Source organism: Rhyacophila brunnea, unplaced genomic scaffold (assembly GCF_057557595.1).
Source record: "Rhyacophila brunnea isolate RB1 unplaced genomic scaffold, BYU_Rbru_1.0 scaffold_21, whole genome shotgun sequence".
NCBI classification, from domain to species: domain Eukaryota; kingdom Metazoa; phylum Arthropoda; class Insecta; order Trichoptera; family Rhyacophilidae; genus Rhyacophila; species Rhyacophila brunnea.
The window spans coordinates 12928221-13043249 of NW_028232871.1; the positions used below are offsets into that span (position 1 = coordinate 12928221).

General features: G+C 34.2%; 1 protein-coding gene across 1 annotated transcript; it reads left to right on the plus strand.

Moving 5' to 3' along the window:
• The first annotated feature begins 39612 nt into the window (after window positions 1-39612).
• On the plus strand, window positions 39613-114645 carry Ork1 (open rectifier K[+] channel 1). The gene is made up of 6 exons (XM_085948873.1): window positions 39613-40115; window positions 99455-99631; window positions 103710-103831; window positions 107922-108162; window positions 110023-110282; window positions 111787-114645. Exons 1-6 carry the CDS (start codon window positions 39971-39973, stop codon window positions 113296-113298), a joined length of 2457 nt encoding a protein of 818 aa, XP_085804999.1. The 5' UTR covers window positions 39613-39970; the 3' UTR covers window positions 113299-114645.
• The last annotated feature ends 384 nt before the right edge of the window (window positions 114646-115029 follow it).

Below are 115029 nucleotides of genomic sequence, written 5' to 3' on the forward strand. Positions count from 1 at the left end.
ATGATGATTGATATACTTGATGATAATTCCCGTGTATAATTTAGGAAACACTACTTTAGAGCACCGGCAGCCCGCCAAAGATCCTGGCCTGGAGACCCGCTTCAGGATGTGGGTCTTTGACTATTTAAAAAGGTGTCTGTATTATTTAATAATATAAAGGGGGGGAGGCGCCAAGATTTAATTTTGTTTTAAAGGGAGGCGTATTAACATAAAGTTTGGAAACTACTGCTAACTACGTGAAACTAACACTCAACGGAAAATACATACACCATATTAAAATAAAAATGCAATTTTATGAAGTTCCCAGGCTTGCCCTGTCCCTATATTGTAAATTGAAAATAAAATGACTGTTCAAGGTAATATCGACAAAAGGTAAATGGCGCCACCCCATAGCAATTCCTCGCGCTTATATAAATTTTCAACAGCTACACTAACTCACGGCGGCTTTTATAATATTTTATAGGCAGGGATAATAATATGTACACACCTACGTATGTATGCTCAGACCAAGTATACATAATTACATTATTTATATTTTACAACCCCTAGCGAGACAGCTGGCCGTCGCCAGATTGGCTCTTCTAGAAATATTTATCTGAGGAAATAAGACGTTTTAATCGATGAAAATCATTTTTCGTTCTTGCTAATTTTCACGTGTTTTCTTTAAAAGTTTTAGGGGAAATATTAATTTTATTTTACTTAGGGCGAGTCTGGTGACACCATCTAGGCATGACCCCACATCCTAAAGCGGCCCCCAGACCAGGATCATTGGTGCCCTCCTACCGATCGCAGGGTTAAAGACAGTGTGACGCTCTTCAGAAGCGTTTTCCAAATGGCGTTTCAGGTAAAATTAAGGGAATTCAGTGGATCTGTTATATTCTTGAATGCTTTCCCCTGAATTATGAAGTTGTCGAAAATTGCATCACACAACCACGCATTTTAAAATGTTAATACTTTTCGAGTAAAATAGCGCCACAGGCGACTTTTTTACCATTAGAGAAAATTATTAATTTGTGATGTGTGTTTATCTCATTTATAAGGTAGACGCGACATGCCGGGCTCCCAGGCTAGAGCCCTGTGAGTCTCCCCCTTGTGGGGGCCATGAATCTAGGTATAGGATTTTGATGGATCTCGCAACTGAAATCCTTATGTGCATATCTAAATTGTAAGTAGGTACCTTTATAGTTATCTGCTAGTAAGACAAATTCTGCTTTCCAGTTAGTTTTGCAATAGATTACAGATTGTCACATTGCGGTAATGATAGCAATATTTAAAAACAATCTAAAATTATGATAGGTATTATTACCATTCTATAAGATTTATACCTATCTAAGTATGTAAAACGTGGCAATGAAATTAATCAATTCACAGATACTTTTATATCAATGCACTTGACATTGTGATATATTTATTTTACATTGGCGTAAAGAATAGAAACTATCAATGAGGCGTAACATTGAATAGAAAGGTGCGCCATTTTTGTTCAACAAAAATACTCGTTTTATTAAAAGCCCCGCCTAAAACCACAATGTCACTTCCATTGAGAGGACGTTTCCGGATTCGAAAAAAAGATTCAATATTATGAGCAGGAACGTTGTAAATTCACTGTTAAATTTCCTCATATTTCTGCGAAACATTATTTTATTAGGTAGGTACCTATATCAGTAGATCATATTCTTAAATTATTAATTGTTTATTTTAAGGGCAGTGATTGATTGTAGGTACCTAGCCCTTGAGTAGGGTTACCAAGACAATATCACCAAGAATGCCAGAGTTTCCGGTTAAAAGTCGGAAAAATATGTAGCTAAATAAAGATCCCTTCTAAACTTTTACAGTAAATGTAAGAATACCTAAGAGAAAGTCAGTCGGATAGAGCCATAGGCAATGGCCGAATTCATCCGAAATCTGCAACACATCATTCTGCTACCAGTAGACGAATTGTTTTCAATAAGACATTTTTTCTCAGCCAACACATTTTCTTTTTGAATTATCGTCAAGTAGAGTAGCTCGTGTACCAAAGACTTTAAATTGAATTGAATATGAAAAACACGTATTCATATTTTGTTAACAAGAAAACCGTGTGAGGTCATCCTGAACCAATTACATATTAACATTTTTCAATTAGCAAAAGATGCATATACTAATGGGTTAGGCACGATTTGCCAAAATTCGCGACAAGACTCTGCCAAAAGTTTGACAATGTTAACAATTTTATTAACCTCCAAATTTGCACAAAACAGAACAGAATCTCTCAGTGACGTCCCATCCCGTCCGGGGTAGACAGATTGAGCTTCGCTTGGGGGCGGCATTCACTCGAAGGGCGGCAAATCGAGGAGAATCATTAGGTATATATTATATATATATATATAAATAGCTAACGGAACTTAGTAATAATGGAAATATCTTTCCATTAAAAAAATCAGCTCACTGCTTGGAAACAAAGTGTAATAATCACTATAACAGGCTTAACAGGACTCTAATTTTTTTGTCGGGTTCGCGATGTCTAGTTATCTTCTGTTGTCTTTGGACGTCACGTCCTTGGTGATCAGCAATGACATGCGCAGATTTGCGATTTACATTTGAATTATAGGTAGGTACATACTTACGTTACATGATTTTAAAATTCACCTATCCGAAACCGTGGACTCGCAATATTTGTCTATTGAAGCAGATATAGCATATAAATTAGAATATAGGTCTTGATAGTAATGTATCCATTTCTTAGATATTGGTGTCATGAAAGGATGATAAAAAAAATACGGTAAGTATAAAAATGGGGCGGCATTTTGGCGCTACCTAGGGGCGGCATTTTGTCTTTGGACGTCACTGGAATCTCTTTATTTTTTACGCGGTATCTCAAATTAGTCGTGACTATAGTTGCCTTACTTTGCTAATTAATATTTGGGAACATTGTTTCACGAGACTAATAATTGGTAAGTTTTAGCAAGGCGATATCGCAAAGCTCAAATTTACATTGGCAGTTTCTTAAGCCAACCGTCTGCTACAATCGTGAAAAGTCATTTTTGAGTCGTTCTCTGGAGTCGTAACCGAATTGGAACAATTCCTATTTCAGGGCACGAGCGTGTCGAAGATTACCGAGAATGTACGAAAATATCCGAATTAACCTTGAGGTTTCGTAGTGTGGGCGTAGTGGCGTGTCCTATCTTACATTTGACAGTACACCTTTCAGGACATTTCCAGAGGATATCGAAGGCATCCTGAATTTTTCCGCTACAACCTGCCAGCGAAACCACCATGGCCTGTCAAATATTCTCCATTCACCATTTAATATTTGAAAAAAAAACATAAATGTGTCGTTGAACATGACAAGCATGGCCCTCTACAAAGATGGGCTGACAGGACTCTAGCCTGGTGGCCCGGGGTCTGTGGGGTGGGGGGGCGTGGTGGGTCGACCCATCACCATCTTTAGTGGGCAATGGTCGACGTAATAAGTTAAATAAACCAAAGCGTTGGAGTGGAGCTCGGAGCAGGAGCACGGAGCAGTGGAGCAATAGCTTAACATGTATACATAATAATATACAATACGTATTAAAACTTTTTACCCGGAACGGAGCAGACCCTGGAGCGCAGCTGGGGTAAGTATTAACGGCCCACGTGCTCGTCGTAGGTCAAAATTGAGTTTTTATTGTATTTTCAAACCATGATCCTGGACACTCCTTAAACGTTGTAGATAATCTATTTATATAATTTTGAAGCCTTATTATCCTTTATAGTTATTTTAAACATTTGATGACTGCATAAAGTATTTTTGTTACATAAAATAGTATTCTTTTAAACCTCTCGCTCTAATGTTTTAGAATATAGTCATAGTTCGGTACATAACTGTGCAGTGGTGTTAAGATTTTTTACATTTATTAATTTTTAAACGCATTTATAAAACCATTAGTATAATTTATTACGAGATAATTTTTGTAAAATATTCACGATAAAAAATTATATTGATAATCTCTGTGATCCCAAATTTGACAAGAATTAGGCATTTTATTATTCAAAAAATTGGCAAGATTAACACATTTGAAGATGATTCTAAAGATACTTATTATAAGCTATGTCTTTGACCATTCAAGTGTGATAAACATCTTATGAATAATGATTGCTTTATAATAATTATTGACCTAAGAATAAGGTAGTGTTTTTTTGAAATACGCCATTTCTTTGGTCATTACCCAGTGGTTAAGCTACAACATACGGCCGTAGCCATAAATTGACAAACTATAATTGAAGTAGGGAGTAAAATGATATTGACGCGAGTGTTTGAAGTGGAGTGGCGCGTGGAGCGGATCAACTCAAAAAATGGTCCGCTCCAACCCTCTGAAATAAACACACATCATAAATTTGATCTAATGGTAAAAAAGTGGCTAAGAGCGGAATGCACAATCTAAGATTTCGTTCCTAAGGATAAGTCGCCGAAAAGCATGACTTAACTATAGACAATCCTGAGTATAGAGTTAAGGAATCCTTAACCATAGACTACTTTTGTTATGAACACGCCCCCTTCTGTATTACCATTTACCACTGACAGCTGCTGTCAAAATAAATTCGCATGTCTATAACACAGTCCATACACTCAAATTCATTAAACAATGTATCTCAATATGGATATTGATAGTGTTAATTCGTTTGGCATGTACTTGCAGAGTATTATTTTATTTTTATACGCCAGCCCGCAGAAATACAAAATACCAGATGAAGAATGACACTTGATGCTAGTGTTACCATGTTTAAAAAAAATCTTGTGGTGCCTGTGGAATCACGTATAATGACTTATAACGGAAACATAAGAGTATTATAATTACATATTATTATGTATTTATAGTTATTGCATTTATAAAATGCAGTTGTCATATTTTTGTCATCGTTTAACAATTATAAAATAATTTACCTAATTTACCTATCGAGAATTTTTAAATATGGTATTATTTTCAATAAAAATGATCTTAACTAAGGACAGTGTTTCTGCATAGTGTTTTCTGCTAAGGAAATTTTAGTTATGACAAATGTTTCTGCATTCCGCTCTAAGTATCTATTTATTATATTAGCTAAGAATGTTAACATTTGAAAACATGTAGTTGTGTGAGGCAATTATTTTTGATTATTGTGTATCGATATTCGAAAACTTTATAAGTAATTACTTTTATTCGATTTATTCAAAAATAAATCGCTAACAATACACTGAATACCCTTAATTTTACCTAAAACATCATTTGGAAAACGCTTCTGCAGAGCGTCACACTGCCTTTAACCCTAGCGATAGGTAGATGGGAGAGGGCGCTAAAGATCCTGGCCTGGGGGCATGCTTCAGGATATAGGGAGCATGATGACGGGCCCGTTAGACCGGATCCTGTCATTGAATCCGTACAAATAATGATTAGGTAGAAGCACTTTTGTGATTCGTCTAGTTGAGACCATAGTACCTATACACGAAAAGTCATGGTACCAGGCCAGGAAGTGATCGTGGCTCCACTTCCTCACCTCTATAATAAAATTTGCTACTTGATGGATACCGGGTGCGTGCCTGGGATTCGTCTGCATAATATGACAGACGCAGTTCTTTTGTGATTCGTTTAACTAGTAAGAGACTATAGTAAAATGAGAAAAGTCATGGTGTCATAACAGGAAGTCTCCATGTCTCCCACTCTAAGCGCAAAACTAAGGCGCTCGCACAGTGCCGTTGTAATTCCTAGTTAGGGGGTGAGGAGTTGGATTCACGACCACTTCCGGTCCTACCACCATCATTTATCTTGTATATTATCATCTCATGTAAATCAATCACAAAATAAACCGTGTAGGTATATCATATTGGTATGAAGGCGAGAAGTAGGAACCATGGCCATTTCCCATCATAGCACCATGAATTTTCGTGTATATTATGGTCTCAACTAGACGAATCACAAAATAAAGTGCGTCTAACTAATTATGTATACGGATTCGATGACAGAACCTGCGCATCTATTCTATATACAAAACTGCTCTCGGCCGCTATTGAAGCTATGTAGGGTAGGTTTGTATCGAAGTATTAACACTTATTGTAAAAATTACAATACATTAGTTGTAATTGTTACAGTGAGTGGACAGCAAAGCCAGTCCAAAAAGATTTTTTTTTCTTCTTTTCTTGACTTTTTTCTTTAAGCACTACGGTGCATGGTTGTAGCATTAGTCCCGTACGGCTCCGTTTCGGGATGGAATGAGCACTTAAAATCGCTTCTTTCAGACACGTTTATATCGTCATGGAAGGCGGCCGTGCATATCCACGGCTGTACATACATGACGGGTGATGGTGGGAAAAGAAAGTAGTAAGCGCTATGTTTTAACACCACCTCTCTTGGCTTTGCTAAATTTTAGAGCGAGATAGACAGTTTCGACTGTTTAGACGGCTAACTTATCGTAATTGTTACAATAAGTGTTAATATTTCGATACTTTCCTACCCTATTTAGCTGTTGTAAAGGCCGAAAGTTGTCTTGTGCAAATAATAGATGAGCTGGACTACATCTTAATAATACTATGTACCTATTCAAGTTACCTAATATGCTAAAATATAATACATAGTAGACCCTAGTTTAAGGCCAACCTACGGTCGCGTCTCTGATAGCACATTTCTGCATACAAATACGACGTGAAACGATAGCAGAAATATATCCACGTAATGTATGGGATTTTGCATGCACATTAATCATGGTTATCTCTACGAAATCATTTTCACACAAATTTATAAATATGTATTTATGTTTTACAATATTATATTAGGTATGCAAATACCGTATACGTAATAAAGGAAGGGTTACCACCGTCAGTTCTTGGAAATATAGGCCTAAACCAATATTATTTTTTTGAATTATTTCGTTTGATAGAACTGTTACATTGCCTTAATAAATTATACAGGGTAATGGAAACTGTAGACAGTTACAAGCAGATCCAAACAGAGGATGATCGACCATGGTGGCACTATGAAAATAAAAGCAGAAAACGCTGGGCTGCATATAAACCAGTCAAAAACTAAGTATATGGTCAGCACACGCGATCAGGTACCGCTGCAGAATATAGACATAGGACAGCATGCATATGAAGGGGTGGACAAGTTCATGTATCTCGGATCCAGCCTAAATACCCAAAATAAGACAGCAGAGGAGATAAAAATCCGCCTTATCTCCGGGAATAAATGCTGGCATGCCTGCAAGCGACTGGTGGGGTCGAAAATTCTAGGCCGAAGAAGTAAACTTCTAATTTATAAAACAATTATAAGGCCAGTGGTCACTTATGGCTGTGAGACTTGGTGCTTAACTCAAAACGAGGAAAACAAATTAGCTGTCTTCGAGCGCAAAATACTCCGCAAAATCTTTGGACCCACGTTGGAAAATGGGAACTACAGAATAAAAATGAACCACGAGTTGGAAGAGCTGATTGAACAGCAAACAATCATAAGATACTGTAAGTCCCAAAGACTACGATGGGCGGGACATGTGGAGAGAATGCCTGAAATTAGACCTCCAAGGATCATGACGAAGTGGCTACCCCAACGGAAGAGACCCAGAGGCCGTCCAAGAAGGAGATGGGTTGACGCCATAGAAGTGGACTGGCTTCATATAGGAAGACCCGGTAACTGGAGAAGTGTGGCGAGAGACCGGAGTGAGTGGAGAGCGGTTGTGGAGGAGGCCAAGTCCCACCCCGGGATGTAGCGCCGTGGAAAAGGGAAGATAATGGAAACTGTGCATCGTGATAAGTACTCTAGGCCCTAGTGCCAGTCACATCCCGTGGGGGAAAGCAAATTGAAAGTCCCGAAAGAAGACCCTATTTTAATTATTTATAAAATAACGTCCATCTATTCTCACCTTGGGGCGGCAGGTTATATGTGAGGAAGTGAGATAGAATAAGGAACAGACAGGGTAGGTTGGTTTGACTCCAATAATAAGAAGATTGATGCGTGAATGAAATGAACCCTGGTTTAATTATCTCCTTCCAAATAAATATTAATTAAATTATTACAGATACGTTTACAGATTATAATTTAGATGCGTGAAATCACGATTATGCGTTCTGACGGATTTACGAAATCGATCGGGCAAAGCGAACGATAACCTTACGGTTAAATCTTTGATAACTGACTGACAATATTGATTTCATGTACTGCGTATTTTTATAGTGATTTGATACAATAGAAAATGCTGCTATCACTACTTGAATATTTTGATAATCATGCTTTATTGTGGAACGCATGATTCGTTTTGTAAATTATAAATAATTGATTTTAATTTGAACAATTATGCAGTTTTAATAATTGTGTAAGATTGATTTTCATATAAACAACTTTTGTGCATATCATAGCAAACTTAAATAGCATTATTTATTAGGTTGCAATATTGGTGAATAATTGAATTATTAAATTATTTTTGCTAAATTAGCTTTCTGTTAAAATTTGATTGATTCACACAAATCGCTTGTTTTGCAATTTTAACAATATTATGTTGCAAGACACATTGTAATTATAAATTAAGTCATGCGGATGGTAGGGTATTCACCCTACATATGAAAGTATGGTGAAAAAGTATGGTGTGGCAGGCTGGTAATCAATTTGCGGCAAAATTTCCACGTTAACATTATATTATATGGGTACGTTATAATGACCAAAGTAAATCCTCCGTGATGCCCTGCATCGCGTCGCTATTTCTCGTAAGTTGTTGGTTATTGTTGGCCTGCTTCATTCAGTTGTATGAGAAAGCCGATTCCTTGCCCCTCTTTTTATTTAATACCTCTATGATTCTCACCTCACGCAAATGGAATATATAAACACACGAAGAAATTTGGTTGAACATGGTTATTGCCCTCCAAATTGGCATTACCAGTGGCAGGTTGGTTCTGCACTTTGGGAGAATAAACATCTGATGCTTTCTATTTCTAAAATAGTTATCAGGGACATACAGGTCAACACTGCCCAGAATGGCAGTGTTCTAATTTATACCTCGTATAAGTCGAAAAAAATACGTAGCTAAAAAAAATCTCTTCAAAATTGCAGACTGCAGTATGTAAGCATATCTACGAGAAAGTCAGTTGGATAAAGCCACGGATAGTATCCATACAACCTTACAACCTCAAGTAAAGGAGTCTCAAGAATTTCTTCTGAACCTCTCGACCATTGTCCAAAATATCGAACGCGTATTTTTGACATGATAATCATGTGAGGATGGTCCCTACGAAACTTTAAAGGCCCACGTGCGCCACGTAGGTCAAAATGGAGATTTTATGGATTTTTCAGAGCATACTCCTGGACATTCTTTAAACGTTGTAGATAATCTATTTATATAATTTTGAAGCCTTATTATCGTTTATATTTATTTTAAACATTTGATGAGTGCATAAAGTATTTTTATTACATAACATAGTATTCTTTTAAACCTCTCGATCCAATGTTTTAGAATATAGTCATATTTCAGTAAATCCATGTGCAGCGGTGTTAAGTTAGCTTTATTATTTTTTAAACCATTAGTAAAATGTATGTTAACATTATATAGTGAAATATTCACGATAAAAAAATATATTTTATAATCTCCGTGATCCCAAATTTTACAAGAATTTGGCATTTTATTATTCAAAAAATGGGCACGAATAATACATTTGAAGATAATTCTAAAGTTATCGATTATACGCTATGTCTTTGACCATTTAAATGTGATAAAACATCCTACGAATAATGGTTGTTTTATAATAATTATTGACCTAAGAATAAGGTAGTATTTTTTTGAAATACGTCATTTCTATTAGCATTTCCCAGTGGTTAAGCTACAATATACAGCCGTAGCCATAAATTGACAAACTATAACTCAAGTAGGGAGTAAAATCATGTTAACGCGCGTGTTTGAACATGTACCTAACCGAAAAAAAATGTTTTTTTTTAAACTGTAAAGAATGTCAAGGATTATGCTCTGAAAATACTATAAAATCTCTTACGTGGCGCACGTAGGCCCTTAAGGTAGAACCGCCCCTGACTGCTAGAGACCGGGTAGAATTGATAATACCAGTTTTCTTCAACACGCCAAAGGCTCGATTCATCAGCAGGTTCCAAAGTCTTTAAAAAATGCGTAGTACCTATATTTTGCAATTTGAGTTAAGTATTTAAGAGAAGAAAAAAATCATTGCATTACAACTTTATTGGGTAATACATTTAGACTTATCGCACAGGCTAATTTTTGCAATGGCGCCATTTACCCAACCTGTCATAAAATACGAACAAATAAAACAAAATGAAAAAGATACCCACTAATCTGTTTACACAGATTAATTGAATACTTACAATAAATCTGACATTGTAAATTTTTAACAAAATACATTTTTTTTACTAAAATTAGATTGGTTTGTCGGGATCCTATAAATCAGCTTGGAGATGGAACATACATGTACGCGGGATTAACAAAATGTAGCAGCGCATCTATTCTATACTCAAGGCCGCCATCGGCAGGTATCGAGGGTAGTTTATCATATTTATGTATTGTGGTGGTTAATTAAGTTTACTGTCTGAACGGTCAAAAAGTGCTATGTTTTAACGGTTCCATGACAAAACAGAACAACGATAAATATAACTATGACCTTTCAGGAAAAATATAAATTTAATATTGAAATTGTCCTATCTCTATTATGTTGATAGATTTTTAATAGCACAGATTTTCAATACGCCATAATAAATCAAATTAGTACCTATATAGCTTATTAGCTTAGGATATCTCATCTTAATCAATATAATTAGTTCAAAATGATTGGGTGACTACGTACAACGAAATAATGACCTAAGCTAACCTAATCTAAATTGATTCCACAAAATTAATGTTTCATTTTTCCTCTGGCTGTTCTGTTTTGTCACTGTTCTGTTTTGTCATGTTCTGTTTTGTCCGGTTACCGTTTAAACGGCACCTCTCTTGGTTGTGTTAACTTTTAGAGCGAGATATACATTTTTGACAGTTTATACGGCTAACTTATTGTAACGATTATAATATCTCAATACATATATATGATAAACTACCCTCGATAGCCGCTGATAGCTGGCTTGTGAATATATTAGACCCAGGAGACAATCATTGGACAAATCTAGTCATCCAGTAGGATCCAATAGGTACAAAACGTCCGCAAGGTAGACCTAGAGGCCGCTGAATCGATGAAATGATTAAGTTCTGCGGAAGTACGTGGCAACACAACGCACAGGACCGAGAGAAGTGGAATCCGCATGGAGAGGCATTAATTCAATTTTACGAGTATAAAGACAAGTTGAAAGACAAAGAGTTTTAAAAACAATTTTAAGAACATTAATTCAATTTTTATAGCTGATTTTGGCAAAATTCATGAATTCAAGAATGAAAACCTAACCTAACTAAACCTAACAAATAATCTAGTATATCAGCTATTTTCAATTTTTTTTTTGCTACTGGCTCCCTGTAAAGTGTAAACCCACAAGAACCGTGTTTTATTTAGACATTAATTTTATGTCAGTACTATACGACCCAAAGAGGTTGGATGGTCTTTAATATACGGCCATATATTTCCGATACAACATTTCACGGTGAAGTGTGATACGTTGATCTGCATACGTACATGTTTCCGGATACGATAATATGTATCCAAAAATGGAGAGTAAAACAAAAAACGTTTTAATTCTCTCGCGTGTGCCCGTCGCGTCGCACACAATCATGTTTTTTTTTATCAAAAGCAAATTTCGAAAAGAAATATCCTCATCTGAATAAGATAAATCAAGATTAGGTACGATTTATTTTAAATCTCAAACAATGATAATCACATCGTAAAGACTGTGTTATCATCAGATAAAGACATTTATTTTCTAATGTTCATTACATAAGACAAGTGTCCACCAAATAAGATACCTACGAAAAGGTGCGGCGTCTATATTTTTTTTATTGTTTATTTTGTCAAAAATACTTCAAATCTTATGTCATATTAATTCACCGATGCTGATGCAGTGGCGTTCCGTGGTGGTAGGCAGGAGTTGCACTGCATAAGGGTAATGAAGATACGAATTCGATTATTACAACTTATGACAATTAACAATATATTAATTATTGTGATATGTAGCCGAGAAAAAATATATAATAAGTCGACAAATTAAACTATTTTTGTCGATGCATATATACAAGGTTATAAACTCACAATCCACAAGGAATATGAGTTCTGATAATATAAATAGGGACTATGGGCTACTTGTATACAACATAGGTACTTAATATTGTCTCAATTCTTGTTTTATATTATATTGCCCTGGGACCTCATGACTGGTGATTCGGAAAACTAGTGGCACTGTTTTTATCTCCGTCTATCTGGAGGCAGCTTTTCCTCGTCCTCTCCCACCTTCGAGTTGACGAAATACAGATTGGTTGAGTTTTTAAGTGGACTGTAATTATTTTAAGGGAAGATGAGGAGGTCGGATCTAGTGGCGGGGGCGATGGAACAGAGTGGCTTTTGTGATGATGTATGATGGCTCCGTGGTCTGGTTTCAACTTTCGCTCGCGCGGTATAGTTGTTTTGGGTCACCCGGTTCGTACACTCCCGCACATTGTTACACAGTTTTATGGATTATATGTGAGAGTATATGAATGATGATGATAGTTTATGAATGAGTCTATATATTGAGTCAATCACTTAAGCGACGGAAGGCTATTAGAAGCCCGCACGCGTCCGCTGTCGAGATGCAACTGAATGTTCTTTGTAACACCATCTCTCATGACCCCTAATTGCTTATTGAATGTCTGGTAACAATAACACTGGGGATTAGGAGATGGGTGAGGAGATAAGGAGTGGAATGGGAACATAAATGGCCCAACCACAGATAACATAGAGTTGTTATAATATGTAATCTATCATATTTCTTTACAGGAGCGTCGCATTTACGAGTTTTGGGCGAAATCAGAATTACTTCGGCTAACTGATACGATAATATTGATGTTTTGAATATATTATTTCGATGGATAATAATATAAACCCATTTTTTAGCGAGCAAACTAAACTTTTTATAATTTTGAAAATGAAACACTAATTTGAAGGAACACACCGATTCGAGGGAGGGGCTGACAGGACTCTAGCCTGGGGGCCCGGGCTTAGAAGGAGCCTGGCGGGGTGAATAAACCAGGTAAGTGAGATAAAGAGATACACACCACAAATTTACTCTAACCGTAATTATTTTTAGAATGTTTCCTGAATAATAAAAATGACTATTTATCCAAGATATCGAAGGGTCGCATGTTACTTGCATGTTAGTGCTTCAAGATATTATACCAATAGATATAAGATATGATTTTTTGTTTTTACATATTGTGGGCATTACAAATTATAAGCTTAAGACGTTCACATCATGACATGAAAAATTATTGTAAAGACGAAAGAAAAAGTGAAGTAATAAAAGGGATAAAAATGAAAATATAAAAAGAGAACATAACAATATAAACATACAAAAGCAGTGAAAATACAATTATACATATTAGAGAAGTTCAAAGAAGTACACCGAGTTTGCTAAGGAGACCCTATTTTAAGAATTTATAAAATAGCGTCCACCTAAACTCACTCTCACGCAAGTGGAATATATCAACATCCGAAGCAATTTGGTTAAACATAGTTATCGCCCTCCCAATTGGCATTACCAGTGGCAGGTTGGTTTTGCACCTTGGGAAAATAAACAACTGATGTTCCCTATTTCGAAGATAGTTATCAGGGACACACAGGTCAACACTACCCAGAATGGCAGAGTTCTCACTTATACCTCGTATAAGTTGAAAAAAATATGTAGCTAAATAAGGATCTCTTCTAAATTGCAGACTGCAATATGTAAGCATACCTTAGAAAAAGTCAGTTAAATGAACATCAGCACCGAACTGAACACCTTAGCGATAGGTAGGGGGGCGTCAAACAACCTGGCATGAGGGCCCGCTTCAAGATTTGGGAGACATGATGGGATATTAGACCTTAATGATAATATACTATAAGAATAGTACCCACCTCTGTTTCTAAATACAGTCGAAGTTGGTTATTACGATCACGGAAATAGCGAGATCTCGGATGTAATGAGGAAACATTCGTTGACATTGTAGTTTATGATTTTCTCCATACATTTATTTACTTTTATATGGAGCTGCTTCTCGGGTATACCGAGCAAAACTGTAAATCGTTTAAAAACAACATTTTCGACCCTAAGCAATAAAATCCGACCGGGCAGTTAACTAGACCGATGCCGCCGGGATCGCATTACGTTTATGACACTAGTTACGAGTCTAAGTACCTACCTAATTGGTGTTTTCGCCGACAACATTGAAAAAGTATCCACGCATATCGTTGAAATTGCATGTAAAAAATCCAAGCTTTGTGAAGTCAGTAGGTACCTTCCTATCAACCAGCGCCGGCCGCTCAGCACTTCATTACAATAAAAAACTTCTTTTGTGGTCTGTGAGCCATACTTATTTCGGGGATTTTTACGATGGTTTTAAGATTTTTTATGTTCTATACTTACTGTCAAATAAGATCTTCTTGGCTACGTGTTAAAACTGTGAACTTAACAAGCTCCTCCCATTTTTAACCGCACTTCCATTATAAACTAACAAGCTCCTCCTATTTAGTCGACGACAGCGCTTTCCGGCTTGTGCCTAAATCTTCTTGTTGGACAGTAAATAGAACGTGGCGCGAAAATGTTATAAAACGATATAACGAGTAATGCTTATAACGAGCAAATTCAGTCTGTCCCATCTTCTTCGAAATAACGAAGTTCGACTGTAGGTAAACGGGTGAGACTAAATAGTATTAATATGATTGTTATTTTAAAATAAATAGTTGTCATTGAAATAGAGAATGAATGCATTCATGGGGGTTATCGGTGCATGCGTGAATACTTTATGAGTAAAACAATAAACCATAAAGCAAGCCACTGACAACAGGAATTGAATACTTAATACATATTACATACCTACTGTAGTTTATTATCATTTAATTTTTTTAACGTAAAGGTGGTAATTCGTCCTTTACTTATGAAGACAGTTCTTTATAATAATGATTTATTTAAAATTATTTTATTTTGAAAACATGGTGTTATCCTTTATTTTGAAGATTGTTTTTTTTTACGAACCCGGGACACCATTCGACTTAGACTTTAGAGATTGGCATCTTTAGGGAAGTTTATGGGGGGGGGGTAAAGTTTTAAAAAAAGAAAATTTTCGATTTGGATTCTTTGTTTGTTTTGTCGGAAAAAGCTGAATGGCTGAATGTATGGTCAAGAAAAGCTTAGAAAAGCTTTCGATATTCATTGTAGGTAAACGTTTTTTAAAGTTATGACTTTTTTAGGCGCATTTGGAAAATCAGATCAGAGTGTATTTTTGGCGTGTGACATGTAACACATAATTTATTTTTTCATACAACATACCAACGATTGTTCGGTTATCAGCCGGACGCACAACCATTACGCCACAGAATGATACTGCAATCGTGACGATTATACAGTATAATTTATTATAGTTTAGAATTGTTCCGTTGCTCGGCAGCGAATTTATTATCGTCGGCCATTTGCAATACCTTACGTAAACAAACGATTAAACGTCATAGTGGCAGTTGGTACTTTAAAAATAAAAACAACGAGAAACCATTATATAATTTAGTAATATAGTGTATAGAAATAAACCAACGGCGTTCCAATAAGCGGTCCTTTTTCTTGAGTGTGTAATTTAACAAGATAATTAAGAGCTAGTCGAAGAATCTAGCCTATCACATGTTTTGTTACACCAAAGAAATATAACTTCTAACGCGCGTAGATAAGTACACACACCGATGTTTTATTTTATAAAGGAACAGTTCAGAAAAAAGACAGGAAATTGTCCGAAGAAGTCAATAATCACTGTAGTTATTAAGGCGTTTGGCACAATTATTGTAATTTCTTCATGTTTTCTTTTCATCCGTATATAATCTTGAATCTCGAATCCGTATCACGTATTTTTTCAATGTGCATTTGGACCTAAAGCATGGTTGAGCAAGTAGCTAATATAAATGTCTATATTAAAATTATATATTAAAATATAAAAAAAGTATATATTAAAATTATTTCATTCATCAAAATTAAATATCGGACTGACATTTAGGACCCCCTGTCCAGCTGGGACCCTAATAATTTTCTTATCTACTCTTGATGTGGCTATTTGTGGTTCTGTAAACCATCGGTATTTTTCTTAAAGTAATATATATTTTAACACTACAACAGCCCACGGAGCTCAATTACAATTATTTTGACACAAATCATAGAAACACATTTACCCGGAATATTCGAAACAAGTATCTTGCAGCATTGGACTCGGAGAGCTTCTGTTAATGTTAAAATAGGGCTCGAAATGAACCGGGGCGTACCAGCTCTTATCCCTGGTTTGTGAAATTCTCGAAACTACCGCTCCGTCTCATGGTTGTTAAGTATATAAAGAAAATTGAGCGCACTTTAATATTTAATATTAAATTATCGAGTGCTCCGGTTCATAAATTGTATACTTCGAGCGCTAGTTAGAATGCCTAACTTAATTTGCCACCCTTCACGCATGACACTTTAACTTTTCATTTTATTTTTAAAATAACCCTTTTTTAGTTTGACGCATCTCGCATTTAGGAACAAAATAAATTAATAGGAGCAAACAGGGTGTTTGTGAACTGGGTTGCATTGCTTGAAATAGACCGGAGCACATCGAAACGCAGCTCCAGTTCGTGAAATCCCCGAGATTATTACTCCATCTTGTAGAAAAATTAAACATTGTGTTCCATTTCGTGAATTATTAAAAACCAATCCAATACACTTAGTTTTCTTTAATACGCGCTGATTTTAATATAATTCCAATAAGCAGGTACATAACATTAGATAAATAGATACAATTCGGTTATGGGGAAACCAGGCGGGAACCGCGTTAATTGTCATAGCCGATTTTGGCAAAATTTATGAATTCAAGAATAAAAACCTAACCTAACCTAACCAAAACTAACACAACCTAACAAATGATCCTGTATATTGGCTATTTTCAAAATGTGTTTGCCGCTGGCTTCTCCATAACCGACTTGTAGCGATAAATATGTTATTATTTTCTGAACATGATCGAGCGCTCCGGTTCGTAAAAAATCCATTTTGAGCGCTGCTGGATTGTATATTAAGGGCCTGCTATTATTAAGATGCAGTGTCCATTAAAATTCAATTTATATAAACCTTCCCATTTCTCTGTGATTGTTGTTAATCAATCTTTCTGTAACTCTGTCGCGAACGTAATCCTGTCGATTCATATGGCATGACAGTGACCGCTAAGCCACGAGGCCGCGCATTAGTTGGCGCGCGTTTAAAAGTGTGCAGCGAGGACACGAGCCAGTGATTCGGTGATCGACGCGCGCCGCGTTAGGTGACAATCTGTCTCGCGTCGGGGATCAATTATTAGAACTATCGATAATTGGGACTCGTGTGATAATGTGGTGTAATACAAGCTTTCAATAAACATGGTGCTTCGTAAAGTAAAAGCTAACTACTAACTAATATATTTAAAAAAAAAAAAGTGTTCCTTTATATTACCAATAATAATTACAAAAAAAAATCATAATAATAATTATACATTAATAACGTTTTTTTTAACACAAAACTCTATAATAATGTATATAGGTATTATGTCCAAACTACGGGATGACAAATTAATAAGATCGAAATACAAAAGCCAGTCTTTCAAAGTTTCAGGGCTCGAAATGGACCGAAGCGCACTGGAGCGCCATTACTGTTCATAAAATTCCCAAAATTATCTCTGTTTTGTGGAAAAATTAGCTTGAGCGTCTGAGTTAGATAAGCTATAGATGTAAGGAAGAATCGAACACACTTATTTTTATAAAATTAGATAAGTAACTGTATATTTAAATGTTTAGATAATACGTAAATATTTTCGTAAAATTATCGAACGCTTCGATTTGTAAAATTTTCCGTTTCGAGCGCTGGGAAGTTTTGGTTCTGGGAAGGACCACAATCAAAAAAATATAACAAACAAGTTATATATAAGTTATAGTCAATAGTACTCGTTGTCAGTGTGTATTTACCTTTGGGTGAGTGTACACAGTGCCTGCAGATGCTGAAAGGCGGGTCGCAAAAACGACTCAAATGGAATAATACAAAACTTAAATCCATTAGAATTTTCATTAGATATTCGCTAACACATGTTTAAGTTTATCCCATATTTCTCTACACTTTCGAGTATCGTACCATTTTACAACCGCACAGTTTTAACGTTGCTTAACGTAATGTTTTTACTTAGTTTGAGAGGTTGTAGTTGTTGGCTATTTGGTGAAATCCTTTCTGAAAACTTTAAAGTAAATAGTTATTTTATATGGCATATAAAACTGTTCCCACATCCCCTAATAGCACCCCCCTCCCCTTCAGGAACGATTTTTTTTTATTTAAGTGAATGGAATATTGTTTCAATTCCTCTTCCTCGTCAGAACCTCGTGAGTAAGCATCAGTAACGATAGTTTATAACCATTAGGTCACGCGCATTCGATAACTACTTGTCGATGCGACTGATCTTAATAACTCGTAAATGAGTATGGGTAAGCAAGTAATAGATTATATTTAGCCAAACTGGGAGAGCTTGGAGACAAACCAGCGTATCCGGTTAAGAAATCCAATATTCTGAGGAGGAGGTCCATCGTACCTGATAAACGCATGACACTGCATTACTGTTTATTTATTGGCATAATATGATACTAATCATTTATCCTCTAGGAATATTCTGAAACGTGTACCGAAAGGGAACAACTTTACTATCCATGTCAGTCCAACTATGTATTGCCATGATGATTAATTTTTATACGGTGACCGAGAGGATCTCATCCAGCGATTTTCTTGCCAGATCTAACATTAAATATGCATGTATCTTGCAAAATACGCATCTGCTATATGGCGTCAAAAATGGTATTTATATTTTTTATCCTTTATCAGCAATATATAGTTTGTCTATCTTGCGAGTTATCACTGTTTTGTACGTATAAATAAAGTATTATGTACAATCGTTTAATTAGTTCAGTCAGTAATATACATAATCCACAGATATTGAAAATGTCGGAAGGTGAATACTGAACATAAATCCTATAAATGCTACAAAACTCTAATTATACAGAATGTATGTTATTATTAAGATTGCCTAAAAGCATTGTAACAAAAAAATAACACATAAAATCTTATTGTTGCTTGTCTAAAATTTGTGTGTAGGTACGACATGTCACGCTCTTTAATAAACTTAAAAAAAAATAATGTTATGAATTTTATGGTCATTCCCGAACCGGAGCGTCATTTTTATTTTTTTCCGAGACAGTGCGGTAGTCTCGAGAATTTCACGAATCGGAGCTGCGTTTCTGGTGCGTTCCGGTTCATTTCGAGCGCTGACTATAAATTTGCATAAATATTTTAGTAATTACATTACTTCTCGTCAATATTCTACGTACGATGAACAGATTAAGATTTGTCTCACCGTAATATTAAAATAATGTCCTATTTTACAACATTTTTATTAGCTCGTATTCTTGTTTGTCCGGTGGTTGTTTGTCCAGTACAAATCTTGCAATCGATTTTTAACTAACTTTCCGACTAGCTAGACATTTTAAACTTTTAGAATATATCAGAACACGATGCCAATGCATTCTTTCAACACTTTTAGCCATCTTTAAGCAGAATTGAATAATTTATTTTCAGTTAATTCTATTTTGTTTGGAAAGTTATTTCAGAAAAATCTGTAAAAATAAAGATTAGTTGCTAAGGGGGTGGTCCTATCAACTAAATTATTAATATATACGTGCGTTACTATGGAAATCAAAATGAAATGTCAAAATGACATTTCAGTATTCTATATTTGTTTGTTTGTTTTTATTTACTTCATATCAAGTACAAGTTTGAGCATATTGAGCATAATAATTCAACAGAAAATTTAGAAACATTGTATATAAAAAGTTCTTTTTATCTTGTAATTATTTCTGTTTAATTGAAATAACATGGTTTTTGCGTGCACTATAATAAATTCTTTGTCTATGATGATCTTTGAAAAATGTCGATTAATTTATTCATAATTGCTATGTACAACTTATCGATACCCAGATGAAAATATATTGTCTATTGTCTTTCAACAAGTTTAACTATGGTAATCTGAGAATCTGCATAGTTATTAATTGTTTGATCTTGTATCAAATATTAAGTAATATTTTTTGATCGGATTAATGATATATTAATTTGATTTAAGTCTGTAAGTGTGGATCAAGTCAAATTTTCATAAAATTCGATTTATTTATTTCAGTGGCTAAAATAAAACAGATTTCAATATTGTGTGTTAATATCACAATCGTAGCTCTACAATTTTTCGCATAAATGGCAATACTAGTATAGATAAGACATTAAATTGAATGTGAATCATGTCCTTTTTTACAGTTCTTTCAAGCAGTATAAAGAGGTATTTGCTAACATTAATTTTCTAATATTAATAAAGCCTGAATATACTTTATGTTTCAACTATTTATTTAAATTTCTTCATGTACTATCAAAATATGGTAAGTATATACAGTGAAAACATTCCTGAATTTTACAAAAGCAGTTTTAACTTTAGGTCCAAATATCTTAGGATTCATTTTGATGGACTTGATCCATAATTATTGTGAACCACCAAAATATCTAATTACACAATATTAAAATGGAAAGTAATTTGATAATCATACAATAAGTATTGTCTTTTAGTCTAGTTTTCCTTTGTTTTATTAAACTAATAATATTGTATAATAATACAATAGTTTGCTAAGCATTCGCTCAATTTCTGTGAAAAGCTGGAAAATGGATGGCATAACGATACAAATATGATTCTGCATCAATAATTCACTACCGGATAAATATTTCTTCAAGCTGATTCCACTTCTATTGGTCTCGCGCGTTGTATTGCCACGTATGTCTGCACCATGGCCCCCACATCCTAAAACGGACCCCCAGGCTGGGATCTTTGGCGGCCCCCCCTACCTATTGCTAAGGATAAAGGCTGTGTGACGATCTACAGTGGCGTTTTCCAATGGTGTACGCGGAAAAATTAATGTGTATATTAAGTGTTTTTTTGTATATTTTACATTTTTTTAATACATCTATTTGAATTATGCAGTTGTCGAATATCGATACACAATTAGAAATTGTAAAGTACAACCACATAATTTTTAATAATAACATCATTAAATAGCGCCGCAGGTGACTTTTTTTTACTATTAGGGCAAATTTGTAATGTGTGTTTATCTCACTTATCTGGTCGACTCGCCACGCCACGCCGGGCTTCCAGGCTAGAGCTTTGCCAGTCCCCCCTTTGTGGGGGCCATGGTCTGCACTATCTCGTTCATTCAGCGGTTTTATATCTCTTAAACTCCACCTAGACAGTGATTAGATCTATAATACGAGTATTATTGCGTATTTTCCATTCGCGAACTTGGCGAGTTCATCGATTCTGCAGGTTTCAAAAAGGGCCTGTGTCGTCTAATACCACTGCAACCCCTTAATATTAGATACATTTAATTAACCTTAATGATTTTGAGTTACATAATATGGTCTTATTCTTATCGTGCCATCCCCTAGCGGAATCGGTCACCATCAGAACGATATTTGTCTTATTATTTGCTACCCGGAACCGGTCAATAGCCACGAAATACACATCGTCGTCTGCTACGCTTTCCATTGATATTTCCTTGGATGACAAGTTGGGGAATTCTGTACTTTTGTCTTCTCATAATGTAGCCGAGGTACTGTATTTTTCTCGTTTTAATACCACGCAGAACTTATCGGTTCTTTCCCATTCGATTGAAAACAAACGTTTGTCACCCAGTAAATACAAGGAGTTTTGAGGATGTGTCTATACACCCACATCTTGAAATCATGTTACACATTATGGTAGTATATTTATGTAAAAGAATATTATTACCGTCAGCGAAATGTAAAATTTACTTGTGTTTGGTGTCTCTAATAAAATAGAGAGAAATGAAATAACGATCAAAAAAATTTGTACTTGATAGAAATACTGAATAATGAAATGTCATTTCATATTGATTTCCATAGTAACGCACGTATATATTAATAATTTAGTTGCTAAGACCACCTAGCAACCAATAATGGTATCGAAATAACTTTTCATACAAAACAGAATTAACTGAAAATGAATTAAATTCTACTTAAAGATAGCTAAAAGCATTAACAAATGCTTTGGCATCGTGTTCTGATATATTCTAAAAGTTTCAAATGTCTAACTAGTCGGGAAGTTAGTTAAAAATCGATTGCAAGATTTATACCGGACAAACAACCACCGGACAAATAAGAATACGAGCTAGGAAAAACTTTGTAAAAATTACCATTAAGATATGCCTATTCATCATGCCCATGCCATGTTCATGCTTTTGTACAAAAGTTCACATTTTTTTTAAATTAGTTAATAGTTAATCCAATACTCATGGCCCCCTTATCCTGAAGCAGGCCCCCAGGCTAGGAACTTTGGCGCCCCCCCCCCCTATCTATCGCTAAGGATAAAGGCAGTGTTGCGCTCCACAGTAGTGTTTTCCAAATGGTGTACGTGGTAGAATTAATGTGTATATTTTTAATATTTTAATACATCCATTTGAATTATGGAGTTGTCGAGTTTCGTTACAAAAATAAAAATTGTATCGTATAAACACATAATTTTAAATAATAACATTAGTGAAGGAAAATAGCGCCTTTTTTACTATTAGAGAGAATTTGTGATGTGTATTTTATATCACTTATCTGGTCGACTTGCCAAGCCGGGCCCTTCTTGAGCGCGGGCCCCCAGACTAGAGCACTGTCGGCTTCCCTTTTGTGGGGACCAAGCCAATACTACTTACGCATTACATTTCATACAAAACAGTTACATGTTTGAATCTTTTTTCACACATAAATAAAAAGCTGCGGTGATGTGGAAACTGTTTCTGGTTATTTTTTATAACCCCTTAATTATATTAATGTATTGTAACATTTATAATTTTGTCGAGATTTGTACCCTGGTAAGATAAGATTTTTTTAGTACGAAAAACGAATATGGCTACCGCGGTTGTCAGCCTGCAGATATTATTTTTATTGTATTGTTTACAATCAAATTAGAATCTCGCGACCATTTCCAACAAAATCGAGGCGCTTTTAAATTTGATTGCAAATAATTGACTTTCGATCGTTTATTTGTCTAGATCTTCGAATCACGTGAGGGAAGGAAAACATGACGTATGTTGTCATCCATTCTGCAAAACATCGTATACCAAACGTAGTAAACGAAGTTCTAGACAAATTGAGACCCATAGAGAAAGCCAAAATGTCGACCTCTACATTAATATTTAATAACTATTTTTTTATTCAACAAATAATTCATAATATTTAAAAATGTAACATTCTAAATATTGAACATACGTAATTTCGAAAACACTTCTGAGAATTTCTTCTGAAAATCTTGTAAATTATTCGTTGAATTAAAAAAAATAGTTATTAAAAATTATTAGCAAGTTCAAGTCTTTCTTCTTATTGTGCCATCCCCTAGCGGAGGTCGGCCACCGTCAAGGCGATCTTATCTTTGTCGTCTGCTACTCATAACAGTTCAGTGGAGCTGCACTCTTACCAATCACGGAAGTTCTTAAGCCACGAAATGCGGCGCCGTCCTCTGCTACGCTTCCCATTGATTCCCTTCCTTGAATGACAAGTTGGAGAATGCTGTATTTTTGTCCTCTCATAATGTGGCCGAGGTACTGTAGTTTCCTGGTTTTGATACTACGTAGAACTTCTCGGTCCTTCCCCATTCGATTGAAAACTTCAACATTTGTCACCCGGTCAATCCAAGGAATTTTGAGGATGCGTTTATATAGCCACATCTCGAAAGCTTCAAGTTTAAGTTCAAGTAACTTACAACAAAAAATATTGGAGTGATCCGTGACGTCGGTTAGTAATTAAAGTAATACCTACTATGATTTAAAATACAAATTCCGATAGCCAATAGTAGCTCAATTTAGAAATCGCTTCAGAGAGTGTTATAAGAGCCATTAGTTAAAATTATAATTAAGTATGGCGCCTTTAGCATAGTGGTCAATGTGCATGGGCGCGAAACTCGAGAGATGCAGGTTCGATTCCTGCGGAGTGTCTTACTTCTTTCATAAAGATTTTTTCTATTGGTTATAATATATTTTATCAAAAGTGGTTTCAAAATTATTCGAATATTCTTTTCCGCCGTTCCCCCAAACTTGAAAATTGTGATCGCTCTGACATACAGCCATATTTTTTAGATAATAATGCTACATATACAATACGATCACGTCACATGAGTGCGCGTGACCTCACAGCAAGCTCGTGTCGTTAAGGCTGCGCGCACACGGCAAAGCGAAGTTTCGGATTCATCCGCCAAACGACGTTTGCGTTTTATTTGCGTTTTATTTGCGAGCCGATTGCGTTTTAAATGCGTTTCAAATGCGTCCATATTTCGACAATGCTGTCCAAGAGAAAACACGGTTTTCAAGGGGATTCATAAACGCCTTTTTTTGAAACTGCACCCTGCTGCGAGAGTATTTATCTTTCATTACAGTGGCGTACAAGGGTAAATAAATCAATATAAAATCAGTACGTAATATTGCATTATACCTACATTTATTTTCCCACTATTGCTTCTTTTGGAGCTGGACTGTTTTATATCGAAAGCGTTTTGAAAATTACCTATTGTTGAGCCTATTATATACCATCATCATCAATACTATCGACCGAGGGTACTTGATGGAGTTTGAATTTAAATTCTAATTGATTTAAGTTTTGTACTATTATTATTTATTAATACAATAAAAAAAGATTATAAGTTAATACACGAAGAAAGGGTAAAAACCTTATTACCTAGATACCTACTAAGTAAATGATGAAGTATAAAAACATAATATTTTGAATAATTTGAATATTTGCAGTGTTTCTAAAAAAACCCGTTGTAAATACGATTAATACATTCGGTAGGTAAGCGTATTAAAATGTCATTTCTCGTAAACAATAGTTTTCTCGTTGTGCAATATGTTGGGAGTTTAATAATATTAACTAATGAGAGATGTCACCAACTGTAACTACTCACTAAATAAATAAAAAAAACGAATAAACAATGTTAAGGTATAGTTCGTAATATGCAAATTTAAATAATTTTTGATGAATACCTATATACCTATACCGAAAATATTTATATAAGTACCTATAGATACGTATTGAATTACCCACCTACCTATTCATATTATATGAAATACATATTTAAAATAACACCATTCTTTTGGGAAGAATACAAGTAGGTATGCATTTGGTTATATTCGATATTAAATAAGTATGTATCTTTAATAGAATCATGCCTCCTTTTTAGTAGTAGAATCTTTATGTAGGTATCGAATCTATAAAATATTTTTATTAAATTTAATCTGTTTTTAAGCGTGAAGGCTCGCCATAACTATAAGGTAAACTAAACCATTATTATTTATTTTGTAGTAAGTATGTACTTCTTTAATTATTTTTTTTATTAGTTGACACTTTTATCTTCTATAGATACACTAAAATGGAAACGGGTGCCAATAATAACATATTGAAGTGAGAATAATGAATACCTTCCTACTACTATCGATAGGTATGTTCCTGTGTACTTGTGTAGGTACATGTATATTTATATTAATTATTGTTTTCGTGTTATAATATATTATTTGCGATTAATTGATAACAAAATTTAGATAATTTATCTATTCACCCGCTACAGTAAAATCTATAAAATATTTTAATTAAATTATATCTGTTGCTCTACATTGCATGAACGCCACTGAAGCAATGGAGTAATTAATTATGTCATACAATACGTGCCATGAATATACTACCTACCACATGTTCTTTTAAATCTTCCCATTTAGGCCAGGACCGAACTTTTGAAAGCTGAAATTTATGGGGGCGCGTATTAAGAAATATTACTGATTAACCACATAATTATGTTCAGAAAGGCCTAATAAATTTTATTTACCAATGACAAACTCATGACCGGATGAGTGGGTATTTTTCATTAAAAACTTGGGTATAATGTAAAGGTTTAAGCCTACGCAATCTGCACCTAGCACATTGTCATATATAATAATATGAAGAATGTTAAATCTCAGTCGGTTCCATGACAAAACAGGACAGTGACAAAACAGAACATGACAAAACAGAACACCTGGAGAAAACCTGGCTGTTCTGTTTTATCATGTTCTGTATTGTTATTGTTGTCGAAGTCATGATGAATTGTTTGCAACCAGAAAGATTCACTTGAATGATTAATGCTTATTTGGACTATGTCTGCATTTGCGTATAGCTAACAAAAATCCGCATGAAAGTAATTAAAAATAATTTCTACACTATGAAAATATCATCAAATTAAAAAACGCTTTCGATATAATATAACAGAATTCTATTCCAAATCAAGCAATAGTGGAAAAAATAAATATAGGTAAAATGGTAAAAAATAAATACTTAATAATTATGTAGGTAATGTTTACATATTATATTTTTATATTTTATTTATCTTAGTTCGCCACTGGCGACAAAAAAAGGTTTTTTTTAATTCTTCGGATAGTGCAATAAATAAATTCTTACATAATAACACTAACGGTGAAAACAAAAAGTACTAATATCCATAATAGCTATAAGTTGGCGAACACAATACGGCACATATTGTATGACATAATTTATTACTTAAAAATTAAAAAAATCTTCCTTCTTTCTTAATTAGTGTCATCAAGAATTTCACAGTGGCGTTAATGCAATGGGGAAAACAGATATAATTTAATTAAAATATTTTATAGGTTTTTTGTATATAATTTGTTAGAACAATGTAATATATTATTATACCTATTGTATCTTTTATTAAATAAACATTTAAAACATATTATTCATAAACATTTGAAATATCTCCCCTTAAAATCTGTTCATATTTCCAATAGAATATTATTGCTTAGAATTCAATACATTCTACATTCTACAGCACGTGAATCAGATAACTTAGGTTCTAGAGAGACTAGTGGGTTAAGATTGCCTCCAGAAAAATCTTACTGGGGGCAATCTTTGTTCTGTCTAAGAGAAACTGAGCATCGTGAGGAGTGGAAAGTCTTAGTCGCTCAGAAGATTAATATTATTTCATGATGGTCACGATCCTCAGCCATGAGGGAATGACCGAGAAGAGAGAGAAGAAGAGCATTACCTACATATTATAATGGGAGAAAATAAAATATAGATACCTACTTACATAGTTATTGTTTATTAATAAATAGTATTACAAGTCTTTATAAGTATTAATATTAAAATTGAATAATTTGCAATAGTTAGGTACATTGCTATCTTAATATTCAATATATATGTCTCAATTAATTTATCGATATATTTCATCCATGTTTCTTATAGTCAGTCTTTGGTAAATTTTCATAATATTAAAAGCTCAAAGCATAATGGAAGTGCATCTGATAGATCCGTTCAAAGTGGTTCATGCATCTCATCATCAAATTATATTATTGTTTCACAGAAAGTGATTGCTGCTGTGCTCGACGCTAAGCCGGTTTCAGGACTTGCCTATCAGGCGACCAAAGGCTACAGAAGATATTCCGAACAACGTAACGTCAAAATCAATACTGCAGTAGTAGTAGTTGTAATGCCATGATCCACCTGCGACGATAGTTATTCTTGCTATCTCATTTTCACGATATATCACGTGGCACAACAGCCATAAATACACATCTAGAAAAGGGTAGGTAATTATTTTGTATTAGAGGGAGGTCATTTATTATTCCTTTATAATATTCAGATTATTATATTAGATTATATTCAAATATTTAATATATAAACTGGGGTTTTCTTCTAAAATTCGTACACTACAGTGAAATTAAATACAGTGGCTAAGACTTCTTCTGTTTATTTAGAGTATTTTAGACCATACCTTAAAATAAATTTTATAATACATTATAATATTATCAGTGACATCTACTAGTATATTATCGTAACAAATCGCCCTAGAGTGTGAAGGCTTTTGATTATTAGCCTTCGAGCAAATCTGCGCCGTTAAATAATATTTAATTTGAAATATTTTGTGTCCTAATGTTTTTTGTTAATGGTTTAATTATTTTTTTAAAAACATTAGTGTACTTATACGAATTCATTAGTAGTCATATGATAAATACCTACCAACGCACTATGATCCCCATAGTCTACCTACTTGCAGAAGTCACTATTCGCCACTGGATACACCAACACCTGCAGACCCAAACACATTAAATAAGGCCTTCTGTACATAAATTGACATAGAAAAGGGTTACTAAGACTAATTATTAAATTAACTGCAAGCCATTTTGCGTTTCAGATTCATTTGTAGTAAAAATCACACTTTTGGGTGCCATTAATTACTATATATTGACCGTTTGAAAACGTGGTTGACTTTTACCGTAACCAAACCTAAAACATATAGGATCTAATGCAAAAGGTAACTGTAACTACTTGTAAATAGATTGATTCCGTAAATTATTATAGAAAAATAGGCAGGCAACCAACCAATATTTTATCGTTTACAAAGCCTCGCGAGTATTAATTTTTTTTTTTCAATATTCGATGCATGGCAGAGTTATTTTGCGAATACCATCTCTTGGCATCACGTTTAATAGTAAGCTATCATTTGTAAAAAGGAACTACAACTGTTAGGCTTCGTCTGTCGTACCTACTTCCCAGGTCTTTTCGGATGTTATGGTATTTAGAATATTTAGATTAACAATCTCAAAAATCGCGAATGACATGTACCTACAAACGATTTTAATACATTCAGCACTAGTTTTGACTCTTAATAATAACAACAACTATAGAAAGGGTTTATGAACTATTAATATCACATTAAAAGACGTGATGGAGATTCCACAACATTTTCAGTGTGGTTGAACTAGTTGCCATATAAAGTTTAAAACTAAAATAAGTTTATATCCACCGTTTTTCGCAACAACTTTGACGTTTCGGTAGTATGTTTGTAGGTACATGTCATTCGCGATTTTTGAGATTGTTAATCTAAATATTCTAAATACCATAACATCCGAAAAGACCTGGGAAGTAGGTACGACAGACGAAGCCTAACAGTTGTAGTTCCTTTTTACAAATGATAGCTTACTATTAAACGTGATGCCAAGAGATGGTATTCGCAAAATAACTCTGCCATGCATCGAATATTGAAAAAAAAAAATTAATACTCGCGAGGCTTTGTAAACGATAAAATATTGGTTGGTTGCCTGCCTATTTTTCTATAATAATTTACGGAATCAATCTATTTACAAGTAGTTACAGTTACCTTTTGCATTAGATCCTATATGTTTTAGGTTTGGTTACGGTAAAAGTCAACCACGTTTTCAAACGGTCAATATATAGTAATTAATGGCACCCAAAAGTGTGATTTTTACTACAAATGAATCTGAAACGCAAAATGGCTTGCAGTTAATTTAATAATTAGTCTTAGTAACCCTTTTCTATGTCAATTTATGTACAGAAGGCCTTATTTAATGTGTTTGGGTCTGCAGGTGTTGGTGTATCCAGTGGCGAATAGTGACTTCTGCAAGTAGGTAGACTATGGGGATCATAGTGCGTTGGTAGGTATTTATCATATGACTACTAATGAATTCGTATAAGTACACTAATGTTTTTAAAAAAATAATTAAACCATTAACAAAAAACATTAGGACACAAAATATTTCAAATTAAATATTATTTAACGGCGCAGATTTGCTCGAAGGCTAATAATCAAAAGCCTTCACACTCTAGGGCGATTTGTTACGATAATATACTAGTAGATGTCACTGATAATATTATAATGTATTATAAAATTTATTTTAAGGTATGGTCTAAAATACTCTAAATAAACAGAAGAAGTCTTAGCCACTGTATTTAATTTCACTGTAGTGTACGAATTTTAGAAGAAAACCCCAGTTTATATATTAAATATTTGAATATAATCTAATATAATAATCTGAATATTATAAAGGAATAATAAATGACCTCCCTCTAATACAAAATAATTACCTACCCTTTTCTAGATGTGTATTTATGGCTGTTGTGCCACGTGATATATCGTGAAAATGAGATAGCAAGAATAACTATCGTCGCAGGTGGATCATGGCATTACAACTACTACTACTGCAGTATTGATTTTGACGTTACGTTGTTCGGAATATCTTCTGTAGCCTTTGGTCGCCTGATAGGCAAGTCCTGAAACCGGCTTAGCGTCGAGCACAGCAGCAATCACTTTCTGTGAAACAATAATATAATTTGATGATGAGATGCATGAACCACTTTGAACGGATCTATCAGATGCACTTCCATTATGCTTTGAGCTTTTAATATTATGAAAATTTACCAAAGACTGACTATAAGAAACATGGATGAAATATATCGATAAATTAATTGAGACATATATATTGAATATTAAGATAGCAATGTACCTAACTATTGCAAATTATTCAATTTTAATATTAATACTTATAAAGACTTGTAATACTATTTATTAATAAACAATAACTATGTAAGTAGGTATCTATATTTTATTTTCTCCCATTATAATATGTAGGTAATGCTCTTCTTCTCTCTCTTCTCGGTCATTCCCTCATGGCTGAGGATCGTGACCATCATGAAATAATATTAATCTTCTGAGCGACTAAGACTTTCCACTCCTCACGATGCTCAGTTTCTCTTAGACAGAACAAAGATTGCCCCCAGTAAGATTTTTCTGGAGGCAATCTTAACCCACTAGTCTCTCTAGAACCTAAGTTATCTGATTCACGTGCTGTAGAATGTAGAATGTATTGAATTCTAAGCAATAATATTCTATTGGAAATATGAACAGATTTTAAGGGGAGATATTTCAAATGTTTATGAATAATATGTTTTAAATGTTTATTTAATAAAAGATACAATAGGTATAATAATATATTACATTGTTCTAACAAATTATATACAAAAAACCTATAAAATATTTTAATTAAATTATATCTGTTTTCCCCATTGCATTAACGCCACTGTGAAATTCTTGATGACACTAATTAAGAAAGAAGGAAGATTTTTTTAATTTTTAAGTAATAAATTATGTCATACAATATGTGCCGTATTGTGTTCGCCAACTTATAGCTATTATGGATATTAGTACTTTTTGTTTTCACCGTTAGTGTTATTATGTAAGAATTTATTTATTGCACTATCCGAAGAATTAAAAAAAACCTTTTTTTGTCGCCAGTGGCGAACTAAGATAAATAAAATATAAAAATATAATATGTAAACATTACCTACATAATTATTAAGTATTTATTTTTTACCATTTTACCTATATTTATTTTTTCCACTATTGCTTGATTTGGAATAGAATTCTGTTATATTATATCGAAAGCGTTTTTTAATTTGATGATATTTTCATAGTGTAGAAATTATTTTTAATTACTTTCATGCGGATTTTTGTTAGCTATACGCAAATGCAGACATAGTCCAAATAAGCATTAATCATTCAAGTGAATCTTTCTGGTTGCAAACAATTCATCATGACTTCGACAACAATAACAATACAGAACATGATAAAACAGAACAGCCAGGTTTTCTCCAGGTGTTCTGTTTTGTCATGTTCTGTTTTGTCACTGTCCTGTTTTGTCATGGAACCGACTGAGATTTAACATTCTTCATATTATTATATATGACAATGTGCTAGGTGCAGATTGCGTAGGCTTAAACCTTTACATTATACCCAAGTTTTTAATGAAAAATACCCACTCATCCGGTCATGAGTTTGTCATTGGTAAATAAAATTTATTAGGCCTTTCTGAACATAATTATGTGGTTAATCAGTAATATTTCTTAATACGCGCCCCCATAAATTTCAGCTTTCAAAAGTTCGGTCCTGGCCTAAATGGGAAGATTTAAAAGAACATGTGGTAGGTAGTATATTCATGGCACGTATTGTATGACATAATTAATTACTCCATTGCTTCAGTGGCGTTCATGCAATGTAGAGCAACAGATATAATTTAATTAAAATATTTTATAGATTTTACTGTAGCGGGTGAATAGATAAATTATCTAAATTTTGTTATCAATTAATCGCAAATAATATATTATAACACGAAAACAATAATTAATATAAATATACATGTACCTACACAAGTACACAGGAACATACCTATCGATAGTAGTAGGAAGGTATTCATTATTCTCACTTCAATATGTTATTATTGGCACCCGTTTCCATTTTAGTGTATCTATAGAAGATAAAAGTGTCAACTAATAAAAAAAATAATTAAAGAAGTACATACTTACTACAAAATAAATAATAATGGTTTAGTTTACCTTATAGTTATGGCGAGCCTTCACGCTTAAAAACAGATTAAATTTAATAAAAATATTTTATAGATTCGATACCTACATAAAGATTCTACTACTAAAAAGGAGGCATGATTCTATTAAAGATACATACTTATTTAATATCGAATATAACCAAATGCATACCTACTTGTATTCTTCCCAAAAGAATGGTGTTATTTTAAATATGTATTTCATATAATATGAATAGGTAGGTGGGTAATTCAATACGTATCTATAGGTACTTATATAAATATTTTCGGTATAGGTATATAGGTATTCATCAAAAATTATTTAAATTTGCATATTACGAACTATACCTTAACATTGTTTATTCGTTTTTTTTATTTATTTAGTGAGTAGTTACAGTTGGTGACATCTCTCATTAGTTAATATTATTAAACTCCCAACATATTGCACAACGAGAAAACTATTGTTTACGAGAAATGACATTTTAATACGCTTACCTACCGAATGTATTAATCGTATTTACAACGGGTTTTTTTAGAAACACTGCAAATATTCAAATTATTCAAAATATTATGTTTTTATACTTCATCATTTACTTAGTAGGTATCTAGGTAATAAGGTTTTTACCCTTTCTTCGTGTATTAACTTATAATCTTTTTTTATTGTATTAATAAATAATAATAGTACAAAACTTAAATCAATTAGAATTTAAATTCAAACTCCATCAAGTACCCTCGGTCGATAGTATTGATGATGATGGTATATAATAGGCTCAACAATAGGTAATTTTCAAAACGCTTTCGATATAAAACAGTCCAGCTCCAAAAGAAGCAATAGTGGGAAAATAAATGTAGGTATAATGCAATATTACGTACTGATTTTATATTGATTTATTTACCCTTGTACGCCACTGTAATGAAAGATAAATACTCTCGCAGCAGGGTGCAGTTTCAAAAAAAGGCGTTTATGAATCCCCTTGAAAACCGTGTTTTCTCTTGGACAGCATTGTCGAAATATGGACGCATTTGAAACGCATTTAAAACGCAATCGGCTCGCAAATAAAACGCAAATAAAACGCAAACGTCGTTTGGCGGATGAATCCGAAACTTCGCTTTGCCGTGTGCGCGCAGCCTTACTTGGTACTATAGACGCTAGATCTTTAGTTATTGGTTGTAAGATCCAGCATCTATTAATTGTATGCTGAAGATTGCGTCGTGTGTGATGTTATATGTTCAGGGTACAATAGAAATGAGACACAGTGAGTATTTTCTTGGGTTTATATTTTAGCACTACTTTTTAGATTATACACGGAATTACGAATGGAGATACATTGATATTGAGAGTTGATTATGTAGGATTTTACATTATGAATTTTGGTTGAGTTTGGATATTCACGAAATCCAAGTGAATATCAGACTGCACCGATCACGCCCGAATATGCGACTGATTTGTTGACTGTCATTTCCGCTTAATATTATTGTCTATATTATACAAATGAACATAGACAATAATACCTCGGTTGTTGTAGAGCTCTACAGTACCTATTTAAAATATCGTCAGACAGATGACTGTACTATGTAGCATATTTTGAACCAAAAACCAAAAACGAGTGTCACGTGTATCACGCCACAGCAACAAACTGGCGCGTGAGTTTATACATTTTTTAAGTCGCGTGCTTTCACGTATTTTTATGTTTGTGGTTTGGTAGGAAACGAGGAAAATAGGAAATGACAAGTAGTAATTGACACAATGTTTTTGTATGTTCTCTGTTTTTATTATTGAATGTTCGGTTCTATACGTTTATCCTGGATACGGCGGCAAACACATTTTGAAAATAACCGATATACTCGATTATTTGTTAGTTTAGGTTAGGTTAGGTCAGGTTATCCTAACAAATATTCAAGTATATCGGCTATTTTCAAAATGTGTTTGTCGCTATATCCAGGATAACCGTCTTGTACCGAATGTTCTGTTGGTTATAGCGCATGAATGAGCTCACGTGGAGTGATGGTAATGTTTAGCATAAAATTCGCTATTTCACACAGTCATCGGATTTTTTCAGGATTTTGAACATCCACCCCAACTGGCTCGGCTATCATAGTAGATTTTTGGGTTTTCACCGTGTGTCCTTCTTCCTTCTTTACTCGACGTTTCGGGCTCGTTGCAGAGGTCATTATCAAGAGATGATATGTTTTATGATGAAAATGTAGTGTAGGTATATGAATGTAAACATTGCTCTAAGAATGTCAAAAGAAATCCAATTAGCTAAGAGCAAACGTTGCTCACAGGCTCAGTGGCTCAGTGGTCAGTGGCTCGGCTCAGGCTCAGTGGCTCGGCTACTTTGTGCGATATCAAAATATCCCCAATATCTACTACATTCATTAAAAAAACATATGCAATTTTTCTTTGCCTTCTCATCTGCTTTATCTACTAATGATAATGTGTACCTCCACTGACTCGGCCACTTTATGTGATATCAAAAAGGCCGTCCCAATATCTACTTACACACATTAAAAAACATATGCATTTTTTCTCCTGTTTCACACCTGCTTTATCTACTAATGATAATGTGTACCTGCCTTCAAATAGGCGGGTAGCGAATTGCAGTGTTTTATAGACATGGCTTTAATAAACAACGTTTTCACTTTCCCTAACCAAATGAAAATCTGAATAATAATTTAATATTCACGGAAATATATATGTACCTTAGAGCTTAACGTCTGTAAGTTACATTTCAATATTTTACAGGAGGTGGGTCTATTCTATTCTATACTTATCGACCGCTAAAGTGATAAATATTATCAAACTTAGGGTAGGTTTGTATCAAAGTATTAGCACTTATTGTAACAATTACAATAAGTTGGTTGTCATTGTAATTGTTACAATAAGTGCTATTACTTGATACAAACCTACCCTAAGTTTGATAATATGTATCACTTTAACAGTTTAGCGGTCGATACGTATAGAATAGACCCACTGATCTAGTTAAAATACTCACTTGCGTTCGGTCTAAAACTCTGTATATTGGACTTCAGCACTTTTGAAATAATTAATCTTTCTGCTACTGCTTAAAGAAAAAAATGACTTAAATTGGACATCCACTCTTTCAGCTCTAAAGTATAATAATTGGACTACCGTCGTTTTAGAAGTATTTTGAAAACCATGTGACATTGGACTTCCAAATTTTCAGTATTAAGAGATCGTGAATACACATTTAAATCTGCATACTTGACTCACATATTATGATAAAAGTGTGACTTCCGCACTTTCAACTCTAAGGTACAGAATTATATCTTTCAAATGAATCATGCTTTGTTTTATTCATTAAATAAACAGTGATCACGAAATGTTGCGTTTTATTAGATATGCATCTTCTTCTTTCGGTGTCATTTCCATCAGCGGAAGTCGGCGATGATTTTGACTATCTTTTCCCTGTCTATCGCTGATCTAAATCGAAATGGAGATCTCAAACCGGTCTATGAGATTCTTGAGCCAAAACATTCTTAAGCGCGAACCAAATTAAGGTGCATATCGCGGACTATCACGTGACGTCACAATAAGCTGCTGCTACGAGAAAAACTATGTAATGTCGTTGTTCTTGGTGTTTAAAATATTATTAGACTGATGCTTCAATCTCGTAGCATATTTTGAACCTTTAAACGAACGTTGTCAGTTGGCAAAATCTGCCGAAATCACTAAAACAACAATGAGGTCACCTCACGTTGAACTGCACTGCATCGACACCTGCATGACGTTTTGAACGTTTTTATCATAATCCACATGCCTACACTTTTCGAATGTCGTGTCAAAATCACGTTTTTTTGTTATTAGCGTATGTATTTTCGATAAGAATGTTGTCTATTATCTATGGTCTGCAGGTTGGGTTCTGTTCAAAAGATTATCTACGTATGTCATGTCGCAAGTAATTTTAACGTAAGCACACGTAGAAACTGATACAATTAATTGAAATTAGCATGAATTAATAATAATTCAAATTACTAATACATTATAGTAGGCACTCTTCGTCAGTGTCATTCTTCAGCGAATTTACAGAGATGGTGATGGTTCAAAATACTCTGCAAAATGACGAAACCATAGACAAAATTTTTCACCGCGACAGCGTGACAGTAGGCGATATGTACCTCAATTTGGTTCGCGCTTTATTCTCTCTCGTCCTCGCTAAAAGTAGGGTTTGGATATCTTGTCTATATGGTCAATGTTGAAATGCTGTCGCCAAACACTACATTGATATACGCGCGAAAATGGCCTCTGCCTCGCTTTTTGATAAGTAGGATTTGGCAAAACGTAACCGGGCCTGAATGTACTGTCTGCAATATCCAGAGCCTATGAGACGTAACTTATTTTGGTAACAGTTTTCCGGACTACAAACTTTTCGAATTATTTTTCTACTCTGCCTTACCTACATATGAATAACATAATTAATGACAATTGTGTAATATAACTAGGTTGGCTAGCAACCCTTCGTTAATCGACTGATGGATGAAGACCTCCTTTCGCTCCTTCCACCCATCTTAGTTCTCTGTTTTCACTGACACCAATTTCCGCCGACCTTCGATCCTGTTGGTTTTATGGAGTCTTGATGACTGTTTAGTGCCCATTATGTACCTACCCAACAGCCTACCTCCACCCTTCGCAACTGTGGTTAGTTATCTACTTTGCGTTACCAATATTTTGCGATATCAACGAATATTATTTATGCGTGATTTGTATGACAGACCCCTTTGAAAATAAATGACTTTTCGTGGAGTTTTTAACACCTCGTGATTTTCCAATCAAGCCGAAAAGTATCTAATATTCTCACCTATATAAATTTATCACATCGTTATACCTGGTTACATTGACGCTGGACATCGATAATTATGCATACGTAATTACTGTTTGATTTTAAAGTTATCGAGAAATAATATTCCTTGATATGACATGCTAGGGATGTTCGATTTTTGTAAAAATATCGATTCGATTCAAGTAATATAAAATCGATTCCAAAAAATTTGAAAGCAGAATATTTATTCTTTTTATTTGTTCAGTATCTTATCTTGACCACCCTGAAAAGCATTCATCAACAGATTGAAAGCTGCCTTAGCAAGTGTCCGGAAACTTTTACGTATGCAGTTCGCCGTATCACACTTCACCGTGTAATGTATTGTGAAAGTGAAGTATATGGCCGTATATTAAATACCGTCCAAGCTTTTTGGGTCATATAGTACCGACATAAAATGCATGCCTAAATAAAACACGATTCTTCTCAATTTACAGGAAACCAGCAGCAATTTTTTTTTTGAAAATAACTGATATACTGGATTATTTGTTAGGTTAGGTTAGGTTTTCATTCTTGAATAAATACATGAATTTTGCCAAAATCAGCTATGAAAATTCAATTAATGTTCATATTGAATCTAAAAAAAATGTAGACCGTATAGTATACGGTCATCTCTGTCCGATAAGAAAGCTCACGGCGAACTGTGCCACGGTAAAATGTTTCACGTACAATTTACATGTAACCATCCCAGTAAGTTCCTTTTTTGGATACTCTAGGGCTCATACATTCACCGTCACAATAACAGATAATAAATAAAATTCCGATAGGCTATATACCAATACAGTAAATTTTGACGCAGGGTTTTGAATGTGTGAGTGTCCTACGAAAATGAACCACGCATTATAAACGTGCAATAGTGTGTGTAGTACATCAATATTAAATGACCGTCAATGCATGAACCGAGAGCAGTTGTCAGTATTCGACGTATGACGTATTTATTATTGACACGTGTTTAAATTTATCCCGTATTCTTCCGTACTCGAGATAGGTTGCCTGTTTCTCCTTACACGTTAGGTATTTCAGTTCACATTATTTCTGAGTTCCCTGTATTACATTTTAAATACACCCTTTATTATAAGTGAAAATTTCAAAAGCCCCTAAGACGATTTTAGATAGTTCTGAGAGAAATGAGAAAAACTCACATCTATTAAATCTGTGAACTTTATGTATTTATTTTTTTATTCGTCACATTCTAAAGAGTATTTTAGCTTATCCATTTCAGGGGTATTTGAAAAGCATACCCAACCATTTTAGCGGGTTTTGAAATTTACTCTAATTAATTGTTGATCATACGTATTGACGGTTTTTGGTCTTTTTTAAAGTTCAATCTTTGGCCATCATATAGATATAGGTAACAAAAATATCCATCTAAATAGATAACTACATATCAAACTCAAAAATTTTCAAAAACCGTTATAGGGGGATTTGAAACTAGGCGCTTTTACTTAAAAAAGAAAAAGCGTCATATAAAAATCGATTCAAAAAATGATTAAATCGAGTCCAAAATATCGATTTCTTAAAAAAATAATCGATTATAATCGCACATCACTATGCCGTGGATGTCTTATTACGAAGATCCACTGTCGGTCGGATAGTAGTTGGCCAGTCACATAGCAGTTGATAAATCAGTCCGATTTCAATCAATAATTCAAATCGATATCTAAGTGTTATCAAATACTTTCAGTAAATAAACACAAGTGATATGAACTAGTCGTGCTATTGAGACAGCACTATAAACGTCGTGAATATTTTTTTTAAATATTATTATAAAAGTGGTCAGTGTTTCTTTGAGCTAATGTATAATACCAAAGACAAAGAATGCTGTGCAATCAGCTAGTGAGGAGGAATCAAACAACAGGATGCTGTGGACCTTTGACAATACAGAAATCATCGAATCTTGACTTTCTCATTATGTTCTTGCTGCAGATGGACTTGCCAGGTCAAGGAAACGAGGACGGTGTCGAAAAATGGCAGATTTTCTTCAACATCGAAGACCAGCTATGATATTTTACAACATTTAAAGAAAATTTAGTGAAATATATTATACACTGTGGGACTTTGAAAAGTCAGGCGAAAAAAACTGTGTATAATAATTGAATTTTAATCTAAAAAAACGAAGAATTCGTTGGTTATTCTGGATGAATAAATTACTAAGTTTTAAAGAATTTATTTATAAAATTCAGTACGTATACTTATGTAATAAACAGTTAATTGTTTATTATTTTAAAAATAAATAGTGTTTAACTGAACCAATCAAGATACTAAAAATATTTGTTATTAAAAAATGGTAAATTCGTGGTGATATAAAAATAAATTAGGACTTTTTAAAATAATTGAAGCTAGATACGTATTTACATAATATTATCGATTCGAGAAGAAGATAATACGATGCCATTATAGACATATAACAAACAGTCATAGTTATTAAATTATTTTATGGATATACATTGTAATATATCAATCGATTATTGTGGTTTTTGTTGGAACAAAGCATATGCAAATCAATCCATCGCGAATTAATCGACTTGTGTCCTACATACATTTTATAAAGAAAACAATTTTGATGATAACAATTCATTGTCAATAAGAACGTATGATTATTATTGGCATAACGTAAAAGTAATTCACCGATTTACGATCTTACAATCTAGTTCGATTGGGATTTTTCGTGTTTTCATTGAGTGACGTCTGATTGATTGAGTCTGCGAGTGTTTTTAACTGAAGATCTTCCAAGATGATGTCCAAAAAGCAGTGGTCGGCTTTGCTGTGCCTTCACATCACATATCTTCTGCTGGGGGCGAGTATCTTCTATCACATCGAAGGTCCGCTGGAGATGGAGAGGAGATTAGAGGATCGCAGAGAGAGACTTGAAATACAAAGTAAGTGGTAATCATTATAAGAGAAATTTACTGTATCAAATAAATCACATTTTTCGTGTTAAAGGGCACACACAAGCTTGATTCGAAAAATACTACTTTCTTCAAACAGAGATTTTTAGTTCCGGATATCTGGTCTGGAGCATATTATTATTGTAGACGGTTACTTTAATTTTAATTTTGTACGTAAAACATGTCACCGTATCACAGTTCGCCGTGAGCTTTCTATCGGAAAGAGATGGCCGTGTACTATACGGTCTCCAATTTTATTAGATTCAATATGAACATTAATTCAATATTCATAGCCGATGTTGGCAAAATTCATGAATTCAAAAATTAAAACCTAACCTTTCTTAACCTACCTTCTAACTTAACCTAACAAATAATCCAGTATATCGGCTATTTTCAAAATTAGATTGCCGCTGGCTTCCTGTAAGCCGACAAGAACCGTGTTTTATTTAGACATGAATTTTATCTCAGTACTATACGACCAAAAGAGGTTGGATGGTCTTTAATATACGACCATGTTATATTTCCGATACAACATTTCACGGTGAAGTGTGATACGGCGTACTGCATATTACGTCAAAATTACGTGATTGACACAATGCTAGTCGTCCAAAAATATCTGTCGCTAGCATTTTCCCAGTTTATTTCTTCCATTTTAGTATCCACTGTGTATATCAGCGATTTCCAAACTGGGAGGCGCGGAGTGTTGCAAAGGGAGGCGCGAAAGTTAAACACAATTGATGTAGCCACAGGTTTGCAATTTGCAAATGAATAGTTTATAAAACAGCCGCTAGTTATAAACCTAATAAAAAAAACAGTCCTATAAAAGGTTGTTTGCAAACCTGTCTGAAAATATGGAGACTAATTTTTTAATACCTCACTTCTATAGGTACTATTGTAAAACGCGCTGCCTATCTCGTGAAAATGAAATAAAAGGAAAAATCAAAATGATGAAATGTGACACAAATTTGTTTAGGAACAATAATTATTTTGTTGTTAAACTTGTCTATTTGGTTGAAATTAAAAAAAAAATGAGTGAATAAATCAATGCATGGACCACTAATGCATTCACTGGTTTAAAAAGACAAAGTGAAGGCATTCATAAAAAATTGGAGCTTTGGAAATCAAAATTACAAAAAAAATAAGTTTGCCATGTTTCCACTTTTAATTTTCTGTGCCAGTAAATCTATTTTATTTACTGAGTTCTTGGTTAGTTTGCTAATGCACTTTTATATTACTTTATTAACAGTAAAAAAGTCGCTTGCTCGCTGCTGTGTTTCACTGGTATTAAATATTTTAAATATTTGGTTGTGCGTTGAAATTTGATGTGATACCATTTTCATTTTTGTATTAGTACATCGTTGACTATTTAAAAAGATGTCCGTATTATTTAATGAAATAAAGGGGGGAGGCGCCAAGATTAGATTTTTTAAAAGGTAGGCGTAGTGACATAAAGTTTGGAAACCACTGGTGTATATCAAGTAAAATGTATTTGGTGATCCTTCATGGGTTCCCTTTTTTTAAGAAAAAGTAGACATCCTGTGACTCGGATAAAAACCGGCCGGTTGTGCAGTGACGGAGTTAGGGAATAGAATAATGTATAACTATTAAGGGCCCACATTTTTATGGTATTTTCAGAGCATAACCCTGGATATTCCTTAAACGTTGTAGATAATCTAGTATCCTTTATATTTATTTTGATGACTGCATAAAGTATTTCTATTACATAATAATTACAAGATAAAAAGAACTTTTTAGATGCAACGTTTTTAAATGTTCTGTTGAATCATATAAACTAGAATTGACTAGCTTAAACTCAAAAAAAAATTGTACTTAATAGAAATAATACTGAAATGTCATTTTGACATTTCTTATTGATTTCCATAGTAACGCACGTATATATTAATAATATAGTTTCTAGGACCCCAGACCCCTAGCAACCAATAATAGTGGATTGGATTACGGATTTCTTTCGAAACAATTTTTCATACAAAACAGAATTAACTGAAAATGAATTCAATTCTACTTAAAGATGGCTAAAAGTATTAGAGCGCGATGCTCAATTCGTACTTACCATAAAATAACAGTAAAAATTGTAAGTAGCCGAAATCCATCTGTTAACTATAGATTATAAAGATAAGGAATCCTTAACCATAGACTACTTTTGTTATAAACTCGCCCCCTTGCCCCCCTCCCGTATTGCCATTTACCACTGACAGCTGCTGTCAAAATAAATTGACGTGTCTTTAAAACGGCCAATACACTCAAATTCATTTAACAATTGATCTCAATATGGGTATTGAACAACTATTAAATATCCGTGACATTTGATACGACATATTTTCCTTTACTTTCTTGATTCTGTACATGTCTTAATTTAGTAAAACCGATTATCGAATTGAAATGTAAGTGTCAATGAAATATGAATTAACTTTTCTTATTCAGATTTAGATATTTATGTAATATTAAACCAATAGATAGGTAGTTGAAATATATAAGTACTTAGTTACCTACACACTAACATGGTAATATTAGTTTTAATCACTCTATATAATTATTCACATCATGGCATATATTTGTAATAATTGTAAATGACAAAATCTGATATTTCAACGGCAAGTGTTACCGTATCGGGAAAAACATGGTCAAAAAATAACTTATATTATTCACTAATTGCAGAGACATTTAATCATTTTTATTAAATATTAATTGTGTATTTATAGTTATTGAATTTATTTTGTATATTTTTCATATTTTTGTCATCGTTTAACAATTACAAAATAATTTACCTAAATTATGAAAAAGAGAATTTTTACATATGGTAATATTTTCAATAGAAAAACAGAACGAAGCTATTGCAGATTTGGTGGACCATAGACAACTCGATCATAACTATGAAAGGCTTTCTGGTTAGTGTTTTGTTGTAATTTTGTTGTAATTATGACAGACGATTGTGCATAGGGCTCTTAAAAAAATGCATTGGCATCGTGTTTTGATATAAGTATTCTAAAAGTTTCAAATGTCTAGCTAGTCGGGAAGTTAGTTAAAAATCGATTGCAAGATTTGTACTGGATAAACAACCACCGGACAAACAAGAATACGACCTAATAAAAACGTTATAAAATAGTATTCTTTTAAACCTCTCGATCTAATGTTTTAGAATAAAGTCATATTTCAGTATATCCATGTGTAGTGGTGTTAAGATTTTTTAGATTTATTAATTTTTAAATGCATTTACAAAACCATTAGTAAAATTAATGTTAATAAGTATTATATAGTAAAATATTTACAATAAAAAATTATATTTTATAATCTCTGTGATCCCAAATTTGACAAGAATTATGCGTTTTGTTCAAAAACGCGCGTTAACATTATCTTACTCCCTACTTTATTTATCGTTTGTCAATTTATGGCTACGGCCGTATGTTGTAGCTCAACCACTGGGAAATGCCAATAGAAATGTAGTATTTCAAAAAAATTCTACCATATTCTTAGGTCAGTAATTATTATAAAACAATCATTATTTGTAGGATGTTTATCACATTTGAATGGTCAAAGACATAGCTTATAATCAGTATCTTTAGATTAATCTTCAAATGTGGTAATCGTGCCCATTTTTTGAATAATAAAATGCCTAATTCTTGTCAAATTTGGGATCGCAGAGATCACAGGAATTAATTATTGACAAGTTGAATGCAACGTAAAGTGAACTGCTAAATAAAAGGGCAAATATAAAATGAATGTTGAGTGAAACCGTTACGTGGCGCTCATTTCAGTTCGATGTTGTTAATAATTTTTGGGTTACCTGTAGAGATTCATTTGTTCCCAAACTTGTCACACTATATTTCAACCCATTATATTAATAATTATATTATGATAGATACAAAAATATTGTGTATTATATTTCGACAGAAGTAATACATCACATCTTACGTTGATTTAAAACTGACGTTACGAATTGTCATTAAAAGAGTTCCGTTATTTACCTATTTTTATATTGATAAACGTAACTAACTATAAAATATTGTATGTAACTATTCAAGTAGGTACGTCATGCTTCCAGGCCTACCAACTAACCAACCGAAACATGATTACGTAACTACTGTTGTTATGCAAATAATAAATGTTTGGTGCAGTAGTTGGTAGTAGTGGAAATGTAATATTTAGGTACCAAATATTTTGCATATAAAGCGCGAAATATATTGAGGTGCAAATGTCGCATATTATCATGTGACGTCACAGTAAGCTGCCGCTACGGAAAAAGGTGTGTAATGTTGTTTTTCTTGGTGTTTATCATACTGGTGCTTCCATCCTGTAGCACATTTTGAACCTTTAGTTTAAACGAACATTTTCAGTTAGCAAAATCTGCCAAAATCACCAGAACAACAACGAGGTCACCTCACGTTGTACTGCACTGCATTGATACCTGCATGGCTCAATGAACGTTTTTTTTATCATTTTATATATATGCCTACACATTTTCGAATCATGTCAAAATGGCGTGTTTTTTGTTTTTAGCGGTGGCACTATGTATTTTCTATAAGAATATTGTCTATCATCTATGGTCTGTAGGTTGGGTCCTGTTCAGAATATTATCTATGGATGCAATATCACAAGTTATTTTAACGTACGCAAACGTGGAAACTTTTAAAATCAATTGAAATTAGCATGAATAATGAATAATAATTCAAAATTCAATCGTGTGTTTTTTGTTTTTAGCGGTTAGCACTATGTATTTTCTAGAAGTTTTCTATTATCTATGATCTGCGGGTTGGGTTCCGTTAAAAATATTATTGAATTTACAAAGTATCAATACTAGGTTACTCCATTGAATTAACAGAGGTCGTGTTCGTTCAAAATATTCTGCAAAATGACAAATTTGTCGCCGTGACAGCGTGACAACACGCGACATTCAACTCAATATATTCACAACTTTATACAAATCATGAGATTGATAAATCATAGACAATACTATCTACACAACTTGTAAACAGTATTTGTAATAAAAGAAACACAATGTGATTGTTGTATTTGTGATACGATAAAAATCTTTGTTGATAATCTAACAGATTTTATAATGAATTGATTTGCGTATTTATCTAATTCTAGATTATTATCTACGCTATCAAAAAAAATCAAAGAATTTTACAATGAATGTCATTCCAGTAGCGAAATAGATCTTGTATGATAATTATTCTGCCACTGACATTAATATTTTGTTGATGGTGGAAATATTTGCAAAGTGTGCCCTTTTTATGTGTACTTATTAAGCTAAAATTATACAACACAAACTTGTCTTAATGTAAGTCTTAATCGAGCGTATCACAAGGCACTGCGTTTGATGTGAAGCATCTGTACAGTTGTTTACGCCTGGTAATGTCGTAGGATCAGTAACCCGAGACTGAGGTCGCCACACTCTCAAGTGAGCTTTGACTGAGTTTACTGATTTTCAATTCTAATTGATTTAAATTTTGTACTATTCCATTTGAGTCGTTTTTTGTGACCCGGGTTTCGCCTTTAGGCATCTTCAGGCTCTGTGTATACTCACCAAAAGGTAAACACACACTGACAACGAACACTATTAACTCTAACTTATATATTAATTTCCATTGTTCCCAGAATGGACGATTTTACACCTCTTGAATGTAGTATTTTTATTGTTTAAATTACTCTTGATCTATTAGGTTTGACGATTTATCATACGCTTATCGAGTGTTTTATTATTGATAAGGTATGTGATTTTCAAAAACACTTAAACTATTCATAATTTGTTTGTTATATATTTTTCATTGGATCATTGTCTTAATAGTAATATCTGGAGGACGACGAACTCGGGCGGTGTGAAGATTTACGTCCTGGTATATTGGGGAATGTGAGAGAGGCATCGAGAATGGTCACATTATATTATATTGATAACACAGATTTTTATTTGAAAGCTACGCGCAGAGCTGGATTTATTACACTAAAATATAGACAAGCATGGGTCTTATTACAAAAACATTTAAAGAGGTATTAGATTAGGCACTACACTGACGTTATTTTTTTGGGCTGATTTAATTAGATACCTGGTGGTATTCACTATTTATTAAGTTTCACGGGGACTTGTTATGTATTAATTAAGAGATTTTATTTGCACTGCGAGGCGACGCACGGGTGAGATGCTAGGATTTGTAAAATCCATTGTCCGAGGCATCACTCCTGCCGCATGGCGGGCGAGGAACCGTTTGTTTATATCGACTTTGCGGTCATTTTAGTACTGGCCTTTGTAGGCCTCCGAATCCTCGGCTAGCTCCGGGCCTGGAGTGGAGGTACATTCAAATTGTAGGAAGAACAGGTAGGCACTATGTCTAGTCCAGTAAAAGAACTTTACACTATATTAAACAATTTTATTAGGTCCCGCGATCACCAAAGGTTACAAAGTTCAAATTATATAAGTCCGAAACCACAAAAAATTATTAAAAAAAGAAAAAGTCTTATTTATTATACAATATTAATTGTATAAACTAGCACATTTATTATTTAATTATTTAAGAATTAATTTATCTTTATCTGTAATCGAGATTGCGCGAACACGGGGCACCGCGACAAAAGGTTGGGGACCGGGTCCGGTAATGAACGATAAAACTCGCGAATAAAACGACTAAGTCGCTGGTTGACACTTCACCACTATCTGTCAAAGTGACAGTAGGTATGGAGGATGGTATCTGCCAGTAGGTATCGGGACCTGGGCGAGTACCTCCTCACAAGTCCTGGCGACTTGTATATGAAAAGTGTGAACAAAATTCCGCCGCTGACCTTCGCAGGTTCAGGGTCGTGAATGTGCGCGAAGACTGATCGATGAATTTAAAAATAGTGGGTTTATATGCAAATCTGGCCGATTTCATCCCTTAGCTCAACGTTTTTCGGGTGACAAAATTAATTAACGGTTTCCTTACGAGAGTGGCGGAAATTGTACAATGACTAATTACCCGCGACATCTACGTAAGGGCCGACTAAGAAAAATTATGGGCGCGAGTCGACGCTCGCCGGCGGGCGGCGTCGCTCACTCGTCACGTACGTCCTTCGAGTACCTAGGAGTACTGAGATCGTGTAATTGATGAAGCAGTACCGCAGTGTTTCTGGGCCAGCCCCACGAAAAACGCACCTACGAAGGCGTGCGAGGCATCGACGGATTCGTGGTTGAATTACCTATCGATACAGCACACCCCCCGCGTGGTGGCGCTCTTCATGGCTGAGGGAGGGGCGTTCCCGCGGCGGCCGGCTTTACGGGCCCTAGCGGCGCGAAGGTACCTCTCACCCAGAAACAAGAGTACTACAAAGTTAGCCTGGATGTCATTCCGTCAACCAAACATATAGGCAGTAATAATTGCTTAGTACATACTCATACCTAGCCGATCAAAGATTTCCCGCACTTTATTCCAGTACGTGGTCTCCTTGATCGACCAAAATCATTGATCCGATTCTCCCGTCGCGCGTGAGCGTGATGCCGTCATACACGCGAGCGAGAGGGGCTCTGTCACTGCAAAGCGAGCAAATTTGTGTCTCGAAATCGGTTTCTACACATACGACAGAGACGCCGTCGTATGTGAGAGCAGGAAAGCTGCCAGAATACCGATTCGGAAACGCCGCGCGCGGAATGACCGCGGATATTAATGAACGGAATTGATATGTAAATTAATTACGCGGGATCGTGATTATAATCGGATCGATGATTGCCTAGGTGTTGCTATGCTTTGTGATTGCACATACGTGCAAATGGGAGCCTTCGCAACAGGCCTATGAGCATATGTTAACAATTACTGTGCCGTGTACGTGCGACGCGTAGCGACATCGATCTATATGCCCTTATCACTACGTACATCTTAACTATTGTCATGTTATTTTATAACATAACACACTAAGTCAAGGAAGTCTTTACGAGGGCAACACTACGCATAAGTACGACCGGATCGCGCCTGCGCACGGGATAGTTTGTACGGAGTTCGTGACACTATTTCCGGCGCTATCGGAGCTAGCGGGCTTTTGACACGTAGGCGAAGCGAGAGTCAATCTCTCAGTCTTGACCTTTCGAAGGAAGCAGACGTCTTGGCCAGTTCCGAGCCTCGGACCCTGGGCACAGGGCTTTCGATTTCCTGACGTTTTGGAGACGAGGACGATGGCCATCTGAAGGACGTCCCCCCCACGCCAGGAGATCGGAGGAACTCCACGTTCCCCACACGTTTGAAGACGCACTCCTCGATTCCGTCTTGGAAGGAATCGAGGGCAGCGAAAAGGCTGGAGAGCCTTTTGTTTTAATTGGTATTTATTGTTCATTTATGTTACGGTCCACCGAAGTAGTCTTTGTTTCGAATTAGCTTTTGGGTTTTTGTTCTTATTTACTTAAATATTGTATCGCTTTAGGTGCTCGTGATTCACTTAAGTAATTATACATTTTTATACACTGTAGCCCGCAAGTTATCTTATTTATTAATATACAATTGTTGCAATTTCTCTACTTGCTTTTCATTTAATTTTCCTTATCACAATTGTCTCTATGCATCAACATAGAGTGGCGCTCAAACCGAGATATTTATATTTATCCCATTTATTATGCCTTTTTATTAATCTAGGAACCTACACGAATGAGTAAAGTAACCGGACAGGTAACTGAGGTCTTAGAGGTAACAAGTCAAACCACCCACGACCCTGCATCCTATTTCCCCGAGTCTCATGCTTATCCCTTTCCCTACATCCCCAACCTATCCCTATTCCTATATCCCCAAACCTATCCCTATCCCATCCCGTTCCACATCCCAATCCCATCCTTCCTAAATCCACATGTCAAAATCAATATATGACATTGACACCCAACAAGCATCGTGTTTCTTTTTGAATATTTCTTTTCCAAAACACGATGACTTACCTCTTAAAGACTCGCAGTTATTTGTTTCGGATTATGAACTCGTTCGTTATTTTGTCCTAATTTGCTAAATTTTATTTGTTCCGATTATAAAACTTTAAATTTTGCTAGTCACGATTTCATACAATAATTGTTACCGTAACGGTATTTTGTTTTCAGAGTCATTAGTTCTAATTATACCGATTTTTGCCGGCTCACTTTTAAATTTTTTGATTACCGTCGTGTGACATCGCTTGCGTGCGCTTCCGTATCGGGCGTGATTTTAGACGCACTTTGATAATTATTCTATTTCTTATAACTTGTAAATTAATTAATGACAAATTAAAACGTATTATTTGCGTTATATTTTTCTTAAATTTTTCTGGTTCGGTGGTCGTAACTATGTGTGTTATATTTTTCATATATTTATATAGTCTTTTATTGACTTACGCGGTACTTGCAAGAGACGTCGGACTAGTCTATGCGGTATGCGCAGGATGGCGATCTAAATGATAGAGATCAATACGTCAATTTTATCATTGTCCTTGTGGAATTTATTTAATTTTGTGTTGTAAGTTACAATTATTCCTTCGCAAATTAATATTAAGAGTGTTATATATGGTTTACACCTAATTTTGAAATACAATTTGCACATTTATCATCAATACATACTTCTTCTATAATTTATGTGATACCCACATTATTGGTATGGAAATGTCAATATTTGGGCATCGGAATTTGTGTTAACCATTGATTGTTTCAGCAAAAAGTTTGTTTAATGTTTAGTATGGTGCTATAAGTGATTTAATAAAGTTCCAAAGGAGAAGGAAGGATGTTAAACTAGGACGATATCGACATGAACATTTATATACCTACTGGATGACAAGAATTATTAACCTCAAATTTGACAGAACCATTGGATTGAAACATACTATGTGGATGTAACACCAAATCAATTGGACAGCTGGATGAACCTTATTATGGAATGGAGTTTACAAAAGGTCCTTTCGTTCCATTTCTATATTGTGAATAATTAATAATTTCTATATCTCGAATAAAATCATTATCGGGTCTTTCATTTTAGTCGGCAGTCGCGCTGTCATCGATTATTTGAGTGATTTATTTTCATTCTTGTTAAAATTTGACACTAAATTATTCTGAATTCATTTCTTCTTAATTATTAACTTTCTATTCATTTTATTTTGCTATTACAATTAATTATTTGCGTCGGTAGAATACATTTATTTCGGATAATATGTTTTTACATTGTTTTTTCTTACTTGTTTGACAGTTCGATATTAGTTTTTTCAAATCTGTTCTTTTTATAATGTAGACAATTGAAATTATTAATTTCGCGTCCATTATTGATAAAATTGAAATAACCTTTCGTTCATTGAAATAAATTTAGTCATTTTTAATTCCTATTCAATTATTCATATTCCAAATTGATTTCTGGGTAAAACTTTAAACGTCAAGCGCGCTTGCATTTGCAGTCGATAGATGACACCTTCATAGAATTTATTTGAAATATTTAATTTCAAGATTCTGTTCTTTCGTAAGAATGATTATTTATTATACATAAATAATTATTTTTACAGGTGAATATTTTTAATAAAATTTTCCTTCTTAATTCCTATATAAAACTTCCGTCTACATATTTTTTTTGAATCAATTTAATTTTTTCTCTCCTGTCACAATCCTTTTTAATTTAAAGACATATTTTTTTTAAAGCTCTTTGATTTCGTTCTAGATGCTTTCACTCAACTATATGCAACTTTCCGTCCTCTCCTAATTTTTTAAAAAAGCATATAAGCTAACATTAATTAATATTTTTAAATTCTTTTTTTTCTCTTTTCAAATCCTAGCATTCAGCTATTTATTATTCATAAACATTCAATTTACTTTCACTAAAATTATTAATTTCATTCTTTTTGATTTTGCAATTTTTTTATATAAATAAATAATTATTATTTAAAACTTCCATATATGCATTTAGAGTACATTTTAATTTTGAATATTCTCTTTCATTGATATTTAAAAAAAAAAAAAAAAATTTTCTTTGAGTATTAAAATATTTTTCTTTCAAATACAATCTTGAATTGATATTTAATTACATTTACATTGGAACTAACTAAATTATTTTTTCTTTCAATTTAACTTGAATTTAATAATTGATTATTTTTTTTGCTTGTTCAGCGTGCTTATTTTACTGGGCAAATATTTTTTAAAAAATGCTGATATTTTATTTATTATCAACTATGTTTGAAACTTTTAGGAGTTGTCAAACCTTCATTCAGTATGACACACAATGTCAGAGATTTTTTCTTTTGTTATTATGGAAAGGTGTGTTTCCGTGCTAGTCACACTCAACAAATTATTTTGGAATTTTGTCAGGGCCGCATTTTAATAATGCCTATTTATTAATATTCAATTTTGTCGTGAAGGAATTTTGTACTGTTTTGTCTTTTGTCTATTACACACCTCAGATATTTATAAATTATAATTATTATTTTTGCTCTTTTACAAGCTTCTTTTTTGGATTGATTTTCTTTTTATCGAATTAATTATCGCAAATTTTATATATATATTATGTCATTGAGTAATATTTTCTATTATAAAATTCTATATTTCTTTATTTCAATTTCTTTGTGAATTTTTACTCACCTATGGTAAACTATTTCAGTTACTGACTTCTTTCCTGCACATGGCAATACACCCTTGTTCCGGTGAACGTCCATCGCAAAGGTGGTGGTTGCAGACCTTTCGGGAAGGAGGCCTACTCAATTCATACCACACAAACAGCATCTGGACCAACTTTTGGTAAACAAGCACAGTTCTAAATACTACCATAGTGCCAGGATGAGAGTTATGGTGTTCCCGGAAGACGCAACCGCTGTCTTGGCGTTTGGAAGGGCCTGTCAGTTTAGCTACCTAGTGATAAAACACCTATATTTAAAATTACTTACAATTGTCTAATTAAGTACATCGCGCTGGGGATCATGTGATCTTTATTTATACCAGTTGCCTTTGTACTTGATTTTGCGTGACGGTTTTGTTTGCTATTTTTATTATATATTTTTTTTTATTGATTGTAGTGATTGGTTATACTTGTTCTGTCAATGTATCTTTGTCGGTACAGGCTGCGGGGAGATTTTATTATTATTTGTTGGCTGCTAGCTCCTTGGAAGTCGTGGGAACTGAAGGTGTCTCACTACTGTCCGGTGTGTTTTAGTGATCCGGGGTACTGAAGATGTTCCTCGGACGCGTCTGATTTTTTTCTCTAGCAGTCAACCCTCTTGGTATTTGGGTTGAACTATCGGTGCTGAAGACGGTCCCGTTAGTCCCCTCTCTTTTTGGCGTTGGAATCTGCCGCTGATTGTGTGGATTCCACCGCACTCTGATGTTTATGGTGGTGAGTTGGCAGGCGTGATGCAAATAATAGAAGCGATCGTCTGTCAACACTGATGATGTTGTGCAGCGGCCTGGACTGTATGAAGGAAATCAACCTACTTATCAAAATTCCTTGAGGGAAGAAAGTGGACGTTATTATACGATCTCTTTAGCCTTTCATTTTTTATTTTTTGCAGCCCCAACTTGAATGTCGGACCAGTTGCGAACCATGTTGTTCTTTAATTACATTTAGCTTCCGATGTGTTCATGGTTTCCTCGTCGTTGCCTGGTTTTCGTGTGGTGCTTCCTTAACTTCGTTTTCTAGCTCATCCGGATCAGTTCTCTTCTTGATGGAGCTCTAACAGCAAGGAGGGAGTTGTCTCGAGATGGCGTCTCGGGTTTGGCGGGATTGAGTTGGTCCAGAATCTGCGGCGGAGTATTTTAAGTAGTTAGCTTTAAGTGTGTATGAAAGGGATATGGCTAGTTTTGCTATCGCGAGGTTTTAGAGTAGTTTGAAGCAGAGCCGTATATTCTGGAACGGACGATATCTTGCTACACCATTGTAGACTTTAACGTAGTATACTAAAATCGATGATTAATTTTAATGTTATATTTTGTACTAGGAATTCTTTTCTAGCTTAGTTTCCTCCTTGTTCGCGTTATTTTATTTGTGGGAGCGCTGCTTGGGATCCGGACCATGGCTTGGAAGTCCATCACACGTCATTTGTTCTTTCAGGCTTAACAGAGAATCCACATCACAGCTGTTGGTTGTTAGCCACACTGTTATTTTTATTCAGATTAGACATCTGAAAGTAGTATATTTTAGTAATGTTCTTTTTAAATATTCGGACGGTGCTTGACGCACAGTATTTATTACTTTCCGACAGATACGCCCTCACGCAAAAGCAAACTGGCACTCATTGTTTATTAATTAGTATGTTATTTGTTCGAACCAAGTTGGTGAATTTATTGTATTTATTATTTTTTATTATGTATACTTGCCAAAAACTACGGCATATACGATTGAGGATTTATATATTTTTTGCTTTGTGCACTTTATAACTTTTGCCAACTATTAAAGGTTCATCTTTTTTTCAATAACTTAATATCAGTTGAAATCAATTTATTAAATCATTCACTGATCTATTATTATTTTCAACTTAATTACTCAATGCTTATATACTTACTCAAATTATGGAAGCAATTTTAATTTCTATTAATTACTTTATTATATTATACTATCTCTGCAATTTTATCAATTTAATGAATTGAATTAAATTTCTTGAACCAAAATATTAATTCATTTATATACAATATATTAATTTATTATACCATTTCATATATTATTATTATCTGAGGTGCATTTATGTAAATTTTTTGGCTATTATTTCAATTTTTTATACTGATATCAAATCTTTTCAAACTAATAATTATTATACAACTCTTCATATCTTTTTGGAAGCTTTATCTAAATCAATTTTAATACATTCTAAATATTGCAGTTTTACACTGCTGGGTTGAATCCCCACTATTTGTTATGATGTGAATTATCTGTGATAAATTATTATATTTTATTTATTTATTTCTATATACACGAGCTTAGGTGTTTTTATATTTATTAGATCTTTTTCAAAATTTATAAATTATTGGTGGACCGGTTAGGTAGGGTAAATCTACGAGACCTCTCCCAGCTCTTCACTCTTCAGCAAATAATCTTCTTCGTTTTTTGGATTCTTCATAAGCCTCTCCCTCTGTCACCAAATAACAGAGTGGAAATTTCATCTATATGTCTCCTTCGCTTCGCCTGTAGCCGCGCTATCTCTAAGCATGCCGTCCATGATGCCCAACCCCTGGGAGGATTGATGCTATCAGAAGACCCCCCCCGAGAAGTTGACAGTCGAAGTCCTCGCTATGGCTTGTCCTTCTCTTACCGAGGTTGGAGGTAATGTCATGTTATTTTATAACATAACACACTAAGTCAAGGAAGTCTTTACGAGGGCAACACTACGCATAAGTACGACCGGATCGCGCCTGCGCACGGGATAGTTTGTACGGAGTTCGTGACACTATTTCCGGCGCTATCGGAGCTAGCGGGCTTTTGACACGTAGGCGAAGCGAGAGTCAATCTCTCAGTCTTGACCTTTCGAAGGAAGCAGACGTCTTGGCCAGTTCCGAGCCTCGGACCCTGGGCACAGGGCTTTCGATTTCCTGACGTTTTGGAGACGAGGACGATGGCCATCTGAAGGACGTCCCCCCCACGCCAGGAGATCGGAGGAACTCCACGTTCCCCACACGTTTGAAGACGCACTCCTCGATTCCGTCTTGGAAGGAATCGAGGGCAGCGAAAAGGCTGGAGAGCCTTTTGTTTTAATTGGTATTTATTGTTCATTTATGTTACGGTCCACCGAAGTAGTCTTTGTTTCGAATTAGCTTTTGGGTTTTTGTTCTTATTTACTTAAATATTGTATCGCTTTAGGTGCTCGTGATTCACTTAAGTAATTATACATTTTTATACACTGTAGCCCGCAAGTTATCTTATTTATTAATATACAATTGTTGCAATTTCTCTACTTGCTTTTCATTTAATTTTCCTTATCACAATTGTCTCTATGCATCAACATAGAGTGGCGCTCAAACCGAGATATTTATATTTATCCCATTTATTATGCCTTTTTATTAATCTAGGAACCTACACGAATGAGTAAAGTAACCGGACAGGTAACTGAGGTCTTAGAGGTAACAAGTCAAACCACCCACGACCCTGCATCCTATTTCCCCGAGTCTCATGCTTATCCCTTTCCCTACATCCCCAACCTATCCCTATTCCTATATCCCCAAACCTATCCCTATCCTATATCCTCCATCCTCATCCCATCCTTCCTTAACCCCCATTAAATCCTTTTTCCATGACACTATTTTATATTACATACCCTCAACGCCCATCCATAAGTCCCCCTTTATTACCGTTTAATCCCTTACATTATATATGAATATTATATTACAATTTACACTATACATTAACGTTACCAACAAATCATATTTAATTTAATTACCCTTTACCATATTATATTCGACAAACAAAATTCAACCTTATACTATATTACCTATTACCTATATTTACATGGTCAGTGGCGACCGACTTAACCATCCACAGTTCACTCTGAGAAGCCGTGGGGCCTGTCAGAGCAAACTGCGGGACTTAACATATGAAATATTTTGTTCAGCTTTGCCAAGGTTCATCATCATTTCATCGGTGGCGCATTGACTACCAGGGTCAGACCGAGCGGCTGGGTGGCACTACTCCTTATGGGAGCGCCCCCCACAGGGGCGGAAAAACCTGTCGGTGACACCTTCTTATCTCTTATTTTAAAAAAAGGAATCCCTTTTTAAGGGGAGGCGAAATATGCGGGCGTGGGACAAAGAAAGTATTTGGCTAACTAACGGGATTTTTACCTAGGGTTTGTAAGTGGCTTCGGTATCCGCCGTATCAGGTATACCCTGCCCTCGAATGCGCGTCGTCTAGCTCTGACGAAAATGCGTTTTGCGATAATTATCGGGGGTATGTTTCCGTTGTTTTTAAATTTGTGGTTAGATTACTGATTTGGAATTTGAAACGTTCTCGTGCTAGGGGTTTTGTTTGGTAATAATAGGTAGGTAATAAGTTTTTATCTACTTTATTGTATCGATTTATTATATAAGTTAGAGTTAATAGTATTCGTTTTCAGTGTGTGTTTACCTTTTGGTGAGTATACACAGAGCCTGAAGATGCCGAAAGGCGAAACCCGGGTCGCAAAAAACACTAAAATGGAATAGTACAAAACTTAAATCCATTAGAATATTGTACATATTTCTTTCATTTATTTAATATTGCCATTAAACATATATAATTATATTTGTGGGGAGAAGGCTTACTACATCATGTGTAGCTTTTTAAATATATTTAGTAATTGTTGACAATATCAAGAGAAATTTATTATTAATTTTAATAAGTTCTTTTGTTTAGTTGCAGTGAGGGCAGTGACGTCCCGTGGGGGTAGGTAGATTGAGCGACGCTTGGGGCGGCAGTTACTCGAAGGGTGGAAATCGAAGAGAATCATTGTGTACATTTATAGAAATAGCTAGATAGGTACCTAAACTTAGTAATAAAGAAATTATCTTTCCATTAAAAAAATCAGCTCACTGGTCGGAAACAAAATGTATTAGTTAACATAAAGGGTCAAGAGGGATTGTAATTTTTTATCGGGTTCGGGATGTCTTGTTTATTTCTGTTGCTCTTCGATATCATTGGTGACCAGAAATCGATTTAATAATGCCTAAACCTTTGTGATCTCAGGCTAAAATATCATTACAAATGTTGCCAAGTTTTGTGAAGAAGATAATCGTCACGGATCACGATTAATTATTCACCAAGTAGAGCAAATTGTATCGCAAAAATTACATAAAAGAAGCTACTGTATTACCAACGTCAAAAAAATTCCCACTTTTGAGAAAATATTTACAAATTTATAAATTTAAATTTTCATGTTATTATGAAATATTTTGTTAGTGGTATAATATACCACTATGTATTATATAATAATGTATCCATACAACACATTTCTTAGATATTGTGGAAAAAGAATGATAAAAAAACACTATAAAAAATGGGGCGGCATTTTGGCGCTGCCTAGGGGCGGCATTTTGTCAAGGTACGTCACTGTGTGAGGGGGATTCAATGTGTAATGGCTGAAAGGATAGCATTGCAACCAAGAAATTTAAAAACCATTTTTTCTATATTATGATTACTACATTACAGATTACAGAATATAAACAATAAAACACAGTATTGCACAAATTACTATTTAGAAAATAAATTCTCTTCTAATTTGATTCACTTTTGCTGAAATTATGCTTCAGTAATTTATTACTGAGTTCAAGTTTGTTTCTGGACCTTGAATTGTTTTGGTACATTTATTTTTCTGAAAAAATGTCAGTTTTCCATTATATAATGTAATCACGGTTTAATAATTTTCATAAAAGCATGCTTGAGTTATAATTTTATTATATTAGAAAATTTAAGTTAGGTACATTGTGAATACTTACGTGTGTACTTTCTTTCTAATTTTTGAAAATAGTCGATATACTGGATTATCTGTTAGCTTAGGTTTTCATTCTTAAATTATTCATGGATTTTTCTAAAATCTGCTATGAAAATCGGCGCAATTCCCGCCTGGCTTCCTGTAAACCGACTTGTACCTAAAACACTTACAAAAACTACCGACATACAAGGGAAAGACAGTAAAAAATATGTATGTAATTAAATTATAAATATAGAACAACGCGTATTTTTTTCAACTCGATGCTATAAGCAAATATTTATCGGAAATATATAATAAATAAATAAAATAAAAAGCCTTTTTATTTCTTACAAACAAAAGTAAATGACAGTTAAATGACTATATCTAATGAATATATTATATTACCTATGAATATATCTATTATATATATATATATATATATATATATATATATATATATATATATATATATCTGTAGCTGCAGAATAATAAGCGATCAAATATCTATTATATCAAATTACTCTGCAGTAATATATTCCCAGCGAATCCATTTCCAGCAAACAATCTTAGCTATATCAGCAAGTTGTTTGGCGATATTAAATACGGTATATTATTACATATCACAGCACATTATAAATCATTACGGTGTATTAGCTGAATAATCATTTTTATAGTATCATATTTTCGTACAACTGTAATAACAAATAATATTTCATTTCGCTATTCAATTTAAAACGCTGACTCTATATTTAGTTCAATATGATTATGTAACAGAATTTAATGTTAATGTATTACTTTTTAGTGTATAAATAACGAAGAATAATTTATCTAGATGTCACTCGAATCCAAGTACTTAGCTCGTAACTATCATTGTATAATATACTATTGTACCGATACGCTGCTAATAAATCTCACCCTGCTACATCGAAGACTTCGTTATCATCATCCTCTACCTACACATCGAACACCACACTAGTGACCCAACATATCTATCTATCTATGGTTGTATTATCTACTTATTTTCTAGTTTATATAATATTAATTATTATTTTTTTAAATATTTTTGCATAATACATAATTATATATAATATTAAGATTTTTTATTTTTGTATATAAAACTATTAGATAATGTTTATGAATTGAACAATGGTATGTAATTAGTTTGTTTGGTTTGTAAGAACCCCTCTTCGGGTGAAGGCCTCCTCCCTATCGTAAATATATGGGCGTATAATACAGATCGTATAACCTCTTTGGGTCGTATAGTACTGACATAAAATTCATGTCTAAATAAAACACGGTTCTTGTCGGTTTACACTTTACAGGAAGCCAGCAGCAAACAATTTTTGAAAATAGCCGATATACTGGATTATTTGTTAGGTTAGGTTCTCATTCATTCTTCATTCTTCATTCTTGAATTATTCATGAATTTTGCCAAAATTGGCTATGAAAATTGAATTAATGTTCACATTGAAACTAATAAAATTGGATACCGTATAGTATACGGTCATATCTTTCCGATAGAAAGCTCACGGCGAACTGTGCCACAGTGAAATGTTTTACGTATAATTTACATGTCCCCTCTGTGTACCGAAATGTAAAACGATTTAGGTCAAAAGGTTGGGAATTACTGGTTGGTGTAGTAAAGTAATGTAATACAAAATACCCATCTTATGTTATATAACATTGAAATAAATATTAATTACCATCATTGTTTCTTGTTTTATGTATTACATAATATATTTTAATACACCAATAAATCAATTCGCGGTAGATTACGTTGCAAATAAACGAATTGGAAATTACTGCAGTCACCGTGAAATAAAATTCATTTTGAAATTAGTTTTTAAGTACTTATCTACTAAAGATATATTCATCGCCAGCCTGGATCACTGCTGGTTTAGAGGAATGCAAGTGGGGCATAAAGATTTAAAAACCGGGATTCCAATATTTATTGATACCGGAATACCCGTTTTAAATATCCAAAATACCGGTATTTTCGGTAATAAGAAAACATGCTATTTCTTCATCGTTTTCTACTTTATTGCCTATTAAATTTAGTACAACCACATATTTTCTAATGATATTTTTCGATTTGGTAGCTACGAAATCTGTTTCTAAGACCTGTAGCAGTGGCGAAGGCTGGATGTAGGCTGTTAAGATCCGACATAAATAGTGCACATAAAACTATGTCAGTCACAAGTATTTGTTTTTATTGAACCAAGACTCCAATACTTTACAGTTGATGTTGGTTAGTTTTAAAAATCAATTAAACCAAACCATAATTATAGTTGTGGTATGTTATGGGTGATCTGACAAAATATTGCACATTTTTTCATTTATACTTATTTGTTTTCGTTGAATTAAGAAAACATATTAGGTACACATGTTGCTGGTTGTTTTTTTTTAATTCATTAAGCCTTGCCTATACAAAAAAAATAAACTTCCATCTATAAAATATCCAAAGTTATGTATGATTTAATACCATAGTTACCATACGATTATTTTTTTTAACTATTATAATATCGTCTCTGTTCTGGCAGAACACACTAACTGGAGAATACTAGTTTTGAGTATTTTGACTTTGAAGTTGTTAAAATGTTTGAAATGGTCTATCATTTGAGTTTATTAAGTAATCGTAAAAGGATGACTTTAAAATAAAGACTGTTTATTTATTAAGAAGGTTTCCAGACGGTAAAGTTTGAAATAAGGAACATTTTGGTATAACTAACTCAATATGTAATTTTTTCGAATAAGTGTCTTCTGCTAGGACAGTGACGATATATTGTAGCTTGGTTTTTGCAGGGTTTGATTGAATTTTAAAAAAACTAACCAACACTATCTGTAAATTGTAGTATTAATTCAATAAAAAAAAATATGTGTGTGCTTTGCTGATCTTGCCGGTAGAAGATTGTGGCAAAGTTCACCACTGTGGTGTTGGATGTGTGGGTTATGGTGTTGAGGATGACGATGAAGAAGTCGAAGATGTATGCAGGAGCGAATTTTATTAGGCGTTATGGTTGGTACAATAGTATGTTACAGCAGTTATGTTACAATACCAAACTTATGATAGGTACGGATCCGAGGTCCGCATCTCGGTACAATCAGATGTTGGGCGAAGCGATATAGAGACTGCGATGGTAACAGACTGAAAACGTATATTCGAGTGACATTTCGATAAATCATTATTCGTAATTTATACAGTCGAAAGTAATACCTAAACATTATATTCCAGTACATAATTATATTGAACGAGTCAGCGGTTTAAATACGAGTAGCTGTGAATTTTATTTATTATTACAGTCATAGTATAATATTATGATACTATGGGAATGGATATTAGACTAATTTTCCATTGAGATACCGTATTTAATATCGACAATCAATCTACTGACACATGTAAAGAGTTTTTTACCGGAATATGAGTCGCTGGAAATTTATTATTGCGGTCGAATAATTTGATACATTGAAAATAGATATTTGATCAATAATATACTGACTGCTACATGTATGACTGACAAAGTTTCGTGTGCACTGTTTATATCGGATATTCATGTCCTACCTCCACCCTTCGCCACTGACCTGTAGTGTATGGCGCTTTTTAAATTAGTATTACAAAGCCACAAAACGACATGGCACAGTACTTCCATTTTTTCTGGGAAATTATTTTGCATACAGGCACCTAATGTATGCAAATCTTTATAAGGTCATGGGTAATATACATGTCATATTTGAAACGTGATTAAATATTAATCTAATTAAAATATTTTTATCGAATAATTTAACTAAACACCAATAATTATTTATAGTGAGCTGAGTAATTTAAACAGACCTACGCGATAAATGTAAATAATCTTGTGTAATGTATAATGCAGTGGTGACGAACCTATGGCACGCGAATGTTTTGTTTTTAAGAGAATATTTTTACCTACTGTAATTCTGAGGATGGGTAGATGAAGAAGATTTGAGGAGTTTCGTTGTTTGAAGTCATCGTTGGTTTTTGTATGAGAAAGACATATGTGAGTTGAAATCGTACATTAAGTATATTAATAACACAGTTATTAAGTTGGCAAGTGGTCTGCGCAGACACGTTTATTCATTGAAAAACACAGTTACACATGGGTGATAAACATATATTCAATATAACTGAGGTAAACTATGATTATTATAGGACACATTTTTGTGCTAAAAAGCATTTTATTGCCGTGAGTTATGGAGGCTGATTAATTATGGGCACGCAGTAATTAGGTTTGCACTGCACTTGCATTTTTTATCATGTGGTTGAGTTTACACACTATTCATTAATAACACAATAATGATAAGGGGTACACTCTTATAAGGGTTAAAACTAGCATTGTGCTGTCCAAGGCGTCAGCCGTGCCGCGGGCTGGGCTAGGGGTCGTTTATCTCGACTTAGTGTTCATTTTGGTACTGACTATACTAACTTTGATTTTTCGAATGGACTCGATAAGGGAAGTAATATGAGAGAGGGGCAGGGGGGTTACTTAAAAAATTTCGAAACCTTCACGGTAAACTTGGCTCGGGTCAATGTGTAGCAATGACATGTCATTGATGTGTAGGGACAGAAAATAGCCAGGTACTCGTGGGTCTGTGTGAAGCTTGTAATCGTCTGCGAAATATTATTAATTGTATTATTATCAGGGATTGCGCATTTGCGGGGCCTATAGTATTTTTACGGGATGGTAGTTGTTGTTTTATACTAGATTTTTGATGCGGAATTGGAGACATTCTTTCGGGAGGGGCTTTATTTGGTATTACCTATAATAATAATAATGAATGACAGATTGAATTGTATAAAAAATAGCAGGCAAATACTCTTCAAGAATAAGCATTATGATAAATGTAAATATATAATTACATAGCTAGGTCCATAGGCTTTTTACGCCACAAATAATATTATCGCACTAACCTCATCAGGCGGCCGGGTAAGCCACGCCGCGAACCTATGACTTTGATCGATTTGCAATGCTTGAGACCACTGTTGCGAGAGAATGCCTCATCTGATCAGAGTAATTCTGAAGTCAATTTGGGCGTAAAAACCAAACTAAGTAATAGAGTATTAAAAAAATATTTCTAACCAGAAAATGGGTGTACCAAATAATAAACAAAAACTTGGTGGAGCTTGTAGTAATAATTTTGGCAAACAGTTTCAAAATTGGTGGAACCAAATGTATGGCAGAATTTTATTGAAAAAGTGATAAAGCTATAATATGTATGCTATGTTTTGGGAGTAGCATCTAGATTCTAGAACATCATAATTTTTTAATAGAACTCCTAAAAAAAACTATTTTTTCTCCGTGAAAACATGAATGCACGTAAGATAATCGAAAAATAATATGTGGGAAATTTTGGCACGCGTACGTTAAAAGGTTCGCCAACCCTGGTCTAATGTATACGTTTGACATTGATACATAATATGTATAATTTGTAGTGAAAGTGTCATACTAGGTATCAATTAAAAATGTTTTTGACCTCTGCATTACAACTATGTTACAAATAAACAGGTGTTTTTGATCAATGAAATCGGGTGTATTAAAACTTTTGTTGTGAGATAAAATAAAACTTGAATTCTTTTTTTTTTTTACTATATATGATAAGTACTGAATTAGGTATTAATGAAAATACATAACTTTTAAAAACTAACCTAATAAGATCATATGGGCCTCCACAGAGTAGTAAGTAACAGATTTTTGTTTTTACGAGAAATGGATATTAGCCATTTACTTAACATATGAGCGCATCTATTCTATACACAAGACTGTTATCGGTTACTATCGGCGGCTATCGAGGGTAGTTTATCATATTTATGTATTGATGTATTATAATTGTAACAATAAGTTTTTTTCAAAAAAAAATCGTAAACCTGTCAAATTCAAAAATTGATAAAATTCTTTAGTGAATTCGAATGACAAAATTAAAAAAAGATTGATTGTTGGTCAATTATACCAGATAATTATTTTAAGTATTCATGGTGTTTTGAAAAAAGCGGTACTTATGTTATTTGCACTGTTCAATATGGACTAAGTGTCATCTGAATTTGTATGGCACTTATTTCCAATGTCGTCTTAGTAAGTAGTAATTGTTGAATAACAGCTTAAAATATTTTTTTGGGACTTAATTCCATTTTTAATAATGGCACATATAAATTTTCTGTATACCTATATAACTTTTTTTTAATATTCGGCTCTATAGTTCCTATTTTACAACGTTTTTCTTAGCTCGTATTCTTATTTGTCCGGTGGTTCTTTGTCCGGTACAAATCTTGCAATCGATTTTTAACTAACTTCCCGACTAGCTAGACATTTGAAACCTTTATAACATATCAGGACACGATGCCAATGCATTTTTTTAATACGTTTAGCCATTTTTAAGTAGAATTGAATTCATTTTCAGTTAATTCTGTTTTGTATGAAAAGTTATTTCGACACCATTATTGGTTGCTAGGGGTCTGGGGTCCGAGCAACTAAATTATTAATATATACGTGTGTTGCTATGGAAAACAATATGACAATATGTCAAAGTGACATTTCAGAATTATTTCTATCAAGTAAAAATTTTTTTGATCGTTTAAGCTTGTCAAGTCAAGTTTATATGATTCAACAGAACATTTAAAAACGTTGTATATAAAAAGTTCTTTTTATCTTGTTATTATTTTTTCGTGTATTCAAGTATCCTCGTAGACTCAGAAATTAATATGCCCATCAAAACCATTTTAATTTTAGTCTAGATCTGTCAAGTTTTAAAGAAATTAATTTAACATTTTTGGTTTCATATTAAATTTAGTGACATAATATCGTCGCCCCAAAAGCAAAAGGGCACATGTGCAATTTTGACGGTTTTGAGTTATGAATGCAGTTTTCTTCGTAATTTTTTTCTCTACATTATGGTCAAAACGGGACTTGTGAAGCAAAACCCATGAATTCACAATTGAGCAAAGAAAACAAAGATTACTTGTGTATTTGTAAACAGATCTTCATTTAATATATAGGAAAAAGGTAACATGCACACGATTTTAGGAACTATGTGCAATATTTACAAAAATAATATAGGAAAAAGGTAACAAGTGTAATTATTTAAAAGTGAATAAGGGCCTTTGTACAAAAAAAATAATTTCGTTGCAGAAAAAGGTCACTTGTGAAATTTGTGGAGAATTTAAAAACATGATGGCAGCGGACAAAGAGGCCCAAATAAATATTTTGGAAGATCACAATAAGCTTAAAGTGGACGCTCGCAAATCAAAAGATGAAGATAAAGCTCTTCATAAATGCATATAGGAAACAGGTAACATGTGACTTAAAACCTCTTAAAAATCAAAAATTGACAAATTATAAAAAAAAAAATTGCATTTCAATTTTGAGTAATTAGGTCACATGTGTTCCAAATTTCATTTCAAAATATTAAGTATTAACCTCTCCACGATTTTTTTTCACTCCAAAAACACTTAAAATGCGTTTTTCTCAAAACTCAATTTATGCACAAGTGCCCTTTTGCTTTTGGGGCGACGATATTTTCAATAGGTAATTGAAACTGGTATTCTAAGAAAACCATATACGTATACTATGTATTCCTGCTATATTATGATAAGACAATAATAGAATTTAGAATGCCGTACATCACTACGATGTCCTGGTTAATAACGTGATCAGAATTACACACTTACTAAGTATTTTTATCTTTGAATCATCGTCATTATTAGTAACTTTTTCATTAGATAACACTTAGGTATATCTTGATAATGTTCTCTCGTTATTTTTATATACTTTATATTAATGCTCGAGTTACATGTTTACATATTGATGGCACCATAAAGGTTGATTTATTTTTTATTAACTATACTTAATATAATGTTTGTGGACGTGTTAAATAGGTTAAAGTTATAATTGTATATAACATTATCATGTTTCTTTAATATCTAAATAAACACATGCTGTCTTTTCTACTTTCTTGTTATATTAGTTGTTATTTGTAATTCAAATATTTTTAAAATTTTGTATTTATTATGTATTATGGCGCATTGGCCAATCGCTGTAATGCCGTAATACTCTTTTTCTAAATAAATAAATAAATAAATTTTATATTATTACCAACACAATAACTACAGTGTTTCCCAAAGTGTGGTACGCGTACCCCCAGGGGTACGGGAAGAGTTTGGTGGGGGTACGAGCTGCACCGGGCTTTGGCTGCGCCTGGTGCAACGAGCATTAAGGCTATACCTCACTTGAGGCATGGTCTAAAAAGATCGTGGCTAGGCGATGCGCGGATTACGGGTCGCGGGTGCAAATGACGCATGCCGATCGAAATATAATTTGTCATATAAATCCAACATAAGTCCGTTTAATGTTCTGTCCATTTCAATTCGTGACACTCAGTATGCGGGTACACAAAGCGCTTAACTCAGCGGACAGCAGAGCCAGTCCAAAAAACAATAAAAAAATCTTTCTTAACTTTCTTCTTTAAGCACTACGGTGCATGGTTGCAGCATCAGTCCCGTGCGGCTCCGTCTCGGGGCGGAATGAGCACTTAAAATCACTTCTTTCAGACACGTTTAAAGCGTCATAGAAAGCGGCCGTGCATATCCACGGCTGTGCATATATGACGGGTGGTGGTGGGCACTTTAACGTATGTTCTATTAGTAACAATAATAATATATTCATTGACATGTTTTCTTTTTCAAGTAAATGGGTAACGTTTTTAGTCACCTTTACACGATTTAAGAATTAATACCCCCGTCGCCATTACGAAACAAATTGACGTATTCACACGTCGATGTTCGCTCTCCGAATGCCAGCAAGTCCAAAATTTCGTCGCGCCTATAGTTGAAAATTATTTGCCGTTTCACTGATGTATCGTCTTAATACGTCATCAATACAACATCCATGCTAGAAGGTTTATCGCATGCGGAAGAAGAGCAATTATTGTTGGACTTAGCTTCAGATGGATTCTTGAAAAATAAATTAATATAATTAGTGTACATAATATATTCAAATTGTAATAAATTGAAAAACTAACTATTCGTCGCTAAGTGATTAATTATGATTGTTTTATTCATTTTCAACGTTGTCTTATAATAAAACTGTATTCCTAACTTGTTAAAATCGAAGAAAATCGATCAGGCAAAATTATTGATATTAGCCACTCGATAATTTGATGTTGAAACACACCGTTCAAATAAGTTCAGACTAATTAAAGAAACAGCTAGCCGTACGCATTTTCTAGCCCAAGTTCACTCCCTGAATTCAATGCAATCTTCATTATAATTACTCATTTAGTTTTCTTTTTCACTGGTTTATTGAATTAACGATTAATAATAATTGACGTATTTAATACTTTACGTATACCGGTAGCGAAGGGTGGAGGTAGGCTGTGAAGATCCGCCATAAATAGTGCACATTAAACTTTGTCAGTTATATTGAACTAAGACTACAATAATTTACAGATGGTGTTGGTTAGTTTTATAAAATCCAATTAAACCCTGCCCAAACCAAATCATAATAATTTTGGTATATTTTGGGCGATACGACAAAAATTTATTGTGCCCAATATTTCATTCATACTTATTTGTTTTAGTTGGATTAAGAATAAATATTATACATATTGTTGGTTCATTTTTTTTAAATTCATTAAGCCCTGCCTAAACAAAACTTTAATATATACAAAGTATTATTCTATCTTTGTTTCAATTTAATAAAACATGTTTAAAATAAATATAAAGGATAATAATGCTTTGAAAATACCATCAAATCTCCATTTTGACCGACGTTGAGCATGTGTACAAGCAGGCATACTTTGGCAACCTACTCTAAAAAGTTAAGAATCGAGCTTCGAAACGGTCACAGTACCGCAGGTTGATACGATATAAATATAAAGACTTTCGAGTTAAACATCGATGTATTTTAAATTAAATATAAGTATATAATTCACAATCACTTCAGGAATATATATATAAGAAAAAATATTGTTTCGGGCATCATTGAAATTCTGCCAATATGCTTAACCATTTTAGTCACCTGTACCCTACTTAATGATGACTAAACTAACTGAAGGTCATACAACTGATTTTATTATCATTGAATAAAATTTGAAAAAATGTTTATCAAACAAAAAAACATTAAAACTGTGAATTAGTATAAAAAATTACATTCTTCTTATATTCGAGAGAACCTATATTAAAGAATAGTAAAGTGATAAAATAAGCCTAAAGTAATATTTGCTAATAAGATCGTGTTTTAATTTAATAAAACGCAATTGTTTTGTAGTACTTATTCCACTTTTAATCTTAATAAATAATGCAGTTCCACCATGAATTGGCAGTTAACAAAATAAAAGAAATTTAACTAATGAATATCTTTTTATTTGTTAGTTTATATTTCAATTTAAAAAAAATCTTTGTAATGCTATTAGATACGTATTAATTAATAAAAAAACACTTAAAATATTAAATTTATTAGTCATTATATTAATTTACGGAAATCACACACTGGTTGTACACTTTGGCAGTATTGACCTGTGTGTCCCTGATAACTATCTTAGAAATAGAGAGCATCAGTTGTTTATTCTCCCAAGGTGCAGAACCAACCTGCCACTGGTAATGCTAATTGGAAGGGCGATAACTATGTTCAACGAATTTGCTTCGGGTGTTGATATATTCCACCTACGTGAGAATGAGTTTAGGTGGACGTTGTTTTATAAATTCTTAAAATAGGGTCTGCTTAACTCATCCGGCGTACTTCCTTGTACCTATCTAATTTATCTATTGATCTATCTCTTTTTTTTATGTAATACTGTTTTATATATCTTTGCTTCTAAATGTCATATTGTGAACGTCTTAAACTTATAATTTGTAATATCCAAAATATGTTAAAAAAAATGAAATTTACTGTTTAGGCACAGTGGGGGTCATTTTTGAACACATTATTCAGACGGCCAAAAGCACTCCAGCCCAGCTTTGCTCTATGAACAATTTTATCAAAAATGCATATATTATCTATAGGTCAACCATCCATCACATATACGTGAACATAGACCCTCCAGAGAGATCCAGAAACTTAAAATAGCACAGCGTAGTACGGAGAGGTGCATGCTGGGCATAACGCACAAAATAAAGCACAAAAAGCGGAATGATTAAATTTGATAAGGAAACAGACCAGGGTTTGCGATGTAATAGAGTTCGCTAAAAACCTCACTTGACACATAGCTCGGATAGCTAGGATCTTTGGCGGGCCCCCTACCTATCTTTATGAATAAAGGCAGTGTGATGCTCTACAGTAGCGTTTTCCAAATGGTGTACGCGGTAAAATTAATGTATATATATATAGTGCATTTTGTTGTATATTTTAATACATCCATTTGAATTAAGGAGTTGTCGAGTGTCAAGACACAATTAAAAATGTTAACCAAATTATTTTAAGTAATAATATCAACGAAGGAAAATTGCTATTAAAGCAATATTGTGCTGCGTGCTTATCTCACTTATCTGGTCGACTGGCCTCGCCGGGCCCCCAGACTAGAGCCCTGTCAGCACCCCTCCCCCCTTGTGGGGGCCATGGTCTTGTGTATAGAATAGATGCGCAGGACTTATTGATAAATTATTGATATTGTTCTATTACGCAATGGCGTATAAAAGAGACGGAAAATACATTTTCTTTACGCTTCATTTATGCATCGCGCGAAAATTATTTTCACGTAATTCGCCATGTAGTTTCGCCAATCGAAAAATAATGGAATCGTCACGACGCATTGAAAGCGTGCCAGTCGTGTGACGTGCTAATTGATCCGACCGTCAAATTTACCAATACTGAAAATGTTTTAGGCAAACACGAATGATCGGTTGGCGATTGTCACAGTTTCCATAGAATCGAGAGGTATTTTTAGTATTAAAAATGTAAAATCATATGAATGAAAATTTATAATAAATGACAAATATCTCGGGAAGTCAATGGCAGTGGCGAAGGGCGGAGGTAGGCTGTTAAGATCCGCCATAAACAGGGCAATCTAAGCTTTATTAGTCGGTTAACGGTCGATAAACGGTTGTGAATTATCCAACATAAATAGTGCACACTTAACGTTGTCAGTCAAACGTATTTGTTTTCATTGAATTAAGACTACAATATGTAGATAGTGGTTGTTAGTTTTTAAAATTCAATTAAGCCCTGCCTAATAATAAATAATTTTGATATATTTTGGGCGTTACGACAAAATTGAGCACAGCTTTTCATTCTTACTTATTTGTTTTTATTGAAATAAGACTACAGTAATTTACAGATGGTGTTGGTTAGTTTTTACTAATTTTATCAATACCGAAATACCGGTTTTAAAAATCCAAAATACCGGAATTTTCGGTATTAAGAAAGCACACTCGTATATGTTTTTGAAAATGAATTATAAGTTATGTGCCGCTAAAATGCAAATAGATTGAGTGAATCCAACAGAGGTTAAAAAATAATAAAACGAATTTCATAAAATATATTTATATAAGTAATTGTCGCGATGAATTATCATATTTAATATTATTCCTAAATAGAAAACATACATGACAAAAATGTTGAATTGTTCTATAATCATTATTGATGACTGTACAAGCGTTTAATTTAAGAAGCTTTTCCTACAGCCGAGACTTATTTGCACTTGATGAACTTTTAAGGGATTTAGTTAAACTTATCAATATATTCAAATTATTCGTAAAAAATAACTAGTTCTACAATTATGATCAACACATATTTTTATTATACTCAAGTTTTCAATGAAGGAAGGGTACAGAATATAGTTTTTTTCTATGAATACCAATTGGATCAAATCACCTCGGATATCGACATATTCCACCTGCGTGAGGATAAGTATATGTGAGCATTGTTTTATTCTTAAAATAGGGTCTGCTTAGCTCATTCGGTGTACTTCCCTGTATCTAATTTACATTTTTTTTGTATTTACACCTTTCTACTGTTTAAATTTTGTCGTCTAAACTCTACAACTGTCCATCTGCATTTGAAAGTTAACATAGCCAAGAGAGGTGCTGGTAAAACATAGCACTTATTGTAACACCTTCGATAGCGGCCGATAGCATCATTGTGTATAGAATAGATGCGCTGAGTCAATCAGCTTACCACATTCGAAATATCGCTGTTCCTAACAATGTTGAATTGGGTGCATTAAAATGGGTAAGAATGCTCAAATCAATTCGTGTGTTGATGAAAGGATTATGAATAAATAGTATAGTAATATTACTCTGATTATCTGTCAATATTCCAAAATGCCAGTGTCAATATTTTAATCTTAAAACCGTAAACTAAAATGAAACATAAGTTTATTTCTTATCATTATAATGAAGTTTTACCACGCGTATACCAGTTTAATCCAAATACTATTTCAATATGGAGGACATGTCAGATATAGAGAAGGATTTGCCTTTTATTATTCCTCGTAAATAATACTTTACCGCACCGATAATTTACCATTAAATATAAAATTTCAACCGTGTTATTTTATGACAAAGATATCGAGTACCTTTGTCAATAAAATTAACGTATTATTATATATTATATTTAGGGATGAAATTGATGTCACCACTTGGTAGTAGATGAGGTGTATGAGCGATGGAGGAGTGAAGAACTGAAGTCCAGAATACAGGAATACAATGATACAATATAACAGAGATGTAGATAGTTCTCGATATGGAGTGAGTTGACAAAGTGAGACTTTTGTTCGATCTAGCCTTTTTATTTAACCCAACACGGTTAAAATAAAAGCACAATTAATTTCCCAGACTTTTGGTGAGAATAAAATTTTAATATAATGTTACTGAGGTGAAAATGTGCTAACTTGCTAGAAGTAATTTAACTGTGTAATTTTTTTATGCAAAGGAATATACGTAATGAACAACTTATTTTTCTTTTCTCACCGAGTCAACGTTATTGAAAACTGCTGACGGTCTGTGAATCATTAAATAAATAAATGAAATTAATTTAAGAACTGGGTCACACGGATCCGTTGACAGCCACATGTCATATATCTAAGTACCTACATACTTACATAAAGTATTTGACCATGTCCGATCCTAAGAAGATCATACATGGGCCTCTACAGATTGTAGGTTTGTTTTTACGAGGAATAGATGTTAGCCGATGTTACGATGATTATCATAATTATCGTAAAATCTAACGAGGTTGCCAGCAACTTGTTGCCAGTGTGGACCCGGCATAAGAGCCATGACATCAGTGGTGAGGGGTGGAGCTAGGCTGTTAAGATTCTACATGCACACTAGTCAGTCGTACGTATTTAGTTTCACCGAACTAAAAGTACAATTTGTAGATGGTGCTGGTTGGTTTTTAAAATTCTATTAAACCCTGCCCAAACCAAGCCATAATAGTTTAGGTATACTATCGGTGATCCAACAAAAACAGTGCACATGTTTTTAGTCATACTTATTTGTTTTCATTGTGGTGTTTCGTTTTTTTAAATGTATTAAGCCCTGCCTATACTAAAACCATAATCGATAAAAACATTCTTCTATCTATAAAGTATCTAAAATTATGTATGGTTTAATGGCACAATTTAAGATATTTTATAGATAAAGGAATATGTTTTGACTATTATCTACTATGGCTTGGATGAGGCAGGGTTTAATTGAATTTAAAAAATTAACAAACAATATTTACACACTGTAGTCTTGGTTCAATGAAAATAAACACATTTGATTGGCAAAGTTTAGTAAATTACACTATTTATTGAACATACGTAATTTTGAAAACATTTCTGAAAAAATGTATTACAGCTTCAGCATAGCGGTCTATGCGCGGCGGGCGTGATACCAGAGAGATGCAGGTTCGATTCCTGTGGGATGTTTTACTTTTTTTAAAAAGATTTTTTCTATTGGTTATAATTTATAATACTTACATCTTTTACAAGGTGTTTTGAAAATTATGTATGTTCAATTCTTAGAATATTACATTCTTTAATCTTGTGAATTATTCGTTGAATAAAAAAAATAGTTTATTTCACTATTTATGTCGGATTTTAACAGCCTATCTCCGTAACATCCTTCGCTACTGCATGGCATTATAGGCCGACGCGTAAGCCGATATTATATTTTTATAACATACTAGCTGAAGTACCCGGCTTCGCACAGGGTCGCTTCGTGGTTATATTTATCTTAGATATTTAAAAAAATACTAAAAGCTAATTATTTTTTTAATATTAAAATATATGTGTAATACAATATGGCAATATGAAAATAATTCTAATAGGAGTAAAGGTCAAACAAAAGAACACTAAATTAAAATCGAATCCAAAATATGAAAACGTTATTAATGTTATTAATATGTAGTAAGAAAAAAAAATCAAAATTGGATGGAACAAACAAACAACAAACTTTGTATTTTATATAATACTTATTTAGAAACCTTCACAGGTGTGCGTACAACAACTGACAAAAGTTTCATCGCAATCGGATGAATGGTGTAGGAACGCATACGGGACAGACAGACAAACAGACAGACAGACATTCATTTTTATATATAAGATATACCTTATACTCTTCGCGCAAGTGCAAGCAATAAGTTGACAAGGTTTTATCGCAATCGGATGAACGGTATGGCAGCGCATAAAATACGAACAAACAAACAAAAAAATATTGATTTTTATATATTAGATTATGTCCTGATATTCGACTGGCATGAGAATCGCTCTTGATTTTAATTATTGCGTAGGATGTGACATTGTGTCGCGGCGATTTTGACATGGATTCGTTTAATTAACAGCGCAATCAACTGAATCACGGCTCGTTTAAATTTGACTAATTAACCAATCAATCGTGGCACACTTTTCTTCGATAATTTGTCGGTCAATAGCTTGATACTATGTTTGTATTGTTTGACAGTAAGTTAGTAGTTTGTACAGTATGAGAAAAAACGGTATAAAGAATAAATACAATAATTAATTATAAGATATATACATATGGAAGTATACAAATAGGGGTTGCAATACCGGTTCTCCAGTAAATACTGGTTTTAAAAATCCAAAATACCGGAATTTTCGGTTTTAAGAAAGCACACTCGTTTACGTTTTTGAAAATGAATTAAGTTATGTGCTGCTAAAATGCAAATATAATATTGAGTGAATCCAACAGAGGTGAAAAAATAACAAAATAAATTTCATCAAATATATTCATATAAGTAATTGTCGCGGTGAATTATCATAATATTATTTCGAAATAGAAAACATCCCTGACAAAAATGTTCAATTATTCTATAATTATTGATGACTGTAAAAGTGTTGAATTTAAGAAGCTTTCCCTGCAGCCGGACTTATTTGCACTTGAATGAATTTTTGACGGCTTTAGTTAAAATTATAAATATATTCAAATTATTTGTAAAAAAATCACTACTTAGTTCTACAATTTATGACCAATATATATTTTTAAATGTCAACATAATAAATGTAGGTATGTAGATTTTCACTATAAATTAATATTTTATAAAGATTTTAATAGCTACACTTATTGATAAGCATCTACTTCTGTTTTTTTTAATGTTTAAGAAATGCCGGTATTCAATTAGAAATACCGAAAAACCGGTATTGATATTTTCATTCGGTATTGCAATCCCTATACACGAATGAGCTAAGTAGTATTACGAGGGTGGGTCAATAATTCCTTAGAAAAAAGCATTAAAACAGTTTTTATTTTTGTATTTTTTTTTATTTCTCCAATACTCTAATACACTTGGTAAGACGTTTCTCATTTTTTTTTAAACCGTCAGAAAAATAAGTTTTCGGAAGGTCCTCAAAATAAGCATTTGTCCGATCGATGACTTCTTCATTTGAAAAAAAACGTTGTCCACTTAGCCATTTTTTTAAGTTTGGGAAAAGGAAAAAGTCACTGGGGGCTAAATCTGGCGAATACGGTGGGTGGTCGACCAATTCGAACTTCAATTCTTCAATTTTAGCCATTGATCGTAAACATGTGTGAACACGGGCATTGTCCTCATGAAAGAGGATTTTTTTCCTGTTTAAATGAGGCCGTTTTTCTTCAATTTTGTTTTTTAGCTGGTCCAATAAAGATGCATAATAATCCCCTGTTATTGTTTTTCCTTTTTCCAAATAGTCAACGAAAATAATTTCACGTGCATCCCAAAATACAGTAGCCATAACCTTACCAGCTGATTTTACGGTTTTCGCCTTCTTTGGACATGGTTCGCCTTTCGCAATCCACTGCTTTGACTGTTCTTTCGTCTCGGGAGTATAGTGGTGTATCCATGTTTCATCTACAGTCACAAAGCGACGAAAAAATTCATCCGGATTGCGTTGCATGAGCGACAACAGGGCTTTAGAGGCCACCACCCTATTGCGTTTATTGTCGACTGTGAGCAAACGCGGCACCCATCTTGCAGAAATATTTTTCATGCCCAATTTGTCATGTAAAATAGAAATGACGCTACCTTTTGAGATCCCTGTAACCTCAATTATCTTACTCTACTTTAATCTTCGGTCACTTAACACCATATCGTGGATTTTATTGATCATTTCTGGTGTAGTCACCTCTACAGGACGTCCTGAGCGTTGTTCATCCTTTGTTGATGTACGACCACGTTTAAATTCATTTAACCAGTTATAAATAGTTGCAAGTGAAGGAGCAGATATGCCGTGAACTAAATCCAACTCATTTTTTATTTCCTTTGCTGTTAACCCTTTTATATTAAAATGTTTAATAACAGCTCTAAACTCAATTTTCTCCATTTTCCATTTTTCCATTTTCCACAAGCAAATTTTTTTTTTAAATGTACGAGAAACACACAACAACCCGACCAATCTGATTGAAACTTCGCAGCATACTGAATCGGTAGTGCCGCTGCATGAAAACAAACCGCTTACAGTACTAGTCGCGCCACCTGTCGGCTTTTCTAAGGACTTATTGACCCACCCTCGTATATTTAAAGAATTTATAAAACAACGTCGAGATTAACTCATCTCACGTAGGTGGAATATATCAACATTCGAAGCGATTTGGTTGAACACAGTTATTGCCCTCCCAATTGGCATCAGCAACCAGAGGCGTAGGGTGGATGTAGGTTGTTAAGATCCGACATAGATAGTGACTTTGTCAGTCAAACATATTTGTTTTCATTGTACTAAGACTATAAAGTGTAGATAGTGTTTGTTAGTTTTTAAAATTCAATTAAATAATCCAAGCCATAATATATAATAGTGAAAAAATATTTATCTATCTATAAATTAACTAAAATTATGCCATTAAATCATACATAATTTTATATATTTTAAAGATAGAAAATATATTTTATCTTTTGTGGTTTGGTTTAGGCGGGGCTTAATGAATTTAAAAAAAACTAACCAACAGCATCACTGTAATAATATGTATTTAATTAAACGAAAACAAAATAGGTATGACTGAAAAGGTGTGCACTATTTTTGTCTGATCGTATGTACATAAACTATTAAGGTTTGGTTTAGGCATGGCTTAATTGAAATTTAAAAACTAACCAGCACCATCTGCAAATTGTTCATATTCTTAGTTAAATGAAAACAAATAAGTATGACTGACAAAGAATAGTGCGCACTATTTATGTCAAATCTTCACAGCCTACCTCCAGCCGTCGTCACTGTCACCAACGGCAGGTTTTTTTTAATAACCATTCCCTTTTTCGTAGAAGGTCGTTGAGAGGGTTAATTACATTGATGTGCAGTTGATTATGCTTCTCCATTTAAGTTTTTGATTTTCTTTTTGTCTAGAATTAAATATTCTGTGTAGTGTTATTGTGTTGTTTTATTGTTTAGTATTTCGTGAGGTTTTTGGAGGTCAATATTATATTTTGTCATATACAGAATGTTTTGTTTAAATAAATTAAAGTATCATTCTACCAGTGGCGAAGGCTCCATAGTAGGCGATTATTTGAAGCCTACCTTCCAATAAAAATAGATAGAAAGTATTTAATTTTATGTAATTAATACTGCGATAATCAAAAAAACTAATTTAATTAAATTTAACTAACTTAATAACTAATTAATTAACTAAAAAATTACACGTCATATAAAGATAGAATATTTTTAAAAATAAATAATAATTGTCATTATTATTTATCAGTTAATTCAGTCATAGACTAACATATATATATATATATATATATTTTGTTTAGTTGTTTGTCATTTTGAGCTGTTGACACCGCTTTATTTACCGATGATATATTTTTATGCGTATGTTACGTGTAGATATAGGAAAATGCATAATTTATATTCATCGCTCAATTGTATATCGGCTCGGTGAGCTATTGAAAATTCATCGAATTAGTGTGACGTTGATATTAGTGTGTACATATTCATCAGTAGTAATATCGTATTATCGTCTTATTTTCCGTAAGTATACCTGACAAGAGTGCTCTTTTTCTTTGATCTCCACAGCCTACCTCTTTCTAAAAGTCACCCTTCGCCACTGCCTTTTACACTGAAAGGGATATTAAAAATTATGAGGGTGGTAGGTCCATCAAAAAATGCAGATTAATTGCCGTGGGAGCCACTTGTTTAGGTTAGGTTAGAACTAGCTAGGGATTCCAATCCCGGGATCCCGAACTATTCTTGATACCTATGAATCCTGGGATTGATAAACATAATCCCGAAACTTTCGGGATTGAGTTTTTTATCAATTTTTATGGAAAATAAAATAAAAACGAAAATATAACAGAAAAAATACTTTTAATAACATACACATACATTAGAAATAAACTGAGTTTGATTTATTATTATATTAGTTATTTTATTTTAATTGAATTTGTATCTGTTATCTTTTCATAAATAAATAAAACTGTTTTACTTTCACATTATTATTTATACATATTACAATATCATTTACTCCATTAAACCCATAGACAATAGATACATATTAAACCTATGTATTTCCAAGATTGAACGTACACAATATTAACAATAAATGTCTTAAATAGTATAAATTATACTAAATTTATTTTTGACCGATTTTATCAACGTTATTTGTATAATATCGTCACTGTTCTGGCAGAATACACTAATTCGAAAAAATGACATATTGAGTTGGGTATACCAAAATGTTTCAATTTATTCCTTATTTCAAACTTTACCGTCTGGAAACCTTCTTAATAAATAAACAGTCTTTATTTTAAAGTCATCCTTTTTACGATTACATAATAAACTCACATGATAGACCATTTCAAACATTTTAACAACTTCAAAGTCAAATTACTCAAAACTAGTATTCTTCAGTTAATGTGTTCTGCCAGAACAGAGACGATATATAGAAATTTTATATTAACTATTGAAAAAAATGCCAATCCCGGGACCAGTCCCGGGATCGTCAAATCGTAATCCCGAAATCCCGGGATCAAGATTTTGGCTCGGGATTTAATTCACTAGTTAGAACACTTGAAATTGAGTTCTTGTATTATCAATATGTAAAACAAATAAATTTGAATTTGAATTACATTAAATAAGTACCTAATCATTATATTTACAATGATTTACAATCACAAATTAATAATGATTAAATACCTTGTTTGCGACAACTAATATTATCTATGATAAACATAATTTATTTATCAATTCTAGCAAGTGTACCTGAGTTATTAACATTGAAACAGAAGCGTTTTGCTAGAGATAAGAGACAAGGCACTTAACGTATTGAGTTCTCAATTATTTATTCATACGTCAACAATTAATTGACAGATTACCTCTAAAGATAATCGATTATTTTCTATTGCACTTCCAACGGTTCAAAATAATGCAATTATTTACTGCATGTTTATGCAGTTTTTGCTCTGAATTCACTGCACCGAGGTGTCAGTAGGCAATGCATTATGTAGTACGCATTATTGAATAGTAAATTATGTATGTATAGATTACGCTGCAAGAATCCTTCATTTTGACGTGTCTATTTTTAATACTTAATCTTTCAATGAATTTCTGTAGACATTTTAATGCTATATCTGAAAGATAATGCCTTCTGTGATTTTCCTATGGAAATTGCTACTGTGGTATTTGTCTATAAAATTAACAATGGGTGTCTTCATAATTTGGGTGTTACATTACATCAATACCTATGTATTCGTGGTGTTGCTGCTCTCCCACGATGGCCGGGCGGCTTAAGCATCGGCCTATAGCGTCGTGGGTCCCAGGTTCGAATCCTGGGTCTGGCAAGTACACATATTGTTTTTCAATTTGTGTATGAGTCAAAGTAAACCTAATAGGTTGAGCAAGTGGCTGACATCCATTTCTCGTAAACCTCCATTCCCTGGAGGCTCATACAATCATATTAGGATCGGACATGGTCGAAAGAAGCTGCCAAAAGTTGGTAAATCTTAGGTATTTAGAGTTAACTGATTATGTGTCTATATATAAATATGTATGCTAGAAAAAAAATTCAAGGTCATCCGATATATAGAACATCCCAGTTGCGAAGGGTGGAGGTAGGTTGTTAAAATTTGCCATAAATAATGCACACTAACTAACGTAATCCTTCAATATATTTAATAAATAGTCATATTTATTAGTCAGGAAACACACTAAAAATAATTTAAATACATTTCTACACGTGAATGATCATTTAATATCAACCGTCCTATCACATCGAATTGCATCAAATAGCCACATATTTGTACATTTTAATAAGTTAAAAATTGTGGTGTGTGTTTATCTTACTTAACTGGTCGACCTACCTCGCCAGGTCCCCTCTACGCCCCAGTGGCGAAGGGTGTCGGTAGGCTGTTAAGATCCGACATAAATAGTGCACACTAAGCTTTGTCAGTCATACGTATTTGTTTTCATAGAAATAACACTACAATTTACAGATGCTGTTGGTTAGTTTTTAAAATTCAATTAAACCCTTCGAAACCAAGCCATAATTGATAACAGTCAAAAAATTCTCGTCTATCTATAAAATACCTACAATTATACCACTAAACTATACATCATTTTAGATATTCTATAAAAAAACATTTCACCGTGGCACAGTGCGCCGTGAGCTTTCTATCAGAAAGAGATGACCGTATCCAATACGGTCTCCAATTTTATTAGAATCAATAATAACATTAATTCAATTTGCATAGCTGATTTTGGCAAAATTCATGAATTTATGAATGAAAACTTAACCTAACCTAACAAACAATCCAGTATACCGGCTATTTTCAAAAAGTGTTTGCTGTTGGCGTCCTGTAAAGTGTAAAACGACAAGAACCGTGTTTAGACATGAATTTTATGTCAGTACTATACGATCCAAATAGGTTGGACAGTCTTTAATATACGACCGTATATTTCCGATAAAACATTTCACGGTGAAGTGTGATACGGCGAACTGCATACGTACAAGTTTCTGGACACGATCTTAAGATAAGGTTAACGGGTAATAATAAAAATACATATTTTTACCGCCAAAGAAGACGTTTTATTATTTTTTTAAAATCAAAGTACGTGTAAACACATGTTTAAAATATTTGATCAAAATCCTAATTTCTTAAATGCTATTTACGTCTGTCTACAAAATTTGTCTTATATAAACAGATTACGAGAAAGATTATCCATAGTTCGTATTATTGCTGGCTTATCTTATAATACTTATTTTATTCCTCTTAATAATTGTTTGCCAAACAAATAATTTTACATTTTCCAAAATTTTAAGCATTTTGGGCAGTTCCAATTTTAAAAACATAATTTTTAAGTCGTTGACAGGTGAATAAAACAAATTCAAATAGCGTTTCTATCAACACAGAGAGTACAGACCTACAAACTTATCTGAAGAATGGGATGGGGGAGCCACTGTCGAAAACTACCCAATCAAGACTCGTCACTGGATAAATTCTGACATTCGAATGAAATTTTCAAAACAGTTCATAGTTTCATTTTTGGCCATTCTTTAGATAAGTTTGTCGGTCTGATAGCTGTTATTAAATTATACGTGCATATTCTGTGACGTCCCGTGGACAGTGGCGAGGGGTGGATGTAGGCTTTTAAGATTCAACATAAACGGTGGACACTAAACTTTGTCAGTCTTACTTATTTGTTTTCATTGAACTAAGAATATAATTTGCAGATGGTGTTGGTTAGTTTTTAAAATTCAATCAAACCCTGCCTTGACCGAACCATAATAGTTTAGGTATGTTATGGGCGATTCTACAAAAATAGTGCACACTTCATCTGTCATATTTATTCAAAAACATATTATTACAGATGGCGTTGGTTAGTTTTTTTTTTTTTAGATTCATTCAGAACCCTGTGAAATTTTTTTCTTGGTGCGAATGGGTGAAAATCGGGAATGGGTATTGCAATATTTACAATCTTTGCTTCTTCTTCTTCTTTCTCGGCACTACATCCCGGGGCGGGATTTGGTCTCCTCTACAATTGTCCTCCACACGCTTCTTTCCCTGGCTGCTCCTCTTCAGTCTCCAGCCCTCCCTATCTTTCTCCAGTCCTCTTCGATACAGTCAGCCCACCTCTTCTTTGGTCTGCCCCTAGACCGTTTCCACTGTGGGATCCACTTGGTCATGATTTTTGGCGTCCTGTCCTCAGGCATTCTCTCAACGTGTCCAGCCCACCTTAGTCTTTGGGATCGACAGAATTTCACCACCGTTTCATGTTTTATTAACTCTTTTAACTCGTGGTTCATGCAATATTTGCTATGTAAGTAATAATAGTCGTCAGGATTTTTTATGCTTCGATTATTCTTTAAACTTTAGGCTATGTCTTCGCCGCCCTTTATAATGTGATGCCCCAACGTAACGCATGACATGTCCCCTGCGGGCAGTGGCGAAAGGTGGAGGTAGGCTGTTAAGATCCGACATAAATAGTGCACACTAAACATTGTCAGTCATACGTATTTATTTTCATTGAACTAAGACTACAATGTGTAGATAGTGGTTGTAAGTTTTTAAAATTCAATTAAACCCTGCCTAATTCAAGTCATAATAGATAATAGTCAAAAAATATTTGTTTATCGATAAAATATCTAAAATTTTGTCATTAAACCTCACATCATTTTAGATATTATATTAGATAATAGAAGAATATTTGTGTCGATTATGGTTTGGTTTAGGCAGGGCTTAATGAAATTAAAAAAAAATAAACCAACAATATGTGCAGGTACCGCAGAACAGATAATAAATAGAATACCGATAGGCAATATTCAAAACGCCGCATGGTGAAGCAGGTTTTTGAATGTGTGCGTGTCCTACGAAAATGAAGCACGCATTTATTATGCAGGTGCAATAGTGTGTGTAATACACCAACGTTAAATGAGCGTAAATGCATAAACCGAGAGCAGTTTTTAGTATTCGACGTTAAACGTATTCTTAACACGTGTGTAAGTTTAATCCGGATTCTTCCTTACTCGAGTCGGTTACCTGCTATCGCCTTACCCGTTGTGTATTTCAGTTCCCGTTATTTCTGAGTTCCCTGGTAGGTACCTAATATGTATTCTTAATCCAAACAAAACGAATAAGTATGAATGAAAAAGTGTGCACAATTTTGTCGTATCGCCCAAAGTATACCAAAACTATTATGGTTTGGTTTAGGCAGGGCTTAATTGATTTTTAAAAACTAATCAACACCATCTGTAAATTGTAGTATTAGTTCAATAAAGCCAAATACGTATGACTAACAAAGTTTAATATTTTGCACTATTTATGGCGGATCTTAACAGCTTACCTACACCCTTCACTACATACCTATAGTAATGAAATCAGCTTGGAAATACCTTCATTAGGCAGTGGATCGATTAAGGCTGATGATGACGATACGGAAATAGTGAATTATGTTGAATGAAGGATTACCTTGCTTTATTCACATAATATTATTGTTTAAATCAATTTCCTAACCGTATTTCTACATACACGGTAAGTTAAGGTCAAAGACAAAATATATTGAATGATCGACAAATAAGTGAATCGAGTCAATAGTGAATAGATCAAAGGGTCATTGTTTAGACAATTGCATTTACATGGTATGTAGTGTATAGGTAAGTAAATGACCTAGCAGCTAGAATCTTTCAGTCATGGCCATATACAAGCCAAGTACAAAATTTGGCGCCAATCTCGGTGGTCCTATTTCATAATCATCAGCCTGAATCTATCCACTGTGGGATGAAGGCCTCTACAAGCTAATTCTACTTCTCTCGAACATGCGCGTAGCGTTGTTACGTACTTCCGCAGAACTTAACAATTTCATCGACCCAGCTGCCTCTAGATCTACCACGCGGACGTTTTGTACCTCTTGGGTATACCTGGATGACTAAATTTATCCAAAGATCGTCCCTTCTTTGAGCTATGTGTCTAGTGAGGTTTTTAACGAACTTTATTACATCGCAAACCCTTGTCAGTTTCCTTATCCAATCATTCCGCTTTTCGCCCTTTCACGCTATGCCCAGCATGCACCTCTAACGCATACTCTAAGTTTCTGGATCTCTCTTTTACTCGAAACAATCGCTGTTGAAACACTTTGCGCTTTTGGCAACGTGGGAGATCATTTTGGAATATTATTTTATTAAGGTGACCAGAAGCACTCCAGCCTAGCTTTAATCTGCGAACAATTTCATCAAATATACACCCATCTATAGACACTTGCTGTCCCAGATAGATGTAGTTTTTCACCTGATCGAGCTGAGTACCATTGCTGAGGATCTATTTTTGATCCGCAAAGCAGTTGAACATGACTTTCGTCCTTGTTACATAAATGTAACAAAGGTCCTATTTATTAGTTGTCAAAAATATACGTAATTTTTATTGTGATTATATGACGTATATGTCATGTCCCACACAAATGAGGGGCTGACAAGGCTCTAGCCTGGAGGCCCGGGCATAGAAGGGGCCCGGCGTGGCAGGTCGACCAGTTAAGTGAGATAAACACACACCACAATTTTGCTCTAATAGTAAAAAATTAGCCTGCGGCGCTATTTCAGTAATGGATTTTAGTTTTATAATAATATAAATAAGGCGAAGGGTTGCATGTTACTTGCCTATAGCAAAAGTGGGTCGCGATCAATTCTTTATAATATGATGCCGAAGGCCGACAATTCAAGTGGATTTATTTAAAAATACCAAAAATTGCCTAATAAACACGAAATACCCCTTATTTTACACCGAACCCTGGAGTTCCACAGAATACCATTTGAGGAATACTACTGTAGAACATTGCACTGCCCTGAACTGTAGCGATAGGTTGCGGGGCCCGCAAAACATCGTGGACTGGGGGCCCGTTTCGGGATGTGGGGGCCATGGTATATGTATTATGTACGTTGGAACATTTAAAAATGCAGCTATAACCATGATGACGACGATTTTACACATTTAGCTTTAATTTATGTACGTATTGATTTGCTGTTTGTCGTTTTTTGATGAATGTTGACAAGTAGAGGTCGCTTTTATTTTTAGACGTTCTATCTGTTTCAGTTAACTATATTATGGTAATGGTGCAGTCATCGATATCAAAATTAGCATTCTAATTGAATACGGCACAGACAATGGATTCAGACGGTCCTAAAGGGTATTGGGTCTTGCACAATTTTTTCGTTCACAAAATCTCGCACCATAATTGGCGCCGACATTGACATGGTGCAACATATTATGAATAGAACACGTGCCTAAACAAAAACAATACGTGGAATCAATACGGTATCTAAAATATCAATCCTAAATCAGCTGAAATTAGATATTGTAAAATAATATATTGTGGAGACCTTCATTCACTGCAGAGCGTATTGACAATATCCCTCGTTTGTAATATACCATAAAGTCATGTGGCAACCAAACAAAATATTTGTTACAACTAGCAGAGCCTGCTATCTCGCTAGGCCTTACAGCTAGCTTGGTGTCCTAACTACACAGTGGTGGGTTTTAATAATATCATCATCATCATCATCATCATCATCAGCCTGAATCTATCCACTGCTGGATGAAGGCCTCTTCAAGCTGCTTCCACTTCTCTTAGTCCTGTGCGTTGCATTGCAACGTACTTCCACAGAACTTTATCATTTCATCGATCCAGCGGCCTCTAGGTCTACCTTGCGGACGTTTTGTACTTCTTGGATACCACTGGATGACTAGATTTGTCCAACGATTGTCTTTTTTTCGAGCTATGTGTCCAGCCCATCTCCATTTAAGGGTTTTAATAAACTCTATTACATCGTAAACCCTTGTCTGTTTTCTTTTCCACTCATTCCCCTTTTTGTCCTTTCGCGTTATGCCTAGCATGCACCTCTCCATACCATGTTGTGCTACTCCATGTTTCTGGACCTCTCCTTTACTTAGGTATCATGTTTCACACACATATGTGATCACGGGAAGCACACACTGGTTGAACACTTTGCGCTTTAGGCACAATGGAAGGTCACTTTTGAAGGCGGCCAAAAGCACTCAAGCCTAGCTTTACTCTGCTAACAATGTCATCAAATATACATCCATCTATAGACACTTGTTGTCCCAGATAGATGTAGCTTTTCACCTGTTCGAGCTGAGTGCCATTGATGGGGATGTCTTTTTAGCCCGCAAAGCAGTTGAACATGACTTTAGTCTTTGTTACATCTATTTTCAAACCTACCCTGTTGCTTACTTCAGCGAGTTCCTGCATTCTGCAATCTATTAAATATTTAAGTATTGACATGAAGTGTTTGACTAATTTCTGTAGTACATATTACTTATGAAGACGTTATCGATATTCTTTTGATCATTTGGCTCCAATGCACGTTTGACATGGATTGGTCGTTCATTTGCCACTTTTGCAAGTATATTTTTATATTTCGTACATTTGAATTATTACACTAAAATTTATAAATGTTGTCTTATTAATGGATGTTTGATGTTTCAAAGCAAATACACAATATGTTGGATAAATGCCTAATAAATATTTATCGTGAAATATCGTATAATATAACTTCCAAACGGTGGAGACCCCATATACGTACACTATAGACTAAAATAATGCGAAATATTATAAGCTATCACTTTATGTCATAACTCAGGGTATAATTATTATATGTATATTTTAATCTAAATGTGTCTTCTTCTTCTTCTTTCTCGGCACTACATCCCGGGGCGGGATTTGGTCTCCTCTACAATTGTCCTCCACACGCTTCTTTCCCTGGCTGCTCCTCTTCAGTCTCCAGCCCTCCCTATCTTTCTCCAGTCCTCTTCGATACAGTCAGCCCACCTCTTCTTTGGTCTGCCCCTAGACCGTTTCCACTGTGGGATCCACTTGGTCATGATTTTTGGCGTCCTGTCCTCAGGCATTCTCTCAACGTGTCCAGCCCACCTTAGTCTTTGGGATCGACAGAATTTCACCACCGTTTCATGTTTTATTAACTCTTCTAACTCGTGGTTCATGCAATATTTGCTATGTAAGTAATAATAGTCGTCAGGATTTTTTATGCTTCGATTATTCTTTAAACTTTAGGTTATGTCTTCGCCGCCCTTTATAATGTGACGCCTCAATGCAACGCATGACCTGCCTAACCCCACGGGCAGTGGAGAAAGGTGGAGGTAGGCTGTTAAGATCCGACATAAATAGTGCACACTAAACATTGTCAGTCATACGTATTTATTTTCATTGAACTAAGACTACAATGTGTAGATAGTGGTTGTAAGTTTTTAAAATTCAATTAAACCCTGCCTAATTCAAGTCATAATATATAATAGTCAAAAAATATTTGTTTATCGATAAAATATCTAAAATTTTGTCATTAAACCTCACATCATTTTAGATATTATATTAGATAATAGAAGAATATTTGTGTCGATTATGGTTTGGTTTAGGCAGGGCTTAATGAAATTAAAAAAAAATAAACCAACAATATGTGCAGGTACCGCAGAACAGATAATAAATAGAATACCGATAGGCAATATTCAATACGCTGCATGGTGAAGCAGGCTTTTGAGTGTCCTACGAAAATGAAGCACGCATTATGCACGTGCAATAGTGTGTATAATACACCAACGTTAAATGAGCGTAAATGCATAAACCGAGAGCAGTTTTTAGTATTCGACGTAAAACGTATTCTTAACACGTGTGTAAGTTTAACCCGGATTCTTCCTTACTCGAGTCGGTTACCTGCTATCGCCTTACCCGTTGTGTATTTCAGTTCCCATTATTTCTGAGTTCCCTGGTAGGTACCTAATATGTATTCTTAATCCAAACAAAACGAATAAGTATGAAAGAAAAAGTGTGCACAATTTTGTCGTATCGCGCAAAGTATACCAAAACTATTATGGTTTGGTTTTGGCAGGGTTTAATTTGATTTAAAAAACTAATCAACACCATCTGTAAATTGTAGTATTAGTTCAATAAAAACAAATACGAATTACTAACAAAGTTTAATGTGCATTATTTATGGCGGATCTTAACAGCTTACCTCCACCCTTCACTCTTCTCCTCTTCCAAGGAAGAAGTCAGTAACTCGCAAAATTTGTGAAATTGAGTTATGAATGCCATCCGTTAGGTAACTTTGAAAGCTATATATTCTGTTCACTTTAAAATCAGTATTATCACTAAAATACCGTTAAAATCCTTAGTGAGAAATAGACATCTAAAATAATACATTTTATCAAAAAGGCAGTAATTGCACCCATTCATTGCAGTTACTGCTTTTTTATTATTACTTTGTTTGTATTTTAACATCTTACTAATACAAATTAGCACCGTTTTTTTTAATTCACAGTACTAAAGTTTGAGAAAAAACACATTATGTCATTTATCTCGAAAGTGTGTCAGAGTCAGTTACTGCCTTCTTCCTTAGAATGGCAGTACAGACCGATAGTAATGAAATCAGCTTGGAAATACCTTCATTAGGTAGTGGATCGATTAAGGCTGATGATGACGATACGGAAATAGTAAATTATGTTGAATGAAGGATTACCTTGCTTTATTCACATAATATTATTGTTTAAATCAATTTCCTAACCATATTACTACATACATAGTAAGTTAAGGTCAAAGACAAAATATATTGAATGATCGACAAATAAGTGAATCGAGTCAATAGTGAATAGATCAAAGGGTCATTGTTTAGACAATTGCATTTACATGGTATGTAGTGTATAGGTAAGTAAATGACCTAGCAGTTAGATTCACAATTCATCAAGTACAAAATTTGGCGCCAATCTTGGTGGTCCTATTTCATAATCATCAGACTGAATCTATCCACTGTGGGATGAAGGCCTCTACAAGCTAATTTTACTTCTCTCGAGCATGCGCGTAGCGTTGCTACGTACTTCTGCAGAACTTAACAATTTCATCGACCCAGCTGCTTCTAGATCTACCACGCGGACGTTTTGTACCTCTTGGGTATACCTGGATGACTAAATTTTTCCAAAGATTGTCCCTTATTTGAGCTATGTGTCCAGTGAGGTTTTTAACGAACTTTATTACATCGCAAACCCTTGTCAGATTCCGTATCCAATCATTCCGCTTTTCGCCCTTTAACGCTATGCCCAGCATGCACCTCTAACGTATACTCTAAGTTTCTGGATCTCTCTTTTACTTAGGGTCCATGTTTCACACGCGTTTATGTGATTACAGGAAACACTCGCTGTTTGAACACTTTGCGCTTTTGGCACAGTGGGAGATCATTTTGGAAGACATTATTAAGGTGACCAGAAGCACTCCAGCCGAGCTTTAATCTGCGAACAATTTCATCAAATATACACCCATCTATAGACACTCGCTGTCCCAGATAGATGTAGTTTTCCACCTGATCGAGATGAGTACCATTGCTTAGGATCTATTTTTGATCCGCAAAGCAGTTGAACATGACTTTCGTCCTTGTTACATAAATGTAACAAAGGTCCTATTTATTAGTTGTCAAAAATATACGTAATTTTTATTGTGATTATATGACGTATATGTCATGTCCCACACAAATGAGGGGCTGACAAGGATCTACCTGGAGGCCCGGGCATAGAAGGGGCCCGGCGTCGCAGGTCGACCAGTTAAGTGAGATAAACACACACCACAATTTTGCTCTAATAGTAAAAAAGTAGCCTGCGGCGCTATTTCAGTAATGGATTTTAGTTTTATAATAATATAAATATGGCGAAGGGTTGCATATTACTTGGCTATAGCAAAAGTGGGTCGCGATCAATTCTTCATAATATGATGCCGAAGGCCGACAATTCAAGTGGATTTATTTAAAAATACCAAAAATTGCCTAATAAACACGAAATACCCCTTATTTTACACCGAACCCTGGAGTTCCACAGAATACCATTTGAGGAATACTACTGTAGAACATTGCACTGCCCTGAACTGTAGCGATAGGTTGTGGGGCCCGCAAAACATCGTGGACTGGGGGCCCATTTCGGGATGTGGGGGCCATGGTATATGTATTATGTACGTTGGAACATTTAAAAATGCAGCTATAACCATGGTGACGACGATTTTACAGATTTTGCTTTAATTTATGTACGTATTGATTTGCTGTTTGTCGTTTTTTGATGAATGTTGACAAGTAGAGGTCGCTTTTATTTTTAGACGTTCTATCTGTTTCAGTTAACTATATTATGGTAATGGTGCAGTCATCGATATCAAAATTAGCATTCTAATTGAATACGGCACAGACAATGGATTCAGACGGTCCTAAAGGGTATTGGGTCTTGCACAATTTTTTCGTTCACAAAATCTCGCACCATAATTGGCGCCGACATTGACATGGTGCAACATATTATGAATAGAACACGTGCCTAAACAAAAACAATACGTGGAATCAATACGGTATCTAAAATATCAATCCTAAATCAGCTGAAATTAGATATTGTAAAATAATATGTTGTGGAGACCTTCATTCACTGCAGAGCGTATTGAGAATATCCCTCGTTTGTAATATACCATAAAGTCATGTGGCAACCAAACAAAATATTTGTTACAACTAGCAGAGCCTGCTATCTCGCTAGACCTTACAGCTAGCTTGGTGTCCTAACTACACAGTGGTGGGTTTTAATAATATCATCATCATCATCAGCCTGAATCTATCCACTGCTGGATGAAGGCCTCTTCAAGCTGCTTCCACTTCTCTCGGTCCTGTGCATTGCGTTGCCACGTACTTCCGCAGAACTTTATCATTTCATCGATCCAGCGGCCTCTAGGTCTACCTTGCAGACGTTTTGTACTTCTTGGATACCACTGGATGACTAGATTTTTCCAACGATTGTCTCTTCTTCGAGCTATGTGTCCAGCCCATCTCCATTTAAGGGTTTTAATAAGCTCTATTACATCGTAAACCCTTGTCTGTTTTCTTATCCACTCATTCCTCTTTTTGTCCTTTCGTGTTATGCCTAGCATGCACCTCTCCATACCATGTTGTGCTACTCTAAGTTTCTGGATCTCTCTTTTACTTTGGTTTCATGTTTCACACGCATATATGATCACGGAAAGCACGCACTGGTTGAACACTTTGCGCTTTAGGCACAATGGAAGGTCACTTTTGAAGGCGGCCAAAAGCACTCAAGCCTAGCTTTACTCTGCTAACAATGTCATCAAATATACATCCATCTATAGACACTTGTTGTCCCAGATAGATGTAGCTTTTCACCTGTTCGAGCTGAGTGCCATTGATGGGGATGTCTTTTTAGCCCGCAAAGCAGTTGAACATGACTTTAGTCTTTGTTACATCTATTTTCAAACCTACCCTGTTGCTTACTTCAGCGAGTTCCTGCATTCTGCAATCTATTAAATATTTAAGTATTGACATGAAGTGCTTGACTAATTTCTGTAGTACATATTACTTATGAAGACGTTATCGATATTCTTTTGATCATTTGGCTCCAATGCACGTTTGACATGGATTGGTCGTTCATTTGCCACTTTTGCAAGTATATTTTTATATTTCGTACATTTAAATTATTACACTAAAATTTATAAATGTTGTCTTATTAATGGATGTTTGATGCAAAGCAAGCATACAATATGTTGGATAAATGCATAATAAATATTTATCGTGAAATATCGTATAATATAACTTCCAAACGGTGGAGACCCCATAACGTACACTATAGACTTTTAAGATGCAAAATATTATAAGCTATCACTTTATGTCATAACAAAGGGTATAATTATTATATGTATATTTTAATCTAAATGTGTCTTCTTCTTCTTCTTTCTCAGCACTACATCCCGGGGCGGGATTTGGCCTCCTCTACAATTGTCCTCCACACGCTCCTTTCCCTGGCTGCTCCTCTCCAGTCTCCAGCCCTCCCCATATTTCTCCAGTCCTCTTCGATACAGTTAGCCCACCTCTTCTTTGGTCTGCCCCTAGACCGTTTCCACTGTGGGATCCACTTCGTTATGATTTTTGGCGTCCTGTGCTCAGGCATTCTCTCAACATGTCCAGCCCACCTTAGTCTTTGGGATCGACAGAATTTCACCACCGTTTCATGTTTTATTAACTCTTCTAACTCGTGGTTCATTTTTATCCTGTAACTTCCATTTTCCAATGTGGGCCCGAAAATTCTCCTGAGGATCTTTCTTTCTAAATGTGTCAGATAATCAAAATTCATTTTTACAACTTTTTTATTTAATGGGCCAGTCGAATTGAGTTGCCTTTTTTACAACATTATCAACATGAGTTTGTTGGTCTTTATTCACATTTTTACGAAGATGACTCGTAGCCATCATTCCATATATTAGGAGTTCTACCTATGGGAAAAGTAGAGGTTTGTCGCGCGCACATCACATTTAAAAATTCATCAACAACATTGCTAGAAATGGTGACACCCAAAAACTCTCAGATATCATTCAATACATAGTCGGATCCAAGAAATCTGCGAATATCAGACTTCAATCTTTTGGGGAGATATAACGAGTGAGGGTCAGTAGGACTTCCGTAGATCACGATGTGTGAAACCCTCCAATCGCATATATTTTCATGATTGCATTCCAATAATGTACTCGTATATTATCTGCGTTTGTTTTTATAAACAATGTCTGTTAGACATCCGCGTGAGATGGCTGAAGATGTATTTGCTTTTTGTTTAATTTCTCTGTTGAGATCTGTTGACAACAGTGATGCACCACCTTTTTATCGATAGGATTTTAGAACTTGACATAATTGACCAATAGAAAAATTTCATAAAATACAAATATTATAGAGAACGCAAAATGTTGCAATTTCTCCAATATTGCAAGTCATTTGCTAACTACGATAGACAATTTACCAAATATATTGGACTATTTAATATTAGATAACAATTGAATTAAAAGTATAAAAATTCATATTGCGTTAAAAACATGAACAAAAAAGTGCTATGTGCATGAATATCTTGTGTATAAAAAATATGTCTTTGGTCTCAATATTAAAAGGATGACGTTTACAATACCTTGTTATGGTAATAAAAAAATGACAGGCCATAATTATAGCATATTATCCATACTACCTCAGTGGTGAAGGGTGGAGGTAGGCTGTTAAGATCCGACCTAAATAGTGCATAGTACACTTTTTTAGTAAGACGTTGTTTTCATTAAACAAAGACTATACAATTCAGATAGTGTTGGTTACTTTTTAAAATTCAATTAAGCCTACGTAAACCAAGCCACAATAGATAATATTTAAAAAAAATATTCGTTTAACTATAATTTTTTTTTATCTATTATGGTTTTGTTTAGGCAGGGCATAATGAATTTGTGGGTGCTTCACGAATCTTCAGACAGAGTGTATTTTTAAGTTAGCATCTTAAGTTTGTTTTAATACCCTACCATCCAGCATGACTTGGTAGGAAACCATTAATTTAAAACTACAATGCATCTTGCAACATAATATTGTTAAAATTACAAAACAAGCGATTTATGTAAATCAATCAAATTTCAACAGAAAGCTAATTTAGCAAAATAATATAACAATTTAATGAATTAATAATATTGCAAATTAAGAAATAATGCTATGTAAGTTTGCTGTGATATGCACAAAAGTTGTTTGTATGAAAATCAATCTTACTCAATTATTGAAACTGCATAATTGTTCAAATTAAAATCAATTGTTTATAATTTACGAAAGAATCATGCATTGCACTCACCGGTCATTCGTCCCAAGCCAAACTTGGCGTGTCCTTTGTCTCAATTCACTATAAAAACCAATTGGGTTGATAAAAATAACACAAGTACTAACGCCGTTCTAACCTACAGTCGCATCCACGATCTCACGATTGGTAACTTTTCTCGCAACACATCTACATAATTATTAATTGTAAAATTTATTAATCTCATTGTACGAATCTGTATTAACGATTGTATCTTTTTTATGGTTAATGGAAATAAGCTGGGACTACTTTATCACGCACAATCCTTCTACTCATTGGAACCTACCTACCCCATTTCACTCCATCCCTAACCTCAAATTAAAAAAAACTAACCAACACCATCTATAGGTAATATGCAATCTTAGTTCAATGAAAACATATAAGTATGACTGAAGTGTGCACTATGTTTGTCGGATCGACCATGTTTCCAACAAAACGTTCTTCCAATACATAATTACAAAAATTATTTTATTATATTTACGTTAAAATAAATATTTATCAAACTAAAATAATACAAATATGTATCTGCCAGTGGCGAAAAGTGGAGGTAGGCTATTAAGATCTGTCATAAATAGTGCACACTAAACTTTGTCAGTCATATGTTTTTGTTTGTACACTTACTTGGTTTAGGCAAGCTTTAATTATTTTTTTTAACTAACCATCACTATCTGCAATTGTCAGTAGTTTAATGAAAACAAATACGTATGACTGACAAAGTTTAGTATGCACTATTTATGCTGGATATTAACTACCTACCTACACCCTTCGTCACTGTCATATTGTAGGTGGACGCTTCATAGTTTTTTTTTTTACAAGAAGTAGTTATTAGCCATTAACCCAGCCCCTTAGCTCTTGAACTGGATCAAACATAATATAAAAAATATCGTGATTTGTTTCTTCATCCGCGGGATTGTTCACGTGGCTCATGGATTTTAAAACGGCCACTCCACCAACGCGGCTAAATTAGAAGAACAATTATTAGTCAAAAAAATAAAATCTCCTTAAAATATTCACAGAAAATTCTCGCATACTTATATGGTTTATGGGCCACAAGTAATCGCATTGGGGCAGCGGGTTGTGTACCACTGGTTGACAACTACAGCGATTTCATTGATTGAATTCTATACCATCATTGGTCATTTATACTAATAATAACATTGTTGTGACATTGAACTCGAAAAACGCGACATAATTATTATTATTACTGATTACAGAAGGTTACATTGATTTTTTTCACCAATTCGACCACTCCCTGTAGTCAGTGGCGTGCAATAATAACTCAATATCGAATAATAATTGATTTGGGATTTCCTTACATATAAAAGAAAAAAATCGTATAATCGAATAAAACTACGAATAATATTGGTAACTTACTTGGAATATTAAAAAAATATCGATGTGTGTACTTATGTACGCGCCTTAAAAGTTATACTTCTTTGGCGTAACAAAACAAAAACAAAACTTGTGATAAACTAGATTCTTTGACTAGCTCTTAATTATCTTGCTAAATTAAACACTAATTATATTATGGTTTCTCGTTGTTTTGATTTTTAAAGTACCAACCGTCACTCTGACGTTAAATAGTTTGTTTACGTAAGGAATTGCAAATGGCCGACAATAATAAATTCGCTGCCTAGGCAACGGAACTATTCTAAACTATAATATTATACTGTATAATCGTCACGATTGAAGTATCATACTGTGACATAAAGGTAGTGCGTTCGGCTGATAACCGAACAATCGGTGGTTCGAATCCAATCGAGTACGTTTTTTTTTCGTGTATAAAATACACTATTATCTGATTTCCCAAACGCGCCAAAAGAAGTATAACTTCAAAAACCACAGGGTTTGGGAGTTATTTTCAAGAATCGAGATAAAATTCTACTTAGTTCGTACCAATCATGCATTCTATATGCTTTGTAAGTTTCATCAATATTGGTCGAGTAGTTTTCGTGAAGATATTCCGCTAATATGTAAATTTGGTATATATGGACATGTCCAGTTTTTATTGTTAACTACTGAAATATCAAATACAATCAATTATTATTGTCCCTGTACAAAATTGACGATAGAAAAGGATGTATGTATAGTTTATAAAATATAGTATACGAAACATGATTATATATTTATTCACTAGTGTGGCAAACTTAGGCCCGTTTCAGACGAACGACAGAGAATATAGGAGGCCTTTGTATTCGAATAAAGGGGCATTTGTATTATGTTTATGAACGCGATGAGCTAATGAGTTAACGCATAATTTATAGTTGTAAATTAGAACATAAAACTAGCTGCTGTAATAAAAACAAGTGTATCGGCGGCTTGAGAATGTAGCGACTGACGGAAAAGTGTACCGGGCACTCGTTGACTCATTAGCTCTTGGGCATCCATAAATATAATACAAAGGCCTCTTTATTCGAATAAAAAGGCCTCCTTTATTAATACGAGCGCGACACCGGTGTACCGTCTGAAACGGGCCTTAGAATTATTTATTTCCTCCGGCACATAGTATCTTCCACCCTCACTCTGAACAGCCCCAAAGACACTTTTCAATATGCTCATTTAAAAAATGTCCAAATATCATTGTCTATTGCCGAACACTGATTCATAATCTACCCTACAGAAACACGTGTCAAGAATACGCAATACGACGAATACTGACAACTGCTCTCAATGTATGCATTGACGCTTATTTAATATTGGTATATTACGCACACTATTGCACGTGCATAACAGTAGCGAAGGTCAAGGTAGGCTGTCAAGATCCGCCATAAACAGTGCATATTAAACATTGTTAGTCATACGTATTTGTTTTTATTGAACTAAGACAACAATTTACAGATTCAATTCAATTCAATTTATTTATTTTTACATATTGTGGACATTACAAATTATAAGTTTAAGACGTTCACAACATGACATAAAAAAAAGAGATAGATAGTATGTTATTAAACAGTAGAAATATGTACATACAAAAATATTAATTATATAGGTACATGGAAATACACCGGATGAGTTAAGCAGACCCTATTTTAAAAATTTATAAAATAACGTCCACCTATAGTCATCCTCACGTAGGTTGAATATATCAACACCCGAAGCAATTTCGTTGAACATAGTTATCGCCCTCCCAATTGGCATTACCAGTGGCAGGTTGGTTCTGCACCTTGGGAGAATAAACAACTGATGTTCTCTATTTCTAAGATAGTTATCAGGGACACACAGGTCAACACTGCCCAGAATGGCAGAGTTCTCATTTATACCTCGTATAAGTCGAAAAAAATACATAGCTAAATAAAGATTTCTTCTAAATTGCAAACTGCAGTATGTAAGCATGCCTAAGAGAAAGACAGTTGGATAAAGCCACGGATAGTATCCGTACAACCTCAAATAAAGGAGTCTCAAGAATTTCTTCTGAACCCTCTCCACCATAAGGCCATACTTCAACTCATGCGGTGCCCAAACAATAGACCCACTCTCAAGTCTGCTTCGAACTAAAGAATTAAATAAAAGTTTTAATACCGTAACATCCGAAAAGACCCGGGAAGTACGCATGACGAAGCCCAACATTTTAAGCGCCTTGTTACAAATGGTAACTATATGGCCAATAAATCTCAGTTTACTCTCAAACGTAATGCCAAGATCCCTTACAGATGATATTCGTGACAGAACTCTGCCATGCATCGAGTATTGGAAAAACAACACTTTTGAGGCTCTGGTAAACGACAAAAGATTGCATTTATCAATATTGAATTCTAGTTTGTTACGCCTGCCCCAATCTAATATATTATCTATATCAAGTTGGAGCTGACGACAATCGTCCAAGGTGACAACTTCCAGGTGGTGTTGGTTAGTTTCTAAAAATCAATTAAACTCTGCCTAAGCCAAACCATAGTAGTTTTAGTATATATTGGGCGATACGACAAAATTGTGCTCACTTTTTCATTCATACGTATTTGTTTTGGTTAGGTTAAGAATACATATAATTAGATACACATATTGTTGGTTATTTCTTTTTATTCATTTATCCCTGCCTAACCAAACTATCTAATATATAAAAATTAATATTTGTGTGTTTGTTTGTTCGTATTTAATGCGCAGCCATACCGTTCATCCGATTGCGATAAAACTTTGTAAACCTATTGCTTGCACTTGCGGGAAGAGTATAGGCTATACTAATATATAAAAATGTATGTCTGTCTGTCTGTATGTCTGTGTGTCTGTCCCTTATGCGTTCCTATACCATTCATCCGATTGCAATGAAATTTTGGTAAGTGGCTGTATGCACACCCATGAAGGTTTCTGAATTAGAAAAATCATCATCTTCTTCTTCTTCTTCATTATATTTTCTTTTATTCGTATGGTTCCTATACCATTCATCCGATTGCAATGAAATTTTGGTAAGTGGTTGTATGCACACCCATGAAGGTTTCTGAATTAGAAAAATCATCATCCTCTTCTTCTTCTTCATTCTATCGTCTTTTATTCGTATGGTCCCTATACCATTCATCCGATTGCAATGAAACCTTCGTCAGTTGTTGTGGTAACACCCGCAATGGTTTTTGAATTAATACAACCATCTTCTTCTTCTTCTTCTATTCTATATTCTTCTATTCGTATGCGTTCCTATTCCATTCATCCGATTGCAATAAAATTTTCGTCAGTAATTGTGCCAACACCCGCGAAGGTTTCTGAATTAGCACAACCATCTTCTTCTTCTTCTTCTTCTTCTTCATTTTATCTTCTTTTATTCGTATGGTCCCTATACCATTCATCCGATTGCGATGAAACCTTCGTCAGTTGTTGTGGTAACACCCGCAATGGTTTTTGAATTAGTACAACTATCTTCTTCTTCTTCTATTCTATATTCTTCTATTCGTATTCGTTTCTATTCTATTCATCCGATTGCAATAAAATTTTCATCAGTAATTGTGCCAACACCCGCGAAGGTTTCTGAATTAGTACAACCATCTTCTTCTTCTATTCTATCTTCTATTCGTATGCGTTCCTATACCATTCATCCGATTGCAATGAAATTTTGATCAAGTGTTGTGCTCACGCCGCAAAGGTTTCTGAATTGTTACAACTATTTTCTTTTTCTTCTATTCTATCTTCTTCTATTTGTATGCGTTCTTATACCATTCATCCGATTGCGATGAAATTTTGACCAGTTGTTGTGAGCACGCCCGCAAAGAGTTCTGAATTGATACAACCATTTTCTTCTTCTTTTTCTTCTATTCTATCTTCTTCTATTCGTATGAGTTCTTATACCATTCATCCAATTGCGATGAAATTTTGACCAGTTGTTGTGCGCAAGCCCGCGAAGGTTTCTAAATTAGTACAAACATCTTCTTCTTCTTCTATTCATATGCGTTCCTATACTATTCATCCGATTGCAATGAAACTTTGGTGAGTTGTTGTGCGCACGCCTGCGAAGGTTTCTGAATTAGTACAACCATCATCTTATTCTTCTATTCGAATGCGTTCTTATGCCATTCATCCGATTGTGATGAAATTTTGACCAGTTGTTGTGCGCACGCCCGCAAAGGTTTCTGAATTAGTACAACCATCTTTTTCTTCTTCTATTTGTATGCGTTCTTATGCCATTCATCCGATTGTGATGAAATTTTGACCAGTTGTTGTGCGCACGCCCGCAAAGGTTTTTGAATTAGTACAACCATCTTCTTCTTCTTCTATTCGTATGCGTTCCTATACCATTAAGGTGACGCATCAGTGAAACGCCAAATAATGTTCAACTGTACGCGCGACGAAAATTTGTACTTGCTTCGCATTCATTGAGAGAACGTGGAGTCGGACGCACGTCACTTTGCTGCGTGATGGCGACGGGCCAATTAATTCTAAAATCGTGTAAAGATGACTAAAAACTTTACCCATTTACTTTAAAAAGCAAACATGTCAATGAATATATTATTATTGATACTAATAGAATAATAAACAGAACATAAAATGGACGTATGTTGGATTTATATGAGAAATAATATTTCGTTTGACAGGCGTCATTTTCACCCGCGACCCGCAATCCGCACATCGCCTAGCAACGATCTTTTTAGACCGTGCCTCAACTAATGCATGGCCTTAATCCGATTGCAATGAAACTTTGGTGAGTTGTCATGCGCATGCCCACGAAGATTTCAGAATTAGAAAATCATCTTCTTCTACTATTCGTATGCGTTCCTATACCATTCATCCGAATGCGATGAAACTTTTGTCAGTTGTGTGCGCACACCTGCGAAGGTTTCTAAATTATTATTATATAACATACAAAGTTTGTTGTTTGTTTGTTCCATCCAATTTTGATTTTTTTTTTACTACATATTAATAACATTAATAACGTTTTCATATTTTGGATTCGATTTTAATTTAGTGTTCCTATGTTTGACCTTTACTCCTATTAGAATTATTTTCATATTGCCATATTGTATTACACAGATATTTTAATATTAAAAAAATAATTTCCTCTTATTATTTTTCAAATATCTAAGATAAATATAACCACGAAGCGACCCTGTGCGAAGCCGGGTACTTCAGCTAGTAATAGATAAAAATATTATTCTATCTATCTATCTATAGTTATGTATGATTTAATTATAAATAATTTTAGATATTTTATAGATAGACAAGTATTTTTGACTATTATTTATTATGGCTTGGTGTTGCAGGGTTTAATTGAATTTTAAAATCTTACCAATACCATCTGTAAATTGTTTTATTATTGCAATGAAAACAAATACGTAGGTATGGTATTTAGTATGCACTATTTATGGCGGATCTTAACAGCCTACCTCCATCCTTCGCCACTGGTGCATAATCCGTGTTTCATTTTCGTAGGACACTCACACTTCAAACACCTGAATCAAAATGTAGCGTATTGAATATAGCCTATCGGAATTCTATTTTTATTATCTGTTCTGTGATCTTACAGATTACTCCTAATTAACATTTTCATTTTTTGTTTTTCAGGTTTAATTCAAGAGAATTACTTACCGACAAGCCCTGAATCTCAGTTCGACATCATGTCGAAGCTGACGGAGTACTGTGGGAAGTCGGTCAACAATGTGACTGACGAGGATGAGCCAGCTCCCGTCTGGGACTTCTACCACTCCTTCTTCTTCTCATACACCGTCGTCAGCACAATTGGTAAGTTCAGAGCTGAACAAAATATTTTTTTCACGCTACGAATATAATATTACGTGAGACTACAGTGTGGCCCCCACATCCTGAACCGGGCCCCCAGGCTAGGATCTCTTTCGGCCCCGCCTTCCTATCGCTAAGTATAAAGGCAGTGTGACACTGTACAGCAGTGTTTTCTAAATGGTGTACGCGGTAAAATTAATGTGTATATTTAGTGTTTTTTTTTTGTATATTTTAATACATCCATTTGAACTGTGGAGTTGTCGAGTGTCGATACACAATTAAAAAATTTATCGTACAACCACATAATTTAAAACAATAATATTATTGAAGGAAAATAGCGCCACAGGCGACTTCTTATCTATTGAAGCATATTGGTGTTGTGTGTTAGAAAGTCAGTCACCATAATCCAAGATGGTTAAGCCATTCAAAGCCCCCTGAATGTTCTCCAAAATCTATATACTTTTATAATTAGTATATTTATAATAAACTTTTTTTTTATTCAACGAATAATTCACAAGATTTAAAAATGTAACATTCTAATTATTGAACGTACATATTTTTGAAAACACTTTTGAGAAAATATAATATTATAACCAAATCCACCGTCCACCTAAATTCACCTCACGTTAGTGAAATATATCAATCTCCAAAGCGATTTCATTAAACATGGTTATTGCCCTCCCAATTGGCATCACTAATGGCAGATTAGTTCTGGACCTTGAGAGAACAAAGAACGGATGCCCTAGATTCTTAAGATAATTTTGTCTGAATCTCAACAGCCTATATCCACCCTTTGCCACTGCCATAGTGATCTCTTCTAACTTTCAGAATACAGTAGGGATAGGAGGCTCGTAGCATAATTGGTTAATGCACAGATTGGCGCGACACGAATGGTTGGTTATTATATACGAGATTACAGTAGGGGTTTCCAAAGTAAGCGCTGGTTAACAAGAGCGTTGTAGAATATTTCATTGTGTTTACTATAATATTATGTAGTATGTATCTACTGTTTTGGACAGAATTCTTTTTCCGAAAACAAGTTTTAAAAAAATGTGAAAACGACAGGATTTGTAGTTCCGCAAATCGCCACTAAGACGTCCACAACCATAAGGCTATGTATAGGGTTTAATTTAATGAAGATGTGTGTATAGAATGTGGAAAAATCTATTCACTTTTCTTTACGTATTCAAACATATTGCAAATAATTATTATCAAAAAAATGATATGATATACCTAAGCCATTTATGACAGATAATAAATCTCTTTGATACAATTATTGATTGATTAAGAAAACAAGAGAACTCTAAAATTAGTCGAAATTGTCTTTTGTGTATAGTTATTAATGTTTATCTATAGGCCACATTGATTTATAACCATTACATAATAGTATTGTCAATTTATAATTAATATTCAAAAACTAATCAGGGCTGGATTATGGCCTAGGCCAGCGATGACAAATACGTGGTACACGTAGCCAATTTGGCACGCTAAAATTCTTCGAGGGCACGCCAAAAAAATTAATTCCTTTTATTTTTTAATATTCAAAACGTTTATAGCGGAAAGATGTAAAATCAAAGTGAAATCATGTTGATGTATTAATTGAAATTATTGATTTGCAATCTAATCCTATTTGAACTGAAAATTTTGCAAACATGCGAAAATATATTGAAGAATTGGAATGTCATCAGTTTTCTCAAATTGATGAATCGGAATGCTGAATTATTGAAAACACAATATTTAAAATATGGAAAAGCATGCTTGATACTTTTATATCTGTTAAAAAAACTAGCAATCTCGTTGTTGACCGTTTTTTTTTATTCCACGTATAGGTAGGTACTCATGCGAAAGTATTTTTTTCTATATTGAATCATGTACATTCAAAGACTAGAAATAGGTTGACAACAATGACATTATTAATGGACGACGCACTCAATACAGTAGCTAGCTAGTAAATTCGCGCATTCGCATGTATACGTAGACGTCACGCAATTTCATTATGCGATATCACGCATCGGGAATTTATAGCAATATGACCTTTATTGTAATGGCGTTAGAGCAGTGTTTCTAATGTCAATGTTCATTTGAGCGAACCCGTTCGAACCGAACCATTCGGCAGGCCCAACAAAAAGCATCAGGAATTTATAGCAATAACACCTTTATTGTAATGGCGTTAGAACAGATTATGCCATTCGGCAGACCCGACAATAAAGTGAGCGTCATTTTCTTTTCCAGATGATTCGTCCATATTAATGTCATTGGTTGACAAAGAAGATTCAGCAGCACGTATTAATTTGCAATCAACGACATATCAGCCTAATATAAAAAGTCTCGCAAATAACATGAAACAAAAAACCTCAAACAAAAATTTGTGTGTTAAGGGGGGACATGCTCAGCGTAGGTCAAAATGGAGCTTTTGTTCTATTTTCAAAGCATGATCCTAGACATACCTTAAACGTTGTAGATAATCTATTTATATCATTTTGACGCCTTATTATCCTTTATATTTATTTTAAACATTTGATGACAGCATAAAGTAATTTTATTACATAAAATAGTATTCTTTTAAACCTCTCGCTCTAATGTTTTAGAATATAGTCATATTTCAATACATAAATGTGCAGTGGTGTTAAGATTTTTTACATTTATTAATTTTTAAACCCATTTATAAAACCATCAGTATAATTTATATCGACATTATTATAGTGAAATATTTACGATAAAAAATTACGCGCGTTAACATCATTTTACTCCCTACTTCAATTATAGTTTGTCAATTTATAGCTACGGCCGTACGTTGTAGCTTTATCACTGGGGAATGCCAAAACAAATGGCGCATTTCAAAAAAACACTAATTTATTCTTAGGTCAATAATTATTATAAAGCAATCATTATTCGTAGGACGTTTATCACACTTGAATGGTCAAAGACATAGCTTATAATTAGTATCTTTAGAATTATCTTCAAATGTGTTAATTGCCCATTTTTAACTTTACGAGCTGTTTATTGGCGAATTTACAATCTGCCTGTAAAGTCGCCCAGTGTAATCATCGAATAAGCTAATAAGTAGGTTGTAAACACTCTACCGAGAAAAGTTGAAAGCCGGTCAACTTTACACGCTACACGCCGGTGTGTGGGCCTACTGCGTCTGCGCAGTAGAGCGCAGTACCAACCTCCCGGTAAAAAAACGAACTACGTTCCGTCAAATTAGTCGCTGGCTTGTGGCTTCTCAGCGAATGGAAAGTTTTGTGTGTAATCATCAAATCTCAGTAGCTGAATCGCCCGCTCTTAAATTCGCCAATAAACAGCTCGTAAAGAAGCTCAATGTAATTGAGGCTTTACCAATGTACCTACCCAATTCTTTTTATATTCAATTAATACGATTTAGATAATATCTTGTGTATGCCTAAAAATGAATGGCACGCGCCACAAATTAAAAAAAAAATCGGCTTATTTTGGCACGCCGATCAAATCCTATTTGCCATCCCTGGCCTAGACAGACTAGGCAATATTGTCTAGAGGCCGTGTTTTATTACGAATTTATATGAATTGGAAGTATACCAATTATCCCTTTTTACAGCACATTACCTCTTTTTCTATATTAGACCACACAGTATATATATATTATAAAAGCCGAATATTTGTTTAAATTACCTATCTTCCCAATTCCAATTTTAAATTTTCACTACAGATAAAGTTTGCATATTTTGGATTCGACTTAATAATTTGATGTTCTTTTATTTGACTTTAGCCGTCAGTATTGTTTTTATTTTGACATATTGTTTGCTTAGATAATATTATATACTAATATTTAATATTAAATAATGTCATTATTATTGTTTTAATAACTAAGATAAATGTATATCGATCAATAAAGCGATCTCGTGCGAAGCCGTCTACTTCAGTTAAAGTATGTATAGGTAAACCTACATAAACGAAAGTGTAAATTTCGGTTCCCATAATTAATTGGAAAAGCTCACCAAACGAGAAAAACGCGTGTCGTAGAAACAATGACGTGATGCATATCAAGTGATAGACTATTATATTATATAAAATAAAGTAATATATTTTTTATATTTTTCAGGTTATGGAAACTTGGCACCAACGAATACACTCGGAAGAATTCTGATGATATTCTACGGTATCTTCGGCATCCCCATCAATGGTATTCTTTTTGCCAATTTGGGGGGTTACTTTGGGAATACAGTGAGTGTTTTTTTTTTTAATTTTAAATTGATATATAATTTATTCTTGATTATTATTTTGACGATATTCATTGTAGTCGGTGAATGGTGTACACATTTGGGATTGCAATATTCTCTTTTCTGAACTCTCTCGTAAAGATTTTTGGGCCCGTCTACAAGGATGGCATTTGACGACACGTTACCTAAACCCTTTGATGAGCGTGTTGTCATCAAATTTATTAAAACCAAACGTTTGAAATGAGCCACTGCATTATAAGTATATATATATTTTTTAATAAACAGCGCATGCAGTTATGAAATAAAATATATAAAAAACAACCGTAAATCAGAATACATGGAATAATGATTTTAAAATGTTACAATGTGCACAACGATATCCAAATACAATAAATACTTTATCGTTAAATTTTAAATTAAAAAAAAAAAGAAAAAGTATATAAGCATATCAAATAACTATGAAGTTGAGTAAAAAAGGACTAGAAAAAATCATTTAATTCAATGCTTGAGTTTTTGAACATGTCAATAGAAAACTATTCGAATGATGATGCATCCTTGGTATTGGAGGATAAACAGATAAGTTGGATTTAAAAAGATCAACGTGAAAAGGGTTTTTGACTGCCTAGTAGGGACACGATACTGGACCATATATACTCATCTGTTTTAGGCACTTTAAAATTGAATTTACAGTTTTAAATATACCCAAAAGGTCAGCTATTTGTTGCCTTGTTTTTGACGTGGATAAATCAGTTATCTCAGCAGAACTGATTAATAACATTATCTCTTTCAAAATTTGAAAACATCTCATGCATATACACACTAGGAAAAAATTTGTAGAAAACAATTCGACACCCGACGGGACTTGAACCTGTATCTGCTGGATTCACGCCAGTATGCTTTTCCAATTACGCTACGGGCATCTTACTAAATAAAGGCGATTAAAACTAGTAGTTTTTACATGAAATGCTTATCGAATTACGTTATAATGTTGGCTATCGGTTTTAGTATATTAAATTAAGGTAGGTATCAATTAATTCCTTAATTACTAACTGACGCCACGGATTACTCCATTATTTAGTTTTTATACGGTACTTAGACTTGCTAAAAAATAATACACTATTTATTTTATTCAACGAATAAGACACAAGATTTGAGAATGTAACATTGTATATAATATTAAATTTATGGAATGTTATATTCTCAGATCTTATTCGTTGAATAAAAACAAAATAGTTTATTATAATATCTCTTTCCATAAACATTTAAGATATTCCGTTAGGCATAAAGCCCATTGACGCAGCGAGTGCGGCGCTCGCGCAAAATTTCTACAAGTGGCGCGTAAATCAACGAAAATACAACGTAATCAAATACGCCAGCGCCCACTGGATTTCACGACGCATTATACGCGCACGCCGCATGAATCATCGTTTTCAAAATTACGCTGCTCGAGGCGTTGTCGACGGACGGGCGAAAAGCAATTATTTAATAACAGAGAATCATTGTTTAATTTTATTGCGTGTTCAGTTTATCGCTGGTTGAATAATGTCGTCGTAAATTTTAATTACAAGCCCCGAAATAATATAATAGTTTTATTGCTTTGTTATGAGAGGCGCTGTAATAATATTTATTTTGTGCTGCTTGGGCCGCATATTACATAGGTGAAGGGTAATGCGCGGGAAGAGACGTGTGATTATGGTTATGAATAAACACTGCATTCGCCGACTTCGCCCGCTCGACGCGTTCTGTGAGCGCTATCGCTAAGGGTGAAGTGATTTGCATACTGTACGTCTTCGGTACGTGGATATTTTGAATGGGTAGTAAAATCAAGCTCATAGAGCCTGCGAGCGACTACAGATCTATCAGTTAAAATTAACTATTGTTGTAATAGTCCGGAGATAAAACGGTTATCTTTATTAGTCATTCGATAGTTGAAAAAAGCATATATGTGTGCCTGCTTTTGATGGAGGTATCACATTTTTTCTGCCAGGTATTCAGCGCTTCATCCAGCATCATTAGACGATAAGTTCGCTTTTTCATTAATAGTTTTTCACCATCAAGGTGGCCTTCACAACGCACGCCTTTGAGTACCACCTGTGTTTCGATGTTTATCAAGAAATCAATCACAATAAAGATATTAATAAACCATTTCTTTTATTCAATGAATTCCATATATTGAACATACATAACTTGAAAACACCTCAGAAACTGGAAAAAATCATATTTGAAAAAAAAAGAAACTCGACGGGTTTGAACATGTATGACCATTGGTGTCGCGCCAATCTGTGCATTAACCAATTATGCTACGAGCCTGCTATCTAATTACGAGAATTTGAACTAGTAGGTTATACGTGAAATGCTTATCAAATTGCGTTATTGTTGACTATAGGTCTTTGTGTATTAAATCAAGCAATAGTAATTACTTTAATTAATTACTAACCGACGTTCGTTATAACGCCTATTTGAACTTGCTAACAATTTTTAATAAACCATTTTTTTTACTCAATGAATAATTCACAAAATTTTGAGAATATAACATTCCATATATTGAACATACATAACTTGAAAACAAATCAGATATTATACAAACTAGATAAAATCATATTTGAAAAAAAAATGCACACATTGGCGCGACACCAAGTGTTGGTTATACGGGTTCAAACCCGTCGAGTTTCGTATTTTTTTCAAATATGATTTCTTCTAGTGGGTATCTATTATATATCTGAGGTGTTTTCAAAAGATATTAATGTTTTTTTACAACATAGATCTGATAAGACCATCTATATCAATCTATTGCACATCGATATCAAGTACCATGTTACCTTATCGAAGGATTTTCTAACAGATATCCATGGTGAATTTTTACACCATATCTTTACCACAACAATGGTTTAGATCCAGATTAGATTACATAACACGTATCTTTGTGATAATGCAGTTTTGTTCACGTGTGTATTATGCCGCCTGGGTTTTTGAAGATTTTGATTTTGACGCATGTGTCATGTTCGTATATTTCTTTTGCGTATTAAAAATATGATTGCTACCATTTTTCCAACTAGTCATAAGTACTTACTTATTATAACCTTCAGACTATGGGTTACCTTCCAATAAAAGACAGCGATGTGTGATTTCATTCAAGGACAGAGATTTGATTAAGAATTACAATACCGTATGAATATACCAATACCGATATTTCGATATTTCCTATTGAAGACCTACCGGTATTTGTGAAATATATGGGAAAAAACAGAATTCTCTAGCAATAATTAATATAGATATAAAAATTTCTAAATGGGTGCATATTTTATAATATGCAATCTTTTAAAAATAGTTAAAGGTAAGATATAGTAGACTGTTTACAAATACCAGTTAGTTAAACTATTGGCACTTTCTTTATGATTATACAAATGAACAGTATTTAACTAGAATTTTAGATATATCTACTTAAAAATATACCGGACAACTTCTAAAACCCGCGAACGACTGGCGAAAATATTTGGATAAATTAAAAATTACAGAAGTAGGTACCTACCTACCTTTAATCTGCACGTGTCGTTGCTAGTCACCAGGGAAATCGAACGGCAACGGAAGTAAACCAGACATCGCGTAACCCGACAAAAAATTACAGTCCTGTTAAACTTTTTATGATAATTAATACTTTTTGTTTCCACTTTCAATACTGAATACTTATATCAGTATTGTCTGATTTTTAAAACCGGTATTACTGGGATACCGGTATTGCAATCCCTAGATTTGATAGTGTAATAGCACAGTTTAACCAGACTGCTATAATTATTCAAAATTACTAATTAACAATGCTATCTTATCAAAATACTTTATTGGCCATGAGGTCCAATAATACTAGTGTAGTGAAACAGTAGTGTAATTAGTAATATAATGAAAACAATCGTAAATACCCAGACTTTGAGAAAAAATCAAATAAATATATTGCGACCTCATCGGGAATCGAATCTCATTCAATGAGGGAAAGCTATTATTATCTCTAAGCATAGAAACTTTTAACTTTCTGATTTCTTATTCCCTAATACTATGAAGAATAATTTTATAATTAATTGTATGTTTTATCTTCATTTCAGTTCAGCGGCCTCTACAAACGTTATAAGGAAAAAAATCCATCGTCAGGGTCGAACATAGACTACCAGGTCCGCAGGTTTGGTCTCGTTGGCCAAATCTCCATGTACCTGATCCCCGGCTTCCTGTTCTTTATATTCCTTCCGGCTATTCTCTTCGTCATATTTGAGGGTTGGGATTACGCCTTGGCAGTCTACTATGCCTTCGTCACCCTGACGACTATAGGGTTCGGAGACTATGTGGCAGGTAAAATTCAAATATATTTTTATTTAGAATATAATCCACACCCAACGTTAATTATACATACCTACTTATAGCATTGATAAAAAAATTTGATGTGAGTACCAAATGTTGTTTATTTAATGCGTGCGTGCTACCTGTGGCTGTGAGATATGGCATCTTACTAAGCTTCAAGAGTCTCGGATTTTGAGCTTTGAGAATCGATGTCTCCGCCGAATCTTAGGGGTACATAGGTACGACCGCGTTACAAACACCCGAGTTCGTGAGCAGACACAGCAGCCTTCGGTGATTGAGGTTACCGCGAAGAGACGCTTTACGTGGCTGGGACACGTGTTCCGGATGCCGCCAAAGAGTGCGACACTTCGTACCCTTGTGGCACAGGCTTAAGGGCTCCGTCGCCGTGGCCGGCCGGCCCTCCCTCACCCTGCAGCGGTGCTACAAAAGCGACCTACGTGCTGCAGGTCTGACATGGCGGGGTGCGCAATAGTTGGCGATGGACCGAGGGAAGTGGCGCGAACTTGTGCTTGCCCTATGCCCCAATGTTGGGACGTGATAAGGTGGAAGAAGAAGAATAATAAACGGCTCGGAGGTTGATAAAATGTTATAAAATACAACATGACAAGGCACCAGAATTATTTTGTACGATCGTATTAAACGGTTTAAAGTTTCTGTAATATTATATTTCGAATACAAATATTATACTTACATGATTGCGTTGATTATGTCTTTCAATAAAAATGCTTAAAAAAGTGTTTCAGTGATTCACTGGCAAAATGAAAATATATAGACGTAGAACTACACTATTGTCAGTGTTTTAGCAAGAAGTACAACGTAACCATCCAAATTGGTTGAGATCTCACGGAGTTGTTCACAAAAAAATGGCATACGGAACGCAGTTATCGATTCTTGTTTTTCTCCGACCGTCCCGCTAATTTTGAAAGTCCGACCGGTTTTTATATGATCTTTACAGTCAGGACTCATTTGTTTCATCATCATCAGCCGGGATCAATTAACTTCTGGATAAAGATCTCCCCATAGGTCTATCCACTCTTGTCTGTCCCTAATTCTTCGCTGCCACGTACATCCACCGAACTTTCTGAGCTCGTCTTTCCAGCATGTTTTAGGCCATTTTAGGGCATCCATGTGGACTTTTTTTTTCATTTAATCGTTACAGGGTACAATCACTTTGAACCCCTGGAAAATCCGCCACTGTTCATCGGCGTAGGGGGCGCTATATCAATCTACCCCTGGCATCACGGATTGTAATTTAGTATTGTAAAATTGTTTTATGACATACTTACCTACTTTGATAATAATAATTTAAAATCATTTTTTTTATTTAATAAGACAATAATAAATAATTACAAGATAAAAAGAACGTTTTATATACCACGTTTTTAAATTTTCTGTTGAATCATATAAACTTGACAATTCTATGTATTAATAATTTAGGAAAAATAATGCAATTGTCAACAAATCATTTGTTTGCTATTTTGCAACAAACAAATATAGAATACTGAAATGTCATTTTGATTTCCATAGTAACGCTCGGATATATTAATAATTTAGTTGCTAAGACCACCCCCTTAGCAACCAATAATAGTGAATTGGATTACGGATTTCTTCCGAAATAACTTTTCATACAAAACAGAATTAACTGAAAATTAATTCAATTCTGCTTAAAGATAGCTAAAAGTATTAATGAATGCATTGGCATCGTGTTATGATATATTCTAAAAGTTTCAAATGTCTAGCTAGTCGGGAAGTTAGTTAAAAATCGATTGCAAGATTTGTACTGGACAAGCAACCACCGGACAAACAAGAATATGAGCTAATAAAAACGTTGTAATAATAAAAATATTCCAGGAATAACGGACAAAGGCTACGGCGTCTACTTCACAATCTACAAGATATTCCTGATCTTCTGGATCACGTTCGGCCTCGGCTACCTCGTCATGGTGTTCGGCTTCATCACGCGAGGTCTGCACTCCAAGAGGATGCAGCAGCTAGAGCACAAGCTGGCGCAGAACCTCAAAGAGACACACTCCAAGATCTGGAACGGCGTCACCAAGGACGTGGGATACCTTCGAAGGATGCTGAACGAGATCTACATGATGAGGTTCAAGGTGATTAGAATTTTGTTATACAGTGTTTTTTTCTATTATAGAGAGGGCAACCAACAGAATTACTACCAGATTTAACTATGTATATAAACTGTTTATCATCCCGATTAATAATTGTCATCACACCATATTATCACGTCTTTTTGGGGTCCCTTATATCAGCTCTTTATATCAGGGGTGACGAACTTTTTCCTGTCGGAAGGCCGCATTCATTTATCTTAAATCAAATAAGACCGCATTTAAGAAACATAAGTACACAAAAATGCATGTATAGTCATCCCTCAATTTACGCGGTAAATAGGGTTCCAAATGAATTTTTAAGAAAAAAAGTTATTTTTTTCAAAAAAATTGCGTTTTTTTTTGTTTTTTCTCGACTCGAGTGTACTTACATTATTTTTTAAATGAAGGAAAACAATGAAATTTATTAATTATGGGTTTACCCTTTAAAATGTATACATACATTATAATTTAAGTACATATTATATTTACACGGATATAGTAAATATTTAAAATTATTGAAAACTATTCATTAATTTGACAGCTTTTAATGACTGTGCTGTGTCTGCTTTTTCTCGGAAAGCATTGGAATATTTGGTTGCAGCATAGAAGTCCGCAGTTCAGTTGATCCTCTAAATGGGTATCTGTCAATAATTGTGACCTGAATCGTGTCTTCATTAAGGTTAGATAGGATCTACGGGATTTTATTATATTATAAATTTATATGTCAAAACGCAAAAAAATATATAAATATAATCTAATATATTTTAATAAAAAGTTATATAAAAATAAAAAGGATTTATTTGGTCAAATTTGGATTCAGTCAAAAGGGCACACTTAAGACCCTAAAAGGCCGCAAGCGTCCTTAAGGTCGTATGTTCGTCACCCCTGGACTAGCCCATAATTATGTGACATCAGAAATTGCTGTCGACTAAATTTTAAAAAAGTTGAATTATAATTTAGAATAATTGAACTATTCTGAGTATATTTTATTCATAAAGAATATAGTCAAGTTCCAAAATTAGAAAAAAACGTTAGAAAATGTACATCATGTTCATCATCGGCTCAACAAGCCAATGTGTAACTTGGTTTCTTCCACGATACGTCTGTTTCTATGAAAATTTCTATGGCTTATATCTTATGGAACTCAGGGAATTTGAATGACTTCCGATCTACCAGGAAGAAAGATCTTGAGAGGTTTAGTATCTTTCATATTTCATATTTTACACTTTCACAGTTTGAGACTACAGGGGGACCATTGCACAATGCATGAAGTTCGTAGTTGTAACTTCCTCGCATACGGCTCTGAAGCCCCAACACTTCGATTCATATGGCATCAACATGCGCACCGACGAGGGTTTCGTCGAGGTTTATATATTTTTTTTTCATTTGAGAGGAGTATTGACGTGAAGTATCTCTTATAAGGCATAAGATATAGTGGGATTTGATTTCCAGTAAAATTCGTAATCTCAAATTTGTGAATTTTGACTTGGTCTTTTTTATTCTACAGCCCGTTTACCGTGATGAATTTCCCGCTCCACGACTCCACCGCAGTTCAAGTTGTCCGTCTCTCTCCTTTGCCAAGAAGGGAACCCCAGAAGCAGAGTCGGCAGAACAGTCTCCTGAATTTGTCCGCCGAAGAGCCAATTCCGAAGCGTTCCCTCCAAAACTAAATGAACTGCAGAGAGTCCAGTCAGATACTGACCTTCTCGCCATCGATAGGACGAAGACATTCGCAGCGAGCGCCATCATGCAACCTGCTGAACTTTTAGCAAGAGTCGTGGATGCTTTAGGAAGTCTCCATAACGAAGATGATGACTTCCCAGAAGATGGAGGGATTCATGGATTCAGCGATGATGAGATTCTTGCAAGTGAACGTGAAGATTCAGGGTGGAGTATGGGAGGAGAACGAATGCATGCTGATCCTCCGAGAGTTCCAAGAGCTAGAGCTGTCAGTGAAGTTAAAGTATCCATGCCGAATCAAGGTGACAGATTTTACAGTAATAGTGAGTGGACTTGGTCGAGTCCTGCTGCGTCAGGAAAGATTAAGGAGATTATGAAGGCAAGACGGTTTGGTAAAATGTCAGCACCTACAATACCAACCATCGCCGTGACAAGCGAGACTGGTGTCGATAAGAGTTCTTCGAAGACAATTTTGGGTAAATTGAATCCTTTCAGAAGACAAAGTACTAAGGGTAAATTGAATTTGACTTCAAGTAAGAATTCTGTGAATGTTGCGGAAGGTAATAATATGACTCCTGCTGAATATCTTCGAAGAACAGCGATCGGCAGAGGAAGCGCTGCACCAGCTTACAAATATCTGGCTGACACCCGAGCGGGAAGAGCGTCGAGGATTTCATTACCTTCAGAGAACGCCGATTTACTTGAGCAGACTACGATTGCCGACCTAATCAGAGCCTTAACAGCATTACATTCCGGTAATACTCCAGATGTACCAAGGAGGAAAATGGGAACTGCAAGTTTGACACCACCACAATTCCCTTCGTTACTGTCATTATTCCCCCCTGTCACACCACCAGATTCTGTCACAAATCAAAGACGTAGATTCTCTGTACATCCAGCAGTAATAACTCCAGACGGCGGAAGGCGTACTTCTATGACACCGGCTGCCGCGCTGCCTCCAGCAGTATCAAGACGTCGTTTCTCTTTACATCCAGCAGCTTCTACAAATCCTATTCCATCTTCATCGTTTACTCCGACGTTATCTCCTTTGGTATCGAGAACTGTTATTCATCAACGCAGAGGTTCACTCCTTACGCCTCCTCCTCCATATTCTTCGAATGCGATGGAAGTTTCTAGTGCGGGATTGCTAGAGAGACGAAGAATGGCAGGAGGACGTCGGTTGTCATTGAGAGGTACTCCAAGTCCTAGGGCTCGCCGACCCATCTTTCCTCCGCGTATTATCGAAGGAAGGGCGCAGCATACGAGAACTCGTCATGAAAGCCTTTCAGATTTCTCAGTAGAAGGTTTGGGAAGACAGAATTCATCCAGTGAGACATAGTCAATATTTTTTCAGTTTCTGATAATCAACATTCCTATTTTATGTATGAAACTGTGGCCATAGTAATTTATATTAAAATATCCATATATTTTGGATTTAGGTATTAAAATTAGCAAAAATAATAATTAATTACCTAGCAGAAATACTATGAAATAAATTATTGTAAAGAATAACAAGTAAGTTTGTCAAGATTTAAAAAATTAGTTTTAAAAAATGTTACCAATGAAAATCTTTTATAAAACTGCTGGTGTTTGTTTCTATTATTTAGAAAATTCATTTCTTGTGAAACATAATATCCAAAGCGGACAAAAAATTATTTTGTTTAGTGGAAATTATTGTTATTTTTTTAGATTTATCTATTATTTTATGATGCGTAAAACTCTCAAAAATACAGGTTGTGTAGCCAATTGTGCCTAACATTAATTTTAAGATATTATTAACCGTAGTGAAAAAATATGTAAATACCTACCTAGTATTAGTAAATTACTCCACGTAAATCGCACGGTTCTAATAGAAAAAAATAATTACTTACTTAGTTAACTTATAGTAATAAATTATTGTTTTTATTAACCGTTTAAAATCGTCGCTATAATATATTCTCATTATGAGAGTTATAAAAGATTTGAAGAAACATTGAAATAAAACACCTGTGTACTAACACGTTTTATAATATCACAGATGAGAATAATTCATGTTTCATTTTTTAAATTCATTTAAACTTACCTATGGAAATCGATTTGCAAAATAATGTATAGGTAACATCTCGTCGCTGTAGGATTGGTTTGTCGAATAGACTAGATGTCGAATGTTCAGGAGACGAGAAACAAATTTCATTATCCTATATTTAAATACATGGAAGTATTTAAACTGTTGTTTTACAGCATATGAATGCTGTATTCATTGCAAAGTAATTTGAAGAAAAGGATGGTTCTGGTCCATTTAAATACAAAAAAACATTCTGCATTAAAAGGTCGATTTCGACAAAAACGGATATTCGAGAAACCAATCCTATAGCGACGATCTGACATTTCAACGCTAGTTATAAGAACATACCTAATAATATGTAAAACCTAAAATATAAGAGATATTATATTTATAAAATATATTAGCATAACTTAGTTTTTATTAAACTGTAGTTCATATAAAATAATATATGTAATATATTTTTAAATAGTTAATTAATACATTGTATTTATTATTGTTATGAATTAAGCCAGTGTTTGCCAAACTGTGGTACACGTAGGTACCCCAGGGGGTATACGAAAGATTTTAAGGGGTTACGCTGTTGACATAATATGTTATTATTTTTACAAAAAAGGTATCGGCGATTCAAGAAGTCGCACGTAGTGCGTATTTTTGAACCATGTCCGATCCTAACAAGATCATATTGTGGATACCCACAGAGTGGATGTTGTATTAAAAGATTTTGTTTTTACGATAAAATTGATATTGGCCACTTGCTCAACCTAATAATCTGAATCCAAACAAACGTTTAAAAAACAACATGTTATTTTTTTGTTAGATAACATTATCCGTTTGGCCATCATGGTTGATGGTATGTACAGTACGCCAAAAATTATATAATTTTCCATTTGAATCATTTTATAAGAAATAGGTAGATTAAATTAAAATACATAAAAAATCTTAGATTAATTATTGCTCTCATTTTTTTTTTGTTTTTCATAAATCGCGTTGTTAGTTTCCCTACGTGGGATACTCCAGTGAAATGTA

Excerpts from the sequence above, each read along its gene's own strand:
- Ork1 (XM_085948873.1), top strand. The coding sequence starts at position 39,971 with ATGATGTCCAAAAAGCAGTGGTCGGCTTTGCTGTGCCTTCACATCACA. Across the intron at positions 40,116-99,454 it reads AGAGAGACTTGAAATACAAA|GTTTAATTCAAGAGAATTAC; the intron begins GTAAGTGGTAAT and ends TTTGTTTTTCAG. Across the intron at positions 103,832-107,921 it reads GGGGTTACTTTGGGAATACA|TTCAGCGGCCTCTACAAACG; the intron begins GTGAGTGTTTTT and ends TCTTCATTTCAG.